Genomic DNA, 128,908 nt, shown 5'->3' on the forward strand with positions numbered 1-128,908 from the left:
CTCAATCTCCTCTCTAAGCTGATTGATTCAATCTGGTTTCTCTCACCTCTGACTAAATTGTTTTACTTGGCCTCAAACTGACTCTTGCAATCTATTCTAATCTTCTGGCTTCACCTGTGTCTAGTTTGTTTAACCCATCTCTGTAAAACTCTCCTGCAAAAACTTCCCTTTCTCTTTCTCTTTCTGTGTATCTTTCTGTTTCTCTCTCTTTCTGCAGTGCTCTCTCAAGTAATTTCTCTTTTCTCTCTGTACTTGTGAGAGTTTTTCTGATTCTTCACTTTGACTACCCCTCAATTAGACACTGGTTTCAAACATGAGTGCTTCTTTCTACTGAAAAGTTTAAGATAGCCTGAGTATAACTCCATTTTAAAATAAAGATCTTGCCTGGGAACTGAATTCAGGTATCAGGAAATATCACAGAATGTACACCTGGCAGAAAACAAAATTAACTCTCCTAGCAACAGCCTCCAGGAAATATAACAGAATAAATGCTTCATAGAAAATAGAGACAAATTCCCTGGCAATAATCAATGGGAATCAGTTGAGAATCAGGTGGGAAAATTCTCCCTTATGTTTCAGATATGGTTTAGAAAAATAGCCATTGTGATTATATGCCTTAGCCATTGTGATTGTGTGCCTCAGAAAAGGTCACCCTGCCCTGCTAAACTTCACCCAATTCTGTAACGCCAAGACTTGTGTCTCCCTGCTTGCTGCCATGGAAACCCCTGCTCACAGACTTTCCCTTTAAAAATCCTGCTCACTCAGAGCTCGGGGTCCCACTTCTCTGCTGTTGCGTCAGTGAGACTTGGGTCCCGAGTTCGATCACTCTCCTAATAAAGCTCTCTTGCAATTGCATCGAGTTGTCTCCTGGTGGTCTCTGAGGGTCCCGTGAACCTGGCATAACACTACAAACTAACTTAACCTTCATTATTTGGAATTAAAAGTGTGTACTATGGACATGTCTACATTCCAGCTGGATTACACAGACCTAGAAGGTCTTTGGATGTTTTCAGAACAGCCATGATACTGGATTAAAATTCCTCTACAAATGTTACCTCTAATCTATCTGAGTCCTTTTACTTCTGCTCTCTTGTCACTCATTAAAGAACAATGAGGCACTAATTAGGCAATCACTTGATTTGGTATGGCACTCCCAGCCTTCAGAAACAACAGCTAAAACAAAACTAGTTGCTTTATAAATTACTCAATCTTGAGTAAATGTACCTAATGGAGTCCAGCTTTACTGGTTTCATAAAAATATTTTTTTGTTTGTTTGGTTTTGGTTTTCGGTTTGTTTTTCAAATGCCTGAGCATATATTTATGGTAATGTGCATTGGGGTTTCTGGAGACCCCAATAGTAGTCTCTATGGTTTATCTTTTTAAACCCATTTTTCTTTTTTTGGCCTGGGAAAACATTTGGATAGCATAAAAAGTGGTATTTCCTTGGGGAATGTTGATGTGGATCTTAAAATCTCATGAGAATGTTTATTCCCTCTTGACACTTTCATTCAGACAAGATCAGGAAAACTTCCAGATACCATAATTAACTCATTTTGTAGCAATGTGGGTAATAAGTAGAAAAATGATTTAAAATACACAATTCTGAAATAAACTAGGTAATGAAATCATTTACAAGTATATCTTCACAGTGAGAAAAAATAAACCATAGCCTCTGGTTTAGAGTTAGATGCATTCAGAGAGGAGTGCCTGTGCTCAGATCAGCAATGTACACTAGGATAGTTAAATATAAATACTCAGATCACTTTGTCCATGTATGATTATGCCTGAATTCCTTGAAGGTATTGTTCTTATGTTTCAAGTTAATGTCTGTATTTTAAAGATTTTTGACAAACTGATTTTGGATTTAAACAGATGAATATAATAAAAATTGGTTAGATTTAAATATAACAATAATTCCTGCTATTTCTAATTGTTTTTTTAAGCATCATGATATTTTTATTCAACCTTTTGAAATTTTACTCAAGAACAAAAGATGAAGGCAAACCATGGAATAATGATAATTTTAAAATGAATGTTTTTATATTAATTTGATATTTTAATTGCTAATATAATTAAATGAACTTTCATTAATAGATTCCATTCTAGTCCAGACTTTATTTTGGCTTAGTGTGTCCAGGAATAGTTGGTGTAGATAATTGCTGAGGTTCAACAAAAGTATGATCTTACATGTTGAATTTCTAAGTTTGGTGTTTTAGCTGTCATTGCTGCCATGAGTCTATTTGTGTAAATTCCTTTAGTTGAGGATGAAAAATGTTTGAATAAGAACTAGTAAAGGATGGAGAAAAATTGTTATATTGAACAGTTTCTCTTACTTAATAATTTATATTCAGTAATCTTTCCCCCAAGCTCATGATTTTCTCTAAAAATTGTTATCTCAATAGATTTCCATATGGCAATGATTTGATATCCCCTGCTTCTAAAATTCACCTAAAACCATATTTTTTATGTTTGCGTTTTGGTGTTTTTTACATCAATGTTATTTTTTTTTTACTTGTTGCATTTTCAATACTGCCACTCCAGAAGACAATCACAGTAGTTTATTATTAACATTGGCTTTACCATACTATTCGTTATTGAGATAGAAAGTAAACAAAGTATAAGGTAATAATAGAAATGAAAGCAATTGAAATATTAATAAAACTGTAAAGGAAAGCACTTCCTAGACCTCATTTAGACTTCTGATATAAGAACACAATCATTAAGCTGGTGATAGGATTGATATCCTGCAACTTGATTAGTTGAAGTATTTGATGATAGTCTTTTATACTAAGATCTGAAGATGGCATGTGTGTGTCTATATGCTTGTGTCTGACTGTCTGTGTGTGTTTGGGGGGGGGGGGGCTGGGAGCCAGGAGAAAGGGAGGAGTAGAGCTTAAAATTCATCCTGCTGTGCTTCCAGTGACTTTGGATTTGTATGTAACTTTTAAGATTTTATTCAATAAAATATCTTCAAGGAGAGAAAGAAAATACCATCCCAAACTTAAGGTATAAAAAGGAAGAAACAAAGCATTTTTCAGTTTCTTTAATTTTCCCTTGTTCACATAAGAGATGAACAAATAACACCATTATCTATGTTACTCACAAATAGAATTATAAATTAATATTCTTGTTTTCTGCCCAGATACCATGAAGCTATAAACTATGACTTTCCTGGTACAACCCTCCTTAGATGATGGAGTACTATGTTGCTCTGTCTGAAACCTGGCTTTTGCAATGTCAATGGTACTTTAGCATGATGTATCACCTGCATAGTTCTGTAGTGATAACCTCGCTCCCCCTCATTTTATTTAGACCAGCTGACAGCCAGAGGATCACAATGAAGAACCATACACGGGTGACAGTTTTCATCCTAGCAGGTTTGACTGATGACCCACAGTGGAAAGTTGTGTTATTCATCTTCCTGCTTCTTACTTATCTGCTCAGCATCACAGGCAATCTGATCATCATCACACTCACCCTGGTGGATACTCACCTGAAGACCCCCATGTATTTTTTCCTTCGGAATTTTTCCTTCTTAGAGATTTCCTACACCACTACATGCATTCCCAAACTGCTTGCTACTATGGCAACTGGAGACAAAACCATTTCTTATGGTAATTGTTTGACTCAAGTGTTTTTTGCTTTCCTGTTTGGAGCATCAGAATTTTACTTGCTGGCAGCCATGTCCTATGACCGATATGTAGCCATCTGCAAGCCCCTGCACTACATGACTATCATGAGCAACAAAGTCTGTGTGCAGCTGGTCCTCAGTTGTTGGCTTGCTGGGTTTTTTGTCATCTTTCCACCACTCCTGTTAGGCTTGAATCTTGATTTCTGTGCTTCCAACATCGTTGACCATTTCTACTGTGACACCACTCCACTCCTGCAGCTTTCCTGCACAGACACACAGCTCCTGGAGATGATGGGATTTGTCTCTGCTTTGGTGACACTCTTACTCACCTTGGTAATGGTGATAATATCCTACACCTACATTGCCCTGACAATTCTAAAAATCCCTTCAACCAGCCAGAGGAAAAAGGCTTTCTCTACATGTTCTTCTCACATGATCGTGATATCCCTCTCATATGGCAGCTGCATCTTCATGTATGTTAAACCATCATTCAAGCAGAGAGTATCTATTTCCAAGGGAATTTCTGTGCTCAATACCTCAGTAGCTCCACTTCTGAATCCTTTTATCTACACCTTGAGGAATCAGCAAGTGAATAAGGCATTTGTTAATACGATACAAAGGATTGCATCTTTCTCTAAGAAATGACTGTTCTATTTCATTACATAAAAGAAATGAAAAAAGAAGATTCAGATCATATTAGGAAATCCTGTTCAAAGTACAGGATTTCCGTGTTTTGTCTTTTGTTCTTCTTTTCACCTTCAAGCACTTTTTCAGTGAAATCTTTGATGTTAACAAGACAATTTCTTTCATATTTTCCAATAGAAATATTTTAACCTGCTTATCTTCTTAGACATATAGGAAAAGTTGAATACATATTTCAACATCTTTTTAGTCTTTTATAATTCAGGTTATGAACTGCAGTAAGAAGTAGAATGCCTGCATAGCATGCAAAAAGCCTGAGTTTGATCCTGTACCGAAAAATAAACAACCATAATTCATTTTAAAATTCCAGTTAAATTTTTTTGAAAATGGTTTCACCTCAACTTATATTTAATGCAATGTATATTATAAAAGTTATTATTCTACCACATATTTATGACTAATAACAATCAAGGTAAAATAATATTAATTTGCACTTTACCAATTTTAATGTATATTTTACTAAAAGAAATTAAGAAATTGTTAATTAAATTAAGAGATTGTTAAGCTTTTCTCTATGACTTTTGATACTTATGGTATAGACAACAAATTTCAGAAATTGTCAAACTTTTCATGGAAAATAATCACTTATTTTTTTATGGTTGAAATTGCATTCATAGTTTATAAGTAGATTTTTTTTTGTCAATTTTTAAGAGGAGATATGTTAATCATACTTGTTTATCTTGAAACAGAACCCCTCCTTCCTCTGATTCTTACAATTTTTTCCCTCTATTCTGCAAGAAATCCTGAGCCTTAGGGGCATCAGTTCTGTCATAAATATATCCACTGGAACTGGACTCCACAAATCTGTCTTTTTGTTAACCATAGTTTTCTGTAATTCTTTCTGCATGTTGAAAAGATAAGTTTTCTTAATAAAGGATAGACTATAATAATCTATGGGTATAATGCCAATTATTTGGAAGTGTGACCAACATGGCTACCTAAACATGACCTGAATAAACCAATAGACATTCTAATGTGGAAGGAGGAAAGTTCATACTGCATAAGCACTAAACAAAGAACTACAGGCAACTAGAGAATGCTGAAATCTGGAGAAATAGTCTTCCACAAGGAAAAGCACACCATTTGGTTAGCCAATTCCAAATATCAGCTCTGAAAAAAAAATTATAAGAAATGAGCTAGTTATATTTTATGCCTTTAGGAATACATTTATTTGTATGCATATATGTACATGATGTATGTACATATGTTTAAGTAATGATGACTATATAAAGAATTAGAGGCTGTAACTTTGAAAGAGAGCAAAGGAAGTATATGAGGAGATATGGAGGGAGGAAAAGGAAGGCAGAATTGATGTGATCATATTATAGTTTCAAAAAATTTTAAAATCTTCAATGCTAACAATGTACTTATTAGTTTATTACATTTTAATCAAAATAGAATAACACTCCTCCCTTTCCATTTCTTCCCTCTAAACCCTCCCATTTATTTTCCTACTTCCAAGTTCATGAACTCTTTCATTTTTATTTTTATTTTATGTTGTTATTTATAGTGTATTAATTTTATTGTAACAGCATATGTATATATGTGCACAAGTACATAATTGCAACTTGCTAAACTTGTTTATCTATTGTACATAAAAGACCTATATGTAATATACAATTACAGAATGGCACATATATAAACATTCTTGTATGCTAGACATTCCACCAGTGAAACCAAGGTATTTTAAGAGTTCAATCCTTTTACAAGATTTTTAATTTGTAGGTCAAAGTCTATTGAAGATTCAAATTTAAATTTCCGTATCCTAATCAGAATTTTTAAAAGTTAAGAACATTAAGCAGTATTTTCACAGATATTTTATTTATTAACTTTTATACATATATTTAGCTTCTGGAAACTGGTTTTTAACATGTATTTTTACATGTATATTTTAAAATCTGTTAATCTTTTTGCTGTAAAATACTTAATTTCAGAAAACATGAAAATGACTTGTACCATTTGACAGCTGGGATTTTTTTTAATGAAAATTTAACTTCATAAAAAAGGAAACTACAGACCAGTGTTGCTAGAATAAACATGGATGTTAAGTGGATACCAACTAAACAAATGACTGAATCCTTGAGAGATAGTTTGTCTCTCCTTGAACTGATGTCTTTTGTACACACTGGGACTTAATACCTAGTACTAAAGTCCTCTTTTGGGTGCTTCTATGCTCATTCCATGCCATCAAAAAAAGAGTCTGCATGAGCTCCCAAAGTCTGGCCTCTGCAGAATCCCTCTTGTGGCAGAAAGTTGGTAACTTGGGTGTAAAAGAAATTTCCAGGCACTGAGAGAAGCTGTTCCCTGGCCTGGTGCTGCTACCTGACTCTTGAAATAAGATTCATGAACTTTTAGATAAAGGCTAATCTAAGTCTGAGGTGAAGCAGTGCTGCACAGGGAGATCCTCTCTGTGAATAAAATACATGTTTTATTTTGCGATTAAAATGTAAAATAAGATTCTTGTCAGCTTAAAACTTTTATTTGTAAATACCTCAATGGAAATGTAGCTTCAGCATTGTTACTATATCAAATAATCCTACAATATATTACATTTTGTAATACACATTCTTGTGCTGTGATGTGTGTGCGTGTGTATATGTGCTCAATAGTGTTGAGAAATGGAGATCAGAGAACAACCTGTGGTAATTGGTTTTGAGCTCCCTCAAGGTTCTCAAGGATCCAATTTTGGTTGTCTGGCTTGGCAGCAATTGCCTTCTGTAAATGGCGCTTTTATCTCCTTTATTTTACTCTTTCTGAACTCTAGTTGGCTGGTTCAGCTCAGCTGTTCTGGCTCAAAACTCCGCTCCAAGCTGACTGATTCAAACTCCTCTCTCATCTTTTCACTGCAGCGCTTCATGAACTAAACTGCACTGCACCAAACTCAGCTGAACTCTCCTCCCTGTGCTGCTCTTAGTAGCCTCTCTTTCCGATCCGTTCTCATGAGAGCTGGATATATCCTATCTCTGACTCATTATGCCAAGTCTTTTTCTGATTTGTCACTTTGTCTGCCCATAAACTAGACTTCATTGTTTGGGATTAAAAGAGTGTACTAAAGGTGTGTCTAAATCCCAGCCAGAGGGATTAATGCTGTGTACCAAGCTGTGTCTCCTCTGCAGCCTGATCAGAAAGACTTTGGATGTGACCCCTTCTCAAAGTAGTCACGTTGTACTTAAAACCCCTCTATATCTTCACTCATTGAGCCACCTCAATCATTTTAATATTACCTCCCGCTAACATGAACCCATGTTTAAGCTCATTAAAAAGCACATATCACTTATAAGTTGAATATAGACCATGTGTGTCTTTCTGCTTTTCAGATACCTCACTCAGGATGATCTTTTTTAGTTCCCACCATTTGCCTACTAATTTCATGATTTCATTGTTTTAATTGCTGAGTAGTATTCCATTGTGTAAATGTACCACAATTTCTGTATCCACTCCTCAACTGAGGGACATCTGGATTGTTTCTAGTTTTTGGCTATTACGAATAAAGCTGCTATGAACACAGTTGAGCAGATGTCCTTGTTGTATACTTGAGCATAGTTTAGATATATGCCTAGGAGTGGTATAGCTCCTAGCTATATCCCTAATTGTCTGAGAAAGACCCAGACTGATTTCCAAAGTGGATATTAGATGTATAATATAGGATAAACATACTAAAATACATACACCTAAAGAAGCTAAGCAAGAAGGAGGACCCTAGGTAAGATGATCACTCCTCACTCAGAAAGGCAAATGGGACAGACATCGGAAGAGGGAGAAAACAGGGAACAGGAGCCTACCATAGAGGGCCTCTGAAGGACTCTACCCAGCACGGTATTGAAGCAGATGCTGAGACTCTAGCCAAACACTAGGTCGAGTGCAGGGAATCTTATGAAAAAACAGAGAGATAGAAAGACCTGGAAGGAACAGGAGCTCCACAAGGAGAACAACAGAATCAAAAAAATCTGGGTTTAGTGGTATTTTCTGAGACTGATACTCTAACCAAGGACCATTCATGGATATAACCTAGAACCCCTGCACAGATGTAGCCCATGGCAGCCCAGTGTCCAAGTGACTTCTCTCATAAGGGAAACAGGTTCTGTCTCTGACATGAACTCAGTGGCTGGCTCTTTGATCACCTCCCCCTGAGAATTGGGGCAGCCTGACCAGGCCACAGAGGAAGACAATGCAGCCAGTCCTTATGAGACCTGATAAGCTAGGGTCAGATGAAAGGGTAGGAGGATCTCCCCTATCAGTGGACTAGAGCAGGGGCATACAGGGAGAAGAGGGAGTGAGGGTGGGATTGGGAAGAGTTGAGGTAGGAAGCCACAGCCAGGATGGGATACAAAGTGAATAAATTGTAAAAAATAATAATATTAAAATTACAATTGGAAAAAAAATTGTTACAAGACTGTGAGGTGTTTATCCAAGGAAAAAAAACATATATCTATTCAAAAAATAAGAAATCTGAAAACTTTTATAAAAGTATCTATTTTAATTTATATTTTGTACAGATGTGTATGTTTTTATATGGGTATTTATTTGTAAATAACTTAATGAAAATTTATACATATATATTTTAATGTTATAAAATACAAACAATATTTAAACATTGAAATATAGATCAATAATTAAATAAAGAGAAGCAATTAACTTGAAAGAGTATAAGACAGGGATACAAAAGGAAACAGACTTTTAGGATTGTCGCTCTCCTTGTGGAGCTCCTGTTTGCTCCAGGTCTTACTCTCTCCTACTACTCTGCCCAAAGTCTGGCTGTGAGTCTCAGCATTTGACTCATGGAGATGGCCTGGAACCCCTGCACAGACGTAGCCCACGGCAGTTCAGTGTCCAAGTGGGTTCCCTAGTAATGGGGACAGGGACTGTCTCTGACAGGAACTGATTGGCCTGCTCTTTGATCATCTCTCCCCGACGGGGGAGCAGCCTTACCAGGCTACAGAAGAAGAAAATGCAGCCACTCCTGATGAGACCTGATAGACTAGGAGCAGAGGGAAGGGGAAGAGGACCTCCCCTATCAGTGGATTGGGGGAGGGGTGTGGGAGGAGAAGAGGGAGGGAGTGTGGAATTGGGAGAGAAGGAGGGAGGTACAGGGGGGATACAAAGTGAATAAACTGTAATTAATAAAAATAAAAACAATTAATAAAAAAGTGTGGCTCACAACCATATAGTTGCAATATATTTTATAAACTACATTGAACAAATCTTTTCAAAAGTAGACTGGGACACCTGAAATGAAGACAATAAAATTAGCAAAGCCACAGTACTGATAAGACTGTTAAATCACTCCTTTTGGTAAGGGAAGTTTCCAGAGAAGTTTAGTCCAGAGACACAGGTTGCTCCCTCATTTAAGATATTTTTTTAACAAAAAATATATTATTGCCCCTTTATTTGATTATAACTGCAATTAGAATGAAATTATTCTTTTTCTAATATATTTCAATTGAAATAGAATCACATCTCCCTTTTCCCCTGTGAAAATAACTAATGAATTTTTCTTAATGCTGTACTTAATTTTTGTTGTTTAAAGTATTATAAACGATAATTAAAATTACAATAGATATAAAGATGTTCTAAGACAATAACATGCAAAACAAATGTTTCTGTTAGCCTGCTATCATCACAATAGATAGAATCATATTTTGAAACTTTAAGTGGGATTTCAGTAAGTTTTAAATCATTTTATTTTCAGTATAAAACTAATATATCCTTTTTTCTTTTAAATTGTAGGGTTTTTTTTCTTTTCTAATATCTTTCTTTTTCGAGGACTTCATGCTTTTAATATACTGTTTATGTATTGGTAATTCCTAACTCTTATTCCTCAGTGGGCACAGCCATAGCCACTGGAAATGGCAAGATTCATGAAGCCAGCACAGCTGTTTGACACACTTTCAGCAAAGCTGATTGTATTGATACAATCATTGTCCTTCTAGTTCTAAATTTTGGGTTTTGATCTATGCTTGTTGCATTCTTGGGGACTTTTTGTAGTATGATTCATTTTATGTTTTTTTCTGAGAAAATTATGTCTGAGTTTTTGTTTGTTTGTTTGTTTTGTTTTGTTTTTTTAAGGAAAATCCTAAAATTAACTTTATGTGGCTATTATTTGGAGCTCATTAAGCACAGACCAGCACATAGTTAGATGAGGTCATTACTACAGGAATCTTCTTGGGATATCTATCTGCCACTGAGCTAATTCAAAGAGCATAATTGGTGCAGAGTACACAGAGACAATTGGCAAACTCAGACTGGCCATAAGTAGCAGATACAAGGTCTCCTTTTATTATACGTTTCGAGTTCTCTGAAAATGTAGTTTAAAGATAGGGGATACACCCCTGTAGGAATAAAACTCAGCTAATAAGATAGGTTGACTAAAAGAAAACTTTTTCTACTTTATAGCACAGATCATGAAACATATACTTTAAAAAAAGTTAGGTATTAGCTATTAAAAAAAAAAACTGGCTCGGATATTTGTTTGTTTGGAGTGCTTTAAAAATGCAAACACTGACAGCCTAAAAGCAGGCTGTCATATGACAAATTTGTTTACATTGGAGGACACATTCTTTAGATTCTTTAAATTGGAGTTATAGAGGTAATAATAAGAAAAATCTATTCTGTTTGTATTTTCTAATTGTAACTAAATTGTAACCCTAGACATGTAATGAAAATCAAACACATTCTCTGTACCACCTGGATAATCATTAGTCTTTGTTCTGTGAAACCTGTATAAATAAAGAAGCACCTGGTTGCTAGTCAGTCACAGCCACAGCACAGAAGTAGCCTGATTGCTAGACCAGTCAGAGCTGCAAAATTTCCCAGACCACCACACCTGACTGACTCCCTTCCCTTCATCCACTCCTTATCACCTCTGTAGGCAGCCCTGTCAGCAAGAAAGCCTCAGCCACAGCCAGGATGGTCCTCAGCATTCCTTTATCTCTCTTTTAAGAAATGATAACAACAGCAAAAAATTAGGATAAATTCATTCTTCAGCACCACCCAAAGGAAACAGTTATGGTATATATGTATTTGCAAACACAGACATATGCATACATGTAAGAATATATATGTGTAAATAATTGCATAATGTAATTATTTATATATAATTTATATATAATAATTATATGTGTAAATAATTCATAATGCACATGAATTAACATGAATGCTCAGTGCCTTAATCTTTCCAAAATATGCATGTCTTTGACATGTATTGAATGAGATATATAAGTTATAATTCAAAATTACTTCATTTCTAATTATATATATAAATTAGTAAAACCATCCCATAATAATCTTGCTCATAAATTTATAAGTGTATTGTAACATGAATACAGTAAATGCATTAAGAGTAGCATATACATAAACTAAAACAAGGATGTGCTCATTAGTTTTACGGTTGAAACTGCTGTATGCTTCATTTGTAAGCTATATCAGATCAACATTCTTGAGGTAAGTTTTTTTCTCACAAGATCCTTAAATGCTTGTTTCACCTGCTGGTTCCTTAAAGTATAGATAAAAGGATTCAGCATGGGGGCAACAGAGGTGTTGAGCATAGCCACCCCCTTTGTCAAAGCAACTCCAGCCTTAGCAGATGTTTTCACATACATGAAGATGCAGCTTCCATAAGATATGGAGACAACAATCATGTGTGAGGAACAGGTTGAGAAGGCCTTTTCCCTTTGTTTGGTTGAGGGAAATTTGAAAATAGTTCTGAGAATATACGTGTAAGAGAGAATTATAAACATCAGCGTTGTCATAAGTGTGATCAAAGCTAATACAAAGCTCATGAGCTCTAAAGTACTTGTGTCTGTGCAGGATATTTGCAGCAAAGGAGCAGAGTCACATGTGAAATGGTCAATAATGTTAGAGTCACAGAAATCTAGCTCTAAGCCCATGACCAGTGGTGGAAAAATCACCAAGAACCCAGCTAGCCAGGAGCTGATGATGAGCTGGTAGCAGATCTTGTTACTGATAATGGTTGTATAGTAGAGGGGCTTGCAAATAGCCACATAACGATCATAGGACATGGATGCCAGAAGGAAAAACTCTGTTGAGCCAAGAAAGATAAAGAAAAATAGTTGTGCAGCACAAGCATTATAGGAGATAGATTTGTTCCCAGTTAGGATGCTGACCAAAAACCTCGGATTACAGACAGAAGTAAATGAAATTTCTAAGAAGGAGAAATTCCTGAGAAAGAAATACATGGGGGTCTTCAGGTGGGAATCCAGCAGTGTGAGCGTAATGATGGTTAAGTTGCCAGTAATGCTCAGCATGTACGTGAGAAACAGAAAAAAGAAAATGACAATCTGAAGCTCAGGATCATCTGTCAGACCCAGAAGAATGAAGTATGTCACGGAAGTTCTGTTTCTCATCTCTGATGACTGGTCTACAGCAAATCTAACTGATAAAACCAACATAGAAAACATGGAAATAAGAACATGAGGCACAAGACAAACAGATCTTTCCTCTCTCTCTTTCTGTCTCTGTGTGTCTTTGTGTCTCTCTGTCTCTGTCTTTGCCTCTATCTCTGTTTCTCTTTCTATGTTTTATTCTGTCTACATTTTGATTATATCTTAAAAGACACACTTTCTGTTTAAAGCCAGATTATTCTGTTTTCATTCTGCTACCATCTACTACCTTTAATATTCTAGAAAGTATACTAATTGAGTATAAATTCTAATACTTCATTATTGGCATTATTATGTTTTCCCTATGTCATCTTTTCTATAAAATAAAGTTCTTGATCATTGTGAAAATCAGTGATCAATTTAATTATATACAAGAGTAGTCTAAACATCAAACTAGAAAAATAAACACTGTAGCTTCTATTAATATTTTCTTAACAAAACAATAAAATTAACAAGTTTTTGTCATTATATTTTTGCATTTTAAACAATTAAATAATCTACATCTTTTAAAAATTCACCATAAATTTTGTCTCCTTGTATTACTGGAGACCTTAAATTTTCAACTTTCATTCTTGATCTCTGAAGTACTCTTCTCCTTAAACTTAATTAACTTTAAGTTTTTGTTGATATGTATAAAATTGCTAAAAGAAGTTTTTAAAATTTAGTTAATCTTCAATCAGCAAACAATGTATTTTTACATCATATGCCAACAATTCATAACTGAGAACTGAAATATACAGATATTTTAATATGCTCTCTAGAACTATCTTAAACAACTACATCAGTTGCATGAACTTGACTTGATCAGTCTAAAAAAATGGATGCTCAAATATCAAGAAAATGCACTATATTCTTCACATTTAATGTCTAGAATGTTTCACTTAATATATATGTATAACTTGAAAATTTTTAAGTGACTAATATATGCATATATATGTATATATATGAAATTGATTTATAAATGAAACTGCATAAGAGACAGTAAGTAAAGCTGAAACAATGAACAGAAACAACTTGAAAATACTTACCAATTTGAAGTATTAATACTTAAAGTGAAATATCAAGCACAGAGTAACAGTCTGGATTCCTGAACTTACCATAGTCCTATAGTAAAAAGAAAAATCAGTGTTTCTTTCCTCCCACAGATAGGCATCTCCTCACTGCACTCTTTATGTTTAATCTCAAAATATGGAGTGAAACATCTTCTTCGTGTTTCTCAGTATCATCCAACATCTAGGACCCTGACATATTCCTTACAATATTTTAACAAGACATATCTAGATGGGAGTTTTATTGCTATAAAATTATTCAGATTATTCTAATATTTCCCAAAGGGATGTTGCCATTAAGTTTTTCTAAGTAAAATTTAAACATAGTACTCATAATATGTTTGCAACACAGAACTTCAAAAATATTCTACAGAACATGGAAATGTATAATGACTTCTGGGATAAATAATAATAGGGCACTAGTGTATACAAGTAGAATATTACTTCCAGGAATCATATTTAATTGGTTGATTATATGACCTATGTCCCGGGAGAGATATAGAATATATTTGCAAGGAGTTAAGTAGGCATTTAGAAGGGATGGATCTAACAACAAAAAATAGTTATCTTTTCACACTGATTTTCATAGGACAGTGTTGAGACAGGCTACTCCCACACAATCTGTAAACCAGAAGTAGACTTTTCAGGCTGTGCCTTGAAAGCCTCTGCCATGCAGACTATCAAAGCAGATGCTGAGCCTGATGGCCAACTATTGGGCAGAGTGAATGGAATTTTATGTAAGAAGTGGGAAATAGCAAGAGCTGGAGAGGACAGGAACTCCACAAGGAGAGCAGCAGAACAAGAAAATTTGAACACAGGGAACTTCCCAGAGACTCATACTCCAACCAAGGACTATTCATAGAGATAACCTAGAACCCCTGCACAGATGTGGCCCATGGCAGTTCAGTGTCCAAGTGGGTTACATAGTAATGGGAAGAGGGACTGCCTCTGACATAATCTGATTGGCCTGCTCTTTGATCACCTCCCTCTGAGGGGGGAGCAGCCTTACCAAGCTACAGAAGATGACAATGCAGCCATTCCTGATGTGATCTGATAGACTAAGATCAGAAGGAGGGAGAGGAGGACCTTCCCTATCAGTGGACTTGGGGAGGGGCATGCATACAGAAAGGGGAGGGAGGTAGGGATCAGGAGGGGAGGAGAGAGGGGCTTATGGGGGGATACAAAATGAATAAAGTGTAAATAAAAAAACTTAATCTGCTTAAAAAATAATAAAAAATAAAAAATAAATAAAAATAAAAAAAGAGAAACTCCATTTCACAAGCACCCTTTGACTCCATTTTGAGGGTGTAGGATAAGTGTGGCATAGTGGCACAAATATGTGTTATCATCAACAAAAGAAGTCAGTTTAAAACATTAAAATAAAAGTACAGTAGAGGTCTAAAGAGAAAATACAGCTGGCCTTGAACCTATTATGTAGCCAAGGACTGGCTTGAAGTTCTTCTTCTCCTACCCTTACTACCCAAGTATAGGATTATAGGCAAGGCCACTGCGTCACATTCAAGGTTTTCCCACAGTTTTGACATAGTCAGTTTTACATATGTATTAACTGAAGGTGAATTTGTTCTATTTTTAATCGAGAATTTGTGGTAATAATATATTTGAGATCCTTTAAGTATTTTTTCTGATCTGATATGTTTTAAAGGAGAAGATGATACATCATATCACCAAGTACCCTCAAAATCAGATATCTGTGTTTCTATTTTTTACTTTATTTTTTATTTTTATTATTAGTTACATTTTATTAACTTGGTATCCCAGCTGTATCCTGCTCCCACATTCCGTCCCAATCCCACCCTCCCTCCCTCATCTCCTCCCTGACCCTTTCCAAGTCCACTGATTGGAGGTATGACCCTGTTTTATCAGGTATCTTCAGGACTGGCTGCAAAGTCTTCCTCTGTGTGGGATGGTCAAAGAGCCTGCCATTGATTTCCTGTCAGTAATAGTCCCTGTTCCCCTTACTAGGAAAACACACTTGGTTACTGAGCTACCACAGGCTACATCTGAGCAGAGGTTCCAGGTTATATCCATACATGGTCCTTGGTTGGAGAAACAGTCTCATATAAGAAAGAAGGGGGAGATAGAAAGACCTGGAGGGGACAGGAGCTCCACAAGGAGAGCAACAGAACCAAAAAATCTGGGCACAGATTCTCTGAGACTGATACTTCAACCAAGAACCAGGCATGAAGATAACCTAGAACCCCTGCATGGATGTAGCCCATGGCAGCTCAGTCTCCAAGTGGGTTCCCTAGTAATGGGAACAGGGACTGTCTCTGATATGAACTCAGTGGCTGGCCCTTTGATCACCTCCCCCTGAGGGAGGAAACAACCTTACCAGGCCACAGAGAAAGACAATGCAGACAGTTCTGATGAGATCTGACAGACTAGGTTCAGATGGAAGGGGAGGACCTCCCTATCAGTGGACTGGAGAGGGGCATGCAAGGAGATGAGGGAGGAAGGGTAGGATTGGGAGGGGCTTAGGGAGGGGGCTACAGCTGGGATACAAAGTGAATAAACTGTAATTAATATAAAAATTTACATTTAAATTAAAGAAAGGAATACTATTTCTGCCTGAGTTTCTACAATGAGATCAGATTCCACTCAGAAAATTGGTCTCCAATTTTGATAACATATGTCACAACTAAACTGTGCATATTCTCTAATATGTCTTAAAGAAAAGAGTAGTGGAACTAAGAATGTTCTCTCTCCCTAATTCTGATACAAAGTTTAAATAAATAAACTGTGTTCTTTAATCAATGTTAAATAAATCTGGTGTTCAGCTAAATTGATAGAAATGGACCTGAGGTTCTGGTTAGAGGATCAGAGTCATAGGAAAGTGATTAAACTGGAATACTGAGAAGTCTGGCTACTGTGCAATGTGCACTCCCAGTAAAGGAAAAGGATTCTGAGACTCTTTTGAAAGGTCCACTTTGAGCACTTTTATGTGACACGTTAATTGGAAAATTCCTGACAAACTTCCCAATTTGGTTTTGTTTGTTTTTTTGAGTGTTGTTTTTGTTTTCACTCCAATTTGCTAAGAAGTTGGGGCATTTCGATATTCTAGAGCCACTTTAAGCTTTTAAATTGTTTGGTTCTGTGTCGTGCTGTTGTGGGATAAAGATTCAGAGAGCTAAAATTCCTAGAAACTTATTTGTAGCATTTGATTCCGTAATCAACGACCTGATAGTTTTCATTTTCTGGGTTCATGTGCATGTTCACTCTAAAAACATTAGACATTGTGTGTGGTGTGCATGTATAGTCATCTTTAAATTCTTAAGCTGTTACTTGTTTTTTCCTATTTCCAATGTCCATCCCCTTTGTCTTTCTAGATGAGGATTGATCATCTTACCCCTGGACCTCTTTCTTGTTTATTTTCTTTAGTTGTACTCATTTTAGTATGTTTATCCTATCTTATAGGGATATATAAGTGAGTCTATACCATGTGTGTCTTTCTGATCCTGGGATACCTCACTCAGGATGATCTTTTCTAGATCTCACCATTTGCCTGCAAAATTCATGATTACCTTGTTTTTAATTGCTGAGTAGTATTCCATTGTGTAAATGTACCACAATTTCCATGTCCATTCCTCTGTTGATGGACGTCTGGGTTGTTTCCAGGTTCTGGGTATTACGAATAAGGCTGCTACAAACATGGTTGAGCAAATGTCCTTGTTGTGTACTTGAGCATATTTTGTATATATGCCTAGGAGTGGTATAGCTGGATCTTGAGGTAGCACTATTCCTAATTGTCTGAGAAAGCGCCGGATTGATTTCCATAGTGGTTGTACCAGTTTACATTCCCTCCAGCAATGGAGGAGGGTTCCCCTTTCTCCACATCCTCTCCAGCATGTGTTATCTTTTGAGTTTTTGATCTTAGCTATTCTGGTGGTTGTAAGGTGAAATCTCAGGGTCGTTTTGATTTGCATTTCTCCGATGGCTAGGGATGTCATCTCCTTACGTGTTTCTCTGCCATTTTATATTCTTCTACAGAGAATTCTCTGTTTAGTTCCATACTCCACTTTTTAATTGGGTTACTTGGATTATTGCCTTTTAACTTCTATAGTTCTTTATATATTCCAGACATCAGTCCTCTGTCAGATGTTGGGTTGGTGAAGATCCTTTCCCAATCTCTATGCTGTCGTTTTGTTCTAACAACAGTGTCTTCTGCTTTACAGAAGCTTTTCAGTTTCATGAGGTCCCATTTATTGATTGTTGCTCTTAGGGCCTGTGCTGATGGTGTTCTGTTCAGGAAGTTGTCTCCTGTGACAATGAGTTCTAGGCTGTTCCCCGCTTTATCTTCTAACTAATTTAGATTATCCGGTTTTATATTGAGGTCTTTGATCTACTTGGACTTTAGTTTTGTGCAGGGTGATAAATATGGATATAGTTTTGTTTTTGTTTTTGTTTTTTGCATGTAGACATCCAGTTGGACCAGCACCATTTGTTGAAGATGCTGTCTTTTTTCCATTAAATGGTTTTGGCTTTTTTGTCAAAAATCAAGTATTCATAGGTGTGTGGGTTTATTTCTAGATCTTCTATTCTTCTATTCGGTTCCATTGATCCACCATTCTGTTTCTATGCCAGTATCAATCAGTTTTTATTATTATTGCTCTGTAGTACAACTTGAGGTCAGGGATAGAGATACCTCCAGAGGATCTGTTGTTGTACAGGATTGTTTTGGAAATTCTGGGTTTTTTGTAGCCTACCACAGAAGGCACCTGAAAGACTCTACCTAGCAATGTATCAAAGCAGATGCTAAGACCCATAACCAAACCTTTGGCAGAGTGTGGGGAATCATATGAAGGAAGGAGGAATTAGTATATCCTAGAGGGGACAGGGAGCCCCACAAGGTCCAAAAATATCTAAGCACAGGGGTCTTCTATGAGACTGTTTATCCAACCAAGGATTATACATGGATATAACCTACAACCCCTGCTCAGACATAGCCCATGGTAGCTCAGTATCCAAGTGAGTTCCCCAGTAAGGGTGACAGAAACTATTTCTGACATGAGCTCATGAGCTTCCCCTCCCCACTGAGGGAGGAGCATCCTTGCTAGGCCACAGATAAGGACATTGCAACCATCCTGAAGATACCTGATAAGCTAGGGCCAGATGCAAGGAGAGGAGGACACCCCCTCTCAGTGGACTTGAAGGGGGCAGGGAGGAGATGAGGGATGGAGGGGAGGATTGGGAGGGAAAGAGGGAGAGGGCTACAGCTGGGATACAAGTGAATGTATAAAATTATTTAAAAATAAAAAAACATATTAATTAAAAATTCTTAAGCTTTAATTACATGATCAAAAAAATATCATCAAGGAACTTCCAAGATGGCAGTCACCAGAGTGCACTGTATCTGAGTGACAGATGACCAGAGACTTCAGGTGGGCAGAGACACCCCAGGAGCTTGGAACCACAATTCCAAGCCTTCCACACCTGTCTCCCAGGTCCAGGAGTCCCACAAGATCTAGAGGCGCCTGGTGCGGATCTGTCTATAAATAGCATGGGTCCTCAGTCCCAGGGACCCTCCGCAGCAATAGCCAAACCTAGGATTCCTCCAGCCTGCCTGAGGACAGCTCTTGAATACCGGGTCCAGGAGCCATGCAGAGTGCTGGTCTCATGTGGCGTCCAGGCAATCCGCAAAATCCTGGACTCACTGCACCCAAGAGGATCCAAGGGAGGATGCAAAAATCTTACTCAGAAGGGGAAATATAATAGACAGAGGTAATGGTTGAAGAGAGGAAACAAGGTAGGAGAGGAAACACAGAGAGATATGAGGGTGGAGATCAGACCTGGTGAGAGAATCTGTGTGTGCATCTCTCTGACAAACTTGAGACCTAAATCAGGGTAGGCTCCTGAAGGATATGAGAGGGGCTCTAGCAGAGACTCCTAGTAGCAGGGACCATAGAGATGGAAGAGGACACTCTCTAACTAGACAAGTAGAGGGAGGGGAACACCAACCCACCTACAAAAACTGCAACTCAAAATTCACCCTGCCTACAAGATGTGCGGGGATAAAGAGAGAGCAGACATAGCAGAGACTGAGGGAAGGTCTAACCGATGCCTGACCCAATCCATGACCTGCCCCACAGGAGAGAACCAACTCCTGACACTGTTAACGATACTCTACTATGCTTGCAGACAGGAGTCAAGCAGAGCTGTTCTCGGAGAGGCTCCACCCAGCAGCACCTCAAAACAGATGCTGAGACTCACAACCAAACATTGGGAGAGGCATAGAGTCCTTTGGAAAGGGGGGGGGGGGGAGAAAAGGACCTGGAGGTGATAGGAGCTTCACAAGAAGACCAACAGAGAAGACTAACTAAGGCCAAGAGGGGCCTGCTGAGACTGAAGCACCAGCCAAGGACCTTGCTAGACTGGACCCAGGCCCCCTACACAGATATAACTGATAGACCGCTCAGGCCTCATGTGGGTTCCCTAATAAGGAGGCTGAGGGCTCTCTCTGACATGGATTCTCTTGTCAGCTTTTCAATTACTTCCTAATGGAGGAACTACCTTGCCAGGCCACAGGAGAACATGCTCATCCTTGCTGATATGGCTTGATGAGCTGAGGTAGATGAGAGGGGGCTCCACTTTTCTGAGGAATAGTGGAGCTGATTGGGGGAAAAAGAGGGAGGGTGGGACTAGGAGGTGAGGAGGGATAGAGCTATGACCAGGATGTCAGGATGTAAAGTGAATCAATAAATCAATTAATTAATTAAAATACCCCAAATACTATGCTAAATAAATAAATAGAATCAGTGACCCATTTTGTAAGGGGTGTGTGTGTGTGTGTGTCTCTGTGTGTGTGTGTGTGTGTGTGTGTGTGTGTGTGTGTTCCCAATTTTGTCTTTTTCCTGAACTAGATTTTCTTGCTGTTTCATTTGATTTATAATTTTTGGTGTTTTTATTTTTCCCCAGAACCATTGCTTCATTCTTCATAAATGCAGATATAAATTCTTTTGGGACTTAGTAAAAGAAAGCTTAATTTAAACTACAGGTAACAAGCATCTGGAAGTTGAAACTTTATCTGAAGTAGAATTTGACCTAATATGAGCCAATAGTTTGGAAAAACTAAACTTTAAAAGATCTTTAACATTCTTAAGAGCATCTAATATGTTATTCTGCAAAAGAATAACTCATGTGATATTCAGCCTATAAAATTATTGTAACACATTATTCCTCTTTTAAGCCTTTATTATCTTATTTATAAGGCTGACTAACCTACACAGCATATGTGCATATGGAGGTTTAAATATATATACATATATATTATATTTATATATATAAATATATATATATGTCAATACAAAATTTTATTAAGGCTATTTGCTATTTATATAAAATTCAGATGACTGCATTTGTGCTAAATTTATGGTGCACAAATTAACTTTTCATCAAGCAATTCCACACTATGCCAACTTTATAAACAATAATATTCATAATTGGATGAGTGCTCATTATACGTTGGTGGACAAATGAATTCAGTAAGTAAATCTTACCTGGAAAAACCACAAATGTCTAAAGGGGGTGAATGAATTATAAAATCTTCTTTTATTTTTTTCTCAGAGAAATTTCAAAATGCCTTGGTATTAGACAAATAAAATGTAAATCCCTAGGCATTTAGGTGGGATGTGATATGCTTACCTTCTGTGGTTTGCTCAGTAGAAGAATGTGCAATATACATATGTTTTGTAAACATTAAGGTGAGCTGTTTTTGCTTTTGGAATGATACAATGATATATTAGTTACTTCCTTGTTGCTGCAAAGCATCTGGCAAAAAGCAACTCAAGGAAAGAAGGGTTCATTTCAACTTACAGGATTTAGTTCATAGTAACAGAGAAAGCATGAAAGTGGGGGAGCTGAGGCCACTGGTCACTTTGTATATTCAATCAGGAAACAAAGAGCAATGAATGCTAATGTTTCACTAGTTTCTACTTTTTATACATTCTGGGTTCCGCTCATTAAATGGTACCCCATATTTAAAATGTATCATCCCACTCCAGTTAACCTAATCTGGACAACCCCACCTAAAAATGCTCAGAGAACTGGATACAAGATGTTAAGTTGAAAAGCAATATAAACCACTGCAGTTGTCAACATTAACTCATTAAGTGCCTCTTGGAAATGGCTCTTGTGTGTGGCTGCTATTGTGCATTTCAGCTGTATAAAGCTAAATACTGTAGTGTCTGATTCTCTATGTATGTCCAGCCTAATTAGGAGTGCCTCCACAATTGTTCACGTAGGTGAAGCACTATTTACAAAATTCACTATGAGATTTAAATTTTCTGTGTTCATTGAATCATTGTGTTATTGGTGGTTGGGATTGTGGCTTGTTATTTTTAGTTCTTGGCCTCTTATTGAAGGGATTGAAATAAAGACTCATAGATGGTAGAGAATCAAGGAAACATTGCTCAAGCAGAGTGATAGTGTCTTATCAAGCTTGTCCACAGGTCATATGAATGAGGGACTTAAGAACCCTGGTTATTGCTTGAGGCTCTCTTTTATGGGGTTTAAGAAAAGTAGTCTCTTGCTTAAGGGCAGAGTGGAGTGGTTCTATGATTAGCAGGCTTGTATTACATAAGCTCTTTGCTCACTGTGAAAGTAATTTTCCATAATCTATCTTATTTTAATGACATACATAGTTTCTTATGGCTAGACATACTATGATAAATAGGCGATTCTCCCTAAAATTCACTTAAAATGACTTAGAGGACATGGATTGCCTTATTGCCCAAGCACCCAAAGTCTATTCAGCCTAAATTGCCCCATCTTTTCAGATTTTAGGACATTTTCTGGTACATGTGAAACAGAAGTGGAGCTACCAAGAGTTGTTAAGGGAGCTAGCTTATTTCAGTCGTGTAAAATGGGTGTGCACACGGCTTTGTACAGGCAGGTTCCCCAGCTGCCGGCGGTTGCTAGGTAAACTGTTCAGAGGGGTATGTGCATGCACAGAACGTGCTGGCTTCAGGCAGCCAAGTGCATTGTGAGGGTAGAGGCGAGTCACCAGCATCAACTGTCTGCCAGATTCCAAGCTCATAAGCCATTGCTTGTGCCTGTCTACTTCACTGCTACTCAACGTTCATGCTTTTATATATGAAACAAGACTTATATAGCATATGCAGTATAATACTACATAGCCACCTAATATAAGTATGATACAGACTGTGCTACTGAGACTCTGAAAGATGTAACATGATGAGATTGTCATTAGAAAATTCTATTCACTGTCTTATGATTTTCATATCTGTTTTGCACACAGTTGTTTGAATGACAAAAAATGATATTGGGTAAATTGACATGAAAACCTGAAGCTTAGACTTTCATACCACAGTGTAGTATCCTTTTACATAGTGCAATGGTTATTTATATAATGTATCTAGAGTTTAGATACAACACGCATAAATGTGTATGTGAGGAATACACATGTATTCAAAGATAAATATTTTAAATCTACCAATGAGACTTATAGGGTACATTACGTTCAAAAAAGAATTCTAAATATTTTATAATTAAGTACAGTTTGAGATTACATTATTGAAATTCTTAAACTCAAGAAAACTAATTTTATTTTATTTATCTCAAGATTTTATAAAGAAATAACTATAAACTATACACATTATTGTTAGCACGTGCATGCTTTCTCATTTTTAGGATAATAGCATCAAGCTGTAGTTTGCCCAGTTGCAGAAAGCTTACTGGTGTGAGACAGAGATTTTATTTCTCTGATTTAATTGTTGGTTTTGTATAACCAACAATTTGTTCAAAGACTTTCCTATTTCTTTGGTCTAAAACAATTGTGCTTTTACAATATAGATCTATTCAGAAAAAAAAAGAATTAGCTTTTATAGGATAAAGATTTGCTGTTTTGTTACAAGAATTACTTGTGTTTTCTCTTAATTCTACCAGGATTTTGACTGCTTAGACATCTCAAACCTACTGTTAGGTTCATTAAGTATCTGTACTTTATATATCTTTATATCTCTGGTTAAATAGAATTATCACATACATGAGGAACACATTTACATCAGAAAATTAGTCTATTTAAGGTTATTAATTATGTCTTCTAAACTTGCACCAAGTCTAAATCTTTAGATTTCTATATGATAAGTTTTGTTTCATAAGTCAAAGCTAATTTAGATATTAAAAAATGAAAGGTTTCTTGCGGTAGCACTATTCCTAATTTTCTGAGAAAGCACCAGATTGATTTCCAAAGTAAGTGGTTGTACAAGTTTACATTCCCACCAGCAATGGAGGAGGGTTCCCCTTTCTCCACATCCTCTCCAGCATGTATTATCACTTGAGTTTTTGATCTTAGCCATTCTGATGGGTATAATGTCAAATCTCAGGGTCGATGTAATTTGCATTTCCCAGATGACTAAGTATGTTCAGCTCTATCTCGCCTAGGTATATATCCAAAATATGCTCAAGTATAAAACAAGAACATTTGCTCAAATATGTTTTAGTAGCTTTATTCATAATAGTCAGAATCTGGAAACAGATGTCCCTCAATGAAGGAATGGATACAGAAATTGTGGTACATTTACACAATGGAATACTACTCAGTAATTAAAAACAAAAAAAAAATCATGAAATCTGAAGGCAAATGGTGGGAACTAGAAAAGATTATTCTGAGTGAGGTATCCCAGAAACAGAAAGACACATGGTATATACTCACTTATAATATAGGATAAACTGACATATAATATAGGATAAACATACTAAATTCTGTTCACCTAAAGAAGCTAAGCAAGAAGGACGACCATGGGTAAGAAGATCAATCCTCCTTCAGAAAGGCAAGTAGGATGGACATTAGAAGAGGGAGAAAACAGGGAATAGGACAGGATCCTACCACAGAGGACCTCTGAAAGACTCTATTCAGCAGGATACCAAAGCAGATTCTGAGACTCATACCCAAACAATGAGCAGAGTGCAGGGAATCTTATGAAAGAAGAGGGAGTGAGAAAGACATGGAGAGGACAGGGCTCCACAAGGAGAGCAACAGAACCAAAAGAATCTTGGCAGAGGGGTCTTTTCTGAGACTGATACTCCAAGCAAGGACCATGCATGGAGATAACCTAGAACCCCTGCACAGATGTAGCCCATGGCAGCTCAGTCTATAAGTGGGATCCCTAGTAAGGGGAACAGGGGCTGTCTCTGACATGAACTCAGTAGCTGGACCTTTGATCACCTCCTCCTGAGGAAGACACTGCAGCCAGTCCTGATGAGACCTGATAGACCTGGATCAGATGAAAGGGGAGGAGGACCTCGCCTATTATTGGACTGGGGGAGAGGCAAGGGAGGAGAAGAGGGATGGAGGGTGGGCTATGGAAGGGATGAGAGAGGAGGCTACAGCTGGGATACAAAGTAAATAAATTGTAATTAATAAAAATCAACGAATATATAAATATAAAACAAAAACCGAAATGTTTCAGGCAATTTCATGATGAGAAAACGTTTTTTAAATTGTCTAATCTTCTCATTCATAAAACTTTCTCCAAGGAAAGACTTTCCAGAGTCCTCATGGCCTACTCCAAAGACTGATTTATTTTACTGGATTTTCACTTCTACAGGCAAGAATAGAAATAAACAGAGACTTTTTTGATTTCTACTCCGTGTGTGTGTGCGTCTGTGAAAAATTCTATACAGCTCTGGTGCTAATTACTACTGCCTTTGGTTTTGTATTTGTGAGCCTTCTTAATGCAAATATTCTAAAAAATAAAGCTTAGAAAAATGTTTGCCAAGGTGATTTTGTCCAAAATAAATATTTGATAATGATAGCTTTCTATCAGGCTTGTGCAGAGTTACAGTTATATTATAACAATTATTTATGATATAAGTAAGTGAATGTGTCCAAATGTTTTATGTGCTAAACTGTGCTTTTTGAAAATTAAAAGGATTCAACATGGACAACCTAGAAAGGCTAAAACAATGAAAATGATGCAACTGTGCTGTTGGTGACCTTTCTTTGATTTAGTTGTAATTTCCTTGTAAAATGTTATAGCATTTGCCTGTTGGTATTTTGCAATTTTAGTTGCAAATCTTAGAGCCTGCTGCCTCTTCCTCTCTGACTTGGGGTCAGTTTAGATCAAAGGACACATCTCCTCCTGGCAATGAGAGAAAACTTCAAACCACAGAATGACTAATCAGGGATGTCCTCCAGCAGGTAGTAGAGAAACAAGGGTGACGCTGTCAGGTTTAAAAAGGGGTCACGATGAACAGGGCTCATAAGCGCAGAGAACCCTGGATTTGAAGCTAGCTTTGACTGTTTACAAAGTGCACAAAAACAGATCCACTTATACCAGGATTTTAAATATAACAACAGCTGAGATGTTATACAGAGCAGTTATTTTGCATCATTACCTGATACTAACGGAGCTGCCTCTTTACATTTACCTGTACTCACCTCTTGTTTCTATAAAACACAACATATTTCAAATATTTCAGCAGATCCACCCGTAGATAGAAGAGCACTTCAGATTAAGTCTAACAAATAGAGGGGAAACTATAACAGTGTAGCATAGACCCTAAACAACAAGATTCAAAAAATCCTGACATAGATTCCTACAGGTATGAGAGAAACAGAATATTTTTCTTCCCAGTTCAAGCCCAAACTGCAAACAAACCCATTCCCTTTCACTAATTATATTTCTCGCTTCTCACTAAAGCATCAAGAAGTATACTCCCAGTTCAAGCCACTAGGTGAGAAATTTTCAGGAAAGCAAAAAGAATATAAGAAAATACACCTGAATGTAGGTTGTTTGTAAGAAAGCTTTAAAATGACTGAATTATTTAGGTAGGCTATTTAGTTTGACTCTCCCTCACCACCCTTCCCTTGTTGTATTTCTCTTCTTTTGTAGCATTTGTCTCTCACTGTGGCACTAGTTAATTTACTTTCCTATTTTGTTGGCTATTTCCTAGTTACTGGAAGCAAGAGCATGATCTTGTGTGCCTTATTCTTTACTGTATGCCTATTACCTGGAAAGAAGCTTTGCATGTACTGGTGAGTTATTTGTGATTACAATTACAAATTTCAGAAAACTCAGTGCATCTCTGTAGGCAGTAATTTTTTGGTGAAGTCCTTGAGTGCCTGCTTGACCTGCTGGTTCCTTAGGGTGTAAATGAAGGGATTCAGCATAGGAGCTACAGAGGTGTTGAGCAAGGCAACTCCTTTATTTAGCACCACACTTTCTCTGGCAGACGTTTTTACATACATAAAAATGCAGCTTCCATATGAAATGGAAACCACTATCATGTGGGAGGAACAAGTGGAAAAGGCTTTTTTTCTCTGCTGGGCAGAGGATATCTTCAGAATTGTTCTAAGGATGAGTATGTAGGAGAGAACCACCAAAGCCAAAGTTACCATGAGAGTGAACACTGCTAAGGAAAATGCCATCAGCTCTAGTATCTTTGTATCTGTGCAAGCAATCTGCAGCAGGGGAGAAGAGTCACAAGTGAAGTGGTCAATGATGTTAGAGTCACAGAACTCCAGCTGAAGGCCCATGATCACTGGGGGGAAAACAACAAGAAAACCAGATGACCAGGAGGCAATTACAAGTTGGTTGCACACTTTGTTGCTAATGATAGCTGTATAGTGCAGAGGATTGCAGATAGCCACATAACGATCATAGGACATTGCAGCCAGCAGAAAAAATTCTGTCGCTCCCAGAAAGATCAAAAAGAATACTTGTACCATGCAAGCATTATAGGAAATAGCTGTGTTCCCTGTAGCAATGCTGATCAGAAATCTTGGAATGCAGACTGTAGTAAATAAAATTTCTAAGAAGGAAAAATTCCTGAGAAAGAAATACATGGGCGTTTTCAAGTGAACATTTGACAGTGTCAATGTAATGATGATCATGTTTCCACTTACACTCAGTAGGTATGTGGCCATCAAAAAGGAGAATATCACAATTTGTAACTCTGGATCATCTGTAAGTCCCAGAAGAATAAATTCTGTGATTGATGTCTTATTTGGCATAGCTAAGGTCTGAATTTGGATAGGTCTGTGAGTAAAAGAAACAATGTCAATTCAAAATCATTTGATATGGTTTCAAATATGTATGTAATGTTCTTACTCTTAAAAACAAACCTTGTACTTAACGCTTGAGAAATTCCAAAATAACTATCCATTAAAACTGAAAGTTCAGCAGTCCTGTTAGGCCACAGAGGAGGGCTTTGCAGCCAGTCCTGAAGATACCTGATAAAACAGGATCAGATGAATGGGGAGGAGGTCCCCCCTATCAGTGGACTTGGAAAGGGGCACAGTGGAGATGAGGGAGGGAGGGAGGGACTGGGAGGGAATGAGGGATCGGTACACGGCTGGGATACAGAGTTAATAAAATGTAACTGATAAAAAAATAAAATAAAAGAATGGAAAGAGAAAAAAAAATTGAAAGTTCATACTGTGTCTGGTGAAGGAAGTTAATTTGTTTCATTTTTCTTGAGGAAGATAAAACAAATTATCAAAATGTACACATTGTAATTTCAAAATCTTAATGACCATAACATACAATTTAAAATTATCACTAGAAAGCTTATCTTGAATCAAATTCAATCTTTTTTGTTTGCTCCCATACTGACCTGCTATTCTTTAGCCTCTTGCCTCAGTACTGTGTGAGAGTCTAGGTATTGACATACTCATAGCAACTCTTGCTGGTGTTTGTTTTGGTTCTGTTGCAGAGTATGGCTTAGCTGGCTCTGTAGTCCAGAACTTACTCTGCAGCTCAGGGTAACCTCTAATTTGTGGTGGTCATCCCTCAGCTTCACTTGTGCTGGGCTCACAGGAGTGCGAAACTACAAACAGCATCCTCAATTATTAAGCTCTCAAGGTCATAGAAAACTTGAAACAGAAAGCACTCCATGGAGAGAAACTGACTAAAATCCTACAGTTTTTAATTAACTCTTCTCTGAAATTAAAACAAATACAATATCACATATTTTAATGAGCAAGGTCAGAGATTAAGGCTAAATATATTATGCCAGTAAGCTTTTGCATGACAGCCTTCCTCAACCGCTGCTTTAAAACAAAATACACTGATAAATTTGTTGTTGTTAAAAAAGTGTGGCAAGAAAAGGATACATACTGTAAGGAAGCTAACACAGTAGTAACATAATAAGTAGCACAAAATATAATAATTATAATCATTGTGGAAAATATGAATATACTCTTCACTCTATGCCCAATAATCATCCTTCTGTGGTTCCATTTACAAGCCCAAGGTCACATACTAGTGCCAACAAGTTAGGTAGCTTCCTGTTTGTATTCTACTTCATCATATCCAGTGCTCTAATGTTCAAAATAGACATAAATTTTATTTGATACATGAATAATATTCATACCTGAATAATAACCCTGCAACCATTAATGCTGGTGACAATACTCTGTCTCTTGTTTTATCTTTTTGAGCTCAGATCTGCATCTATATATTGTCTTGCAAATTAATCAATTTTAACAAATCTTAATACCATTTGTGACATGTGACAATAAAATGAAAGCCTTTAATACTGAGAATTTTAGAATTTCGTTGACTCAGATACTCAGCAACTGAAAGGTACTTTCTGGAATCACATGAGTGCATTATACTGCTACCAGTTCCAAGAAGCAAAAATTCCATGATTCTCAGGTAAACCACAAAAGGGCTCTGAGTTAATGATGTGCAATGAGGATGTAGAGGTTAATGAAATGGTTTCCTGTGTCCTCTGCCCATTAGGGATGTATAAGTAATATCACTGATGTTTACCTGAGAAAATGCATTTAACTCCTTGTGTGGTCAGTGTTACACATTTCTGAACTCAGATGTCAGATTTGGAGAAGACATAGGCAGAAAAAAGTTGGTAAATTTAACAAAATGGCATCATGATGTACATTGAAAAGACTTATGATAAAGAGTTCTGGTTTAGGCAGATGGATAACATTGCTGACAAGGGAAAACATACTTTTAGATTAGTCAGCATAGTTTAAACCTAGTGTCCTGATTTTCTGAAGTTTAATTAAAAAACAATAAGTAGATAAGTTTGTTTCATTTTTTGAATGATTTGGTCAAATTAAGTTCTTCTATACAGCTACTCTGTTATTAAAATGTAAATATTTTGTCTACATCCCACTTGTGAAAGCCTATCCACTTCTCCAAATTCTGATCTTTAAGAAAAAAATATCTAACATCATATGCCATTGACTGCATAACTTTTCTCATATTGTTCAGCAATGAACATTAAAAAACCCTTTTCTGTCTAAGGAACAGATGCATTATGTGTGTTTGTGAGTTAGGAGAGTTTGTCCTGGAGGAAAACGTAACACACACATCCCTAGAGACAGAAAAACTAATGCATCTACAATTAATTTTGCCAACATTTTACTCAAATTCCTTTGAGAACTATTAGGTCCTGGAAGATACAGAATTCTGTGTATGATGTCAGCCATCATATGAAGCAAAGTGAAAAACTGATGAAACAATTATTGCTTGCTGAGTAACTGCTCAAAATTATCCTTCATGCTTCAGGATTTTTTTTTTTTATTTTGGGTCTTTTTGTTTGTTTCCATGTGAATGTTGAGATTTTTTCTTTCAATTTATGTTTAGAAGTGCATTGGAAATTAGATGGGGACTGCATTGAATTTCTGTAGTATGTTTTTGGTAAAATAACCATTTTTTACAACATTAATCTCCCCAATCCTTGAGCATAAGAATTCTTTCCGTTGTCTGATATTTCTTCGGCTTTTTTCTTAAAGTTCTTACTACACAATTCTTTTATTTCCTGTTAAGATTTCTTCCAAGATATTTTTGGGGCTATTATGAGTGGGATTGTTTCCCTGATTTCTTTCCATGTTTGTCATTGGCTTATATGAAGGATACTGTTTTTGTATGCCAAGGTTATGTCTTTCTAATTCACTGAATGTTTATCAAGTTTAGGAGACTATGTCTCTTGTTTCCCAAATTTTCCAGAACTTATATCATGAAGGGATTTTATCAAAGGCCTTTTCTGCATCTAATGACATGACTGTGTGGTTTTCATCCTAGAATCTAATTATGTGGTAGTTTAAATTTACTGGTTTATTAATGTTGAATCACCATTGTATCTCTGGATTAAAGGTGATTTGATTTTAGCAACTGAGGTTTTTGATATGTTTTTATAAGAATCTTTTCTGTTATTTTTTAATTTAAAAATATATTGTCATATGTTTTGATCATTTTCTTTTCCCTGAAAGATTAAAATTTTTGTTTCTACCAGAAACAAAAAAGAATAAAAAATCACGAAGGTTTTTGGTCCTGTTGTTCTCTTTGTGGAGTTTCTGTCCCCTCCAGGTCTTTCTATCTCCCTCTTCTTTTATAAAGATTCCTGTACTCTGCCCAAAGTTTGGCTATGAGTCTCAGTATCTCCTTCAATACTCTGGTTCCCTTTCTTCTACTTCCGATGTCTATCCTGTTTGCCCTTCTGAATGAGAATTAAACATCTTCCCTAGGGTTCTCCTTGTTGTTTAGCTTCTTTAGGGCTATAGATTTTACTATGTTTATCCTTTATTATAAGGATAATATCCACTTATAAGTGAGTATATACCATATGAGTCTTTTGCTTCTGGGTTACTCACTCACTACCTCCCACCATTTGGCTGCCCAGGGAGGCCTGCAGTAACTGATACTCCAAATAAGGACTTTGCATGGCTAGGACATAGACCCCCTGTTCAGAGGAAGCCCATAGACTGCTCAGTTTCCAAGTGAAAACTGTTTTCCCAGTAAGGGGGGCAGGACTGTCTCTGACATGAACTCAGTGACCTGCTTTTTGGTCATCTCCCCCTGGAGGGTGCAGCCTTACCAGGCCACAGAGGAAGATGATGCAGCTAGCCCTGATGACATCTGATAGGCTAGGGTCAGATAGAAGGGGAGGAGTCCTCTCCTATCAGGGGTCTAGTAAAAGGGCATAGGAGGAGAAAGAGAGGAAGGGTAGACCTAGGAGGGGATGAGGGAAGGGCTGCAGCAGGGATAAAAAGTGAATAAATTGTAATAAATAAATAAAATATAAAAAAGAGAAAACAATCCCAGGAAGGCAAACCCATTCACAAAAACCTTTTAAAAATTAAGTACCTTGGAATAAATCTAATTAATAATGTAAAAGCCTATACAATAAAATCTTTAGAACACTGAAGAAAGAAATTAAAGATAAAACCAGAACACTTGTATTCATAGGTTTAATGTGTAAATGGAATTCTATATTCAATGCATCTTTCTTTTTTTTTTTTTAATTTTTCATCAAGTACACTTTATTCATTCTGCATCCCCCCATAAACCCCTCCCTCCTCCCCTCCCAATCCCACCCTCCCTCCTCCCTCTGCTTGCATGCCACTCCCCAAGTCCACTAATAGGGGAGGTTCTCCTCTCCTTTCTGATCTTAGTCTGTCAGTTCACATCAAAAGTGGCTGCATTGTCCTCTACTATGGCCTGGTAAGGCTGCTCCCCCACAGAGGGAGGTGATCAAAGAGCGCTGGAGAGGACAGGGTCTCCACAAGGAGAGCAACAGAACAAGAAAATTTGAACACAGGGAACTTCCCAGAGACTCATACTCCAACCAAGGACTATTCATGGAGATAACCCAGAACCCCTGCACAGATGTAGCCCAGGGCAGTTCAGAGTCCAATTAGGTTACATAGTAATGTGAAGAGGGACTGCCTCTGACATAATCTTTCTTTAAAATAAATTGTAATAATTCCCAGAAATGGAAAAGAAAACCACAATTTTTTTTTCAATGCAGTTTATTCAGGAACATTGAACAATCCTCGGACCCTGGGGAAAGCCAGCCCACAGCTTAAATAGCCTCTGGGTAGCCAATCCAGGCGTGCCACGTGGGCAATGCAGATAGGTCCACATACATGGAAGCAAGCCAGATCCTCAGCCTTAGCCAAATGTGGAATTGTTTGTGACAGAGAGCACTCACCATCGGGAAGGTGGAAGGCGGAAACCCGCTCCGTCTTTAAGGCCCGGCATTCCGCAGCTCTTTACAGTTCCCCCTTTTTGTTTTAGACGCATCAGGCAAGAGTAGAGGTCTGATCTCTGATATTAGAAATAAATTGGGACTTTGTACCGATGTTCATTTAGGTGTCATCCACCCAAAGAGCATCAGACCCGTCCGATACCTTCACAATTTTAAAATTCAGATGGAAGTACAAACATTACAGATATCCCAAAACAATATTGACCAATGAAAGCACTGCTGGGATGTCACAATTATTAATAACAACTTAAACCACAGAGACCTAAAATAAAAATAGCACAGAACTACTGGCAAAACAAACACAGATATTAATTGAATAGATTAAAGCACCCTGATAAAAATACACCCATTCATAGCTGTGTAATGTTTGACCAAATATAAAAACAAAACAGAACAAAACAAATATAAAATTCAAAAACAAAACAAAAAAAAAAAACAAAAAAGATCCCTGATTTAAAATTTTATTTTTTTAATTAATTACAATGTAGTCACTTTATACTGCACTCTGCCCAATTTGGCTATTAGTCTCAGCATCTGCTTTATTACTCTCCTGGGTAGAATCATTCAGAGGCCCTCTGTGGTAGGCTCCTTTTCTGTTCCCTGTTTTCTCCCTTTTATGATGTCCATCCCATTGGCCTTTCTGAGTGAGGAGTTATCATCTTACCCTGGGTCCTCCTTCTTGCTCAACTTCTCTGTGTGTACAGACTTTTAGAATGTTTATATTATATTAACTGTCTAATATCTACTTATAAGTGAGTATATACCATGTGTGTCTTTCTGCTTCTGGGATACCTCACTCAGAGTGATCTTTTCTAGATCTCACCATTTGTCTGCAAATTTCATGATGTTCTTGTTTTTAATTGCTGAGTAGTATTTCATTGTGTAAATGTACCACAATTTCTGTATCCATTCCTCTGTTGAGGGATATCTGGGTGGTTTCCAGATTCTGGCTATTACGAATAAAGCTGCTATGAACATGGCTGAAAAAAATGTCCTTTTATATATTTGAGCATCTTTTGGATATATGCCTAGGAGTGGTATAGCTGGATCTTTAGGCAACACTATTCCTCATTGCCTGAGAAAGCTCCACAATGATTTCCAAAGTGGTTGTACAAGTTTACATTCTCACGAGCAATGGAGAAGGGTTCCCCTTTCTCCATATCCTCTCCAGCATGTGTTGTCGCTTGAGTTTTTTATTTTAGCTGTTCTGATGGTGTAAGATGAAATATCAGGATTGTTTTGATTTGCATTTCCCTATTAAGAATTCTCTGTTTAGCTCTGTACCCCATTTTTGATTGGATTACTTGGTTTTTTGGTGTTTGACTTCTTGAGTTCTTTATTTATTCTGGATATTAGCCCTGTTTCAGATATAGGGTTGATGAAGATCCTATTCCAGCCTGTAGGCAGTCGGTTCATTCTGATGACAGTGTCCTTTGCTTTACAGAGGCTTTTCAGTTTGATGATGTGCCATTTATTGATTTTTGATCTTAGAGACTGTGCTGTTGGTGTTCTGTTCAGGAAGTTGTCTCCTGTGCCAATGAGTTTAAGACTCTTCTCAGTTTTTTAATAATTTTTCTTTATTATTATAATTTTTTTTTACAATTTATTCACTTGGTATCCTGGCTGTAGCTCCCTCCCTCAATTCCTCCTTGTCCCACCCTCATTTTTCTGTTTCCCTTTTGTCTCTTCTTAGTCCACTAATAGGGAAGGTTCTCCTCCCCTGCTATCTGACCCTTGCCTATGGGTCTCATCAGTACTGTCTGGATTCTCTTTCTCTGCGCCAGTATCCCTCTGGAATCATGAGCTAAAATAAGCCCTACTTTTCTTACTTTTTTTTTGTCATGGGATTTTATCAATTAACAGAAGGTAACTACAAAAGAGATTTTACAGGTCCCAGAGAGATTACTACCATTATTTTGCTAAATGTACATAGTAGAAAGATACCCTCTATAAAGCTACTCCAGGACCTCATCAAAGAATTTTCTTTGTATGATGGATTGTTGCCAATACAGAAACTCAAAACCAAGTAAAGTTCAGCAAATAATTTTTATTAGCATGCTCACCACAAATAGGATGTCTGTATAGTTACACCTCATGCCATTGCCATCCAAAGTGATCATCATGGAAGAGGGGGCAGAAAGATGATAACAGTCAGAAAGACTAAAGACTAAAGGAAAACGATGTATTTTGGACATGACAGGATTGCTGCATCCTTTAGCTCACAGAAGCTAATACTCTCTGGGAAAAACCTGCCCAAACTCAAGACAATTGACATTACAGCTTGAAGGGGAAAGGCTTCAGAACCCTCTGCCTTTCGCTGAGGAGCTTTTGACAGCTGATAGCTTATAATAGAAAAACAGTCAGTTTTCTTCAAAGATATGGTTCCTGGTAGATTGACCACACTTCAGTGGATAGCCACACACTCATGAATATATGAGCATCACAAATTGGACTCTTGGTTTATTTCTGAAAAGAAGAAAAAAGTTAGGGATGGCAGGGGATGGCTATGGGAGGAGTTAGGAGGAGAAGTGGAAGTGAATATGATCAAAACATTATAATCATGTATAAATTTCAAAGAATTGATAAAATATACTAAAAAGAAATTTACTGTGAAATGCTATAATAAAATCTAATACTTTTTAACTAATTTAAAAAGTGGGATGTCTGCATCCATGACCTCCCTTCAAGGCTCAAGGATCTATGACAGCAAAAAGAGCTAGAAGTGATGGGTATCTTCCACACACATCAAGACTGACAGAGACTGTGACAGGAACAGCACAGAATGAAGCCATGTGGGGTCCTAACATATGAGGAGGAAGTAGATATGGGTTTTGTTCCCTAACCAAAATGTTATCTACAATTCATATTCACTTTGAAAGGAAAAAATTTAGTTCTCTCTAATAGAGTTGCACTGGATACATTAACTACATTTTTTATTAGTACATTCTTTTTTTTCTCTTTCTTTTTTAATTTTATTATTTTATTTTTTAATTTTAATTTTTATTAATTACAATTTATTCACTTTGTATACCCCCCTGTAGCTCCCTCCCTCCTCCACTCCCAATCCCACCCTCCCTTCCCCTTCTCCACCCATGCCCCTCCCCCAGTCCACAGATGGGGGAGGTCCTCCTCCCCTTCCTTCTGATCCTAGTCTATCAGGCCTCATCAGGAGTGGCTGCATTGTCTTCCTCTGTGTCCTGCTCCCCCTTCAGGGGGAGGTGATCAAAGAGCAAGCCAATCAGTTCATGTCAGAGACAGTCCCTGTCCCCATAACTATGAAACCCACTTGGACACTGAACTGCCATGGGCTATCTCTGTGCAAGGGTTCCAGGCCATCTCCATGAGTGGTCCTTGGCTGGAGTATCAGTCTCAGAAAAGACCCCTGTGCCCAGATTTTTTGGTTCGGTTTTGCTCTTGTCCTTTCCAGGCCTTACTGTTTCCCACTTCTTTCATAATATTTCCTGCACTCTGCCCAAAGGTTGGCCATAAGTCTCAGCATCTGCTTTGATACCCTTCAGGGTAGAGCCTTTAAGAAGCCCTCTGTGGCAGGCTCCTGTCCTGTTCCCTGTTTTCTCTCTCTTCTGATGTCCGTCCTTTTTTCCTTTCTGAATGGGGATTGAGCATCTTAGCCAGACTTAAAGAAACTATTAACTACATCTTAAGGCAGCCCCCATCCATATAATTGGACAAAACAAAACAAAATCAATCGTGTTTTTGTAGGGGTGTGTGTATGTGTGTGTGTATGTATATGTATGTATGTATGTGTTGTGGTTTTAGTTTTTGGTTGTTTTGTTAAGAGAAAAAGATAAATGGAACATAAAACTAGAGATCAGAAATATTGGGAGATACTGGGGGATGGAAATATGATAAAATATATTGCATAATAAAAATTTAGTTAAAAATTAAAACTATATGTTATACATTTTTTTCAATAAAAATTTAAAAAAAAGATTTTTATTTTTAAAAACCTTTTAACTTTATTCATTTAGTTGTTCACTTTACATCCCAAACATATTCCCCACCTTTCTCTCCTCTGATCCCACCCTCTCTCCCTCCCTCTTCCCAAATGATCTTTATAAAACAGAAAACAAACCAAAAAACCATCCCACTGTTTTTATTATTATTATTATTAATTCATAAGAATTTTGCAAACATGCACTTTCTGTCTTCATGCAATAGACCATGGAATATACTTTTCACATGCCAGTCACTCAGCTTCATCAGTCACTGAGTTAACAGCTCACAGTACATTCTAAAAATCTTTTGTAGATACTTCTTTAAAAATTGTTCTTGCTCTATGGTCTACTTTCTCCTCTTCTAGCATACCAATTTATATGTATATTGGAACTTCCCTAGTTCTACACATTATAGAATGAACAGTATTTCATATACAATTTCATCAGTTCAACATTCTTATTTATCTAAAATTGTTTTAATGCCACATCAGCCATCATATTTTTGTTATCTTATCAATTATTTCAGTAATTCTACACTTCTATACAGCTTTAAATCCCATAAATAAAGCATATACTATATTAAAAAGTGATTGGGATTTTGGGGGGGGAGTAAGGTAGAATTACATTTTGGAAATTTCCCAAAGTGCAATTCTTCATCAGAAAGAAAATATCTTGCCATGCTATATAGGTTTCTCAGTTAGTGATGTCAGTATCTGTGAAAAGCTCTCTGGCATCATCTGCAACAAATTTAATCTTCATCAGTTTGAATTCATTTTGAAGGAGTCAGCTTATGGAATTTTACTTCTTTACCTTATTTTTAGCATATAGTCTGGAGGTTAGTCTCATAGAGACCTGACGGAAACAGATGCTCTTACCACTGTCTGTTCTTAAATAGGGAAGTCATCTGCAAGTGAACTTTTGGGCAAATTTTTACTGACTGATGTAGTTTTTATTTTAAGGAAGTTGCTTGTGGCCTTTTGTTTTAAAAATGCTATCCAAGGTTGCATAAACGAGTCCTGAGTTTTGTTCAGAATCCTGTCTTGACTCCATTCCTGGAGTCTCTGTCCCTATCATTCCCACTCCTTCCTTCAGGTAACCCTGCTCAACTTGCCCCATGGGACGGGACATCATTTTAATGATAGATTACTTAATAAAGAATAAGAGTATTTTCTGTTTTGACTTTCTGCGACTTGTTCTTACATGTAACCTAAGAGTAAATCTTTCCTGTATATTATATGTCTATAAAATTTCAGGTATTTTTCTTAAATATTTTATTTACTTATTTACAACCTGTAAGTTACTTTTGGAACTTTAATTAGGCTATGTTTACTAGCCATGCTATTATTATATAGATATTAATGTGCTGAGTTTGTTTGGAGACTAAAGTGTATAATAAGGTGAACTCCCACAAAGGATATTTCTTGTCAAGTGATGTTAATATTCTCCCATACAGATTTTATAATTATCTTCTCTCAAATATTTTTAAATGGTTAATTAGGAAGCCCATACATGTTCAGAAGATTTGAGAATCTAAGGTACTTTGAAGAAAATGGAAGAGTTACTATATGCCTCAGATTCCATTTGTCATCAGCAGAACAAGATTCCATATAGATAAGAGGAATTAGTATTAACTTTGTTATTTTACTTTTAGAGCTAATGATGAAAATGGTGAATTAGTGCACTTTCCCCAAAAATTCCCCAAGGACTTATACCAGGTCTGAGTAAAAATGTCATTCATTATTAAGGAACATGACAACCTCCAATGATATGGAGTCAAAGTCTGATTTATTAAAGACTAAAATGAGGTAGGGACTATAGTCCTTCAGTTACAACAGAACAGGAACACAGTACTGTTTAGGAATATATTAATTATTCCATTTATAGGAAAAACAGCAGTGGAGTTGAGATGTTATATCATGTATTGTGATTAAAGAGGGGAAATATGATTACTTGTAAAATGAGCTGGGATTTAATCTGAACAAGTTCTCCACTGAAACTGATGAGGCAAATTGGAAAATATTCATTTGGAAGACATTTTTAAATTGGATTTTAGGACAAAAATAAAGTGCTACAATGTATCCACAAACAAAACCTCTGTGGAACTCAAAAAGAGTATTTTCAGTATTTGTCAACTTGTATACAAAGAGATTTTATAAAAACAGTTCTGTCTTGAATATGGATTATATCAACTAAATTCAGCATTAGAGAAAATTCTAATAACATCCATGAAACCCATAGTTAAACTTTCCATGTATATGTCTCAAAGCATATATGTCTCCAATGTTATGTTTGTTGACTAGAAAAGCTTTACACATATTGTACTGGTATGCATTGCTTTAAGAATTTAAGAATTAGGAAATATACCACAATTTCAGTATTCATTTCTCCATTGAGGGACATCTGAGTTGTTTCCAAGTTCTGGCTATTATGAATAAAGCTGCTACGAACACGGTTGAACAAATGTCCTTGTTGTGTATTTGAGAACATTTTGGGTATATGCCCAGGAAAGGTATACCTGGATCTTGAGGTAGCACTGTTCTTAATTGTCTGAGAAAGTGCCAGATTGATTTCCAAAGTGGTTGTACAAGTTTACATTCCCACCAGCAATGGAGGAGGGTTCCTCTTTCTCCACATCCTCTCCAGCATTTATTGTCGCTTGACTTTTTTTTTATCTTAGCTGTTCTGATGGGTATAAGGCACAATGGAATACTACTTAGCAATTAAAAACAAGGAAATCATGAATTTTGCAGGCAAATGGTAGGATATAGAAAAGATCATCCTGAATGAGGTATCCCAGAAGCAGAAATATACACATGGAATATACTCACTTATAAGTGGATACTAAACCTATAATATAGGATAAACATCTGAAAATCTGGACACCTAAGGAAGCTAAGCAAGAAGGAGAACCCTGGGTAAGATGATCAGTCCTCACTCAGAAAGCAAACCTGATGGACATGGTAAGAAGGAGAAAACAGGAAACAGGATATGATCCTACCAGAGGGTCTCTGAAAGACTCTACCCAGCAATGTATCAAAGCAGATGCTGAGACTCTTGACCAAACTTTGGGCAGAGTTCAGGGAATTCTGTGAAAGAAGGGGGAGATAGTGGGATCTGGAGAGGACAGGAGTTCCACAAGGACAGCAACAGAACCAAAGTATCTGGACACAGGGGACTTTTCTGAGACTGATACTCCAACCAAGGACCATTCATGGATATAACCTAGAACCCCTGCTCAGATGTAGTCCATGGCAGCTCAGTATCCAAGTGGGTGTCCTAAGTAAAGGGAACAGGAGCTGTCTTTGACATGAACTCAGTGGCAGGCTCTTTGACCACCCCCACCGGCGTGGGGAGCAGCCTTGCCAGGACACAGAGGAGGACAATGCAGGTAGTCCTGATGAGACCTGATAAACTAGGGTCAGATGGAACAGGAAGATGACCTTCCCTATCAGTGGACTTGGAGAGGGGAATGGGAGGAGATGAGGGAGGGTGGGTAGGATTGGGAGGAAATGGAGGGAGGGGGCGACAGCTTGAATACAAAGTGAATAAACTCTAATTAATATAAAAAATAAAACTAATTAAAAAATAATTGGGAAATAAAACAGTTAACATCGGAGGTAGTGCTGAATGTAAATTATTTATTACAACAACAAGGCTACTCAAGTTGAACTGGAAAATAATTGAGACGAAAAATAATTGAGACGAAATGTTTTAAATTTAATGTAAAATTTTACTTGCTGATTCAAACTTAAATTGAAAACTTCTGAGGTTGATTTTTCTGATGAACTAGTTCAATTTGGTAGTACCAAAGAACTCCAAAATTAATAAATACCTCTAACAACTAATCACTTTAATTATTTATTTCAAAGTTCATTTTCATTAGTTTAGCCCCTTAAAATATACAGTATCTCTGGATGTGGTGGTGCATGCCTTAAAATCCAGCACTCAGAGGCAGAATCATCTGTGTAAGTTCAAGATCACCCTAGACTATATCAGGTATCTCTAAATCACTCCTGAACTAAACAAATCTAAGGGCACATCCATATGGGCTTTAAAAATCCTGATTGATACTGATCTCAGCTCCACTGACAAGTATCCAAAGTTACTAAATATTTCTCTCACTTTCTTTATTAAATGTTTCTATAATTAAACTTTTAACTTTTTTTTGACAATCAACATTTTACTTGGTCTGTTTCTAAGGAATAAGATTATTATTCTTGGATACAGAAATTGTGCTACATCTAAACAATGGAATATTACTCAGCAATAAAAAGCAAGGAAATCATGAAATTTGCAGGTAAATGGTGGGATCTGGAAAAGATCATCCTGAGTGAGCTATCCCAGAAGCAGAAAGACACACATGGTATATACTCACTCATATAGACACATAATATAGGATAAACCTACTAAAATCTGTACACCTAAAGAAACTAATCAAGAGGGAGGACTCTTGCTAAAATGCTCAATTACTATCCAGAAAAGCAAAGAGGCTGGACATCAGAAGAAGGAGAAAAGAGGGAACAAGTCAGGAGCCTGACGCAGAGGACCTCTGAAAGGCTCTGCCCTGCAGACTATCAGTGCAGATGCTGAGACTTATGGGCAACCTTCAAGCAGAGTGCAGGGAATCTTAGGAAAGAAGTGGGAAACAGTAAGATCTGGAGAGAACAGGAACTCCACAAGGAGAGCAACAGAACCAAAAAATCTGAGCACAGGGGTCTTTCCTGAGACCGATACTCCAAACAAGGACTATGCATGGAGATAACCTGAGACCCCTGCACAGATGTAGACCATGACAGTTCAGTATCCAACTGGGTTCCATTGTAATAGGAACAGGGGATGTCTCTGATATGAACTGATTGGCTGGCTCTTTAATTGCCTCCCCCTGAGGGGGAAGCAGCATTACCAGGCCACAGAAGAAGACAATGCAGCCACTCCTGATGAGACCTAATTGACTAGGATCAGAAGAAAGGAAAGAAGACCTCCCTTATCAGTGGACTTGGGGAGGGGCACGAATGCAGAGGGTGGAGGAAGGGAAAGATTGGGAAGGGAGGAAAGAGGGAACCACAGGGGGGATAAGAAGTGAATAAAGTGTAATTAATAAAGAAAAAAATGACACAATACTTTAAAAAAAAGATTATTATTCTTGTTTATAGCTAGTTAAAGACATTATGATTTTTTTGAAGACCACCTTAGATCATATAGAGAGTTCTTCATTAGCCTGGGATACATAGTGAAATTCTGTCTCAAAAAAAAAAAAAAAAATCAAATACCTCCTGTCAAGTCCCAGGGAGTGATGCAGAAGAGAAGGTGGAAAGAGTGTAAGATCCGGAGGAGACTGATGTTTCCAAGAAAACAGTGTCTTCAAGATACAGCAAGACTAATGCACACACTCGAAGACACTGTGGAAGCAAAACGCTTGTGTGGGTCAGGAGAGTGGAGACAGCTCTAAGAGAGGAAGTGGAAATGAGGCCCCATTCCTAACCAAGAAACTACTGGCAGCTGATAGCCCCTGGCCAAGGGAAAACCAGTTTTCTACAGTGGAGTCAGTCCTACTGGATATATCAACCACAGCAGGGCAGGCCTTATACCCAGGAGCGGTTAGCCAACACAAAACAAACGTCAGCCTTTCCCAAGGGCTTGCTCTTCCATTTTTTTGTTTCCGTATTTTTTATCTGTTGTTCTTGTTTGTTTGCTTTGTTTTGTTTTGGTGTTTTGGTGGTTATTTATTTTTTTTGAGAGAGAGAGAGAGAGAGGAAAAAAGACAGAACATGAGCATAAAGTTGGGTGGGTAGGAAAGTGGAGAGGATCTGGAGGAGTTTAAGGAGGGGAAAACCTGATCAAAATATATTTATATTAATATTCAGAAAATGCTTCGTTTGTAGAAACAAAGAAGGTTATCTCAATAAACTGTGTATTACTCAAATGAGCCTAAAATAATTTTTGGTATTTGGTAGGATTGGGAATTCTATTTTCAAAATGTGGAAAAAATGAGAAATGTGCAAAGATTTATCACTGAAAATAACACAGTTTTTTCCAATTGTAAAAACATCTGAAAATAATTGGAAATAAAGTGTCTATGAAATGGATTAGATAAGTGCTGTTATGCTCATAGTTCTGACCAATGACCAAATGTCAATACTTAGAAGGAAACAAAAGTTTCTCCATTTTCATTGCATTGTAGGATTCTCTATACCACCTCCAAATCTCTACAAAAGAGAACCTATCAATTACTATTTTCCATCAGGCTACAAAGATCTAGAAGTCATTTAGACACGAGAAATCACTCATTGGTGACAACTTTCATTCTTTTTGGGTTGACAGAAGACCCGAAGTGGCAAATTGTAATCTTCCTTTTCCTGTTCATAACATATGTGCTGAGCATCACTGGAAATCTTACCATTGTCCTTCTCACTCTGTTGGATTCCCACCTCAAAACACCCATGTATTTCTTCCTTCAAAAGTTTTCCATTTTAGAAATCTCGCTGACATCTACCTGCATCCCTAGGTTTTTGGTCAGTATAGTGACCATGGATAAAACTATTTCCGTGGAGGCTTGCTTCACCCAATTATTTGCTGCCCTTATATTTGGGATAGCACAGTTTTTCTTGCTGGCTGTCATGTCCTATGACCGCTATGTGGCCATTTGTAAACCTCTTCACTATGCAACCATCATGAACACCAAAGTCTGTATATGGCTGTTTGGCACCTGCTGTTTAATTGCCGTATTGGCGATCTGTCCTGGAGTTATTGTAAGTCTGAGTTTGGAATTCTGTGATACTGTGATTGAACACTTTATTTGTGACTACTCTCCCATCTTGAAGCTTTCCTGCAATGATACAAGACCCATCCAACTAGTCAATTTCATTTTTTGCCATCATTATTCTCCTGCTTACTTTGGCACTAGTAATGTTCTCTTATGGGAAAATCATCAGTACAATTCTAAGGTTCCCTTCTGTTCAGCAGCAGAAGGCGGCTTTCTCCACCTGTTCCTCTCATATGATTGTCGTCTCCATCTCTTATGGCAGCTGCATTTTTATGTATATCAAACCTTCTGCCGAGGAGAGGATATCTTTAAACAAGGGGATTGCCATACTCACTCTTGCACTTGCCCCTGTACCAAACCCTTTTATATATACCCTAAGAAATAAGCAAGTCAAAGATGCCCTGAAGGACAGCATTAAAAAATGTAGTGCAGCTACTTCAAAATAGTAAGTTTGGCTTGACCAAAGCATGTTAGTAAGATTATTAAATATTATAAGCCATATCAGCTACTGTTTTAACATATCTATATTTTGTTTCTGCACTGTGATGATTACTAAAGATGCCCATACTTGACTTTAAGTCTTCATGAAGATTTTTATATTTTAGTGATGGTATCTATGTTCATGTTTTCTCCTATGTGTTGTTGGAATCACTTTATTCTTTTAATTTAATGCTATGAGCTGTTTCATTACCAAATATTCCACTATGAGTTCCCAATGGAGTCATCATATGTCTCTGATTTTATAGCAAGTATTTGGTTAAGAATATTATGTGTGAACTATTCAAATAATAACTCATCTTAGTCTATAAATCTCTATAGAAACCTGCTATATTTTACTAAAATATATTAAAATTTTAGAAGCAAACTCTGCTTTCATCCTTCTTTCCTTTATTCTTTTTTATTCTTTATCTTTATTTTTAAAATATTGAATGATAGTAATTTTCTATATATATTCTTTCTTTCTTTTTATAGGTCATGTACAACATTTTCAAATTTTCTTTTTATTCTTTTTGTCTCAAGAAAATATTTAAAAATCTATATTTGCAAACAAATTTTATATATAGTCAGCATTAGTACATATTCTTGTGATATATTCCACTGTACTCATTTTGAAGACTTTTGATTTTCTGAAATCAAGAAATTATTAAGACTCAAAAGCATTAACATGTTTCATATCTGTTCTGTCTTGTGTACATGTCTGTTCTCTGTGTTAGACTCCAGTCAATCATTACCACTATTCATTATAATAGGCATCCATACATTGCTTTTTAGGTATCCTACTACAGACACATGGCAAAAACTGAAGCATATGCTTAACATACCAGAGTGTACAGGAAAAGAAAACTGGACATACTTTTATCTTAAGAATAAAATACATATTCTCTAAACTTGACAATTATATGTCTATATTGGTCCTTTAATGATCTTTTATTCCAGTTTGGTATACTTTTCACTACTCATAACTGTTCACTTTAGGTAGAACTATTCTAAATTTTCTGAGAAAGTGCCAGATTGATTTTCAAAGTGGTTGTATATTTTGCATGCTTTCTCCACATCCTTTCTAGCATATGCTGTCCTTGAGCTTTTTATCTTAGCCATTCCGATATGTATAAGATGGAATATCAGAGTCATTTTGACTTGTATTTCCCTGATGACTAATGACATTGAGCATTTTTTTATTATCTATTTATTCATCCATTTCTTTCTTTCTTTTGTCTTCTTTCTTTCTTTCTTCTTTCTTTCCCACCTGAGATTCCTTTGTTGAATTTTTTCTGTTTACCTCTTGGCCCATTTTTAATTAGATTATTTGTTTTGTTCGTGTTTAATTTCTTGAGTTCTTTGTATCTTTCAGATATTAGCCCTTTTTTTCAGATGTAGGGTTGGTGAAGATCTTTTCCCAATCTGTAGGATGCCACTTTGTTCTCTTGACAGTGTCCTTTGCTTTACAGAAGCTGTATCCAGCCATACTACTCCTGGGAATATACCCAAAAGTTGCTCCACAAGGACATTTGTTCAACTCTGTTCATAACATCTTTTTTTATAATAGCCAGAAACTCAACACATCCCAGATACCCCTCAACTGAAGAATGGATAAAGAAACAGTGGTACATTTACAAATGTAATACTACTTAGCTTTTAAAGACAAGGAAATCAAGAAATTTGCAGGCTAATAGATGGAACTAGAAAAGATCATCCCGAGTGAGGTAACCAAGACCCAGAAAAAGAAAGATACACATGGTATGTACTTGTAGGCACATTTCAGTCATATAGTACAGGATAACCATACTGCAATTCATAGACCCAAAAGAAGCTAGGTAACAAAGAAAGCCCAGTGGAGGATGATTGAATTTAACTCAGAAGAAGAAATAGAATAGGCAGCAAAAGTATTTAAAGAGACAGAACAGGATAGGAGAGGGAATATGGAGGGAAACAAGAGTGGGTAAACCAGTGTGGGGAGCAGATGTCAGGAGAGAAGGCACGGGAAGACAGAGAACTTGCAAAGAGAAGAAAAATGTGAGAGGGGACATTGCTGAGACAATCAGGAGACCTCCAACAGAGTAAGCTCCAGGGAGGATTTTCGGGGTGATTCTAGCCGAGACTGCATTATGGAGACTGAAGAGGCCAGCCTCTAATTAGACAGGACTGTTAGTGGAGGGAGGGGAACACCAACCCACCTACAAAAACTTTGAACAAATTTTTCCTGCCTACAAGATATGCAGGAATAAAGATAGAGCAGAGATGGAGGGAATGGCCAACATTTCCTGATCCAATCTGAGACCCACCCCATGGGAGAAAGCCAACCCCTGACACTAACAACAACACTCTGCTATGCTTGCAGATGGGAGCTGTTTCTGAGAGGCTCCAGTCAGCAAAAGATCAAAACAGATGCTGAGACTCACAGTCAAAGACTGGGAGTAGAGCAGGGAGCCTTGTGGAAGAGTTGGGGAAGGATACAAGGACCCAGAGGTGACAGAAGCTTCACAAGAAGACGAAAAGAGTCAACTAACCTGGGCTTGGGGGGCGTACAGAGACTGAAACCCCATTCAAAAACAATACATGGACTAGATCTAGGCTCCTTATGCATATATACCTGATGGGCAAGTTGGTCTTCTGTGGGTTCCCTAGTAAGGGTAGTGGGGGATTTTTCTAATACCGACTCTGTTGCATGCTTTTTGATCACCTCCTACTGGTGGGGCTGCCTTGCCAGGCCACTTGGAAGAGAATTTTTCAGTTTTAATGAAAGCTGAGTGCTGGGGTGGGTTAGTGGGGGGTTCTCCCTTTCCTGAGAGGTAGGGAATGGGGGAGAGGGAAAAATGGAGGGAGGTTGGGGTCAGGAGGAGAGGAGAATCTGGACTACAATTAAGATGCAAAATAAGCAACTAAATAAAATTAAAAGTTAAAAAATAATTCACTTCAGATTTTCTTTTTTTATTCATTTTTATTTTTTTATCAGTTACATTTTATTAACTCTGTATCCCAGCCGTGTCCCGATCCCTCATTCCCTCCCAGTCTCTCCCTCCCTCCGTCATCTCCAATGAGTGACCCCTATCAGATTTTCAAAGACAGAGGAAATAATCTGAAATTTATACTGTTATGGGAAGCCCACCAGAGATGACCATTCAAGCATAGTTTTTAGCTATTTAAAAATCTTTATTTCAGCTGCTGGGACTACAGTCATGTATTTGGGCCCTACGTGTAGCATCAATTGTCCAGAACTTGGGGTGTCTGAAGGCAGAAAACACATCCTGGAATCTCCCTAAGAAGCTGGATCAGATGGTATCAGCAATCAATCTGACAGAAGCTAAGTGGTTAGAAATTGGCTGGCTTCTACACAGGAAGCTAAGGTGAGCAGTTAGCCAGCTGCAGGGGGAGGTTTGTATAAGCAAGTCCTTTAACAGAAACCAAAGATAAATCAGTTGGGGTATCTTGACTTTAAGTACCTAGAATAGAGTTGGGTAATTTTCCATAGGATTCTCCGTCAAGGAGATCAAATTTTAGTTAAACCCGAGATGGGCTCAGCAGGAATGAATATAAGATGAAGGAACCTCAGAACTGCCATGCCCTGTCACAATGCTCTGTGCTCTTTAACTAAAATGCCCTAATACAGTAGTATCCTTACAGACAAGTCTATTTATCCTGGAGTCTTACTGAAATTTGGGTTTTCAAAACTTGGACAGCTTTTTACTAGCAGGAAGAATCTAAATGTATATGTATGCCTTAGAATCTAAGAATTTTATTTACATAGAGTATCTTTGTAGGTGGAAATAATTTACAAGGATTTTCTAACAATATTAATTATATATTGAAGCTGTTTTAATATTGTTTGCTTGTTTAGTGAGTTGTTTCCTAATTAGTACTTTTTAAGCCTAAGTACAATTTTATTGGAACTTAAAAGTTTTTACCTCCAGGGCAGACAAACTATAAATTTTAGAACCTACCCAGAGGAGAATGGAGGAAAAAAAAAAAAGGGAAAATCAAAATCAAAAACAAATAAACAAAATCATGGCATTTTCGTTGTTATAAATAAAGAAAATTCCAATCATTTAATTTTACCAATAAAGACTCAGGAACCGGATGCTGGGGTGAAAACCTCTTAGCTCAGAGAGGCAGAAAAACCACCCAGCTGACCGTTGTACTCAGCTCAGATCCCACAGGAAAATGTCGTTTTTACTCAGGTCACACCCCAGATAGAAAAAACCAAAAGCCCAAGGCCAAAGGCTTGCTAGCTCAGCTGACAGCTCAGAAGGAAAAGGCCTGATAGCTCACCTACAACTCTGGAGGAAAAAGCCAAAAGCCAAAAGCTCCTTCTTTTTCTCCATGATGTCTTAAAGTCCCTCCTTTCTTCTTAATTTCTGTCAGCTGGTTTCTTACTCCGCCTCTTGACCTAGGGTTGACTTTATTTAGATCTTGGATTAAAGGTAAGTGCTAGGGCTGAAACTCTCCCCAACTAAAAGCAGTTTTTTACAGTTCACTCTGGTTTCACAATGGGATCAAATATCCTGCAACACATTTGAATTACCAGTCTGGAGATCTGACACATAAAAGAAAGTAGCCACAGAGCTGGGGAGAGAGAAAGCAAGGAAGCAAGGAAAAAAGCAAGGAAGCCCAAAGTATCAAAGCATCCATAGGTTCTGGCCATAGGATATATATATATATGACAATATATATATATATGTGATATATATGTATATATACATACATACCATACATAGATGCATATATATATAGAGAGAGAGAGAGAGAGAGAGAAAGAGAAAGAGAAGAGAAACTTGCAGATTTTTTGCATGTGTTTTCAGAAAAGTAGGCTGACCCTGCCAAACCTTGTGGTCTTTCTGCTTGTAAGGACTGAGCTAGGAGTTGAAATTCTGAAAAAAAAAATCAGTATCTCATATAAGAAATAATTATTTCACTTATCTCTGTAGCATGACTTAAATTGAGCCCAACTTCCTAGACATGGTCCTTCCTTCTTAACATGTAGTCCATTGCTAGGTGGCTTGGCCAGCTAGAATATTAGCTCTCTGACACAGCCAGAAATTCTGTTCTTTTGACCAGAAATTTTCTCTTAATGGACCTTTATTGCTATTCTTACACCCCCCTAAATCAAAAGGTAACAATGAAATTATTTAGGAACTGAATAAGGCATCAGAATCCCCAAACATTGCTGGCATCTAGTTTCTGTGAAGGACAAGGCTGTCAAGAGGCCTAAGTATATTTCTGACACTAGCCACAAAAGAAACTGGTTACATTTCTTTTGGATCATTATACCAAGTATAGTGAGTCAATATTTAACTGCTGTTCTTGGCACCACAACCACCTCATTCCAAACAGGTAATGCTAACTGCCATTAGGAAATTGAGGTAATGACAAATCTAGCTTCTTTGATTTCAATTGGGGTGTGTGATTTGAAAGTTAAGGGTATTTCTCCAGTAGACCCGCCTAAAGGATACCCATAATCTGCATAAGTGGATTAATTTATATTACTTTAAAATGTAGAGAGAAAAAGAAAGTCTTTGACTGGTGGCCAGAAAAACATGTGAAAGATAAATAAAGACAAGAATTATTAGCATTAAAAATTCAAGTCAGGGAAACAGAAAAAGCAAAAACAGAGGATAATTTTTAAATGTTCAAATCAACATCCTCCAGAATCTTTTTAAATTTATTATTTATTAAAATGTATTCACTTCATATCCTAGCTGTAGCCTCCTCCCTCAAATCTTCCGGTCCCACCATCCCTCCCACTTCTCCCCTTATGACCATCCTCTAGTCCACTGATAAGGGGGGTCCTCCTCCCCTTCTGTCTGACCCTAGCCTATCGGTTCACACCAGGACAGGCTGCATTGTCTTCCTCTGTGGCCTGGTAAGGCTGCACCCACCAGGAGGAAGTGCTCAAGGAGCTGGCCACTGAGTTTATGTCAGAGATAACCTCTTTCCATAGGAGACTGAGGTGTCTATTGGCCACATCTGAGCAGGGGGTCTAGGTCCTCTCTATGCATGGTCATTGGTTGGAGTATCAGTTTCTGCAGGGACTCCTGGGCCCAGATTTTTTGGCTCTGTTGGTCTCTCTGTGGAACTCCTGTCTTCTCCAGGTCTTTCTATCTTCCCCTTCTTTCACAAGATTCCCTGTACTCTGCCCAAAGTTTGGCTATGAGTCTGCTTCAATACCCTGATCAGTAGAGTCTTTTAGAGGCCCTCTGTGGTAGGCTCCTGTCCTGTTCCCTGTCTTCTCCTGCTTCCAATGTCCATCCTATTTGTCCTTCTGAATGAGGATTGAGCACCTTCCTTAGGGTCCTTCTTCTTGTTTGTTTTTTTTTTTTAGGAATTTAGATTTTAGTATTGTTAGTTTAAATTATATGTCTAATATCAATTTATAAATAAGTATATACCATGTGTGTCTTTCTGCTACTGGGTCACCTATCTCAGAATTATCTTTTCTAGATCCATTCAGGAAAAGATCTTCCTCAACCCTATATCTGAAAGAGGGCTAATATCCAGAATATATAAAGAACTCAAAAGTTAAGCACCAACAAACCAAGTAATCAAATTAAAAAATAGGGTACAGCGGTAACAGAGAATTCTCAATAGAGGAATATCGAATGGCAGAGAAACAAAGAAATGTTCAATGTTCTTAGTCATCAGGGAAATATAAATCAAAATGACCTTGAGATTTCAACTTACACCCATCAGATTGGCTAAGATCAAAAGCCCAAGTGACAACACATACTGGAAAAGATGTGGAGAAAGGGGAACCCTCCCCCATTGCTGGTGGGAATGTAAACTTGTACAACCACTCTGGAAATAAATCTGGTGCTTTCTCAGATAATTAGATCCAGTTATATCACCTCAAGATCCAGCTTTATCATGCCTAGGTATATATCCAAAATATGCTCAAGTATACAAGAAGGACATTTACTCAACCATGTTTGAACCACTTTATTAATAATAGCCAGAATCTGGAAACAATCCAGATGTCCCTGAATGGATGAATAGATACAGAAATTGTTGTACATTTACACAATGGAATACTACTCAGCAATTAAAAACAAGGACAACATAAAATTTGCAGACAAATGGTGGGATCTAGAAAAGATCATCCTGAATGAGGTATCCCAGAAGTAGAAGGACACACATGGTATATATTCACTTATAATTGGGTGTTGGACATGTAATATAGGATAAACATACTAAACTCTGTACACCTAAAGAAGCTGAGCAAGAAGGAGGACTCTGGGTAAGATGATCAATACTCATTCAGAAAAGCAAACGGAATGGACATCAGAAGAGGGACAAAACAGGGAGCAGAAGAGAATCCTACCACAGAGGGCCTCTGAAAGACTCTACCCAGCAGGGTAGTAAAGCAGATGCTGAGACTCATGGCCAACCTTTGGGCAGAGTGCAGGGAATCTTAGGAAAGAAGGGGGAGATAGAAAGACCTGGAGCAGACAGTAGCTCCAGAAGGAAAACAACAGAACGAAGAAGTCTGGGCCCAGGTGTCTTTTCTGAGACTGATACTCCAACCAAGGACCATGCATAGAGATAATCTAGAACCCCTGTAGCCCATGGCAACTCAGGTCCAATTGGGTTTCCTAGTAAGGGGAACAGGGGGCTATCTCTTACATGAACTCAGTGGCTGGCTCTTTGATCACCTCCACCTGTTGTAGGAGCAACCTTAGCAGGACACAGAGGAAGACAGTACAGTCAGCCTGATAGGCTAGGGTCTGATGGAAGTGGAGGAAGATCTCCCCTATCAATGGACTGGGGGAGGGGAATGGAAGGAGAAGAGAAAGGAAGGGTGGAGTTGGGAAGGGACAAGTGAAAGGGCTACAGCTGGGATACAAAGTGAATAAATTGTAATTAATAGAAAAATAAATAAATTTAAAAAATATTTGGAAGGAGTATAGATATACAAAACATGGCCCAATAGTAGCGTATGCCTCAAGACCTAGGACCCCACTAGTCATGGGCTTTTCACAATAGGCATGAACATCTTTCTTTGAAGGAACCTTAAATTAAATCAGAAAGTGATTAGTTAGCTCCATAAAAGGCATGCCTCCTTTCCACCAGAAAGGAAACAACTTGCCAGATAGTTTAGTTATTTGGCCTGAAGGGTCCACAGCTGGGTAGAACAATTGAGGCCTTCTCTCCCTCAACAACCTGACAGCAGTTTTCTCCAACATGAAATCTAACCATCTGGGCTCAGGCTTCTACCTTAGTTCCATCTTTATCACTGTATGCATTACAGCAAAGCATGAGATATCTTTAACAGTAAAGCCTCATTACTTATCTATGCTGTGAAACCAACTGAAGTGGCATTAGCCTGTTTTGTTTTGGGGGGCACAGGAGGCTTTCTCACCAACTTCTAGAGAGGTATCATACTTCTGGCACTGATATTTTCCTTTACATGGTTTTGGGAACAGTATTATCCATGTTGGAGGTACACCATAGTTCAAATTCACTGACAAAAGTTATATATACTAATAAATTAGTTGGTTTCCATGTGGCTTAGTTTTGAACAACATCTCCTTACTGTTTCCTCTTCTCTATACTTCTTGTCTCCTACCCTTTCTTAAACCTTTGCACATTTTCCTGGGTTCATATCATACCTCTTCTTCTCCCCTCCATACCTTGCCCTCTTTCCTCTTTCCCATGGTTCTTTTTAAACTCTCTGAAATTTGTAGACATTAACTTCAACTTGAACAGAAAAATCTAAACTTTTGAAGGTAGAATCCACATATGAGAGATAAGAAGTGACATTTGACTTCCTGAGGCAGCATTTCCTCATTTAGTCAACTTCTTCATTTAATTTTGCCTCTTCCTTTCATTCATTTTCATGAAATTTCATAATTTTTTTTCTTTTTTAGAAAGAGTGGGGTAGATGACTCATACCATACTTCTGTACTGAGCTCTTTAAGGAACTAACACACTGACGTGTTTTTAGTATTTAATGACTCAGAGTTAGTTTATAGCAGTTACAGTCTCACCAACTCTTCCCAACTCTTTCCATCTGTTTTCTTGATACCTTGGCTGGAGTTGGCTGCATAGAATCTCAAAGTAATTTAATTTTCACATTTTTGTTGGATAAGAATAAATACTTAACACCTTTAAAATGTTAATAGATTTATATTTCTTATTTTCAGGGCCTTCTTTTAGTTCCATGGTCCATTTTTATTAAATTGTTTTTTTTCTTGATGTTTACAGTTTTGAGGGGTTGTTTTATATTTTATATATTAGGCCTTTGTTATGTGTGGAGTTGGCAAAGATTGTCACATTCTGTGGACTTCCTCTTCATTCATATAGCAGTTTCCGTTCTACAGATACGCTTTTTACATTTACTTTTTGCCTCATTTCCTAAGTAACATATTTAGAAAGTCCTTACCTACGCCAGTATTTTGTAATGTTTTCCTACTGCTTCTGCTGTTTCACATGTTCAATGTGATGAGTTTGTCCTTCTTCTCCTTTTCTCACTTGGTCTATCATAAAATTCTTATATCAATGTGAAATGAAGTCTTATGTCTAAAAAGTGGATGATAAGAATGCAAAGTGAAAAAAACCTGAAAATATTGCTGGAATAGATGTAAATTAGTAATTCATTATGGGAATAAGGATAGAGGCATCACAAAACAACTACAGACATAATGTTACCAGATAAACCACTCCAAGGTATACACCACAGGTGTCAGACGTTATATAAGATATGAGTGAGCAGCCATGTTTATTGCTGCACTTTTCACAATATCTATGTCATGGAGTCAGCCTAAGTGACTCTCAACAGGGAGATGTATTGAGAAACTGTAGTAGACAAACATAAGTAACATTCAGCCTCCCAAAGAAGAAAATTATGCTAATTTCAGGAAAATGGATAGAACTAGAATTCAGCACATAAAACAACAAGTCAGATTCCCTTGAAATAAGTGCTTTGAAATCCCTCTATGTACTTCTGTGGTGGTGTGTTTGGCAGAATATATTGTTAAACAAATAATCCAGATGGAACAGGGTATTTGTAGAAAACACAGTGAGATTAGAATTAATTGTTCTGCAACAGGTTATCTTTTTCTTTATCAATTTTATAGCCATTTGAAATAGCCTTTATTTTCTCTGATTTTAAACCCAGAACTGTATATCTACAAATTAAAAAAAAATGGACATATGACATAAATAAAAAGAATATTCTGTAATTAACTATCTAGAACCATAACTTTAAAAAGTAAAAGTTTGTGCATATATTTTTATTTCTATACAAACTACTTCTGTATCTAAATTTGGCAGTCCCTTAGGAAATAAATGATGGTCTTCATTTGCAGTTATCCTGAGAGTTTGTTGTTCTTAGATTCTTTCCTATAGGACACAAAGGCACAGATCGTTCATTACGTCAGAAACAGTGAATTCTCATATTGTGCTGCATGTCATATGTAGCCAGGTTTACAATGCTTCAGACAAGTGAGCTGTATGCAGTAAGGGATAGAAGTGGTAATTTCATGCACCTTCCTATAAAAAATAAATTAGTCACAATGTTATCTCTAAGATGACAGAGAAGTCAGTCATGTATTTTAACTTAGAGATGATCCAACCATAGTCTTCATTTTTCAGGAGAGTGGCTGGAATGTGGCAGTGCACGTTTGCCAGAATCAAGATACACAGCTTCGAAAGCTTTTAAACTGATACACGGTAAATGTCTTAATGTATTTTATATTGACCTATGGAGATAAAATGGCAACTGATTATAAGTAAGATGCAAAAATAACTTGACATTAGAGAATATTTTAATTCTTATGTGATATTCTTAATATCCAACAAAACTCAATACATTGTGTTTCTTGGCCTGTGAGTCATATGATCTCATAATGTGATTTTGCTGTTATTTATCCTTTATTGTATACTGGGGAAAATGTGTGGTATATGTAATTGTTAAAGCAGAATATGCCAGAAGTTTCAAATAAGAAAATTCTAAAGTATTATAAAATTAGATATTGATATCAGTGCTGTCAATGGCACAGATTTTATAAATGAAATCATTAAACACTATGTTGTTTTACAAGTATCTGTATGTCCTGAAGAACCTCACAATTTCAAATGTGAAATTATTTTTCACAATGTTTTATGGTTATATCAGAGTTGAATAAATACCCGGATGCTGAATATTTTTTCAAAGCAAAGTTGGTTTGGTATACTAGAGGGTTTTTTTTTTTTAACTGTAGGCTTCAGATGCCCAGGGTGCTCTGTCTCAAGTCTTCAGCTCCTTTAGAGACTATTTATAGGTCCAAGTACTCACATATCTCCTTCAGAAATTTCCCGTAAGTGACAAAAAGAGGACATTTATCTCTGAATAACTTTTGATTCTTTATATTTTATTTTTGTATTTGTACAGTTTTCTAAAATATGACTTACACTTCATAGGTTGAAGATAATTTTAGTTTATCATCAGTTCAGAACACATGATCTTATACATTTTCTACTTTAAATGACTTAATTTTTTTCATTATGATGATTTAAAATAAAAAGCCACTTGGTAAATGTTTCCCTAGAGATATCACTAAAACTTTGTAAATGAAATGTTTCATAAAATGAATTCTAAACAAAATTTAATGTATTAATTCAATTTTACTAATTTTATTAATAAATTTTAATTCTAATTTAATTTCTAAGATAATTTTAAAAAGATTACTTTTCAAACTAAGAGTTCTGAAAGTAACTTCCTAGTTAACCCTCTGCTATGAACTAGAATACTTCTTTTACTTTGCTCCTACTTGATAACATAATGTAAATATAAATGATTAAATATAAAGTTTATGAAATGGTGAATATTTTTATTAATAGGCAAGTCTTTGGTGACATTCCATATACTACTCCCTTTCCAATACAGTTTCATTAGAAACAGTTTGGTGATGTTACCACTGAGAGCAACATAGCATTTATACACAGCATAACACAATACTGCTATGGGAATATTCAAATAGTGTCACGTACACTATCAAACATTTGCTCTTCCTATCACATACTGTGTGTTAAAAGTTTCTAGATTCTTTCTTTGTGATATTTTCCTTCTGTCATGCTCACTTGAAAAGTACTTCTATGACATTGTCTGTCCACTAGGAAATAAGCAAAGATCTGTTTTTACAGTATTGCCCATATCATATACTTACGTTCATAAATTAGCTTTCATACTTTAAATCTTTATTCTCTTGAATTTCTTTACATGAAAAGAAAAAAATAAACATTTATGCCTTTATAATCACTTTTCTTTCTCTTTGTGTTTTTCTTAATATACTGTAAAAACATACGTATTTCCTCATTTCTACAGTATTTTGCTATACATCTAATGAGCTTAGAGACTATTTTTTAATGTTTTTTATTTATGTTTTAAAAATTAAAGCTTATTCACTTTGTATCCCAGCTGCAACCCCTTCTCTCATCCCCTCCCAACCCACCATCTCTTCCTCATCTCCTCTCATACCCCTCCCCAAGTCCACTGACAGGGGAGGACCTCCTCTTTTCCATCTGACTCTAGCCTATCAGGTCTCATCAGGACTGGCTGTATTGTCTTCCTCTGTGGGCTGCAAGGCTGCTCCTCCATTAGGGGGAGGTGATCAAAGAGCAAGCCCCTGAGTTCATGTCAGAGACAGTTTCTGTTCCCCTTACTAGGAAAACCCACTTGGATACCAAACTGCCATGGGCTACATCTGAGCAGGGGTTCTAGGTTATCTCCATGCATGGTCCTTGGTTTTTAAACCACGGAAATATGAAAAAATGTTATGTTGCTCTCAGTGGTAACATCATCAAACTGTTTCTAAAGAAACTGTATTGGAAAGGAAGTAGTATCTGGAATGTCACCAAAGATTTAAAATTCTTATAAGAAAAACAATTTAATTCACCCATTTGTTACATGAGAATATTGGGAAGAAAATATAATTACTCCCACAAAATTCACTAAGAATTAGTTTCAGCTTTGTTGGAATGATTGAAGTAGACTCCATAAACAAATTCTAGATACTGAGGAAGGCAAAGATTGTTTCTGTGGGGCTATTTTAAATTCCATATACATATTATTATTTGTGTGTCATTTGATTCTACTTCATAAATTAATTAGGAGGGAATTACAAGCTATCTTAGGTCCTATGCATTAGACAAAAACATGGGTTTTCAAACTTAAAGTATGTTGTTATAATTATTCACTTGAAAACTGTGATAGTTATAAAACTATAAATTACGGTTTTATATTGACTCAAGATACTTTAGAAATGTGACGTATCTGGGGAGGGGTTGTTCATTTGTTTACGTCCCTGCCACCTCTCCTCCTATTTCCTCCCAGCCACTTTCGCGCTCCCCACCCCCATCCACTCCTTCATTTCTCTTCAGAAAAGGGCAGGCATCCCATGGATGTCAACCAGTCATGGCATATCAAGATGCAGTAAGACTATTAAGGCTGAACAAGACAACCCAGTAAGTTTCCAGAGGCGGGAAACAGAGAGAGGCCTTTCTCCCACTGTTAGGGATCCCACAGGAAGACTAAGCAACACAACTGCACATATGTGCAGAGGCCTGTATCAGTCCCATGTAGGCTCCCTGGTTGATAATTCCTTCTCTTTAGGCCCCTATAAGCCCAGGTTAGTTGATTCTGTGGGTAGAAATAAAACGCATTTGTTAAAAAACTCTTTCTAAAAAATGAATGAGCCTTGCATATCTATTTGAAATACCGTATTTATGTTTAGAGGTGAAACATTAGTTATTACTTTTTCTGTACATATTTTTTGTCTCTCTTATTTGTCATGAGTCATAGGATATGAGAAGCAAATTATATTAAAAAAAAAAAAAAGAGCTGGGGTTGGGGATTTACTCAGTGGTAGAGTACTTGCCTAGCAAGTGCAAGGCATTGGGTTAGGTCCTCAGCTCTGGAAAAAAAAAGGCAAAAAAGGAGCTTATGGTAATGGGTTGAACTGTAGACTCAGTTTGAAACTTGTACTCTCTTCATGTTTTCCAATTATTTCCTAAGCATTTAATTTACATCATCACTATATTTTGACCCTGCAAGAATCTCACTTTATGTTGCCATTTATTTTAATTTTTTTCCTTTCTTAGGATATTTTGTATATGTGTATTCCTAAGTTAGAAGTTTTATCATTACTGGGAATATATGGATTTATTTAATATAATCCCAAAATTTTAAATATTACATATTTGAAGAGTCTAATGAAATTAAGTATAGGAAAGATGTGCAAAGGTTAATATTAATGAAACTGAAAACCTGAATTCCAAGTGACCAGCCTTTTATCTGTAAATACACAATTATACTCAACTCTCTACAGAAAAGAAATAATTGCTATTTTAATGAGGTTGAGGATGGGATCATAGGCAAATTCTAAGGTTTTTTTTTTAAATATGGACATTGATTACATTTCTGAATAAGAAATTTTTCTGTGATGGAAAGGGAACAATTTATAAATGTGTACTTTTTCTACATCTTCGTAGACATGTTAGAATAAAGGAGAAATGAAGAACCAGTCAGCAGAGATTGTGTTCATTTTGCTTGGACTGACTGATGACCCTCAGCTACAAATCCTGATTTTCCTGTTTCTGTTTTTCAATTACATCTTGAGCATGATGGGGAACTTAGTGATCATCCTCCTCACCCTGCTGGATCCCCACCTCAAGACTCCAATGTACTTCTTCCTCCGGAATTTCTCCTTCTTGGAAATTGCATTCACATCTTCCTGTATTCCACGATTCTTAACCAGCATTTTCACTGGAGACAAAACAATTTCTTATGGAGCTTGTCTAACTCAATTATTTTTTTTCTTTCTATTACTAATTACAGAATTCTATCTCCTGGCTGCCATGTCCTTCGATCGCTATGTTGCCATCTGCAGACCACTGCACTACCCCATCATCATGAACAGCAAAGTGTGCCACCTGCTGGTCCTCAGCTCCTGGGTGACTGGGTTCTTATCCATCTTCCCCCCTTTGATGTTGGGACTGAAGCTGGAATTCTGTGCTTCCAAAATGATAGATCACTTTCTATGTGACACGTCTCCTGTCCTGCAGCTGTCTTGCACAGACACACGTTTCATAGAATGGATGGCTTTTGTCATAGCTGTAATGACACTTGTCATCACCTTGATCTTAGTGATCCTCTCCTACACACTCATCATCAAAACCATCTTAAAGTTCCCTTCAGCTCAACAACGGAGAAAGGCCTTTTCCACCTGCTCCTCCCACATGGTTGTGGTCTCCATAACGTATGGAAGTTGTATCTTCATGTACATGAAAACATCAGCCAAGGAAAGGGTGACTTTAAATAAAGGTGTGGCTGTGCTCAACACTTCTGTGGCCCCTTTGCTAAACCCTTTTATCTACACCCTAAGGAACCAGCAGGTGAAGGATGCTTTCAGGCAGTTGCTTCACAGGCTGTGTTCTCAAAACAGTGAATTACTTTCTCCTGGCAGGACTGCCTTGACAGGCCACAGTGGAAGAAGACATGCCCAATCCTGATGCAACTTGATGATCTGGGGTGGGCAGAAAGGGAGCTACCCTTTTCTTTTGAAAAGGGGAGGGAGGGAGAGAGGATGGGACTGGAAAAGGAGGAGGGAAGGGGCTACAAGGGTGTAAAGTGAATAAAATAAATAAATGACAAAATGATGATATGGTCAACACGTAATTTGGAATATAAAATTCCAGATCTTAGAAGTTGTTTTCTTTTTTGAATATTTGTTTTTCTCTTTACTGGTCATAAGAAAAAAAAAAGAAGGTATTTTCCTTCCAAGAATTTCTAAACAAAATATGTCTCCAGGTTATACTTGTCATTATAGTCTGGTGTTAATTGGAGGATAAAATGTGACTGAAAGCCACACAAAGTTTTGTAGTATTGATTGAATTAAATCCTGGTATGTCTGATGGTTACAAAAGAAAGACTTAGACATAAATAGCAGACTGTTGGAACATGACTGAACAAAATTAAAATTATTGTAAAATATATTTACAATGTCCCATGGCATTTCTCTCCTTTACTATTTAAATCACAGTAAGTACTCGGATTGTTCTATGTTCATCTCTCAGCATAGGTCTTATGAATAACTGGGGGTAAACTGTGTCTTCGGTGTACAATATGCAACTCTATCTTTGCTCAGAAATGTCTTTTCTCATAAATGAAAGGTTAATTTACTAAGTATATTGTACAAGTAAATGTTCAGGCATTCTGAATTAATTTATGTGTATATTAATTGCTAAGCATTTTATTTGCACTTTAATATTTTGCATTGCTAAAAATAGAGACAAACAAGCACAGAGCATGAAATTAATCTGTAATGTAATGGATGTTGTCATGGAAAATACCTGAGTTGATCTAAACATTAAATTAGTCTTGTAGAAGGAGGCATCCACATGATGAACCTTGTGAGAGAAATAAAGAAAATAAGATGGACAGGCACAGTGGTGAGAGGTGTGAAGTATGGAAATGAATAAGATGTTTCTCCTCTAGATTTATAATAACTAAGAATTAGTTGTCAGAATGATTAGACAATTTTGCCAATAGTATCAGTGCAAAAATAATACAGCTTGATTGTAAAAAAATTAAAGATCTTATATTCTAGAGCCAAATATTAGTGATCATGGCCTAGAAAAATGTTTATCTTACCTTTAGTCCCATACTCCTATTCAAAACAATCTTATGAAGTTTTTTCTTTTAGTAACAGAACAAAGAAAGCCATAAATGGATATATTTCTTAAGTACAAGAGTAGAAGCATCAGGAAAGTGGATTATAGAAAAGTGGGAGTCTTTCCTATAGGCTTCAGATATTGTCTGATGCTGTCTTAGCTTTTAGTTATAGAAGCTACTGGTTAATTGACTCCAAAGTTTTTTTTTCTGTTGTTCTTGAAATTTTAACTATTTTATCCTTTTATTGAAAATAGATGTTTTTCTCACATAATACACTCTGATTACAGTTTCCTTCTCTCTTCTCCCAGTTCCTACATATATTCCTTTCCATCCTCATCTACACCTTTTCTGTCTCTTGCCGGAGCCAGCCGGGCAGAGTCGAACGGTTCTTGAGTTGGGAGTGAGGGTTAAAATTAATAAAATAAACACACAGCACACAGGAAACTTTTTAAAGGTCCAGCCTCGACAGCCACAGCAAAAGGCAGGCTGCTTGCAGCAAGCAGTGCCAGCAGCCAGTCTCCCCATCTCTGTCACTAACCCTCTTCTCTAGCTCCTCCCCTCTTTCCTGTCCTCCGGCTCCTCCCATAGCACAACATTGTATTTAGTTGCTTTATTTGTGTCCTGTTTACACAAGAGTTGAGACAGGATGCTTGGAGCATCATCTTCAGCCTTCTTCTGCAGTAACTGTCAGCCTGTCTTTTTACTGTAGAGTTTCTAAGCCAGAGTAGAAACATCTCAGAACAATGGTTAATTTGCACAAGGAGCCTGAGGAAGAGGTGTGATCCTCACAAGCTATCCCACCTGCTGTCACAAACAAAAGGAGATGGACTTGCAAGTTCTCCTCTGCCATTAGTAAAGGCTTCCTAAAAGCCATCTCTCCGCCGAGATTTAAATATCAACACAGGCCACTGGAGTCAAGGCTCCCGACAGTCTCTCATTAGAAAACAAACAGGCTTGCAAGGGATAAAAAAATAATAATAAGATAAACCGAAAACAAAGCAGAAGGGGAAAAGCCCATGAAAAGATACAAGAAACAGATATAGATGCAGAGACCTAGTCATTCAAACACTCAGGAACTCCATAAAAAATAATGAACTAGAAGCCATATACATGTCAAAAGATTTTTTTATCTACTAGTCACGGGATTCTATTTCTAACACAGAAGTGGGCAAGAAATTTCTCTTCATGGGGTTAAGCTATCAGAGATAAGGTAGTTAGCATCTATCTGCAGAATTTCAACCTTCCCACGTCACTGAATTTCTAATCTGTCTATCATCCTTTAGGCACACAGCTTCTTTCCAGGAATTCTCATTGACAGTAAAAATAGTTTGACTCCAGGCTCTGATGCTAATTACTCTTATTTCTTCATAGTTATGAATCTCAGAAATGAAAATAATGTGTGAAAAGAGAAAACACATAATACCAATTCTTCTACATCTGTGTAATTGCTGTTTTTCATGATTAATCTCCACAGTGCTCACCCATGCCCTCCACAGTCTACCTCATCTTCACAAATAGTCAGGCCCCTATCTTACTTAGGGTTTTTATTGCTTCGACAAACACACCATTACCAAAAAAGCAAGTTGGGGGGGGTACTATATCACTTCCACTTCCACATCACTGTTCATGACTAAAGAAAGTCAGGACAAGAACTCTAACAGGGCAGGATTCTGGAGTCAGGAGCTGATGCAGAAGCCATGGAGGAGTAATTGCTTTCTGGCTTGCTTCACATGGCTTGCTCAGCCTGATTTCTTACAGAACCCAGGACCGCTGACCAAGGGATGGAACCACCCACAATGGGCTAGGCCCTCCACCACTAATCACTAATTGAGAAAATGCCTTCCAGCTGGATCTCATGGATTCATTTCCTCCACTGAGGCTCCTTCCTTTCTGATTACTCTAGTTTAAATAAAGATATACAAAACCAGGCAGTACAGCTGACCCTTGGTCAACTTAACACACAAATACATCACCATTGAGCCACAACCCTTTCTTTCTTATTCATCCCACAGATCTCACATTAAAAACATAAACAATTTAAAAAATCTCACAGTTTTTATAAATTCAAACACATTAAAATGTCAATTACTTTAAAATAGCCAATCTCTTTTAAAATCCAAAATCTCTCAACTGTGGGCTCCAGTAAAATACTTTTTACTTCATGACAGAAATATCAGGACATAGTTACACTCAAATCAAAGCAAAAGCAAACTCCAACAGTCCAGTGTCTGGGATCCAGTAAGGACCTTCTGGACTCCTCCAAAGACTGAGGTTACTTCTCATGTTCTCTCCTCTGTAGCACACTCAGCTTGTCTTCTAGGCTCAGCCTGGCTCCACTCCACTGCTGCTGCTCTTAGTGGTTGGTTATCCCATGGTATTTACAGCTCCAAAACTCTGGGGTCTTCTACTGCAGCTGGGTTGCACTTTCATCAGTAGCCTCACATAGTATCTTCCTGGTGCCAAGCCTCCACTTCTTTGCATGACCTCTTCAGTCCTGAACGTTAAACTGCCGCTGAGGCTGCACCTTCACTAAGGGCCTCTCCTGGCAGCTCACAGTGCCAAGCGTCAGCTGCTCTCCATGATCCCTCATGCCTTCAAAACCAGTACATGGTTACTCTTAGACATTACCAAGCCTGGCTTCCAGTTCAAGGTACAACCTTAGCCACATAGAGAAGCTGTGTTCAGCTTCTCTATGCTTTCAGGAAACACTTCCCAGAAGATTTTAACTCAGTGATGCTGGTTTCTTCTTAATCACTGTTAAATTTTTTAGCTTCAATTGTTGTAGTAATGCAAAGGTTTCACTTCAGTGGTGCTGATCTGTTCTTAACCACAGCTGACTCTTGTAAATGTTGGTTTTATTTCCTCAGAGAAGGGTCAGAGATCAGTACCCAACCTTTATGAATGCATGGCTTGGACTGAGCCCAGAGTGTTTTTATATGACTGTCCCTAGGCCTAGGCCTGGAAACTTCTAGCCTCTGTAAAATCAAATCTTCTGCAAGCCTCGACCTTGCAGAAGGTTTCAGCTTTCAGCTTCCAGCCTCTATCTGCTAACCTAGGCCTAAAGTGTTTCAGTCTCTGAGACTTACTGCTGAACAAAGTCACCCTTTGTAGCTCTTCCTGAACTCTGGCTGGCTGTTTCAACTCAGCTGTTGTGGCTCAAACTTTGCAACCTGACTGTCTCAAATTGGCTTCTCTCACTTCTGAATTGTTCTGCTTGGAAAAACTGCCCCTGAACTCCAGGAACTGAACTGCCCCAGCTGCACAAATCAAATGCTTTGAACTGAAATACTCTAAACTACTGCACTGAACTGAATTCAGCTGTACTCAACTGAACTTCAATGAGCTGAACTGCTTCTCCCTACATTGATCTTAAGTAGCCTCTTGTACTATTCTCCTGTGAGTTGGTGTACCCTGTCTCTGACTCATTCTGTCAATTTTTTCTACGATTCATCACTTCATCTGCAAAGAGGTTGGACGTCAGAGGAGGGAGAAAAGAGGGAACAGGACAGGAGCCTACCACAGAGGGCCTCTGAAAGGCTCTACCCTGCAGGGTATCAAGGCAGATGTTGAGACTCATAGCCAAACTTTGAGCAGAGTGCAGGGAATCTTATGAAAGAAGTGGGAGATAGTAAGACCTGAAGAGGACAGGAGCTCCACAAGGACAGTGACAGATCCCAAAAGTCTGGGCACAGGGGTCTTTTCTGAAACTGATACTCCCGCCAAGGACCATTCGTGGAGATGGCCTGGAACCCCTGCATGGAGGTAGCCCATGGCAGTTCAGTATCCAAATGTCCTCCATAGTAATGGGGACAGGGACTGTCTCTGACATGAACTGATTAGTCTGCTCTTTGATCACCTTCCCCCTGAGGGGGGAGCAGCCTTACCAGGCCACAGAAGAAGACAATGTAGCCACTCCTGATGAGACCTGATAGACTAGGGTCAGAGGGAAGGGGAGGAGGACCCCCCTTTTCAGTGGACTGGGAGAGGGACACAGGTGGGGAAGAGGGAGGGTGGAATTGGGAGGGGAAGAGGGAGGGATGTACAGGGAGGATACAAAGTGAATAAACTGTAATTAATTAAAAAGTTAAAAAAAATAGAAAAATCTTTAAATTTCCCTCTGAAACTTCATAAGTCAGGCCTCCATCTTCTGCATTGCTTTCAAAATTCTTATATTTCAAGCTCCTAAAGAACATTCCACTGAGCTCTCAACACTCAATGGACTTTCTAGCCTAGAGTTTCAAAGTCCTTCCACAATCCTTCCAAAAACATGATCAGAACTGCTACAGAAATATCCAACTAGAATGTTACCAATTTGTTTTAGGAGTTTTATTGCCACAACAAAACACCACTACCTAAATGCAAGTTGGGGAGGAAAAGGTTTATTTCCCTTCCACAGCACTGTTCAATATTGAAGAATGTCAGGACCGGAACCCAAACAGGACAGGATCCCAGATGCAGGAGCTGATGCAGAGGCCGTGGAGGGTGCTGCTTACTGGCTTGCTTTGCATGCCTCAGCCTGCTTTATTATAGAACCCAGGGCCACCAGCTCAGCGATGGCACCACCCAAAAATTGGCTGAGCCCTTCCCATTGACCAATAATTGAGAAAATGCCTTTTAGCTGGATCTCATAGAGGCGTTTCCTCAATTGAGGATCCCTCCTTTCTGGTGATTCTAGCTTAGTCAAGTTGAAACACGAAACTAGCCAGTACAACTGACCCCTTGTCAACTTAACACACAAACATATCAGTATTAAGCCACAGCCTTTTCTTTCTTATTTATTGCTACACAAAACCAGCCAGTATGTCCCCCTTTTGCTTTCAGGGCTCATGTACACCATTATCCTTTTTTTTTCCCCACCTCTTTTAAGGTTTCTTTCTTAATTCTCTTTTCAGTCACTCCTCTGATATATCTTATGTAATTTTGTAATTTAATTAATTATCCACAGTTGATATTTCAGTCAGTATAAATAGTCTTGTCCTTTATGGAACTTTTAATTAAAGAAAATCCTCACTTTGCATGTTACATCTGAACTTTCTGAGTTCACATAAAAATTTGAGGTCTCCCATGCTATACTAGATCTGCTGTGCTGATTTGATCTGACAACCTGTTTGTTACACCTTTTTCTTTGACAGATCTCATTCCCTTTTGACATAGTATTAGTATTTTCATTCTTTTAGAAACACATACTAATGAGTTATTACTTCAAACAGTGGAAAATGCATATAATGCAGTGCCAACTCTTGAAAAGTTTTTTTTTCCGGAATGTACATTTGTAGGAGTGTGACTCTACTGTCTCTCTAACAAGGTTCCACCAAATTCTCCTCCAAAGTTTTAGGAAAAATCCTTAGAAAGAAACAGAAATCATGGGCCTATAGGGGAACACTGTAGGTCATCAAAGCAGGCAAGGAAGCCAACTGCGAAGAGGTGAGAATGAAAACTCAATTCAGATTGTACTGGCTTAAGGGCCTAAGGAAAGGTCTGGTCTACTCTTAGGTAGATAGGATATATGTCATTTGGGCTATTAGGTATCGCCAATCCTGGTTGTATAACTTGGGGGAGCCTCTGGCTATACAGATAATAGTCTTTCACACTATTATTATGATTATGGGACGGTTATTATTATTTATAATTATTTTGTATGATTATGGTGGCTTGGTGAGCCCCTGACTGTAAGGGTCATTTAAATTATTAGCCAGGTCTGGTACTGGTGGTAGGAGCTTGATATAGCCTGGTCCAACAGATAACACAAAACATCAAGGTATTTATTAATTACTTCCAATTCTCAGGTTTATGGATGTAATAACAGGTTTTATATTTTTCCCATTGGAAAGACAATTTTATGTTGCTTAAGATTTCTGGTTTCCCTGGAAATCTCTGGCAGAAAGAACCTTCATGCTGTGCTCCCAATATGACAGGACACATTCCAATTCTGTTGCTGTCTATGACAACCTATTCCACCTGAAATTGTAAAGGGATTTACTTGTTTATTAGTGCAGCATACAATGCTCAACCTCTTTTTGAAGAGCTGATGGTGATGGAGTCTGAAAACTTCTGACAATGTTTAGGAGTTGGGCTAGAGCCCTGCTGGGGAATGCAAGTGATATTAATGGAAATGGCAGTGATTTTCAGTAATGTCTGAGTGCTTGCTAATAATCATATCACAAATGCAAATGGTTCTCAGATCATGAAAACTGACCATAAATGGCATATTAGTTCATCACCTTAGATACAAAAAGAGGTCTCCTTTTTTCCTCCCAAAACCAAATTATACACAAAAATCACCTTTCTGAAGTCTACAAGAGAAGCACTGTGGGAAATAGGTGTTAGGAAAGAACTTTCCAGATCCTCATCCTCTTTTAAGAAGGTCATGAGTGACCCTAGGGAAGAGGCATAATTCTCATTTAAAAGGGCAAACTGGATAGACATCAGAAGTAAGAGAAGACAGGGAACAGGACAGGAGCCTTCCACAGGGTGCTTTTGAAAGACTACCCAGCAGGGTATCGAAGCAGATGCTGAGACTCATAGCCAAACTTTGGGCAGAGTGCAGGGAGTCTTATGGAATAAGGGGGAGACAGAAAGACTTTGAGAGGATAGAAACTCCACAAAGAGGCAACAATTAAAGAAATAAATCCTTAGTTTTAGTTACTTCCTTTTGCTCCACCTTGTCTCTCCCACATCACTAGTCCAATCCATGCTTCAGACTCTCCACCCTGATGTTGCCTTCCCCCACCCTTGTTTTTATGTGATCTATTTTCTGACATTCTTCCCTCCTGTAAAGGCACCTTGACCCCAATGACCCCTTTACAGTTTTATAGCTTCTGAAAAATACTGTAAGTGAAACATAAAATCTGAAAATTTAAAGCTAGGATCCTTGTAGAGAGAAAATAGTAGGCAATTATTTGTAGGCCTGAGTTATAAGTTACAGTATTTTTTCTGGCTTTATCCTTTTCGTAAAGGTAATTTTTATTCACCAGATGTGATTGCCATTTTGAAGGTTTACTGCTGAATAAGCTCACCCTTTCTAGTTGTTTCTGAACACAGGCTGGCTGGATCAACTCAGCTGTTCTGGCTCAAACTCCTCTCCGAGCTGACTGATTCAAACTGGCTTCTTCTGGCTTCCCACTAAATTGCTCTGCTTGGCCTCAAACTAACTCTGGCAATTTGTTCTAATTTTCTGGCTCCTCCTGATTCTCTAGATTCAACTGCCTCTGTTGACCTGCACTGCACAAACTGCACAAACTGAACAGAACTCACCAACAAACTCAGCTGAGCTGCCCGAACTACACTAACTGAACTGATTCCCAACTCAGCTCTCCACCTCTCCGTTTTGCTCTTAAGGGGTTTCTCCTGGGGGTCGGGCATAGCCTATCTCTTGAGTCAGTCTGTCAAATATTCCTCTGATTTGTCATTTTGCCCCTCAATTAGATGTCATTGTTTGGGATTAAAGGTGTGTACTTAGGAGGTGTCTGTATTCTAGCCAGATAACACAGACCTAGAAGGTGTTTGGATATGATCCCTTGCCGGAGCAGCCGTGTTACTGGATTAGAATTCCTCTATACCTTTTACCTTGAAATTAATAATTTCATGTTCTTTCAGCTGAGTAAGATCCCATTTCTGTGTATGTCCCATGCAAATTATTATCTATATATCTGTTTATGGACATTTATTCAGACAATTTCTTAGCTGTTGTGCACAAAAGACCCATGGACACAGCAGAACAAGTATCTTTGTAGTACTTTGCCTGCATTTCCATGAATGGTATACCTGAGTACCATGGTATTTCTGTTTTCTAGAAAACTGCATACCAATTTCAGTAGTGACTGCACTTGTTTTACCCACACACCAACAATGAACATGTGTTCATTTTTTTAAGATTCTTGTCCACATTGGTTATCATTTGATTTTTTTTTAATAGAAGAAAGCTTTTAATTTGGGGCTCATGATTCCACATGGTATAGGGTCCATGATGGCAGAGCAAAGGCATGGTAACAGAAACAGCTGAGAGCCCACATCTGGATCCACAAGCAAGAGGCAGAGAACATGCTGGAAATAACCCCAGTCTTTTGAAACTCCAAAACCAGTCAGTGACATACCTCTTTCAATAAGACCACACCTCCCAATCCTTCCCCAAACAGTTCCACCAAACATGAGTCTATGGGAGATATTATCATTTGAACCAATGCACATGGATTCCAGGAAGGAAACTTAAGTAGTCTGGCTGGCAATGTTAAGTAGCAAGCACCCATTCCAACTGAGCTATCTTGTTAGCCCCCTGTTTTTTTTTTTATTTCATTGGAAATACTTTTTAACTTTTATTAATTATGTTTTATTCACTTTGTATGCCCCCCATAAACCCCTCCCTCCTCTCCTCCCAATCTCACTCTCCCTCCCCCTCCTTCACGCATTCTCCTCCCCAAGTCCACTGATAGGGGAGGTCCTCCTCTCCTTCCTTCTTATCCTAGTCTATCAGATCTCATCAGGAGTGGCTGCACTGTCATCTTCTGTGGCCAGGCAAGGCTGCTCCCCCCTCAGGAGGAAGTGATCAAAGAGCAGGCCAATCAGATTGTGTCAGAGGCAGTCCCTCTTCCCATTACTATGGAACCCACTTGGATACTATGCTGTCATGTGCTACATCTGTGCAGGGGTTCTAGGTTATCTCCATGCATGGTCTTTGGTTGGAGTATGAGTCTCTGGAAAGACCCCTATGTTCAATATTTTTGCTTCTGTTGCTCTCCTGTGGAGCTCCTGTCCTCTCCAGATCTTACTATTTGCCATTTCTTTCATAAGATTCCATGCACTCTGCCCAACAGTTGGACATAAGTCTCAGCATCTGCTTTGATAGTGTGCAGGGCAGAGCCTTTCAGAGGCCCTCTGTGGCAAGTTCCTAGATTGTTTCGTTTTCTTCTTCTTCTGATGCCCATCCTCTTTGCCTTTTGGGATGGGGATTGAGCATTTTAGCAAGAGTCCTCCCTCTTAATCAGCCTCTTAAGGTGTACAGATTTCAGTAGGTTTATCCTATATTATATGTCTATATGAGTGAGTATATACCATATATGTCCCTCTACTTCTGGGATAGCTCACTCAGGATGATCTTTTCCAGATCCCACCATTTACCTGCAAATTTCATGATTTCCATGTTTTTTATTGCTGAGTAATATTCCATTGTGTACCACAATTTCTGTATCCATTCCTCCACTGAGGGGCATCTGGGTTGTTTCCAGCTTCTAGCTATTACAAATAAAGCTGCTACAAACATGGTTGAGCAAATGTCCTTATTGTGTACTTGAGCCTCTTTTGGATATATGCCTAGGAGTGGTATGGCAGAATCTTGAGGAAGCACTATTCCTAGTTGTCTGAGAAAGCACCAGACTGATTTCCAAAGTGGTTCGACTTTCTCCACAACCTCTCCAGCATGTGTTGTCACTTGAGTTTTTCATCTTGGCCATTCTGATGGGTGCAAGGTGAAATCTCAGGGTCGTTTTGATTTGCGTTTCCCTGGTGACAAATGCAGTTGATCTACATGTAGAAAAATGCAAATAGATCCATACTTATCGCCCTGCACAAAACTAAAGTCCAAGTGGATCAAAGACCTCAACATAAAACCAGACACATTAAATCGATTAGAAGAAAAAGTGGGGAATACCCTAGAACTCGTTGGTACAGGAGACAACTTCCTGACCAGAACACCAACAACACAGGCTCTAATAACAACAATCAATAAATGGGACCTCATGAAACTGAAAATCTTCTGTAAAGCAAAGGACATAGTCATCAAAACAAAATGACTGCCTACAGATTGGGAAAGAATATTCACCAACCCTCTATCTGACAGAGGGCTCATATCCAGGATATATAAAGAACTAAAGAAGCTGAAAAGCAACAAACCAAGTAATCCAATTAAAAAATGAGGAACAGAGCTAAACAGAGAATTCTCTGTAGAGGAATATCATTGGAAACATTTTAAAATTTTAAAAATTAAAGTTTTGAAACATGTGCATTGAAGAGCATCCCTTAATTACTTGGATGTACAATCTCTGTTTGAATTGCTTGCTTTGTTCATATTTGGTCTGTGCATTTTGCCTTCAGGTGACATTGTTCTTGCCACTCTGTTACTGATCTATAAGGATTTCTGGATAAGTAGTAACACCTTCCTTCCTGTGTTTGTGTTATGTTGTTTCTTTTCACTATAGTAGTCTAGACCCTCTGCTCAGATATAGCCAATTGGTCTCCATGTGTGTTCCAGAGTAAGTGGAGCAGGAGCTGTCTTTGTCATGAACTCAATTGTCTTCTGCTTTGATCACTTGCCTCTGGCCACAGAAGAAGAGGATCCAGGCGGTCCTGGTGAGACTTGACAAGCTATGGGCAGATGGCAATGGTGGAGAACTCCCTCTTTCAGTTAACAAGGGTAAGTGGATAGAGGGAATAAGAGAGGGAGGGTAGGACTGGGAGGAGCTGAGGAAGGGGGTTTCAATCAGGATATATGTAATAAATAAATTGTAAAAAAATAAAAAATAATAAAAAAGAAAAAAAAATGATAGCTTTATACCTAGAGAAGTTTCAGTCATAAATCTTAGCCTTGTACATTACATAAAAAGTCCATGTTTATAGTAAAAAAAATGTATTTTAAATGTTTACCTTTTCCATTTGCATACCAAAATTGTTTCTATAATAATGTACCTGAATTTCTATTTTAAAATTTCAAGTTCATTTTTATACAGATTACACTTTTCTTGAAGCCTTTTGTTTTTCTTTTCACAGTTACTAGATTTTTCTCCAGTATTTCTTCATCAGCTTGAACCTTAAACAAAAAATTTGTTTTAAGTGGAATACTAATATAATAATAAGTTTTACATTGCTTCAAGCTAAAACTGTGAGTAGTGATTTTGGAAAGAATCATTTGATTTTTAGATATAGCCATTCTAGAAGACTGTAGTGAGATGACATCAAAAGTAGTTTTACTTTGCATTTCTTCATGAATAATAAAGTTGAAAACATTTTTTTGAAAACATTTTAAAAATGTCATTTGTCATTTTTGTTTCTTCTTTTGAAAAGTCTGTGGTTGGATCCATACTCCAGTTTCCCAATGGGTTTGTTTGTTCTTTTGATGATTAGGGTTTTTCACTTCTTCATACGTTAACGATATTAATCTTGCTGGAGATACTGCTGGCAAATATTTCTTCTATCTATGGGCTTTCTTTTCACACTATAGACAGATATTTTGCTATACAGAAGCTTTAAAGTTTGTCGAAATCTATTTTTAAATTATTGGTCTTAATTCCTGATCTACAGACTTCAACCTTGCTTATGCTTATGTGCTGAGGCAAGCACCTTACGTTCTTCTTAAGAGGTCTTATTTAAGGTCTTGATCCACTTGGCACTGGCTTTTATGAAAGGAGAGAAATGATACCTAGTTTCATTTCTTCACATGCTAATATTCATTTTTACCAGCACCATTTATTTAATATTTCTGTTCCCCCAATGTTTACTTGTGGCACCTTTGTTAAAATTCAGGTAGCTAAAGTTGCAATTATTTACATTTGGAACATCTGAGCAATTCCATTGATCAATGTGTTATTTATTTATTACTAACACCATATCATTCTTTCTCAATTATTTCTTTTATATTTAAAATTACATAATTTCATATTTTCTCCTTACCTTACTCCCTTCAAGTGTTCCCACATACCTTTCATTGCTCTTCTTCAAAGTCATGGGCTGTTTCTTCCATTAAGTGTTGTAGAATGCATATATGTACATGTATATACATATATAATTTTTCTTCTCTTTTCCTTTTGTTGGAAAAAGATTCTTTTCTCATATAATATATCCTCATTATAGTTTCCCCTCCTTCTACTTCTCTCAGTTTGCTCCTCCTCTCCTTCCTCCAGACATAATTCCTTTCTGTCTCTAATTGGAAAAAAAATCTTCTAGGAGATAACACCCAAACAGTGAAATAAACTATAATAAGATGAAAAGAAAACTATTATATTGAAGTTGGACATGGCACCCTAGCATGGGAAAAAGTGTCCAAAGCAGGCAAAAAAGTCAGAGATTCACTATTATCACAGTTAGGAGTCGCATCAAAATGCTAAGCTAATAGCTGCGATATATGCAGAGGATCTGTTGCAGAGCCATGTCAGCTCGGAGCTTGCTGCTCCAGTCTGTGAGCTCATATGTGCCCAGCCGATTCAGAAGGCCTTGTTCTCCTGGTATCCCCCACCCTTTCTGGCTCTTACACTCTTTCCACCTCTTCTTCTATGGGATTTCTGAGCTCTGAAGGGTAAGATTTGATAGAGACTTCCAACTTAGACTATCTCTCCACGTGATTTATGTCTGTGGGTCTCTGCTTCTGTTCCCATCTGCTTCCAGAGGAAGCCTCTCTGAAGATGACTGAATGAGGCACTGATCTATGCAGAATATCATTAGGAATTATTTTATAGATTTTTTTTTTTAGACTCTAGGATTTTTGTTTTTACTCTATGTCTCTGGGCTATCTAGTCTCTGGCTCTTGGGCATGGGTTTCTTCTCATGGAATGGGCCTTAAATCAAATCAGACATTGATTTTACTTCTATGAGTTCGTTGCCACCTTTGTCCTAGCATATTTTGCAGGCAGGATAGATTGTAAACCAAAGGTTTTATGGCTGAGTTGCTGTTCATGTTACTGTTTTGGTGGCCTGCACTAATGAGTCTAGAAGCTGCTGAATAATGTTAGTTGTGTGTATGTTTTCAGGCTGAGCATTATTAGTATGGCTCTGTTGTATAATGAGAAATCAGATATGGTTATACCTCTGATCAGAGTTGTTTTCTCTATCCTTCAGCTTGTGTGCTTCTATATAAATATTAACATTTTTATATCTGTGAAGACCTTGACTTTTTTCTGTATAAATTTTTAAATTAATTTATTTTTATTAATTACAGTTTATTCACTTTGTATCCCAGCTATAGCCCCCTCCGTTATCCCATCCCAACCCAACCTTCCCTCCATTATCTCCTCCCATGCCCCTCCCCAAGTCCACTGATAGGGGAGGTCCTCCTCCTCTTCCATCTGACCCTAGCCTATTGGATCTCATCAGGACTGGCTACATTTTCTGTGGCCTGGTAAGCCTGCTCCCCCCTCAGGGGGAGGTGACCAAAGAGCCGACCACTGAGTTTATGTCAGAGATATCCTTTGCTCCCCTTAGTAGGGCACCTACTTGGACACTGAGCTGCCATGGGCTACATCTGTGCAGGGGTTCTAGGTTACCTCCATGCATGGTTCATAGTTGGAGTATCAGTACCAGAAAAGACGCCCGGATTTTTTTATTCTGTTCTCCTGTGGTGCCCCTTTCCCCTCCAGGTCTTTCTATCTTCCCCTTCTTTCATAAGATTCTCTTCACTCTGCCCAAAGTTTGGCTATGAGTTTCTGCATCTGCTTTGATACCCTGCTGGGTAGAGTCTTTCAGAGGCCCTCTGTGGTAGGATCCTGTCCTGTTTCCTGTTTTCTCTCTCTTCTAATGCCTGCCAGGTTTGCTTTTCTGAATGAGGATTGATCATCTTACCCAGGGTCCTCCTTCTTGCTTAGCTTCTTTAGGTGTACAGAGTTTAGTATGTTTATCCTATATTGTATGTCTAATATCCACTTATAAGTGAGTATATATGGTGTGTGTCTTTCTGTTTCTGGGATACCTCACTCAAGATGATCTTTTCTAGTTCCCACCATTTGCCTACAGATTTCATGATTTCCTTGTTTTTAATTGTTGAGTACTATTCCATTGTGTAAATGTACAATTTCAGTATCCATTACTCTGTTGAGGGACACCTGGGTTGTTTCCAGATTCTGTCTAATACAAATAAAGCTGCTATGAAAATGACTGAACAGATGTCCTTGTATATTTGTGCATATTTTGGATATATGCCTAGGAGTGGTATAGCTGGATCTTGAGAAAGCACCCTTTCTAATTGTCTGAGATAGTGGCAGATTGATTTCCAAAATTGTTGTACAAGTTTACATTCCCACCAGCAATGGAGGAGAGTTCCCCTTTCTCCACATCCTCTGCAGCATGTGTTGTCACTTGAGTTTTTGATCTTAATCATTCTGATGGATGTAAGGTGAAATCTCAGGGCCATTTTGATTTACATCTCCCTGATGACTAAGGATACTGAAGGCGTTGAGTGTTTCCCCTACCATTCAATATTCCTTAATTGAGAGTTCTCTGTTTAGCTCTGTACCCTATTTTTTAATTGGATTACTTGATTTGTTGGTGTTTAACTTCTGGAGTTCTTTATATATTCTGGATGTTAGCCCTCTGTCAGATATAGGGTTGATGATCATTTCCCAGTCTGTAGGCTGTCCTTTTGTTCTGATGACAGTGTCCTTTGCTTTTCAGAGGCTTTTCAGTTTCACAAGGTCCTTGATTGTTGATGTTAGAGCTTGTGCTGTTGGTGTTCTTTTCAGGAAATTGTTTCCTGTGCCAGTGAGTTCAAGCCTCTTCCTCACTTTTTCTTCTAACAGATTTAGTATGTCTGTTTTATGTTAAGGTCTTTGATCCAGTTGGACTTTACATTAGTGCAGAGAAAACCCTGGAGCTGGAGATTTTAGAGAAAAGATCAGGAACCACAAAGGTAAGTGTCACCCACAGAATACAAGAGATGGAAGAGAGCATCTCAGGTGCTAGAGATACAGTTGCAGAAACTGAGACATCTCAAAGAAAAGTAAAATCTGAAAAGTCCCAAATATTCAAGAAATCAAGGAAGCCGTGAAAATAAATCTAAGAATAATAGCAATAGACAAAAAATAGCCACTTTGTTTCAGCCAAGACAGGAGACTCTGTCTTCCTGTGTTTTCAGAAAGTTGCTGTTGAAATCCGTGTTTTCAGAAAGTTGCTGTTGAAATCCTTGGAAGCACAATTTATTTCTAATATCAGAGATCAGACCTCTACTCTTGCCTGATGCGTCTAAAACAAAAAGGGGAAACTGTAGAGAGCTGCGGAATGCCGCGCCTTAAAGATGGAGCTGGTTTCCGCCTTCCACCTTCCCGATGGTGAGTGCTCTCTGTCACGAACAACTCCACATTTGGCTAAGGCTGAGGATCTGGCTTGCTTCCATGTATGTGGACCTATCTGCATTGCCCACGTGGCATGCTGAGGTTGGCTACCCAGAGGCTATTTAAGCTGTGGGCTGGCTTTCCCCAGGGTCAGATGATTGTTCAAGGTTCCTGAATAAACTGCATTAAAAAAAAAAAAAGAAATCCTGGGAATCAAATTAAACAAAGCAAAGATATAACAGTCACAGAGTATGGTGAGGGCAAACATTGTAAACTACAACCATGTCAGGAACTGTTAACCCTCCTTGGATTTCCATGTGCGCAGTTCAGTGAACACACGCTGTAGTGTTAGGTCTGGCTGCTCTTCCCCTGGATTGGGCCCAGGCTTTCTAGAAACATGTTTTATCAGTGTCCATCTCTGTAGTCAGCTCACATTCTCCTCCCACTCAGCTCATTCATCCTTAAGTTGCCTGACAGTAGCAGGGAACTCCCTGGACTGGAAGAAATTCAGCTTTGGGACTATACCTTTTGAAATCTGAATAGAGAGTCTCTTCTCTGGACTGAGACTGCCTCCTTGCCTCCTTGCTCCAGAAGAACTGTGTTGCTGTCCTCACTTCTTTTTTCTCAGGTATAAAAAAAATTAACCAGATAGGAAGATGCTTCAAGCTTTGATTATCATTTTGTATCTGAACTTGTATATGTGAAAATGTACTTCAGAGCACTGATGGTAAAACAGTTACTCAAGAAGGTGTTTTGTTGCTGGCTACTACAGAAGGCATCTGAAAGACTCTACCTAGAAGCGTTTCAAAACAGATACTAAGACTCATAACCAAACCTTCAGCAGAAGGAGAGTTAGTATAACATGGAAAGGATAGGAGCTCCACAAGGACCAAATATATCTGGGCACAGGGGTTTTTCTGAAACTGTTTCTCCAACCAAGGACCATGTATGGATATAACCTAGAACCTTTGCTCGGACAAAGCTTGTGGTAGCTCAATAACCAATTGGTTTCCCATAGTAAGGGGAACAGGGACTATTTCTGACAGAAAATTAATGGCAGGCTCTTTGACCTCCCCACTCCCCAAGGGAGGAGCAGTCCTGCTAGGCCACAGAGGAGGTGTTGGGGTCAGTAAGCAGGCACTTCTATGGCCAGCTCCAAGGAACCTGATAGACCAGTTATCAGGCAGTTGTGAAGACACCCTAACTACCTGAAATTACCTGTGCATGCCCTTGATCACCCTATAAGAGAACTGGAGCCCTCCTCTCTCTCTCTTTCTCTCTCTCTCTCTTCTTCCTCTTTTGCTCTCTGGCTCTGTCTCTCTCTCTGTCCCTCGCTCTGTCTCTCTCTCTCTCTCTCCCTCCCTCTCTGTAACCCCCTTCCCCTAATAAACCTCCCATGTGGAACCGATCTCGTGGTGTGATTTGTGGACCCATGTGTAACCTTCACATTCCCACGGTTCCTAACCTTGGTGCGTTGGCCGGGAATCGAACCCGGGTCAACTGCTTGGAAGGCAGCTATGCTCACCACTATACCCCGCCCCACATGGCCGGCGTGATCTTTAATTCGGGCAAAGAGGCCCCACCTCCCATGTGCCTCTCTCCAGCGCCATCCCTCAGCCCCTTTCCCAAGCCGCTTCTATTTAAAAGCCCTCATCCTCATTCCTATAGTCCACTCACATATTTTCAAATGCTTTATATAATCTTTATAATTTTCTCATTGGGTTTATGTTCCTGGTCTTTTGGGGTTTGTAAACTGGGCACAACATTTTGAGGGCTTGTCCCGGGACTCCAAGACTCCAGGAACCCGACCCAAAGGTTTTTATGCCGGCCGTAAGTGTAATGTTTCTGTACAATATTTCTATGTGTAGTACTTTATGTTCTCTGTTCTAAAAATTCCTCACAGCTCAAGGTGGTCACAGCTTCCGAAGTTCAGGGGGACGCCCCTAACTTCATCAGTATTTTCAATAAATTTGGCCAGCTGGTTAACGTTTTTTTGTCTCAATGTCTCTGTGCAGTATTTTCCGTGTGTCTACCTTCTGTTTTCTGTTCTGAAAGGCCTCATGAAACTTGTTTAAAGTGTGTGCCTATGTTTTTATATGAACACATATGTATAGGTTACCATGTGAAGTGCCTCAGTGCCTCACTGCCATCTTGACTTTACCATGTTATACCTTGTGACTTCTCTCCTACAAAAGGGGTACTTTATTTTGATATTGCAAAAACGGGTTTTAAAAATTGTTTAAATGTTTAAGGCTATAAAATGTTTAAAGTTTATCAGGCATTTGGGTATGACAATGATTTTGGGTATTTATTTTATCAATTTTACTAAATAAAACCCTGCCGTATTGTCTGTGCTAACTGAAAAAAATAATACAGTTTTTAAAATGTATCTTGTAGAGAGCTGTTTGTTTGTTAAGCTGCTTTGTTTATGGAAAAACATTTCCACCCTCTTCTCTACCTTGAGACAGAGAAAAGAGGAAGTTTCACCAAGTTCCTTAAAACTTGTTCTAGTTCCTTAGAGTTTATGTTACCTTTATGTTGCCTGCTACAAAAAGGTTATTTTAAAAATTTGACAGTTTCAAAACTTCTCTTTCTATTAATGTAACTTGTTTTTGCTTTGCCTATAAAAAGCAAATCGTAGACGCTGGGCTCCAACAGGATCATGTCAAAATACAAAGTTCTATTTTGATGATGGGGATCGTGGATGCTGAGTTCAGTTACACGTGGCCAGCCACCATGCTAGTCCAAAAATAAGAGGGTAAAGCCATGAGTTTACGATCATTTTTGTTTAGGTCTGAGGTATGTTCAGTCATCTGATTAGTCCTAAATGCAAAGCTTTTTACTGTTCAATTTCAATGCAAAGTGGTAGGATCAGCAAGATTTGCTAGCCTCTCTGTAAACTGTATCTGATTAAAAGGTTTGCTTTAATTTTAGTTCAGAAAGAGCAGATTTAAAGTTATACTAACAACTGCAGTTGGTTAAGATGTTAAGCTATACCTAGTGCCTTTGTTTAGGTTTTTTTTTTTTTTACACAATTTAGAGCAAATGATAAAGACAAAGAGTAACTCAGATATGCTGGCCCTCAAGCCTATCAGAGATCTGAATATGACATTTTAACATGCGTAAGCTTATTGTGACAGAAAGTCCCAAAATCCTGGTAGTAGCTCCCCCAAGGTCTCCGAGAAGATTTGGGCACAACAACAGATGACTGCGACTCTGGATTGTGGTATGCTAACCACTGGGCAATACTGCCCCAACTGGCCCACTGCTAGGGCCCAGCCTAAACTGTGGACAAAGCCGGGGACACCTGAAGAGCCATTGTGTCACATTGTGAAAGGCAAGGTGAGGTCAATCTCTCCTATTCCTCTTTCCACGGAAGCAGTAGAAGCAGTCTCTCACCTTCTGTGCTTGGCTGGACAGCCTCTGTTCAGGATGCCGTGAGACACAGGAGCCAGGGACACTGCCTAGGTGATGGACTAACTAGTCATCTCTGTCATTTTGATTGGCACATAAATTGGTATATTTATTTAGCTCATAACTTACCCTTCTCAGGTCTCTGATCACCATGATGGCTATGCTAAGCTAATGGTAGCTTTCCAGCTAAAGAGCAGACAATTAGATCACTGTTAGCTCACTAATCAGTTTAAGATATATCGCTAGATAAAAAATATATACCTTATGTAGGGTCTAAGGATAAAAGGAGTCTAGGTTATAAAAATACAAGTTACACATATTTGAGAGTCTTAAAAAGTGTCTTAAGTTTGATAATTCAACTTATAAATGTTTGAGGTTCTAAAAAATGTTTTAAGGTTGGTAAATGCAAGTTATAAAGGTTACAAGGTCTAAGGTGATTTAAGGTATCTTAAGTAGGCAGAAAGGCCTAATATTTCTTCCTGTTGTTCTGCTACTGTTGTATTAACTGTCCAGGGTTTTGACCTTTATCAGTAGAACTCTAATTTATTAATCTGACTCTAATACAAAAACATTCCACTATACCACTATTCCACTATTATGGTTCTAAGCTCAAGATTACAAGACTCCATAATGTCTATGCTTACTAAAGTTAAGATCAAGTGAGTTTCCCTTTTTATTTCATAAAAGGCTTTTGCCTTTTCAGAGTTCACCTTAAAAAGTACTTATGCCGTTAACACATATGTATGTCTACTGCCTTTTTCTCAATGCAGAGTACAATCATAATACTAACATGTCTTAAACTTTTATCTCCTTCTTAAAACTTAAAAGTAATTCTTGTAAGCTACAGAAAGTCCACTTAAATCTACCTCTCAGGACAACTAGATTCCAGGTAAGTAGTACTGCACTTATTGCCCATCTCAAAAGGTGGGACTCTTCCCCTTTCCCTGGTTTGGGGACTTACTTTCGTGGCTACCAGACTGCCGTTTACCACATGCAACCACTGGCTAAATTGGTGAGTTCACCCATTTTCTCAGCATAAACTCTCTTGCCAGACCACAGAGCTCTGGCAACTTCCTACTATCTTTTGAGACAGAGGGACCCCCCCTCAGCCATAGCCTTAATTGTCTAGGTTTAACCCTCTATGTCTAGGTTTGACCCTCTATGCTGACTTTCATTTTCGGCCACACTCTCCATTGGGCGGTACACCCCCTCTACAGATTCCTTCCCCCCTCTCTCGTGCACACGCTCACTCGCTTGCTCATGGGAAGGTCCCCTCTCCCACACGGTTCTTCTCCTCATTTTCCCTTGGGAGCCTTCTACACGCGTTTTTTTTTTTTTTTTTTTTTTTTTTTCTCTACGTGCTCTTGCCCCAAGCCCTAGCTAGGTAAAAAACGTGTCCTTTCGGCTGTGCCACAGGGCACCTGGCCTTCGATCCCTGGCCAATATCTAATGAGATGTTGACCAGACCGGATCGCTCTCTCCAGAGACCCGCCTTCTCCTGGGACGCCATTAGAAGGCCTCGTCTCTTTCGGCTCCCAATGGATAACACCCATAACCACATCCCTACATAGGGACTTCTCTGCCCCCAATGGGAGACGCCCAGACGCCCGTCCCTCCAGACAGGCTGGAGAATTTCAGGTTTCTACACCTAGTGCCAACTGGCACCAGGGCCTCTAAGTTTACAGGCTTCTGTAACTAAACCTCACCTCAATGACAGATCAAAAACAAAGCCTTCTTTAATATTGCCAGTGATTGGGTAAATAAAGTCCCGTCCAGGTTAGACAGAGGTTCCCATGTACAAACCTCATCGATCCAAACCTTTCAATGTCTACCTACAGGATTTTCTCTGTTTCAGTGTCCTGCCAGACACAGATGTCTCCTACAGCCACAACAGCACCAAAGCAGCCCAGTCAGGGAAAGGGGATCAAAAAGCAAGCAATGTACTCAGAGACAGCTCCTGCTCCTACTTTAAAAGTCCCACATGAAGACTATGTAACTTACTGTCACATATGTGCAGAGCATCCCATGAATGTTCTTGGCTTGGCAGTTCAGTCTCTGTGAGGCTCTATGTGCCCAGATTAGTTGATTCTGTAAGGTATTCTTGTGGTGTCCATGAACCCTGTGGCTCCTTCAGTCCTTTCTCCCCCTTTTCCACAGGATTTCCCAAGCTCCGTTTAATCTTTAGCTGTTTGTATTCTATTACCATGCAGTTTTTATTACTATTTCTGTGTAGCACAGCTTGAAATCAGGTATGATGACACCTCCAGAAGTTCTTTTGTTGTACAGGATTGTTTTAGCTAAACTGGTTTTGTTTTTTCCATATGAAGTTGAGTATTGTTCTTTCAAGTTCTGTAAAAAATTATGTTGGAACTTTGATGGGAATTGTATTGAATCTATCAATTTCTTTGGCAAGATGTCTATATTTACATTAATCCTACTGATTCATGAACATGGAAGGTCTTTCCATCATCTTTCATCTGCTTCAATTTCTTTCTTGAGAGTCTTGAAGTTCTTGTCATACAGGTTTTTCACTTACTTGATTAGTGTTACATTAAGATATTTTATATTATTTGTGGCTATTGTGAAGGGTATTGTTTCCCTAACTTTTTCTCAGGCTATTTATCATTTGTGTAAAGGAAGGCTACTGATTTTTGAAGTTAATTTTGTATCCAGCCACTTTGTTGAAGATGCTTATCAGTTGTAGTAGTTCCCTAGTAGTATTTTGGGAATCACTTATATACTATCATATCATCTATAAAGAACAGCAATACTTTAACTTCTTCCTTTTTTTAACTTTTATTAATTACACTTTATTCATTTTGTATCCCCCCATGAGCCCCTCCCTCCTCCTCTCCCAGTCCCACCCTCCCCCCCCCTTTCTGCATGCCCTTCCCCAAGTCCACTGATAGGGGAGGTCCTCCTCTCCTTCTTTCTGATCTTAGTCTATCAGTTCTCATCAGAAGTGGCTGCATTGTCAGGGTTCTAGGTTATCTCCATGAATTGTCCTTGGTTGGAGTATGAGTCTCTAGGAAGTTCCCTGTGTTCAAATTTTCTTCTTCTGTTGCTCTCCTTGTGGAGTTCCTGTCCTCTCTAGCTCTTACTATTTCCCACTTCTTACATAAAATTCCATTCACTCTGCCTGTCAGTTGGCCATCAGGCTCAGTATCTGCTTTCACAGCCTGCATGGCAGAGGCTTTCAGAGGCCCTTGGTGGCAGTTTCCTAGGTTGTTTCCTGTTTTCTTCTTCTTCGGATGTCCATCCTCTTTGCCTTTCAGGATGGGTATTGAACATTTTAGTTAGGGTCCTCTCTTTTGCTTAGCAATGAAAAATAAGGAAATCATGAAATTTGCAGGTAAATGGTGGGACCTGGAAAGGATCATCCTGAATGAGTTGTCCCAGAAGCAAAAAGACACACACTGTATATACTCACTCATATAAACATACAGAATAAACCCACTAAAATCTGTACATCTAAACATACTAAACTTCTTCCTTTTTAATTTATATCCCCTTGATCTCCTTTAGCTGTCTTATTGCTGTACCTAAAACTTCAAGTACTATGTTGAATAGATATAAAAAGCTGTGTGTTGTCCCTTATTTTGTGGAATTGCTTTAAGTTTCTCTCTATTCGGTTTGATGTTGGCTGTTAGCTTGCTGTATATTACCTTTATTGTGTTTAGGTGTGTGCCTCTGTGATCTCTCCAGGACTTTAATCATGAAGGGGTTTTGGATTTTGTCAAAGGTTTTTTCAGCATCTAATTAGATGATCATGTGGGTTTTTTCTTTCAGTTTGATTATATGGTGCATTACATTGATAGATTTTTATATATTGAACCTCCCCTGCCTCTCTGAGAGAAGTCTACTAGATCATGGTGGATGATGTTTTTGATGTGTCCTTGGATTTGGTTTGTTAATTTTATTGGGTATGTTTGTGTCAATGTTCATGAAGGAAATTCGTCTGAAATTTCTTCCTTTGTTGAGTCTGTGTGGTTTGGGTATCAGAATGACTGTGGCCTCATAAAACAAATTCTTTATAAAATGCGTCTGTCTGTTTCTATATTTGTGGAATAATTTGAGAAGTATTGGTATTAGCTATTAGCTCTTCTGTGAAAGTCTGATAGAATTATGCACTAAAACCATCCATCTGTGGGCTTTTTCTTTTCTTTCTTTTTTTTGGTTGAGAGACTTCTATTTCCTTAGGAGTTGTAGACTCTAAATTTTTGTCTGATTTTTATTTAACTTTGGTAAGTGCTATCTATCAAGAAAAATCATCCATTTCACTTAGATTTTCCAGTTTTGTGGGATACAAGTTTTTGAAATCCAAAAAATTGAATTCCCTCAGTGTCTGTTGCTATGCCTCCACCTTTATCATTTCTGATTTTGTTAATTTACATATTCTCTCTCTGCCTTTTAGTTAGTTTGGCTAAGGGTTTGTTTATCTTCTTGATTTTCTCAAAAATTTTCTCATTGATTCTTTGTATTGTTCTCTGTGTTTCTAATTTAGTTATTTCAACCCTGAATTTAATTATTTCCTGCTTGAGTGTGTTTCTTCTTTTTGTTCTAGGACTTTCAGGTTAAGTGACTGTTAAGTCACTTGTATGAGATCTCACTACTTTTTAAAAAAATTTTTTTTAATGAAGGCACTTAGGTGAACTTTCTTCTTAGCACTGCTTTCACTGTGTCCCTTAAGTTTGGGTATGTTGTGCATTCATTCTTGGAAGTCTTTAATTTCTTTCTTGACCCAGTGGTCACTGAATAGAGAGTTGTTCAGTTTCCAAGAGTTTAAAGGCTTTCTATTGTTTATGTTATTTTTTAAGACAGAATCACAGATCTTTATTATAATCTTTTTATATTAATTACAGTTTATTTAGTTTGTATCCCAGCTGTAGCCCCCTTCCTCATTCCTTCCATCCCACCCTCCCTCCCTCATCTCCTCCCTTCCCCTCTCTAAATCCACTGATAGGGGAGGTACTCCTCCCCTTCCATCTGACCCTGGTCTTTCAGATCTCATCAGAGCTGGCTGCATTGTCCTTCCTTGTCTTTGGCCTGGCAAGGCTGCTCCCCCACCAGGGATAGCCAGTCAAAGAGCTAGCCACTGAGTTCATGTCAGAGACAGTCCCTGTTCCCCCTATCAAGGAATTCACGTGGATACTGAGCTGCCATGGGTTTATATTGTTTTTTGAGTTCAATTTTAATCAATAGTAGTTTGATAAGATACAGAGGGTTATTTTAATTTCCTTGTATCTCTTGAGACTTCTTTGTGAATAAGCGTATTTTCAGCTTTGGAGAAGGTTCTATGCGGTGCTGAGAAGAAGGTATATTCTTTTGTGTTTGGGTAAAATGTTCTGCAGGTATCTGTTAGGTCCATTTGAATCACAACATTTGTTAGTTCTATTTCTGTGTAGTTTATGTCTGTATGACCTATCTATTTGTGAGAATGGGGTGCTGAAGTCTCCCACTGTGTGTGGTTCAATATGTGACTTAAGCTTTAATTATTATTATAATAATAATAATAATTATTATTATTATTATTATTATTTGCAAATGTTGGAGCCTTTGCATTTTGGCCATAGATATTCAGAATTTAGATGACAGCACTCAAGACAGTCTTTCTGCTGTGGAGTCCCTAGTGCCAGCGTGGTCTGGGGTCCCTCATCTCAGAGTGGCCACCGGGAAAAGCAGAGAGAGTTGTAAGCCAGAAAGTGAAGCACAGGGAGTAGGGTGGAGTTTAAGGCCGTTGGGTATGTTCTAAGGGGATTTGACAGGTGAGGTCTTGGGGCTGGGGTATTACCTGGTTGTCCCTGGTGATGCCAGGCTTCCAGGAGAACATGCAGATTTGTGGATGAGAAAATAGTGTGCAAGGGTCAGGGCACAGTTTATTCTCTCTCTCTCAGTCCCACCATCCCTCCCTCATCTCCTCCAATACCCCTCCCCAAGTCCACTGATAGGGGAGGTCCTCCTCCTTTTTCATCTGACCCTAGCCTCTTAGGTCTTATCAGGACTGGCTGCATTATCTTTCTCTGTGGCCTAGCAAGGCTGCTTCCCCACCAGGGGGAGGTGATCAAAGAGCCAGCCACTGAGCTCATGTCAGAGAAAGCTCCTGTTCCCCGACAAGGGAACCCACTTGGATACTGAGCTGCCATGGGCTACATCTGTGCAGGGGTTCTCAGTTATCTCCATGGGTGGTCCTTGGTTAGAGTATCAGTCTCAGGAAAGACCCTTGGGCCCAGATTTCATGGTTCTATTGCTCTACTTGTGGAACTTCTGTCCCCTTCAGGTCTTTCTATCTCCCCCTTCTTTCATAAGATTCCCTGTACTCTGCCCAAAATTTTGTTGTGAGCCTCAGCATCTGCTTTGATACCCTGCTGGGTAGAGTCTTTCAGAGGCTCTCTGTGATAGGCTCCTGTCCTGTTTCCTGTTTTCTCTTTCTTCCAATATCTGTCCCATTTGTCTTTCTGAGTAAGGACTGATCATCTTAACCCGGGTTCTCTTTCTTGCTTAGCTTCTTTAGGTGTACAGATTTTAGTATGCTTATCCTATATTATATGTTTAATATCCACTTCTAAGTGAGTATATACCATGTGCGTCTTTCTGCTTCTGGGATGCCTCACTCAGAATGATCTTTTCTAGATCCCACCATTTGCTTGCAAATTTCATTATTTCCTTGTTTTAATTTTGTCTCTCAACTGAGGAATGGGCACAGAAATTGTTATACATTTACACAATGGAATATTACTCACCAATTAAGAACAAGGCATTTCTAAAGTCAATGGTTTTTCTAAACAAAATGATAAAGAAGGCTTAGGTTTCCTGGGTTATGTAGGCGAATATGGCAAAGGTTGCCATTGAATGAATGAGTATAAGTCCAAGAGAGATAGCCAATGCAATTTCTTGCCATTGAAAAACAATATGGGGGAGAGGGTGGCTTGCTCAAGGCTGCATAGCAAAAAGTATAAGGCATTTGCCTCTTGTTAGTAAGGAAATAAGGCAGAAAACCTTAACTAAGTATTGCAGATCTAATGCATGCTACTACAGGCAGTACTACTCTAGACTTGTCCATATATAAACATCTTACACTATCCCCAAATATTCAATATTATAAAATATCTACTGGAGATTATGGTCCTTTGCCTTCAGGGACAGTAGGAATGGTCTTGGAAAGAAGCAGTTTGATATCCCAAAGATTCATTGTGCCTTTAGGAATAATGGATGAAGATTTCAAACAAGAAATTAAAATAATGGCTTATGTTAAAAAAATATGCAACTTAACGAGGTGATAGGATTACTCAGCTGCGCTATTTTCCTATATCAAAGGCAAAACTACTCTAGTAGAAAGAGCAGGAAGGTTTGGAACTACAGGAAAATGTGTATTTTGGTAAACTGTTGTTAACGATCAGTGGCCAAAATTAAAGTTACCAGTGAATAACATTGAAATAGAAGGTTTCATGGATACAGGAACTGATGTAACTAACATTTCACAAACATCTTGAAATTCAGAATGGCCATTTTGAAAGGCTTATACCCAGTTTCTAGAAATTGGAATGTTATCTCAGATAAAACAAAGTATGAGATGGCATAAATGTGTGGAACCAGAGGTCAAATAGGAAATTTAAGGCTAATATAGCCATAAATATACAGAGTTAAGGCATATAACAGCAGTGGACAACTCAGATTAATATTCCCTAAATACCAGACGCAATCCCTAAAATAAGGGGTGAAATGAAAGATGCTTATGGGAAAAGTGTTGAAAATGTAATTCAGAACAACCACAGACTGTTCAGGATGTCAAAAACAGGACACAACAGGGATTTAGTTTCCAAATTCATAATGGGGGGGGGCAATGTTGAAATTATACCAATGGCCCTACCCTTAAAATGGTTGATGAACAAACCTATGTTGGTAGAGCAATGGCCCTTGACTAAGGAAAATTACAGGCATTTAAGAAGCTGGTACAAGCAAAATTGAAGCTTAATATAAGAAGAGTCTACCAGCCCACGGAATTCCCCTGTATTAAAAACAAACAGGACAAATGGAGAATGGTAACAGATTTGAGAGCCAACCAGTGGATTTGTTACAGTCTGGAATTCTTTTACCCTCTTTGTTACCTAAGACATGGCCTAAATATTGCTTCTTAATAGGTATGCCACACAATAGTACTGAACAAGCAGTTTTAGAAAGATCTAATTGTACCTTAAAAGAAATGCTTATAAAACAAAAAGAAGAATAAAGACTTCTAGGGATAGACTAAATAGGGATCTGTTAACTTTAAATTTTCTGAACATTAGTAAGAAGGGAACAATAGTGGCTGAGAGACACTGGGTTATAGAAAAAATGTGGAATTAAATCAGACTATATACTGTAAGGATGTGTTAACATCAGAATGGAAGTCAATGAATGTCTTGCATTGGAGACATGGATGTGTTTATATGTCCACAGGAAACAAAAAGTTGTATATACCCTCAAAACTTATAAAGCTTAGAGTTGAGCAGGGGACTTCTTATGAAAATTTGACCACTGACCAGAAATGGGCAAAAAAGAAAGCCTGACTAGCCAGTGTCTTCCCCTGCCAGCGAGAAAGCCTGGAAAAAAATCACTTAACCACTGAGAGGCCTATGGTCTTTTGTCTCCTACAATATACAGCCCAATATAGTACAACAGGCCTATGAGCAGGACTTTAAGACAGACTATACTATCACATCTGACATGCCCAAGTCAGGGCTGCAAGCTAAAGGTCCATAGAGCTGGGGGGTGAAGATTAAAAAGACTTCAACAAGGAACTCCAGGACATAAAATGCTAAAAGATAAGATAGTTCAAGAGTATAAAAGGTTCAATAAACGGTACCTAAGTTACAGGAAAGAGATTCATTGGGGTTAAGTTTTTATTTCAGTTGTGGATATTTCCCTGAGAGATCAACAGGCAGATCACATAAGACACCTGAGAACCCTGGAAGCAACTTTGGAAAGAATAGGAAAGCAGCTTCATAACTGCAGAATTAGTAGCTAAGACAAAAGTGGGAAATGTAGTGTGATTTACTTTATGTGCCTTTCCCTATAAGGATCCCCAAATGGCTAGTATGCTTTGGACCAATGCAGCAGATTTTTCAAAAGAAATTCTTAAATACAAAAATGGTAAGCCTTTTGGATTTTAACATTGATATACTTCAAGTTCTTAAGTACTGTAAATAGCACACTAGACTAAAATACTCAGAAAACCAATCTCATATTTTAAGGAGAAGAAAATGAGAACAAAGACTGTCTCTGACATGAGCTCAGGGGCTGGCTCTTTGATCACCTCCCCGTGAGGGGGTAGCAGCCTTACCAGGTCACAGAGGAAGACAGTGCACCCACTGCTGATGAGACCTGATAGGCTATGGTCAGATGGAAGAGGAGGAGGAGGACCTCCCCTATCAGTGGACTTGGAGAGGAGCATGGGAAGAAATAAGGGAGGAAGGGGGGGATTGGGAGGGAATGAGGGAGTGGGCTACAGCTGGGATATAATGTGAATAAACTGTAATTAATATAAAAAATAAAAGTAATTTTTTAAAAAACCTTATTATAAAAGCAGGATACATGAATTTATTGCCACCAAGCCAGCCTTAAACAAGATAATGTTTAAGAGAGAACTGAAGAGAAGTATAAGTATATACAAGTAGCCAAAGGAAATAAAATAATGTTAAATAAGTGGTTAATCAAAAGACAACCAATAAAACAAACAGCACAAAATGAACAAGTGACAGGTATCAATATACATCTTCCAGGAATGGTTTTAAATATCAATGGTCTCATGTACTCAATGAAAAGGCACAGGACAACAGATTGGAGTAGGAATCATGATTTATCATTTTATTGTCTTTAAGAAACTCACCTCAACATCAGAGATAGATACTACATTATAAAAGGCTAAGGTACTTAAAGCAAATAGGGCCAGAAAACAAGAGGCATTACTCTCCTGATACTTGAAAATAAAGACTTCAAATTAAAACTTATAAGAGATAAAAATGGAAAGGAGACTGTTGATGACTGCTTCAATTTTCTTGGGGGATATAGGACTATTCAATCTTTCTACCTGATCTTGACTTAATTTTGGTAGATGGAGTCTATCAAGAAAATTGTCCATTTCATTTGGATTTTCAAATTTTGTGGCATATATGCTTTTGTAGTACGACCTAATGATTGTTTGGCTTTCCTCTGTGTCTGTAGTGATGTCCCTCTTTTCATTTGCTGATTTGGATAGTTTCTCTCTGCCTTTTAGTTAGTTTGGCTAAGGGTTTGTCTATCTTGTTGATTTTCTCAAAGAACCAGCTCTTGGACCCTGAGATTTCACCTCACACCCATCAGAATGGCTAAGATCAAACACTTGAGTGACGTTCCTGTCCTCTCCAGATCTTACTATATCCCACTTTTTTTCATAAGATTCCATGCGTTCTGCCCAACAGTTGGCCATAATATCAGCATCTGCCTTGATAGTCTGCAGAGCAGAGTCTCTCAGAAGCCCTCTGTGGCAGGTTCCTAACCTGTTTCCTGTTTTCTTCTTCCTCTGATGTCCCAAGGAGAGCAACAGAACCAGAAAATTTGAACACAGGGGACTTTTCAGAGACTCATACTCCAACCAAGTACCATGCATGGAGATAACCTAGAACCCCTGCACAGATGTGGCCCATGGCAGTTCAGTGTCCAAGTGGCTTCCATAGTGATGGGAAGAGGGACTCCCTCTGACATGAACTGATTGGCCTGCTCTTTGATCACCTCCCCCTGAGGGGGGAGCAGCCTTGCCTGGCCACAGAGGATGAAGGTGCAGCTACTCCTGATAAGATCTAATGGACTGAGATCAGAGGAAAAGATAGGGGGACCTCCCCTATCAGTGGACTTGGGGAGGGGCATGAGTGAGGAAAGGGAAGGGAGGTGGGATTGGAAGGGGAGGAGGGAGGGGTTTATGAGGGGATACAAAGTGAATAAAGCGTAATTAATAAAAGTTAAAAAAAATTTAAAAAAACCTCAAGTGACAACACATGCTGGAGAGAATGTGGAGAAAGGGGAACCCTCCTCCACTGCTGTTGGGAATGGAAACATGTACAACCACTCTGAAAACCAATCTGGCACTTTCTCAGACAATTAGGAATAGTGTTACCTCAAGATCCAGCTATACCACTCCTAGACATGTATCCAAAAGATGCTCAAGTACACAACAAGGACATTTGCTCAACAAGGAGATCAAGAGAACCAAAAATTTCTGGGTCCATGGTTCTTTTCTGTCCAAGTGGGTTCCCTGGCAATGGGAACAGGTCTCTGACATGAACTCATGGGCTGGATCTTTGACCTCCCCCTGAGAGGGGAACATCCTTACCAGGCCACAGAGGAAGACAATGCAGCCAGTCCTCATGAAACCTGATAGACATTGATCTGAGGGAAGGGAAGGAGGACTTCCCCTATCAGTGGACTAGGGGAGGAGAATTGGTTAGAGGAGGGAGGAAGGGTGGAATTTCGAGGATAAGGGGGCTACAGCTGGGTTATAACGTGATTAAAGTGTAATTAATTAAAAATAAATAATTTTTTAAAAAAGAAAAAAAATTATGATATTTGTGTCATGACCATTTTCCAAAACCAATCATAAGTTATAATGTAATAATCTTGTATGAAATTACTCCAGTGATATCACTGTATTTCCTGGTATTGTTTACAAAATGAGTATTTGATCACATTATTGAAGGAAAACTATGAGAAATAATTCATCAAATATCTATATCCTTAGTATTTTGTTTGTTTCTAATAAAGCATAAACTTTAGTAACAAAGAAATCGAAGGTAAATTAAGATGTATGATAATGTTGTGGGAAAATGAAAAAAACTTGCCTAATTTTGTCATTTTCAATACTTTGCCCATAATAAATCCTGTTACATATTCATCCATCCACCTCTCCAGTCTTGTTGCTTTCACCTTCATTGTCATATTAATTGAACTGTGAAACAGGCATCTTTGTGTCTTTAGAGGTTTAAGCATTATATTTTACTGGGTATTACGTAGCTCCATTAGAGAATATTCACTGAACAACGGTATGGATTGCATTTCGCCTATGTAATACCTAGAGAAGCTAGGGCAAAACATTTGTATAATCTGTACTGAAAGAGTCTGGTAAGATGTGGGGGTGGTGTGTGATATTGGGAGGTGAAGTGCAGGTGTGCTCCTTGTGGAAGTCAGAGGAAAACTCTTAGGGATAAGACCTTACCATGGTGTCTGAGAATCCCAGGTGTTGATCTTTAACACCAAATCATCTTGGCTCCTATAGGGATAAGTTCAACAAGACATTTTTAACTATTAACTATGCTCACTTTGGAGTGTATAGAGTTGTTTAACACCCATGTAGAATTTGTACATGCTTGTACCTTTGTCTTCTTTCCTTTAATGTATTTAATAATTAAAAAAATATTTCCTTACAGTTTGAGATTATAATTCTTTTGCTCCTCCCTTTACTCTATCCAACCCATTTCATATGTCCTTCCTTGCTCTCTTTCAAATTCACATTGTCTTTTTTACAGTAATTGTTGATTATATGTATGTTACTTTTAAACCTCAGAATGATTATGTTCTTTTGAAATATTTTTCTTGAAATTCTACAAATGTCACCCCATCTGTCCCACAATTATTTTGAAACATTAAATATAATGATAACTTAGTACCACATAAACATATTTAGTTTAAGTGTTTGTGTTCTTCATAGATAATAAAGACCACTTACACGAAAGTAATGAATGTCTCCCAATGACTAGAATGATATAGACACACATTGTACTGATGCTCAATCAAATTACAAATCACACACAATATTTCTACTCTAAAAAGTTTATCTTAATTAATGCAATGGTTTCTGAAACATAAACATACTTTTAGAACAGAATTGGAGGAAGTTAGGTATTGCAGAGTGCAGCCTTTCATGGGAAAGTACAATGTAAATTGGAACTGACAGGATTTTTCAGAAATAAAATTCTGTATGTGAAGTAACTGCTTACATAGAAAACACAATCATAAAAATACATGACATAGATTTCCAGTTTTTAAAATAAATGATTGTAATTTATATCAACATTTTAAACTGTATTTTGAGAAACACAAAGTCTTTTGTAATACATCCCAGAAGACTTCTTTTACCTGCTGGTTTCTTAGTGTATAAATGAAGGGATTCAAGAGAGGGGCAACTGAAGTATATAGCAAAGCTACACCTTTGGACACAGTCACTCTCTCCCTTGCAGATGGTTTAATATACATGAAAATGCAGCTACCATATGTTATGGCGACAACAATCATGTGGGAAGTGCAGGTGGAGAAGGCTTTGGTTCTTTGCTGTGCAGAAGGGAAGTTAATAATAGTCTTAATAATGAAAGTGTAAGACAGACTCACTAGTACCAGTGTGACTACAAGTGTCACCACAGCCAAGACAAAGGACATCATTTCTAGGACACGAGTGTCTGTGCAGGAGATCTGTAAAATAGGAGAAGTTTCACACATAAAATGGTCAATTGTTCTGGAATCACAGAAATCCAGCTTCAGACCCATGGCCAGTGGGGGAAAGATGATCAAAAACCCAGTTACCCAGGAGCTGAGGACAAGTTGGTGGCACACTCTGCTGTTCATGATGATAGGATAGTGCAGTGGTCTGCAGATGGCGACGTATCTGTCATAGGACATAGCAGCCAGGAGATAAAATTCTGTGACTCCCAGCAACAAAATGAAAAACAATTGAGCTGCACAATTATTATAGGAAATAGTTTTGTCTCCAGTCACAATGGTTGTCAAGAACCTGGGAATACATACTGTTGTGAACAGAATTTCCAAAAAAGAAAAATTACGGAGAAAGAAATACATTGGAGTCTTAAGACGAGGGTCCAACAGGGTGAGAAGCACAATGATTAAGTTCCCCACCAGACTCATTATATAATTGAGAAAGAGAAACATAAAAACCACAACTTTCAATTGAGGGTCATCTGTCAGTCCTACAAGAATGAAGTCAAGTTCCATTGATTGATTCTTCATCCTGATTTGTGAACCTTAGCAAACAAATATAAGAAACTAGAAAACAATAAATATTTTCATGTGTATTAGAATTTATGTACCTACACTCAAGCAGAAAGGGGGCTAGATCATAATATCAATTTATTAATGTTTTCTAGGTTGAAATTTCAGGTGACACGTAATTATATGCCATAGGTAAATTAGAAACTTGTCTTAATCTGTCTTCTTTTTCTCAACATTCTTCACATAATTCCCTGCTCCCAAATGAAATAGTATTTTCATTAATTTGCATAAATGCAAATTAACACATTTATTTCCAAATGACCTCTGTTATCATGCAGGCCACAAGCTTTTGATCCCCCTGCTTGAACTTCTGAAGTAGCCTGGATAACAGACCTGAGCCACTGGTCCTAGCTTACTTGTGATTTTTTTTAAACATTTAAAAAAATAGAGAGAATAATTACAATATGTCCTCCTTGCCTTTGATCTTGATAAATTTTCCCAGGTGTCCTGCTCCCTTGTTTTCTTTCAAATTTGTAGCCTCTTTTTCTTAAATATATGTATATACCTAGATACAAAAGTATGCCCTGCTGAGTCTGTATAATGTTACTTAAGCAAGTTTTCAGGGCTGATGGTTTGCTGTTGAGTAATCAGTTGGTGCTTTCTTCCATTTAAATGAGCTTACTAAAGCTCCTTCTTTGCTACTTTATGCTTTTTTATTTGTCTTATTACCATTGTTTTTCCTTTCATAAACTACATTCATAAACCAATTTAGGGAAATACTGTTCTACAAACATAATAGAATTTTCCCAAAGCCAATATTCACCGATAATTTTAAGATTGGCTTCTTAAGATGTTCAGGGATTAGTCACTGAGCACTTACAAGCTTTCATCACGTGAACATATTTACTATTCTCTTGTTATCTTTAAGGCTCATATTTGAAAAGATTAGTATACATTAGTCATTTCTGAAGAATGTATGTTTAGAAGACTTAGAATTATAGTATTACCAAATCACAAAAATTGATTATTCTAGATTTTCACACCACTTTATAAAAGTAAAAAAAAAAAAAAAAAATAAGGCACATTAGTTAATCTGTTTTTTAAAAAGCTCAAAATACCTACCACTTAAAACATTATAAAAAATAAAAATTTAGTACTCCAAACATAATTCCCTTATCTGGACTTACTGTGCATTTGCTTTATTTCACATTTAAAATTAATTTAAAATCAGCATGGACTCACTTTTTTATGACTATTAACCATTCTGCTTTGTTGAAGACAATTTTGATTGTTTAGGTGATCGTTATTTTACTGTTCAGTAGAAATATTCATTGCTAATATTTTCTGTCAGAAAAGGCACAATACATAGTATATTTCCATAAAGATTTTTTTTTACATTTCTTCAAATTTATATTTATTATGGAAACTTGAGATTATGATGATAATTTTAGAGAGTGCCATCTAATAGGCTGAATTTTGTGAAATTTAATTCTTAGTATTGAGATTTCTGTCATTCCAATCCTCCAATTAGATGCCATTCTTAAAGATATAGTAAAAACAGGAGTAATAAGAATATGAGATCATTGGTGAAATGTACACAACTCTTAAATCAAAGAGCTGCCTCATAGCCAGCCATGCACTTATAAGTGCTCTAGCTCTATTGTTTCCCATTTCCTAATAACTTAAGGGAATCCGCTAAAATTACAACAAACTCTTCTCTGGGGATTACTGTTGCAAAGTACTCATTATTGGTAATAAAAAATACAAGGTGTATCAAAGCTTTAGAAAACCATCCCAGAGGAGTGTCATAAATGTCTCAGAAAAGTCAGGAAAATATTTATCAGTAGTTTACTGTAGTTGCTATGTATTTTCCAAAGTTATCTCCCTGTTGGGTTTTATGGTTTATAACACATTTTATGCTTTTATAGACAATTTTAATTATGTTGGATTGTTTTGTTTTTACTTTGGTCTAATCTTATTTATTTTTGCTTTTGTTATTGTGTTTTTGGTATCATATTTTTAAAATCATCATTAAGAACAATATCATTGGGGCTAGAAATGTGGCTGTATGGTTAAGAGTGCTGACTGTTCTTCCAGAGGACCTGGGTTTGAATCTTAGTGCCCATATGACATCACAACTCTATATAACTCCAGTCCAGGAAGGACAACACCTTCCTCTGGTAGTACACCTTCCATGGGTACTGCAAGCATGTGGTATGCAGTCATATGTTGTTATAAAGAAAGAAAATCTCAATCATTTGATTTTACCAAAAAAGACTCAGGAGCCAGATGCTGAGGTATAAACCTGCTAGCTCAGAAAGGAGGAGAAAGCACCCAGCTGGCCGTCCTAGTTAGCTCATGTCTCAGAAGTGAAAAGGTCCTCCTACTCATCTCACATCCCAGAAGGAAAAATGCCTTCCTTTTCTGCTCAAGCCACAAAAGAAAAAAGCCGCTTCTTCTCCACGCTGTCTTAAATACCTTTCAACTCAATGTCCATCCTTCCTATTTTCTGTGTGTCCCTCTATCCATCCTCCAGACTTCCTCTCACTCTCTATGTTGTTTTTTTCCATGTTCACTTTGTTTATCTGGTTGCTTTCTCTGCCTTCTGACCTAAGGTTAACTTTATTTAATTCTCTGCACAGAAAGCTCTTGGATTAAAGGTGTGTGCTAGGTCTGATTCATACCCCAAGTACTTGTTTACAGTAAACAGAAAGTTCTAAGATCAAAGACTGAGCCAAACCACAATTAGAAACAGAAATTTACAGTTCACAGTCTCAGGGTTCACAATGAGATCAAATATCCAGCAATAGAGACACATGCAGACAAAACACCCATACACAGAAAATACATTAATTTTTTTAAATAAAGAAGACCAATATCTAAGTTTTCTTCTAAGACTTTTAAAATGTTGGTTAGTATTTCAATTATATATTATATGTTATGTATTTATATATTTATTTATATTATATGAATTTATATAATTCACTTAAAGTTGATTTTTGTTTGTTATATAAATCAAGTATCTATTAACATTTCTTTGTGGATATCTATCTTTTCTAGCATCCTTTATTGAAAAGAATATCTTTTTACATTTTATATTGTTGGTATACATATTGACTGTGTGTTGACAATCTTAAATTTGGGCTCCATCTTTTCTTATGTTGGTTTACATACTTAATTTTATGGTAGTACAGTAGTCTTTTACTTTATATCACTTGGTGTTAAAAGAACTCTTTCACTGTATAGTGGTAACAACTATATAAGTTCTCTTTATAGGGTGCCAATAACAAACCAGAGTCTGACTTGGGGAAGCAAGAATTTAGTGGGTGTTTGAATAGAGGAAAGATGAGAGGTGAGTTATAGAAGAGTATAATCCCAAGCAGTCACACCACCCCAGGATATTCTATAGTGTAGCAACTCCCAATATCACAAAGAACATAATCACACAGACAATGCTGGAGGTACATGAAGGAGCAGTTGTAATTCTGGGTGATGATCTAATGACTGCTCCCAACCCCTCCAAGGCTAAAGGAACGTCAACAGTAACAGGCACTGTCAGGGTCAGGGTTAGGTCTCTTGCCAGTCCTCATAGCTGTCCTGGTGATGATGATGAGGGTTAGGGTTAGGTCTCTTGCCAGTCCTCATAGCTGTCCTGGTGATGATGACTGCTATACTCAAAGGATATCATTCTACAGTAACCTACTGTTTCCTCCATTTCTTGTATTTTCTTCCCAACTATGAGATGTTTCCCAAGCCTTGGAAGAAGTGACATAGTGTCTGATTATTCTCCACCATCTCAACCTGCTTATTAGCCTATCATGGTCACATATATGAATATATGTGTAAGTGTTTGGTCACTGACTCATGAGCTTGACTCTTTATGAGTCTGAAGTAATCACTGATCACTGTCAAAAGATGCTTCCCTGACTAATGTTAACAATAGTAATAACATATAGGCAAAATCATAAATATTCAAGAAGAGTTTGATGCATTACATTCCTTTACCAAACAAATACCTGCTATTTCCCCACTGGTGCCTATGACTTCATCAGCTATGAGATTTTGTCTGAGTTCACATTACCAGATTTAAATCACACCCCCAAACTGAATGATTACTAAAATCAATAAAAGGTTGTTTGTACCCATAACAGTCCATGCCACGATTGCTATAGCTAGTATGCTTTGCTTGGAACTTCTACAGTGTAACACACAGGGTTAATAAGTGAGTAGAAATTCAGACCATCATTTTTCCCAATGGCTTGCATAGCTCCATCCATCACTATAAAAGATATGCAACACGGAAGGAATGTTTCCAGCCCACTCCACTTTCTGCAACAGAATTGTGCTGTGTCTCTAACAATTGATCTCAAAAGTTAGTACTAACATGCAATCAACAGCAATGGCACTAGTCATGTCAGGGACCCTCTAAGGACCCTGTGGCCAACAAATCATAGGGAACAGCCCACTCTTAGCTCATTTATCTAGGGTGTTGGTTCCTGCAGTGCCTTTTCCTAGCCTCACAGGACATCTTTACTCATTTTTTAAATGCTGTTAAAACATTTACAGACATAGGCTGTCACAGAATTTTTCAAATACCTGAGTGTGAATCATCTGTGCCTTACACAGCTATAGTAGTTTCATTTTCTGTTTTGGTAATAAAATATTTAATCAAGAAAAGGTTTATTTGGCTCTTAATTCCAGGTCATAGTTCATCACTGCAAGAAAATCAAGGCAGGAAGAAGGAGAAACAGTCAGTTATATTATAGCCACAATTAAGACCAGAAAGAAACAAATTAGTGAATGCATGCTAGTGCTAATTTCATACCTTTCATTAATGTCCACGAAATGGTGCCAACCATATTCAGGGTAAATATTCCCATCTTTGGTAACATAATCAAATTAATCATCCAAAGACCAGTGCACAGGTAACCCTGTATACAATCCCTCCTGAGAATTTCTTTTCACTTGATTCTAGATTATGTTAAGTTGGCAAATAAAGTTAACTATCACATTCATAAAGCTCTGAAGAATTCTGAATTGTTTCCAGACCTTGCACTTTTTTGCTAACCAATTTCCTAGACTTGTTATTTTATGTGTACTTGTGTGCCTCTCAAATGAGTTTACAAACGTGTAAAAACACTCAGCTAGCATTATGTCATCTACACAGGGAAAGAAAGAAAGCAGGCTCCCTGGCCATCATTCGATGACTCATGAGCTTGACTCTTTATGAGTCTGAAGTAATCACTGATCACTGTCAAAAGATGTTTCCCTGACTAATGTTAACAATAGTAATAACCTATAGGCAAAATCATAAATATTCAAGAAGAGTTTGATGCATTCCATAATGGGGCTGTGCAGATAGAGGAAGTACTCTGACAATCCATGATCATCTGTTTCAAGTCAGTATCGGTTTATTTAAGGAGTCAGATGCTGAGGACAGAGCCATGCCCATAGTAGGAGCCACTATATATGCAAGTATATGGTAGACAGATGGGAGAGAAAGAAAAGTGGAACAGTTCAGGGAATGTGAAAAGAGGTGAAACTGGAGATATGAGGGTGGAGAGGAATAGCCTGTTATGCGTAGGCATTCCTACCACTTGAGGCCATTGTGAGGTCCCAATCCATTCTGCCACTGAAGGCCACGTTTGGTTCCATCGCCATGAAGCAGCAGCAGCAGTCTGTGTCAATATCCACGACTCATATTAACACGAAAGACCATGAGGACATCCCTGATCTGGGAAGCTGCCTGGGACTATGTAGATCTCCAAGGGATGTACAGAGCTGGGCCTGCCCCTCACTGATTATAGCACTATGGACAGCTCACCCACCTCTTACCAGATGCAGTGTTTGAGAGGCCAGGCCCTGCACCTTGCCCAGGCAGCACAGTGGAACTGGCTTTGGTGGCACAATGTGGGTGAGCCAGCTGGCCCTGCCACTCATTGGTCATGAGGTAGTGTGAGGGTAGTGGTGATGCTCTCCTTGTCTTGAACCTTGCCGCCTGCAGTAGTCAGGAGAGCTTGTCCCAAGGTCATGAGAGTGGGAGAACTGTTCCTCCTCCTCACTGGCTGCAATAGTTGGAACAGCTGGTCCAGCACTTTACCTGAACAGCACAGGAGAAAAAGATACAGGTTATTCAGCCCCAAGGTGTAAGCATAGGAGAGATGGCCCAATCCTTCACAAGCTGTAGCACTCAGGAAAGTGGGCCCCTCACCTTGACTGGGCAGTACAATAGAGCTAGCCTTACTAGGTGGCACACAGGTGAGTCAGCCTGGAAGGCATGAGAATGAGAACTGACCCTGCTCCCTGACCCTGAAGCATTGGACAGGCTAGTCCAGGTAATGCTGGAGAGCATGTCCTGGTGGTGTAGGTGCTGGTGAGCTGGCAGGCTGATCAACTCAGCTAACATGAAGGCCCAGATCCAGAGCTTTGAGCTGGCCCCAAATCTATACTGCCCATGGAGTTCTGTATAAATAAGGAAGCACTCTGAAGGCCAGTCAGTTAGGCTGCAAGATTACTCCTGATCCCATGTGACTGACTCACTCCTCCCTTACCTACTCCTTATTTTCTCTGTGGGACTCTGGCTGCCCCCCAGAACAATATTATCATAAATGTCATGGAAATAACCAAACATTTTGAGATTGAATTTAAAGCCAGCTCCACAAGTTGAAATCTATAACTGGTACCACCTTTGTCAAGAATCTATAGTGAGGCAGGTTATAGGCCTCAAGGAAGAACATACTACAGTGGTTCTACTAAATGTACACAGTATTAAATTTACGTTTAGTGAGATCGTAATAAAATACTGACTAGATGCCCTGCTCAGAGGAAGCCCATAGGCTGCTCAGTTTCCAAGTAGCTTCCCTAGTGAGGGGCAAAGAGGATGCCTCTGACATGAACTCAGTGGCTGACTCTTTGGTCACCTCCCCCTGTGGGGGAGGGGAACCTTGCCAGGCCACAGAGGAAGACAATGCAGACAGTCCTGATGAGACCTGATAGGCTAGGGTCAGATGAAAGAGGAGGAGGACTTCCCCTATCAGTGGACTTGGGAAGGAAAATGGGAGGAGCAAAGGGAGGGAAGATGGGATTGGGAGAGGATGAGGGAGGGTGCTACAAAGTGAATAAATTGTAATAAATAATAATAAAAAAAATGCTCCTTGGTTGGAGTATCAGTCTAAAAAAAGTCCCTACAGCCCAGATATTTTTGGTTCTGTTGCTCTCCTTGTGGCCCTCCTGTCCCCTCCAGGTCTTTCTATCTCCCCCTTCTTTCATAAGATTCCCTGAACCCTGCCCAAAGGTTAGCTATGAGTCTCAGTATCTGCTTTGATAGCCTGCTGGATAGAGTCTTTCAGAGTCTCTCTGTATACTTGCTTTTTAGTCCTATCTTAGGTCTGGTTTATCTCTCCTGGTGTTTCCAGGGCCTCTCCTCTCAGATCTCTCTCCCAGACTTTTCTCCTCCTCATTTCTTTCTCCTCCCCCTTTAAGTCCAATAAAAGGCTCCTTTTATTTAATGCAATAATAATTATAAAATAATTATGAAAATTATTAAGTAAGATTTGCATGTGCAATTTCCAGTCCATGTGCATTTGGCAACTTAGGAGAAAGTATTTGATTATCTATCCTATTGAAAGACTCCCAGGAGCCTATCTAGACAGGGAGACCCTGCTTCCCAAGGAACAGCGAGACCAGCCGCAAGAGGTTTATTTTGATACACGGGTACCCGGGGCGACCAAGCCTATCGGAGGACTTGCGCGTCTCTCGGTTGGGGTGATGGGTTTTTATAGGGCTCGGGAGCAGGAGGCGCGGTTACAGAAGCGAGAAGCATAGTTACAGGGTTCTGATTGGGTGGTTTGAACAAAGCCGTAGTTAAGTCACGTACCCAGAACAGGGAAGGCGGGAAGGCAGATTGTGAGCTGAGTCACGTACCCACCCGGAACCGGGAAGGCGGGAAAGAATGCAGCGAGGTAGCTATCCCCTCAGGGAACTTACTGCTATACCGCGCCTACTCTACATAACAATCGCTGCTTATCTTTTGGTCTCTCACTATCTTGACAAGTTTAGAGTTCTAAACCTAAATTAATTTTCATCCTTATGACTATTACCTATATAAAAACATTTTCTTAAGTTCTAAACAACTTAAGCTTAATTGTGGAAATGTAACTATTTGGTCTTCAACCCCACCAAAGACTTGATAATGAATATAATTAGTTACTTGAGTAAATAGGAAGTACAAGTTAACAGCTTCCAAAAATTAGAAAATTGACTGCTTGCTGTCCAAAGTAACCCAAAACTCTGTGAAACTGGAGTATCATCTTCTGCCTTATGGCTCAGTATATTTGACAAACATGTATGATGCAGGAAATATTTAGGAATTGCTTACCCTGTCTTGGCAGAGTTCAGCAGTCAACTCGGGCCGCATTTAAGCTTGCCCATTTTAGGCAAATTCTGTCTGTTGTGAAACAAGGGTATTTCTTTTTGCCTGGGTGGCTCATTTGCCACATTTGCATCCATTTGCATATGGAGGTTCTTTGATGCTCACCATCTTCTTTGAGGTAGGGTAGGTACAGCCAAGAGATGACCGGTCTCATTGTCAAAGAATCTTTAAAATAATAAAATAATTTTAAATGCCATATTCTGTACATCCCTGAAGTATTTGTAGACTTACCTATCTTTATATAATTGACCTGTCTGTAGAATCATATCCCTTAAACCTAGGATGTATTCTCCTGTGATAAATTAGACTAATGTCTGACATGACTATGAGTTGATTAACTAACAATTAACTTGCATTACCTAATATCCTAACCTTATTTTGTCTCTTAAAAAGATCATTAACAATATATAACCATCTCCCAATGTCAATAAACATTTAAAGCCCCAGAAAACAACCAAAACCCTGTCCAACCCTCTTTAAAGGAAATTGGAGGTCATTGTCATGGATTTTTTTCTAGCTGATTTTTCGACATACAGAAATACTGTAGCGGAGCCCAAAGTAAATTGGGAAAAAATGGTTAATTAAGCAAGCATTAACATTTGTGGCCCAGTCTTTGAATATTGAGAAATTTCAGGCTTGTTTAATATATATATATTTAATATAAAATATAAGTCTTGTTTGGAACAGTCTAAAATGCTGGACCAATTGAGATTAGTGGCTTTCTTCAAGTTCTCTTGGGAGCAGGCTTTGATGAGAAACAGCATTTGAAGCAGGTGAGACTGGAACAAACAAGATGGTGGAACAGATGTGTCAACTTCTCAGCATCCTGGAAGGATGTATCTTGTCAGGTTTGATTCAGTATCCCCAGTGTTTGGTCCTTTTGTTCTGGAAACATATAATTTCTCACAAGTATTATACAGCCCTAAAATTATAAATGTAGGAGAAGTGCAGGATGAAACCAATTTTATCTAAGACAAGTAAGAGAATGGCACTAAATTTTGAGGATATTGTAGCCAAGGATTTATTAGCCATGTATTGTTGAAGTTCTGGCAGGAGACATTTTTATGTCTCAGTCAGATTTAGAGTTGTTCCCATGTGAAAAGATCAGCAATTTATGTTACCTGTTTTGTTGAGTCTTCTTGATTTCTCTTTTCTTGTACATAGCCATGATCTTCAGGTGATCTTCCTCTGTCATTTCTGATTTTTATTAGTTTTGATGGAACCCATAATTTCTCTTCTCCTGTATGAACATACACAAAACCTCTTCCCCAGCATAACATATTCCCTGTTCTCCATTTTGGAATTAGGACATTAATATGCTGCTCTAATTCAGCAGTCCTTTCTAAATTCCACTTTGTCTTAACAGGTATGCTACTTATCTCATTTAAACATTTTAAAATTGATAAATTAACATAGTAAAAATGGCCATCTTACCAAAAGTAATCTACAAGTTCAATGCAATTCCCATCAAATTACCAACACAATTCTTTACAGACCTGGAAAGAAAAATTCTCAACTTCATTTGGAATAACAAGAAACCCAGAATTTCTAAAACAAATACTGTACAATAAAAAATCTTCTGGAGGTATCTCCATACCTGATCTCAAGCTGTACTATAGAGCAACAGAAGTAAAAACTCCATGGTACTGGCATAGAAACCAGCTGGAATCAAATAGAAGACCCAGAAATAAACCCACACACCTATGAATACTCGATTTTTGACAAAGATGCCAAAACCATACAATGGAAAAAGGATAGCATCTTCAACAAATGGTGCTGGTCTAACTGGATGTCTACAAGTATAAAAATGCAAATAGATCCATACTTATCACCCTGCACAAAACTAAAGTCCAAGTGGTTCAAAGACCTCAACATAAAACCAGACACATTAAATCGGTTAGAAGAAAAAAGTGGGGAATACCCTAGAACTCATTGGTACAGGAGACAACTTCCTGAACAGAGCACCAACAGCACAGGCTCTAAGAGCAACAATCAATAAATGGGACCTCATGAAACTGAAAAGCTTCTGTAAAGCAAAAGGCACCGTCACCAAAACAAAATGACTGCCTACAGATTGGGAAAGAATCTTCACCAACCCTTTATCTGACAGAGGGCTAATATCCAGTATATATAAAGAACTAAAAAAGCTAAAAAAGCAGCAAACCAAGCAATCCAATTAAAAAACTGGGAACAGAGTTAAACAGAGAATTCTCTGTAGAGGACTATCGAATGGCAGAGAAACACATAAAGAAATGCTCAATGTCATTAGCCATTAGGGAAATGCAAATTAAAACGACCCTGAGATTTCACCTTATACCCATCAGAATGGCCAAGATGAAAACCTCAAGTGACAACACAGGTTGTGGAGAAAGGAGAACCCTCTTCCACTGCTGGTGGGAATGTAAACTTGTACAACCACTCTGGAAATTAATCTGGTGCTTTCTCTGACAACTAGGAATAGCGCTTCCTCAAGATCCAGCCATACCACTCCTAGGCATGTATCCAAAAGAGGCTCAAATACACAATAAGGACATTTGCTTAACCATGTTTGTAGCAGCTTTATTTGTAATAGCCAGAAGCTGGAAACAGCCCAGATGCCCCTCAACTGAAGAATGGATGCAGAAATTGTGGTACATATACACAGCGGAGTATTACTCTGCAATGAAAAATAAGGAAATCATGAAATTTACAGGTAAATGGTGGGACCTGGAAAGGATCATCCTGAGTGAGCTGTCCCAGATGCAGAAAGACACACACGGTATATACTCACTCATATAGACATATAACAAAGGATAAACTAGTAAAATCTGTACATCTAAAGAAACTAATCAAGAGAGGACCCTGACTAAAATGCTCAATCCCCATCCCAAAAGGCAATCAGGATGGATATCAGAAGAAGAAGGAAACAGGAAACAACCTAGGAACCTGCCACAGAGGGCCTCTGAAAGGCTGTGCCTTGCAGACTATCAAAGCAGACACTGAGACTTATGGCCAGCTGTTGGGCAGAGTGCATGGAATCTTATGTAAGAAGTGGGAAATAGTAAGAGCTGGAGAGGACAGGAACCCAAAAGGAGAGCAACAGAACCAAAAAATTTGAACACAGGGGTCTTCCCAGAGACTCATAATCTAACCAAGTACCATGCATGGAGATAACCTAGAAGCCCTGCACAGATGTAGCCCATGGCAGTGTCCAAGTGGGTTACATAGTAATGGGAAGAGGGACTGCCTCTGACATAATCTGATTGGCTTGCTCTTTGCTCACCTCCCCCTGAGAGAGGAGCATCCTTACCAGGCCACAGAAGATGACAATGCAGCCACTCCTGATGTGATCTGATAGACTAAGATCAGAAGGAAGGAGAGGAGGACTCCCCCTATCAGTGGACTTGGGGAGGGGCATACATGAAGAAGGAGGAGGGAGGGTGTGACCAGGAGGGGAGGAGGGAGGGCCTTATGGAGGGATATAAAGTGAATAAAGTGTAATTAATAAAATAACATAAAAAGGACCTCCTGGTTTACCATGTTGAAAAATATTGATAAATCATTTTAAAATCTATTTTGCAGAGATATTATATTTCCCTTCTCTTTTATGACCATCTTATAAAAATTATTGTTAGATATTTTCATAATTGTTTGACATGTAGGATTATAAGTTAAATTTATAACTTATAATATTTATAACTGAATTCCAATTGATATACATGCTGAAGCACTGTCAGCGCAGTTTGCAAGGGCATCTCCAAAACATTCACCATCTCTAACAAATGTGTAACCTTAAGTTCATGCTCTCCAGAATTTAAAGCAAAATCCCACTGGAATTCTGAATATGAATCTATGGCATCATTCATGTATTTCAGTTCTCCAAACTCTGCAAAATGGAGCACACCAGCCACTGTATGACCTTGTTCCAAGAAAGCACTAAACAGGATCTGCATTTCTACTTTGGCATATAGATCTTCATCCAGTAATTGAACCTTGAAAATATGCATATAATATCCAGTCTGACCAAGCTGGCCTACAGCTGAAGACTTTTTCTTCAGCATTTCAGTGGGCTGCCATTTTGCAATGACTCCCAGCCTCTGTGGACTTTTCTCATCTGGAACCTCCTCTTTTGGTGTTATTGTAAGCACCAGATTGGATTGCTCTGATGGCTATCTATTTTGATTAAAAGATTCCTCCAATCTCTGCACTATGGCCTTTAATTTATCATCTCTTTTCTCAGTCTTTCCAAGTTTGTCTTATCCTGAGCTTTCCCAAAAAGGATATACAAAACTGAAATCATCAGTGAAAAAAAATTACTTATATGCTAAGAGAAACTCAAATGATACTGAAAAGCACTGTGTCATTTTGTCTTCCTCCATTATTAACATAGAAAAGTATCTTTCTAATCTCAAAACCTTTCCCTAAGGACTTTCTTAGACCTAGCTTCCCTTTCAGACCTTACCAGTTCAGGTACTTGAGGCTTCTCTGTCTGACTCTGTCTCCTGCTTCCAGACAGAGGTATTTTTCTGCCTCCCTAACTGGATCATGACCTCCTCCTCACTCTGGGAAGTTATTGGATCCATAAATGTTTGCTCTCAGATGAGCAAGAACCCCTTATCAAAGGGATTTACCTTTCTGCCTTGGCTAGCAAAGTCTGGCTTTCAAATGCTTCCTTGTTAAATAGCCACTTTTTTCTCTACCTAAAAATAACTGCCTCTCTGGGGTTTGTCTGTATCAATTTTTCGTTTTTCTGCAGCCTGATGGAGGCCTTTCTGGTTTGTGGAGGGTGTGGGACTTGGGAGAGCAGGGGCATGGTCTGTGAGCTCCTGATTTAGAAACTGTGGTTACTCTGTTTTTAAGGAACAGAACTAAGAAACTTATTTTCTACATAAATTCTTGCTATAAATTACTATAAATGTCGCTAGAATACTGTAAATTCTGCCCCATGGTGGGCACCATTTGTTGCTGATTATTAGTATTTATTATTGATTTATCTTAGTTAAACAGCAGTTATTCACAAACCAGTTGTATACCCAAGTCACTACGCGGGGACTAGGATTTATTTAATTAACCTAGGGCACAATGCTGGGCAATAATTACTCCATCCTAACCTCCAAGCCCGCGTAGCTTCCTCCCATTCAGATTTCCCACATTATACTTGCTTTTTAGAAATAACTTAGGTCTCGTTCATCTCTCCTGCTGTTTCCAGGTCCTCTCTTCTCAGATCTCTCTCCTCTCAGTACCCTCCTCCTACTCACTTCTTTCTCCTCCTCTCAAGACCAGGATATCCCATCATATTCTCTCCATTGCTCAGCATTGGCTGGTTTTATTGACAATACAGAGAAACAAATGGTAGCATGTTTACACAAACTTGAGACAGGTAATGCTTAGGATAAGCATCGCAATGAAATGCCCAGATTGAAACCAGATGGTGGGGTAGAGAAATTAGCATGTGAATGAACAAGGGTAAATTGTATACATTCCACAAAAACATACTGACATGTACATTTTAGAAGTTATAACTAATTATCCTGATATCTTCAAGACAAAAATTGCTATATAATGCCATATCAATCTTGAACATGTAACTACTTTATATGTTTGATGATGAAGATCTGTAAGAAAGAATTTTCTTACAGGGATACAATTATTTTATTTTTTGGTTCTATTAATGGTGTATTTTTCCTGCTGTTAGGTAAAGTAGGTGCACCTTAAATAAGATATGCTATGAGAAACACTATCAAAACCTATGAGAGATTAACAAAACACCCAGAAGATTTATTGTTCATCTTTCTGGAAGAGGACATACAGATTATCAGTAGCATAAAACTCATTTATCAGATTTCAGTAGAATATTCCTCAGTATGCCTTTAACAGTTATGTAGTTTTCAGAAGCCCTGGTGTTTCTTCCTTGCAGGCCGACTCTCCCACATCATGAAGATGTGTATATGTAAAATGCATGTATCCCACATGTACGTAACAAAATGATAAAAATTAGATTCACAAATTCTTGTTACCCTTCTTTATAAAATAGCATGTTCTGGATAAATATGCATGTAATGATGCTACTCAAAGAGATGCTGACAGAGAAATGGATATTCAGATGTTTGGAAAGCAACTAAAGGAAAAGGACAATGCTGACCAGTGTTACTAGAATTAACAAAGATGCCATGTTGTCACAAATTAAATGATTCTATCACTGGCAGATATCTCCATGGACACAGACATATTGCTCAGACATCTGGGGCTGTAGATCTCAGTCTTGAAGTCCTCTAAAGACATCTTGGTTAGACAGAGGCAAGTACTGCTGTCTTCTCCATCCTCAAAATTGAGTCAAAAGGATTTATCAGTTTCTTCTATATTAGTCATATGTTTTAAAATATAATTCCTTTTTTGATTTTATTATTATTTTTTTATCAGTTACATTTTATTAACTCTGTATCCCAGCCGTGTCCCGATCCCTCATTCCCTCCCAGTCCCTCCCTCCTTCCCTCATCTCCACAGTGCCCCTTTCCAAGTCCACTGATAGGGGGGACCTCCTCCCCATTCATCTGATCCTGTTTTATCAGGTATCTTCAGGACTGGCTGCAAAGCCCTCCTCTGTGGCCTAACAGGACTGCTCCTCCCTTTGGGGGTGGGGAGACCAAAGAGCCAGTCATTGAGTTCCTTTTAGAAATAGTCCTTGTTCCCCTCACTTTGGGAAACCAATTGGTTACTGAGCTACCACAGGTTACATCTGAGCGGAGGTTCTAGGTTATATCCATACATGGGAAAAAAATATATATATATATATAATTCCTTAATATTTTCTGTGTATTTTGAAAGATAATTTCTTAATATTTTATTTTATTTCTTAGAGTTGGCTATACACTTTCCTCTTTGATAGTTATTTTAATTATTTGGTAGAAGAAAAACAACTCATTGTATTTCAAAAAAAATTTAATGAAAGATTAATTTTCACTAAACTAAATAAAAATTTCAAACAAACTCAATAAAAACATTTAAACATTTTAATAATCAAGCTTGCCTTCAAGTGTGATTCTGGCTGAAATATACATATTTGAGACTTTAGCATATTTGGAAATGTTTTTGATAAGCATTGTTAAGAAAAAAAATAAAAAAAAACTAAAAGGAGGGATTGTAATTGTGAAGAAAAACAAAGTCTCTACAAAGAACAAACCACGTGATAGGAGCATTAATGCACAAACCAATTCTCACATGATTAAAAACTCTAAAATTAGGTTCTAGAACAAATACACCTTTGCACATAAAAATCTATGGAAATTGTTGGAATGGAAATGGTTTTGAATTAATTATATTAGGAAAATCAATATTATTTGAAAAAATGATAAAGTATGCATGTATTTGTCTATATAGATAAAATGGTTGTATACTAAGACTAAAGGGATGTAAAGGAACTAATTAATACAAAAATAAATAAAATGTGTAAATTTATTTTTTTAGTTGGATATAAGGAAAATATTTCTTACTACTCCAACTTCAATCAGGAAGATGAACACAAACCTTTGACTACATAAAAATAACAGTTTCCTATACAGCACACAATCTCATAATCACAATGATGAGTCCCTAATAGTAGAGAAAATTTGTGTTTATAACAGATGTAAAGTTGATAGTACTAGCATAAAAGGGTGTATTAACATAAGAGAACAAATATACAAAAGACCAATAAGCAAACATAATTATAAACCTGAGGATGCCTAAATTTTTGTAATTATGAAATGATGTTCAATTCACACACAGTTGATAAAATACAAGTCAAATGATTCTCGAATATGACAGAAATAGTTGTGGTTTTTAAACCATAAATTCCATGTGTTGAGGACATTGAAGAACTGGAACACTAATGCATTGATCTTGGGAACTGAATGGATCCACGTAAAGAAGAATTTAGCAGCAGTTACTGAAAAATATACAGATTACTTTGGATTCAGCAATTCTACTTTGGAAATTTACCCTTAGAGTCTAAAGTCATAACTTTCAACATTAAAATAACATATATGCAAGAATTATTTGTTGAATAGTCTTACTAATTCTTAAATTGGAAAAGATTTATGAGCTTATGTTTGAAACAATAGTGCTCTGTGGTCTATGATACAGCTTCAAATGAAGGACCACTCTATATAGCTATAACAAAAAAACTTAAAGTATCTTAGTGAATTGATGTGTCTTGCACTGCATATATATATATATATATATATATATATATATATATATATATATATATATTAAGCAAACAAACCAGAAACAATGCTCTAGTGTAACAGATGGCTTTTGAGGTCAGTTGTTCTATACAAGCCTTATTTTTAAGGTTCTCACTATGCCTCTTCACTATGCTGGCCTTGAACTCACAAACTAGACCAAGCTAACCTTGAATTCTCATAGTACTACCTGCCCCTTCTTCCTAAATGCTGGGGTTAAAAGTGAGCACCAAACCTCTTGGCTCTCTTTCAACCTTGCAATTTACTTTTCATAACCACCTGAAATGAACACAGAATTATATAAGCATAATTTCAAGTGTAGGCATGACATAATATTCACATATTATAGCAATCTATCATTAATACTCTGGAACAAAGATTTTTTTTTAACTAAGAGGTCTTTGTATGTGCCTGTGTATGTGTGCATGTGCATGCTTGCCTAGAGGTTTATTTTAAAAAAATGACTTCTGTATCATACAACTTGGCAGTCCCTTAGCAAATACTTTTATGAACCTCAATTACCCTGAAAATTGTTGTTCTTATGAGAATTTCCTATAGACACTAGAAAAAAATTCTTAATGGTCTCATGAGATTAGTAATTTTCACATTATGGTTTATGTCACATTTAGCAAGGTTTATAATGCTTGAACTGCAACGAACTGTAGAATAGAGAGTTATGTGGTACGCTTTCATATAAATGTGAGATAAATTAGTAAAAAATTATTTCTAAGAGAACATTTATTCACTATGTATTTAGTGGCAGAATGAGGTTTGTGTGGAGAGCAAGGGATCTTCTGCATTTTGTGTTCACAAGGATGATGACCTGTTTTGAAGTGCGGAAAGCCTGCTCAAATCTGGGCAGTGAACTTACTAAGAAAGTTGCTGAAGAGTAAGAGAATTAGTGTATTTACCATTTATGTTTCTTTTGTGGAAAACTGTGCAGTCAATACAATCATGGTGCAAAATGTAAACAAACTTTAAAATTTTAATACTTTATTTGAACACACTGAACACAATAGCATTTATTAGTTTGTGCCATTTTATTCTAAAGAGACTTTTTAAACCATGAGTATTCCTGGTAAATGGGCAGGGCAAATCAGTGGATTGGTGTGATTGAATTCTGTTAAATGATGTATTTGTTCCAATGTTGTCATTGGGTTGACTTGTGTAAATGGGAACATTTTGTAATATTTCACAGCTATCTAACATGCACCTGTGAACTGGGCATTCTTTATCCAATAGTTTTATGACTTATCAGGAGTGACAAATGAAAGAAAATAAAGACATTGTTTTTGAAGAAACATGTTTGAACTATTACTGTCCTTTGATTTACCTGTCTGGATTATTACCTATTTTTTCAATTCCCTTTTTAATGGTATGTTGTAGCAATTTTTAAATTGAAAATAGATTCTTTTCCCATACAATACATCCCAATCATTGTTTTTCCTCCCACCACACTTCACAGCTCCCTATTACCTACCCTTTACTCTAGCTCAACTCCCCCAGGATTTCCCTTCAGAAAAGGTAAGGCCTCCAAGAGACAACAACTGAACATAACAAAACAAGATAACAATAAGAGAAGTCAAAAGCCACTGGACAAGACAACCCATTAAAAAGAAAATAACCAGAGACACACCTGCTCCCTCAATTCCTTTCATATGATCCAGATATGATCTTCTAAAAACTACTGACTCTAAAATTGGGAAGACCTCTCAGTTTGTTTCACTTCTTTGTATTTTCATGTGTTCTGCTTCTAAACAAAATTATTTCCAAAAAAAGTTGAAATAGTTTAAATATTATTCTTAATGTGCTTAATGTAGAAAACATGCTCTTACATAGCATCCACTTCAATTTTGATTTTAATTATTTTTAAAAAGTAAAAGTAATCCAGGAAGTGATTTTCCTTGGATGTTCCCTAAATCTTATTAGAAGAAATGTGAGCCACTTGGTTTTTAGTACATTTTCTTTTTCAAAGCTTGTTCAAAGTCTTGATGCAACTGAAATTTCAGCCAATCTTCTAAAAATAGTCTCTCTTCATTTCACCTCCTGTCTCTATCACAACCTGAACTTTTTTATATTTAAATTTACTCATTCCATGCAATGTATAAAAATTATTAATACAGAGGAAGACAGTGTAGCCACTCCTGATGAGACCTAACAGACTAAGATCAGAAGGAAGGAAAAGAAGACCTCCCCTACCAGTAGACTTGAGGAGGGGCATGCGTGGAAAAGCGGGGAGAAGGAAGGGATTGGGAGGGTAGGAGAGATGGAACTACAGGGGGGATACAAAGTAAATAAAGTGTAATTAATAAAGTAATAAATTAAAAAGATCTGAAAAAATTACTAATAATAGTAATTTTTGCATAAGTAGTTCCTCCAAACAAATTATTTATATTTATTTAATTTCAAGGTGCCTTGCTTTTTTAATACTATTATTTGGTTAAGCTGTCTATATATTCAAATTTTATCTCAGCATCAATCCCGCCACTGACTGTGAGTTTGAAAGTCATAGCATAATCTTTCCCTCTAGCTCAGATGTTCTCAACTTGCAGATTTAAGCCCCAATGACCCTCACACAGGATCACCTAAGACCACTGGAAATATTTGCATTATGAATCATAAGTCACACAATTTCAGTTATGAAGTAGCAAAAAAAATAGTTTTATGGTTGGGGATTAGCACAAGATGATTAACTATAAAAGGGTTGCAACATTCGGAAGGTTGAGAACCACCAGTTGAGACCATGCTGACTTAAAGTACATTAATGTATTATATGCAGTTTAAGAAATAAGAAAAGGCATACACATTCATAATGAAAGCATGTTCTATGTTTATGTTTTGCTATATCAATTTAGTTTGTTTATTTACAGCTGTAGTTTGGATATTTTAATTATTATTTGTAACAATTCTCTTCACTTAGAAAAATATATTATTTTCTGTTGATGGACTTCACTGATATTTAATTTCTTTTACTTTACAGAATACTAGGGCTGGTTGAATTTTGTGCATTAGCAGAATCTGAGTTCTTGCATAGGATAAATTATATAATGATGTCTAAATATTTGTGCATTGATATTAACATAAAAATTTTAAGGCAGAAAGAAAAACATGTTTTTCTAAGATGTGATATTATTTTTGTATTTTCTATAGATTTGTAAGAAGAAACAAGAAATGAAGAACCAGTCAGTAGAGTTAGAGTACATATTGCTTGGACTGACCGATGACCCTCAGCTGAAAATCCTGATTTTCCTGTTTCTGTTTTTCAATTACATCTTGAGCGTGATGGGGAACTTAGTGATCATCCTCCTCACCCTGCTGGATCCCCACCTCAAGACTCCAATGTATTTCTTCCTCCGGAATTTCTCCTTCTTGGAAATTGCATTCACCACAGTCTGCATCCCCAGGTTCTTGACGAGCATTCTCACAGGAGACAGAACAATCACCTACAATGCTTGTGCAGCTCAGTTATTCTTCTTTTTTCTATCATTAATTACAGAGTTCTACCTCCTGGCTGCCATGTCCTATGATCGCTATGTTGCCATCTGCAGACCACTGCACTACCCCATCATCATGAACAGCAAAGTGTGCCACCTGCTGGTCCTCAGCTCCTGGGTGACTGGGTTCTTAGTCATCTTCCCTCCTTTGCTCTTGGGACTCAAACTGGATTTCTGTACTTCCGGAACAATAGATCACTTTCTTTGTGACCCTTCTCCTGTCCTGCAGCTGTCTTGTACAGACACACGACTAATAGAATTGATGACTTTCATCTTAGCTGTAATGACACTTGTCATCACCTTGATCTTAGTGATCCTCTCCTACACACTCATCATTAAAACCATCTTAAAGTTCCCTTCAGCTCAACAACGGAGAAAGGCCTTTTCCACCTGCTCCTCCCACATGGTTGTGGTCTCCATAACGTATGGAAGTTGTATCTTCATGTACATGAAAACATCAGCCAAGGAGAGGGTGACTTTAAATAAAGGTGTGGCTGTGCTCAACACTTCTGTGGCCCCTTTGCTAAACCCTTTTATCTACACCCTAAGGAACCAGCAGGTGAAGGACTCTTTCAAATATGTGCTTCATGGATTTTGTACAAAACAATGAGACAATGTTTAGACATAAATAACATGCTGTTGAAACATCAGTGGTAAAATAGACAGCAATTGGTTGTGACCTGAGCCATTTCAGTCATGAAGGGTTTAAGGCACTTTAACTTTATCCACTCTGGATGCTTGTGTGGTAATTTATTTCAGCATGCTTTCCTAGGTGAAGGATGAGAATATGTTCTTAAACCAGAATCTTAAAATCAACATATAGAGATTAATTTTCTTCTCATAACTCCTTATGCTCTGCATGTTTATTCAGTGGACACTTGCTAGATTTAACAAGTTATATAATGTATCTTACATTGTTGACATTGTAAGAGACACAGATAGAACATAATATAATGTAAAATAATAGGGATTGTCGGAACATGGAGAGTCTTTGGTAATTTGAAAGATGAATGAAACATGCCAGGGAGACACATTACTTACACTGAAAACTAAAAACTGAATTAAAAAAATTTAAGAGTGCTGTACTGTGTTACGTAAAACATGCTCTATAACTGGGATTCTGCTGAACAAAAATCACTTGTATAAATATGTCAATTAAGAAAATGGTCTTTTGATCAATAAATTAAATGATAAATTAAATTAAATTAAAGCAATTAAACTACTGGTTCCATGCTAATTATTGTATTGTTTATACTTATAAATGTTGAAGATAGTCAACTCAGACATAAATTTTATTTATTATTCATTAATATATTGGTCTGAAGAAATTCCTAACTATGAAATAAAAATCATAAATTAAAATGTCCAAATTAATTCTTATTATGCAAATTTTCATGAATTAAGTATGCATATCTTAAAACTTCCCTGTAAAATCATTTTTTGCTCTATTTTTTATTTTTATATTAATTAGTTTATTTACTTTGTGTACCAGCTGTAGCCCCCTCCTTCATTCCCTCCCAATCCCACATCTCTCCCTTGCCCCTTTCTAAGTCTACTTATAGGGGAGGCCCTCTTCTACTTCCATCTGACCCTAGCTTACCAGGTCTCACCAGGGCTGGCTGCAATGTCCTCCTCTGTGGCCTAGCTAGGATGCTCCTCCCACGGGGGGACTAGGGAGGTCAAAAAGCTAGCCATAGAGTTCATGCTACAGATAGTCCCTGTTCCCTTTACTAGGGGAGCCACTTGGATACTGAGCTGCCATGGGCTACATCTGAGAAGGGGTTCTAGGTTATATCCATGCATGGTCCCTGGTTGGAGAATCAGACTCAGACAAGTCCCTGCGCCCAGATATATTTGGCCCTTGTGGAGCTCCTGTTCTCTCCAGATCTTACTAACTCTCTTCTTTCATATGATTCCCTGCACTCTGCCCAAAGTTTGGTTATGAGTCTCAACATTTGCTTTGATACACTGCTATATAAAGTCTTTCAGAGGCCCTCTATGGTAGGCTCCTATCCTGCTTCTCATTTTCTCCTACTTCCAATGTCCATCCTATTTGTCTTTCTAAGTAAGGACTGATCTTATTACTCTGGATCCTCCTTCTTTTTTAGCTTCTTTAGGTATACAGATTTTAGTATGTTTATCTTATCTTATAGATCTAATATCCACTTAAAAGTGAGTATATACCATGTGTGTCTTTCTGCTTTGGGGATACTGCACTCAGGATGATCTTTTCTAGATCCCACCATTTGCCTGCAAATTTCATGATTTCCTTGTTTTCAATTTCTGAGTAGTATTCCATTGTGTAAATGTACCAAAATTTCTGTATCCATTCCTCCATTGATGGACATCTGGGTTGTTTCCAGGTTCTGGCTATTATGAATAAAGCTGTTACAAGCATGATTTAACAAATGTCCTTGTTGTGTACTTGAGCATCTTTTCGAAATATGCCCAGGAGTAGTATAGCTGGATCTTGAGGAAGCAGTATTCCCAATTGTCTGAGAAAGCACCAGATTGATTTCCAAAGTGGTTGTTCAAGTTTACATTCCCTCCAGCAATGGAGGAGGGTTCCCCTTTCTCCACAACCTCTCCAGCATGTGTTCTCACTTGAGTTTTTGATCTTAGCCATTCTGATGTGTTTAAGGTGAATTCTCAGGGTCGTTTTGTATCTTTCTGATGACTAAGGACAATGAGCATCTCTTTAAGTGTTTCTCTGCCATTCCATAATCCTCTACAGAGAATTCTTATTTTAGCTCCGTACCCCAATTTTTTTAATTGTATTGCTTGATTTATTGCCTTTTAACTTCTTTAGTTCTTTATACATTCCGAATATCAGCCCTCTGTCAGATATAGGATTGGTGAAGATCCTTTCCTTGTCTGTAGGCTGTCGTTTTGTTCTGATGACAATATTCTTTGCTTTACAGAAGCTTTTCAGTTTCATAAAGTCCCATTTATTGATTGTTGCTATTATAGCCTGTGCTGTTGGCGTTTTGTTCAGGAAGTTGTTTCCTGTGTCAATGAGTTCAAAGCTCTTTCCCACTTTTTCTTCTAACCAATTTAGTGTATCTGGTTTTATGTTGAGGTCTTTGAAACACTTGGACTTTAGTTTTGTGCAGGGTGATAAATATGGACCTATTTGCATTTTTCTGGACCAGCACCATTTGTTGAAGTTGCTGTCTTTTTTTTCCATTGAATGGTTTTGGCTTCTTTGTAAAAAAATCAAGTATTCATAGGTGTGTGGGTTTATTTCTGGGTCTTCTATTCGGTTCCATTGACCCACCATTCTGTTTCTATGCCAATACTATGCAGTTTTTATTAGTATTGCTCTGTATCACAGTTTGAGATTAGGAATAGAGATACCTCCACACAATCTGTTGTGCAGGATCGTTTTGGAAATTCTGAGTTTTTTTGTTTGTTTGTTTGTTTGTTTTGTGTTTCTCCATATGAAGTTGATAATTTTTCTTTCAAGGTCTGTAAAGAATTGAGTTGGTATTTTGATGGGAATTGCATTGAATCTGTAGATTGCTTTTGGCAGAATGGCTATTTTCACTATGTTAATCCTACCAATCCACGAGCGTGGGAGATCTTTCCATCTTCTGATATCTTCTTCAATTTCTTTCTTCAGAGACTTGAAGTTTTTTTTCAAACATGTCTTTCATTTGCTTGGTTAGAGTCACCCCAAGGTACTTTATGCTATTAGTGGCTATTGTAAAAGGTGTTGTTTCCTTGATTTCTTTCTCAGCCTTTTTGTCTTGGGTATACAGGATTTGGGTATACTCTGATTTTTTTGAATTAAATTTTTATCCAGCCGCTTTGCTGAATGTGTTCATCAGCTGAAGGAGTTCTCTGGTTGAATATTTGGGGTCACTCATGTATACTATAATATCATAAGCGAATAGTGATGCTTTGAGTTCTTCCTTTCTCATTTGTATCCCCTTGATCTCCTTTACTTGTCTTATTGCTCTAGCTAGGACTTCAAGTACTATGTTGAAGAGATATGGAGAGAGTGGGCAGCCTTGCCTTGTCCCTGAATTCAGTGGGATTGATTTAAGATTCTCTCCATTGAGTTTGATGTTGGTTATAGGCTTGCTGTATATTGTCTTTACTATGTTTAGGTATGTGCCTTGTATCCCTGATCTCTCCAAGACTTTAAACATGAATGGGTGTTGGATTTTGTCAAATTCTTTTTCTGCATCTAAGGAGATGATTGTGTGGTTTTTCTCCTTCAGTTTGGTTATATGGTGAATTACATTGATGGATTTCTGTATATTGCATGCCTGAGATGAAGCCTAAAAGTATAAGGTGAAAAGAGAGTCTAATGTGTTAGAAGTTACCTTTACTCCTAGCCATTAGGAGACAAAGGCAGGTAGTACTCTGTTCAAGGCAAGCCTGCCTGGTCTATATTGTATGCTTCAGACTACTGCAGTGAAGATGTATAGATGCAGCCAGGCCTGAAGATACCTGATAAGCTAGGGTCAGAAGAAAAGGGAGGAGGTCTGCCCCTATCAGTGGACTTGGAAAGGGTTAGAGAGAAGATGAGGGAGGGAAGTTGGGATTGGGAGGAAATGAGGGAGGGTGCTACAGCTGGGATACAAAGTTAAAAAATTGGGGTACGGAGCTAAAACGAGAATTTTCTGTATAGGATTATAGAATGGCAGAGAAACACTTAAAGAGATTGTCATCATCCTTAGTCATCAGAAAGATACAAATCAAAACGACCCTGAGATTTCACCTTACACACATCAGAATGGCTAAGATCAAAACCTCAAGTGAGAACACATGCTGGAGAGGTTGTGGAGAAAAGGGAACCCTCCCCCATTGCTGGAGGGAATGTAAACTTGAACAACCACTTTGGAAATCAATCTGGTGCTTTCTCAGACAATTGGGAATACTGCTTCCTCACTCCTGGGCATATTTCCAAAAGATGTTCAAGTACACAACAAGGACATTTGTTAAACCATGTTTGTAACAGCTTTATTCATAATAGCCAGAACCTGGAAACAACCCAGATGTCCATCAATAGAGGAATGGATACAGAAATTTTGGTACATTTACACAATGGAATACTACTCAGAAATTGAAAACAAGGAAATCATGAAATTTGCAGGCAAATGGTGGGATCTAGAAAAGATCATCCTGAGTGCAGTATCCCCAAAGCAGAAAGACACACATGGTATATACTCACTTTTAAGTGGTTATTAGATCTATAAGATAAGATAAACTTACTAAAATCTGTACACCTAAAGAAGTTAAACAACAAAGAGAACACTGGGTATGATGATCAATCCTCACTTAGAAAGACAAATAGGATGGACTTTAGAAGTAGGGGAAAACAAATAACAGGCCAGGAGCCTACCACAGAGGGCCTCTGAAAGTCTCTACCTAGCAGTGTATCAAAGTAGATGCTGAGACTCATAACCAAATCTTGGTCAGAGTGCAGGAAATCATATGAAAGAAGAGAGTTAGTAAGACCTGGAGAGAACAGGAGCTCCACAAGGACCAAATATATCAGGGCACATGGGTCTTTTATGAGACTTTTTCTCCAACCAAGTACCATGTATGGATATAACCTAGAACCCTTGTTCAGATGTGTCCCATGGTAGCTCAGTATCCAAGTGAGTGGCCTAGTAAGAGGAACAGGGACTATTTCTTACATGAACTCAATGGCTCATTCTTTGAACTCCCCCCACCCTGATGAGGAGCATCCTAGCTAGGCCACAGAGGAGGACATTGCAGCCAGTCCTGAAGATACCTGATAAGTAGGGTCAGATGGAAGGGGAGGAGGACCTCCCTTATCAGTGGACTTGGAAAGGGGCAGGAAGGAGATGAAAGAGGGAGGGTTGGATTGGGAGGGAATGAGGAGGGAGGGGCTATGGCTGGGATACAAAGTAAGTAACCTGTGACTAATATAAAAAATAAAAATTATATAAAAAAGAAATTAGGGGTATTGGCTGAGATTAACCAAACAAATATCTTACTGATACATCAGATGTTAACCATTTACAATTTAAATATATGTACAACCACCTTTCTAATTAAATTGGTAATTTTGTTAAGCTAGAGTGTAAAACTGTCATAAATGTGGGCAAAATGTATTAAAAAAAGAAGAAAAACAATTATGGAACCACAAATTCAAATGTGATTATGTCATAATATTCAAATATTATAGCAATCTATTATAAATACTCTGGAAGCAATGAATTCAGAAAGCAACAGGTGTGTGTATGTGTGTGTGTGTGCATGTGTGCATTCATGTGTGTGGATCTCTGTGTGTTTAGAAGTTTATTTTTATAAAAAGCATTTTTATTTTATACAATTGGCCAATTCCCACAAGAAATGAAGTACTTGGATCCCAGTTACACTGAGAATTGTCTATTCTTGTGAGATTTTCCTGTAGGACACTAAGAAACAAAAACTCCATGGTCTCATAAGACAGTAAAATTATATATAACAATTTATGTCACACTCAGCAAGGTTTATAGCACTTTATAATAGAGGGATGAGGTAAGCTTCATATAAATGTGAAATAAATTAGTGAAAAAAAATTTCTAAGAAAACATTATTCAGTATGTATTAGTGGTAGAATAAGGTGTGTGTGAAGAGGGAGGGAATCTTCTGTACTTTGTATTCACAAGGATAATGACTTGTTTTGAAGTGTGGAAAGCCTGCTCAAATCTGGGCAGTGAGCTTATTAAGAAAGTTGCTGAACAGTAAGAGGGTTAGTGTTTTTACTGTTTATGCTTGTTTTGTGGAAAACTGTGTGACATTAGTAGTCAACACAATCATGGTTCAAAATGTAAAGAAACTTTGAAATTTTAATATTTTCTAACATTTAATCAAATAAACTGAACAAATTGAATGTAATTTTGGTTAGAAGTTGAATTATTTCTCTTACTATGCTCAATGTAGATGACACAATCTTACATAACATCCATTTCAATTTTGATTTTTCTACTTTAAAAGAGTATTACTGGAGTGATGGCTCAGTGGTTAAGAGCACTGCCTGCTCTTCCAGAGGTCCTGAGTTCAATTCCCAGGAACCACATGGCGGCTCAGGACCATCTGTAATGGAATATGATTTCCTCTTCTGGTATGTGTGAAAACAAACCATTCATTTACATAAAATAAATAAATCTTTTTAAAAAAGTAAAAGTAACACAGGAAGAGATTTTCCTTGGATGTTTCCCTAAAACTTATCAGAAGAAATGTTACTTGGCTGCGAGTAAGAATTCTTTTTTAAATTCTATCCAAAGTCTTGATGCAACTGAAATTTCATAGCCATGTCTTTTGAAAACAGTCTGTCTTAATTTGACTTCTTGTTTCAAACACAACCTGAATATATTTTTTTATGTTTAATGTCTCTCTCCCATGAAACATATGCAGAATATTAACAGTAGTAATTTTTATATGTCTACTTCAAGCAAAACCAACTATTTCTATTTATTTAATTGCAAGGGACCTTGATATTTAAATATTTTTATTGTGATAAGGTGTCTGCACATTCAAATTTTATCTCACCAGCATTCCCATGGTCTATTGTGAATTGAAATTTATGATATAGTCTCTTCTTTCCCTCTATATCATGCTGACTTAAAAATAGTAATGTTCATACTTGTAAGTTAAGAAATATCACTTTGTAATGAATGCATATCCTTTATTAATATTTTACCATCATATTCTTAAATTGCTTATTCACAGCTACAGTTCTGATTGTTTCATTTTTCCTAATATAGAAAGATACATAATTTACTCTTCAGGCTTCTTTAATGTTTATTTTTCTTTACTTTGAATTTCTCTTTCCATAACACACCCTGAAGGCATTTTATCTACCTCTCCTTCCTCTCCATCAAGTCCCTTCACTAGACCCTACATGGTCTGAGCTCAGAACAGCAATCAGCTGTTCCCACCCTTCTACGTCATTAAAAAGCTTATAACAAATACGGTGTGAGAGAAGGGGCCTCAGGTAAGCGCTATCAGAGGGAGAGAGTTATGATCTTCAAAAGAGCACCAAGTAGAAATTAAGCCCCCGGAACTACCTGAATCTCAGAATCATTAGCCACAAGAGAACTGTGTGCTGGGAGCAAAGCTCCGTAGCCCAGGAACTGTTTAGCGCATGCAGAGCCCTCGGATCTATACTTACAACCAAAAAGTAGAAAACACGTGTCTGGTGTATCAGTCTGTTACTTCGTAAATAAAATAGGCAAATCATTCAGATAATGACATAATCTAAGTTCCTTTCAATAAATGTATGTTTTAAAAGCAAAATGGAGCTTTCTCTAAATACGTGTCTTGAGCTCCATTTTACACTATCTAGAGTTAATCAGAAAATGCTTACTTAACTCATACACATTAGAAGGGAATAAAGTGCATTGTTTAGCTTTGTGGGCTTTCCTGTTAGTTACAATGACAAGTTACTCTCATAGGCTTATGACATTATTATTATGTTTATAATAAACTTGTAATTATCCAGAAATAAAAACAATATATGTAAGTTGTGTAGATACAAACATACACAACTTTAAGGCGTGAAGTAGCTTCACATATATCTTGGGTATCACTTTTGTAACTGCATAATCATTAGATATAACTGTTATTTCTCCTGACTGATCTTTCTTTGCCATTCAGTCTTATTTGAGCCAAAAGGTAGCTGTGAGAAACTATACCTCACAAACACTGTTTCCTATAGACAAGAGCATTGATGACGCATTCTAGAGGCCTGTGCTATCTCTTTGAATTTCAGTTACTTTCAAGGTTCTAACAATGAGTGGCCGTCATCTTTCTTACTGTGAATATTTACCTGACTACTGTTTTAGAAATACCTCCCTTACAATTAATTTTGTCAGTGAAAATTTCTCTTCTGTCGTGTGTAAAATCCTGCCCAACAGAATAGGATTGTTATTTATTTTTAAACATTTTTTATTCACATTACAGCCTTGTTGTTAGTTATTGAGGCCACTGTGAATAAAAGCATTTCATAAAAATCATTTTTTCATTAGGTGCAAAGTAAATTTGAGATATTAATGAGATTAACCATTGTTAAATTTGAATAAGCCCTTGGAAAAATATTTAAAAGAAAGATAGAGATGAATATACAAGAAACGGAAAAGCCATGTTTCAAATTACTAACATGCCTCTAGTAAACGGAATTCTAGTAAACGGAACAGGCACTGACTCACGTCTGCACATGAGAAGAGTCAGTACTTTCACACCTAGTAATGTGGATGGTGAAATGTTTATGGGAAGAATGGAAACTGATTAAGAAAAGTATTCATGCATTGGTTGAACTTAAGAATATGAAACTGCCTATGGCCAAGAATAAAGAAATGTTTTCTTAGATGTGATTTTAGTTTAATATCTTCTATAGATTTGTTAGAACAAAACAGAAATGAAGAACCAATCTGTGGAGATAGAGTTCATTTTGCTTGGACTGACCAATGACCCTCAGCTACAAATCCTGATTTTCCTGTTTCTGTTTTTCAATTACATCTTGAGCGTGATGGGGAACTTAGTGATCATCCTCCTCACCCTGCTGGATCCCCACCTCAAGACTCCAATGTATTTCTTCCTCCGGAATTTCTCCTTCTTGGAAATTGCATTCACCACAGTCTGCATCCCCAGGTTCTTGACGAGCATTCTCACAGGAGACAGAACAATCACCTACAATGCTTGTGCAGCTCAGTTATTCTTTTTCTTCTTAATAGGAGTCACTGAATTCTACCTCCTGGCTGCCATGTCCTATGATCGCTATGTTGCCATCTGCAGACCACTGCACTACCCCATCATCATGAACAGCAAAGTGTGCCACCTGCTGGTCCTCAGCTCCTGGGTGACCGGGTTCTTAGTCATCTTCCCTCCTTTGCTCTTGGGACTCAAACTGGATTTCTGTGCCTCCAAAACAATAGACCACTTCTTATGTGACACGTCTCCTGTCCTGCAGCTGTCTTGCACAGACACACGTTTAATAGAATGGATGGCTTTTGTCTTAGCTGTAATGACACTTGCCATCACCTTGATCTTAGTGATCCTCTCCTACACACTCATCATCAAAACCATCTTAAAGTTCCCTTCAGCTCAACAACGGAGAAAGGCCTTTTCCACCTGCTCCTCCCACATGGTTGTGGTCTCCATTACTTATGGAAGTTGTATCTTCATGTACATGAAAACATCAGCCAAGGAAAGGGTGACTTTAAATAAAGGTGTGGCTGTGCTCAACACTTCTGTGGCCCCTTTGCTAAACCCTTTTATCTACACCCTAAGGAACCAGCAGGTGAAGGACTCTTTCAAACATGTGCTTCATAGATTTTGTTTTCTGCAAAACAAGGTTTAGATATAAATAGTATTTCATTGAAACATGAGGAGTAAGCTGTACAGCAACTTTCTATTGCAGTTGTCATCTGAGCCATTTCATTCACTGAGTATTTAAGGCACATTAAGTTTTCCTCTCCAGATGCTTATGTATTCTTCTATTTCATCATGTTTTCCTAACCGATGAGTATGAGTATCTTTTCAATACCAGAATCTTAAATTATATGTGTTTAGATAAATTCTCTTCTTGTAACATTTTATGTTCTGAATGTTCATTCAACTGAAACTTGCTACATTTAACAAACTAATTAAACTATTTTGCACATTGTAAAGGACAGATAAAAAATAATTATTTCTGATCTTAGTCTATCAGTTCTCATCAAAAGTGGCTGCATTGTGGACTTGGGGAGTGGCATGCATGCAGAAAGGGGAGGGAGGGTGGGATCAGGAGGGGAGGAGGGAGGGGCTTATGGGGGATACAAAATGAATAAAGTGTAATTAATAAAAAATTAAAAAAAACAACCTGGAAAAAACAAAAAACTAATAATTATTTCATAAAATAATTGAGGTTTTCCTAATGAAGTCAAATTTCATTTTAAAAAAGGTAAATATTTTTTCAAGATGAAAGATCACTTCTGAGGAATCTTGAATAATTAATCAAAAAATATTTATAAATCTTATGAGTCATAATATAAAAATTTGCCAAGCAATTGGAATTTTGCTGAAAAACATTCTCTTGTACAAGCATGTTAATGGAGAACATGTAATTTTTTAACTTAATTAGATGATATTATATTTTAAAATATCTTAAGTATTTTAATCATAATTTGGTGCAAATTGATATATTGCATTATAATTTCTAAATTTTGAAGATGATATCCAAAGATAGGTATTTTCTTTTTTTGTTTCCTTTGTATTGTTTTTGTTGATATTTTTATATTTATTTTTTATTTATTACAGTTTATTCACTTTGTATCTCAGCTGTAACCCCCATCATGTCCCCTCCCAATCCTGCCCTTCCTTCTTCTTCTTCTCCAATGCCCCTCCTCCAGTGTTTTGATAGGGGAGGTCCTTCTCCCCTTCCATCTGACTCTAGCCTATCAGATCTCATTAGGACTGGCTATATTGTCTTCCTATATGGCCTCTATTTATTACTAATTTGTACCTTAATTTGGAGAAATGTCTATTAAATAAAAATCAGAAATTAAAATGCTTTCAATAAATTTTTCCTCTGTCAATTTTTTTACTATTATTCATATCTTCTATTTTCATTTTTATTTATTACAATTTATTCACTTTGTATCTCAGCTGTAGCCCCCTTCTTTGTTCCCTCCCAATCCCACACTCTCTCTGTCTTCTCCTCCCATGCCCCTTCCCAAGTCCACTGATAAGCAAGGTCCTCTTCCCCTTCCCTCTGATGCTAGTCTATCAGGTCTCATCAGGACTGGCTGCATTGTCAATTTTAGTAAGTAATGTATCTATTAAAACTCTACAATCTTTATGTATTCTGGATATTAACCCTCTGTCAGATATAGGGTTGGTGACGATCCTTTCCCAGTCTGTAGGCTGTCGTTTTGTTCTGATGACAGTGTTCTTTTCTTTACAGAACCTTTTCAGTTTTATGAGGTCCCATTTATTGATTGTTGATCTTAGTGCCTGTGCTGTTGGTGTTCAGGAAGTTGTCACCTGTACGAATGAATTCTAGCCTATTCCCCACTTTTTCTTTTAACCGATTTAGTGTGTCTGGTTTTATGTTGAGGTCTTTGATCCACATGGACTTTAGTTTTGTGCAGGGTAATAAATATATGCATTTTTCTACATGTAGAAAGACTCTACCTAGCACGGTATCAAAGCAGATACTGAGACTCATAAACTGTGGGCAGAGTACAGGTAATCTTAGGAAAGAAGGGGGAGACAGTAAGACCTAGAGAGGACGGGAGCTCAACAAGGAGAGCAACAGAACCAAAATATCTGGGAACAGGGGTCTTTTCTGAGACTGATACTCCTACCAAGGGCCATTCTTGGATATAACCTAGATCCTCTGCTCGGATGTAGCCCATGGTAACTCGGTATCCAAGTGGGTTCCCTAATAAGGGGAACAGGGACTGTCTCTGACATGAACTCAGTGGCTGGCTCTTTGACCACCTACTCTGGATGAGGGAGCAGCCTTGCCAGGCCACAGAGGAGGACAATGCAGCTAGTTCTGATGAGACCTAATAAGCCAGGGTCAGATGGAAGGGGAGGAGGACCTGCCCTATCTATGGACTTGGAGAGGGGCATAGGAGGAGATGAAGGAGGGACTGTGGGTTTGGGAGGGGAGGAAGGAAGGGACTACAGCTGGGATACAAAGTGAATAAACTGTAATTAATATAAAAAAATGAAAATTTCATTTAATTTTAAACCCTCTATAATCAATTTAAACTAATACACTGGACATGTGTGCACACCCATGTAACTGGGACCCCACAGTGGATTTTTCCCTTCAGCTATGCTAGTTGCTGTGTGCCACCATCCATCTTGCCTGGAGATCTTGAGGATCAGCACATCACACTGCCTTTATGGACTCTCATACGTAAGAACACAACTGGAGTTCATGAACGCTCTGCACTCTTCAGTTACATGCTACCTCCTACACTTCTCCACACATCTGCTCTGATTTTTTTGGAGCAGCATGGCCACTGCTCTCATCTCATAGCCAACTTTTCTCTCTTTATCTTCATAGCTGATAATTTCATTCGATGAGCAATCAGCTCAGAAGAATGAATCATTTACTACATTGAGTATGGAAGTGAGAACCAGAAAGTACAGTTCTGGAAAGTGTCTATTTTCCATTATGCTATTATAGAAAAATTAAGTAGAACAAATGCTTGGTAAGCAGCAGTTAGTCATGAGCAACTGTGTCATTATGTCTTGGAAATTAAACTGGCCGAGGCCAATTCTCTAGGCAAAGAAGCCTACAAAATTATCTCTAGTGAGTAAGGTTACGTTCAGCATTCTGCTGCTGCTCCTTTTAGGACAAATTTCAGCTGGAAATTAGGATTTAATTCACCTTCTTTTCTTCAGGCTCTAATACTCCACTTCCTGTGAAATTGAATAAAGGGAGTCTGAGAGGAGCTGGAAGAATATTTAAGGAACTAATGTAAAGCTGAAACCCATCCCAAACAATACAGAGAAATGTTAAAGTAGTTGGTAACCATTTTCAATCATGTCTGGAAGAAATCTTTCCAGTAATCTCTGCAGTCATAAAGACTGTTCTCAAACTCTTAGCAAAAATCAAGTAGAGCTCCCAAGTAAGATCACCAGTTTGATCACTAACAGCCTTCCTGAACAGTAGCCTACATTTATCTCCCCACTTTTAGAATTTGTAAAACTTCTTTTATTGACATTTAAGCAATAGCATAAAGAGAAACAAATTCTGGGAGGCAGTCTCCAGTTTTTTCTCTGTTCTTAGAGCACAGCTTGGGAAAACATATTAATGTTGACTTGGTAAGTACTAGTTCAAAGAATTGTCTTTGACAATAACCAAAGCAGTGTGTGTCCAGAACAGCTTGGATGTACCCAGTCTCTTCTGAAAACAAACAAACAAAACAACCAAACAGACAAACAAACAAACAAAAAATATCCCAGACTCTGTAAGTCAGGGCTTCTGTCACTTGCTCCACTCAGAGCTCTAGGTAGGCTGTGACAAACCAGATACATTTTGGCATTTTCTTGTTAAACTATTCTACATTGTGAAGGACCTTTTAAAATTCCTGGTCATTTTGAATGCAGGTTTCTGATACCCATTATGTCATTTCTGATCCTGTAGATGCTCTGGTGAGAACTGTGGTACAATAGGGTACAGTCAATTGTTCTTAGGGAAAGGTTTAGGGAAAAATACACCAAAGTGAGGACCACTCCAAGAGAAAACAGGTCTAGAGTAAGACCCATTTATTTTCCATGTAGAATAAGACCTCTGCTCTGGGATTACCCAAAATAAATTACTTTTACTCATCAAGTCACAGACCTTTGAAAGAGAAGTACCCATGTGCTCATGTGTTCGTTCATTTATCCGCCCATCAGCAAACAGAGCTCTAAAATTTTTGCTGTGCATGTAAGTCAAAAAAAGTTAAGACTGCTTCTACACAATTGATATTTTTATTTTTATTGATTGTAGCATTAGAAGTATATAATTCAATACCACAGTACAAAAATATGTTGATTTCAATATTAAATTATAATTTAGACAATTCTGAGTATTTAGGGTGTCAGTATTTTTTCTCTCTGTTCCTTTCTCAATTACTACTGCACATGAAAGCCAAATTTACTAATCACAGAAATTTACAATTTAAGTACTAGAAAATTAAATTAGTATTTATGTAGTAGGACCCAGGGGGCAGGGTACTCTGGGGAAATGTTTTGCCTTTTATTTGTGATTTCATAGACTGTGAGCATGTTTACTAAGGCACTTTGTAGCTCAGTTCTTTTTAATAGTTAATATATAAAATATTACTTAATTAATGTAACTATTATTTATTATAAATGATGAAAATATCCAATTGATGGTAAGATGCATATTGAACTTAACAACACTCTTACTGTTTAAGGTGTTAAAATGACCAAAAATGAAACTTCAGGAAAAATCAAAGTAGAACTTCAGATAATAGGGTTCAAACTTTTAATAGTCTGAAATTTATTTAGTAACAATGATGGTAATCATATTTATTATTCTAAACAAATCTAGATATTCTTGTTTGTCTGAAGACAAGTATCTAAAATTTAGTCAATTAAACAGTGCTACAACAGAGGACCTCTTAAAGACTCTACCCACCAGGGTATCGAAGGAGATAATGAGACTCATAGCCAAACACTGGGCAGAGTGCCGGAAACCTTATGAAAGAAGAGGGATATAGAAAGACCTGGAGGGTACAGGAACTCCACAAGGAGAACAACAGAGCCAAAATACCTGGGCCCAGGGGCTCCTGAAGACTGATACTCCAACCAAGAACCATGAATGGAGAGGACCTAGAACCTCTGTTCAAAGGAAGCCCATTGGCTGCTCAGTTTTCAAGTGGGTTTCCTAGTAAGGGGTACAGGGACTGTCTCTGATGTGAACTTATCTCCCCCTGAAGGGTGCAGCCTTGCCAGGCCAAAGAGGAAGATGTTCTCCCCTATCAGTGGACTAGGGGAGGGGCATAGGGGGAAAAGAGAGGGTGGGTGAAACTGGGAGGAGAAGAGAGAGGAGGCTGCAGCAGGGATACAAAATGAATAAATTGTAATAAATAAATATATAAATAAAATTACATTTAAAATAAACTGTGGTACATAACCTGTTCTCTTTTAAATAATATACATGTATGAAATTATCAAAAACTGAAAAAATATTTTAAATGAAAGACAACTGCCTTTTAAGAGCTT

At 37.8% G+C, this 128,908-nt stretch overlaps 8 protein-coding genes across 8 annotated transcripts; 5 read left to right on the forward strand and 3 right to left on the reverse strand.

Moving 5' to 3' along the window:
• Positions 1-3,283: 3,283 nt before the first annotated feature.
• Positions 3,284-4,276, forward strand: LOC110544669 (olfactory receptor 6C74-like). Its single transcript, XM_021630557.2, has one exon. It carries the CDS (start codon positions 3,338-3,340, stop codon positions 4,274-4,276), a length of 939 nt encoding a protein of 312 aa, XP_021486232.2. The 5' UTR covers positions 3,284-3,337.
• A 7,478-nt stretch (positions 4,277-11,754) lies between these two features.
• On the reverse strand, positions 11,755-12,741 carry LOC110540576 (olfactory receptor 6C76). Its single transcript, XM_021627333.2, has one exon. It carries the CDS (start codon positions 12,739-12,741, stop codon positions 11,755-11,757), a length of 987 nt encoding a protein of 328 aa, XP_021483008.2.
• A 14,094-nt stretch (positions 12,742-26,835) lies between these two features.
• On the reverse strand, positions 26,836-27,774 carry LOC110540578 (olfactory receptor 6C65-like). Its single transcript, XM_021627335.1, has one exon. The coding sequence runs from the start codon at positions 27,772-27,774 to the stop codon at positions 26,836-26,838; it is 939 nt and encodes a 312-aa protein (XP_021483010.1).
• Positions 27,775-38,482: 10,708 nt separating this feature from the next.
• LOC110544461 (olfactory receptor 6C74-like) lies at positions 38,483-43,942 on the forward strand. Its single transcript, XM_060386192.1, is given in 3 exon segments — positions 38,483-38,538; positions 42,915-43,599; positions 43,601-43,942. Coding segments are annotated over 3 exon segments (1,083 nt in total).
• A 14,536-nt stretch (positions 43,943-58,478) lies between these two features.
• Positions 58,479-80,647, forward strand: LOC110540575 (olfactory receptor 6C6-like). Its single transcript, XM_021627332.1, has 2 exons — positions 58,479-59,427; positions 80,493-80,647. The coding sequence occupies exons 1-2, from the start codon at positions 58,479-58,481 to the stop codon at positions 80,645-80,647; spliced, it is 1,104 nt and encodes a 367-aa protein (XP_021483007.1).
• Positions 80,648-92,150: 11,503 nt separating this feature from the next.
• On the reverse strand, positions 92,151-93,101 carry LOC110540577 (olfactory receptor 6C6). The gene has a single exon (XM_021627334.1). It carries the CDS (start codon positions 93,099-93,101, stop codon positions 92,151-92,153), a length of 951 nt encoding a protein of 316 aa, XP_021483009.1.
• Positions 93,102-112,886: 19,785 nt separating this feature from the next.
• LOC110541224 (olfactory receptor 6C6-like) lies at positions 112,887-113,819 on the forward strand. Its single transcript, XM_060388377.1, has one exon. It carries the CDS (start codon positions 112,887-112,889, stop codon positions 113,817-113,819), a length of 933 nt encoding a protein of 310 aa, XP_060244360.1.
• Positions 113,820-122,591: 8,772 nt separating this feature from the next.
• On the forward strand, positions 122,592-123,536 carry LOC132655368 (olfactory receptor 6C6-like). The gene has a single exon (XM_060388379.1). It carries the CDS (start codon positions 122,592-122,594, stop codon positions 123,531-123,533), a length of 942 nt encoding a protein of 313 aa, XP_060244362.1. The 3' UTR covers positions 123,534-123,536.
• Positions 123,537-128,908: the final 5,372 nt, after the last annotated feature.

Source organism: Meriones unguiculatus, chromosome 7 (assembly GCF_030254825.1).
Source record: "Meriones unguiculatus strain TT.TT164.6M chromosome 7, Bangor_MerUng_6.1, whole genome shotgun sequence".
NCBI lineage: Eukaryota > Metazoa > Chordata > Mammalia > Rodentia > Muridae > Meriones > Meriones unguiculatus.

Bases quoted from the DNA above. Each gene is read 5' to 3' on its own strand.
- LOC110544669 (XM_021630557.2), top strand. From the start codon at position 3,338: ATGAAGAACCATACACGGGTGACAGTTTTCATCCTAGCAGGTTTGACT.
- LOC110540578 (XM_021627335.1), bottom strand. From the start codon at position 27,774: ATGCCAAATAAGACATCAATCACAGAATTTATTCTTCTGGGACTTACA.
- LOC132655368 (XM_060388379.1), top strand. From the start codon at position 122,592: ATGAAGAACCAATCTGTGGAGATAGAGTTCATTTTGCTTGGACTGACC.
- LOC110540575 (XM_021627332.1), top strand. From the start codon at position 58,479: ATGAAGAACCAGTCAGCAGAGATTGTGTTCATTTTGCTTGGACTGACT. The intron at 59,428-80,492 runs GCAGGACTGCCT...GCTGTGCCACAG, and splicing joins CAGTGAATTACTTTCTCCTG to GGCACCTGGCCTTCGATCCC.
- LOC110541224 (XM_060388377.1), top strand. From the start codon at position 112,887: ATGAAGAACCAGTCAGTAGAGTTAGAGTACATATTGCTTGGACTGACC.
- LOC110540577 (XM_021627334.1), bottom strand. From the start codon at position 93,101: ATGAAGAATCAATCAATGGAACTTGACTTCATTCTTGTAGGACTGACA.
- LOC110540576 (XM_021627333.2), bottom strand. From the start codon at position 12,741: ATGTTGGTTTTATCAGTTAGATTTGCTGTAGACCAGTCATCAGAGATG.